General features: G+C 42.0%; 1 protein-coding gene across 1 annotated transcript; it reads left to right on the top strand.

Annotated features, from left to right (window-relative positions):
* The first annotated feature begins 36,570 nt into the window (after positions 1-36,570).
* On the top strand, positions 36,571-115,663 carry LOC126185212 (elongation of very long chain fatty acids protein AAEL008004-like). Its single transcript, XM_049928095.1, has 9 exons — positions 36,571-36,685; positions 97,966-98,036; positions 98,961-99,151; positions 99,583-99,663; positions 103,042-103,098; positions 103,274-103,379; positions 105,654-105,790; positions 107,758-107,919; positions 113,865-115,663. Exons 2-9 carry the CDS (start codon positions 97,976-97,978, stop codon positions 114,021-114,023), a joined length of 954 nt encoding a protein of 317 aa, XP_049784052.1. The 5' UTR covers positions 36,571-36,685; positions 97,966-97,975; the 3' UTR covers positions 114,024-115,663.
* Positions 115,664-144,179: the final 28,516 nt, after the last annotated feature.

The following is a 144,179-nucleotide window of genomic DNA, read 5'->3' as shown; positions in this document are numbered from 1 at the left end:
CCGCCCTCTCCTTTCCGGGAAGGGAGAAAAGATGAGTCAAAGCGAACGAAATTACAAGAACGAACGGTGAGATGTGGACCGCCATCGGATCAATCGCGGACCGAATCGCGGTCTGAGCATCCCTGTTGTAGGGCAATAACGAATACATTGGTCTCCTCTACTCGAACTAACCTCATTCTGTCCTCTAGATGCTTGTACATTCCATGTATCTGGTTTTGGTTCTTATCTTCTCAATATTCTTCCTTAAGTTCTTCAGTGTCATTTTTTGTCCTTACGTCTGTATTGTTATTCTCAGTGGTAAAGTTGATAAAAATTATTTCTGTCTTAAGGAGGTCGAAAAGCAGTTCGTAACTTACAACATATACTGCTCCACCTTTCTGTTGTGAGTCAAAAATACCCTTTGTGAATGTGAACAGTTATCTCAGAACATAACGCCATATGTCACAAGGAAATGAAAATAAGTAAAATTAACTAATTTCCTTGTTGCGCTATCACTTATTGCAGTTAGTGTTTTAATGATAAATATAGATGCATTCAGTTTTAGAAAAAGATCCATAAGACGGGCTTTCCATTTTGGCTAATCGTCTATCTAAACATATGTAAATGTGAGTTGTTCAGATCTACTAATCATATATCCATTCCGTCTAATCAGATTTGTGTATTAGAAATTCTAAACACTAAGTGCTATTGTGATTTAGCATCAATCTATTATTTACAACCCACGAACTTGTGTCTTGAACTACTCTATTTGATATATTGGGCGTGTGCGTGCTCGTTGAGTATACAAGAGGAGCTGGCCGCAGTTCGCTACAGCTGTAGACGCTCATGGTCGCGGTCAGCCGCCATCAGGCTGCTGTCTCAGGGTGTGGCGGCAGCGAGGGAAGTGGCGCAACGTATGAGACACCTCAGACGTCGCTTGTTTAGACCACAGGCTCTGCTGTCGGGGCAACTTCCAGCGTACCCCACGCGGGGGATCCACGCTCACTGCAGGGTGAGTGGCAGGTTGTTACACGGTCGCGCAGTCCAAGGCGGAGGGTCATAGAGGCTGCAGTTTGGTCTCGCCCATTCACTCTGTGAGTGGATATGTGGCCGCTCCTTCAGCGTGGTCTGAGCATGCACTCAGTAGTTTACTAGTTATCAGGAGCTCCAAAATTAGGCGCGTTCTGGAGCCCATTAAGGAAACTGCGTCCAGAGCTCATCCAAGATATGGAGGAGGCCCTGCTTGCGGCTATCGAAAGTTCAGGGCGCAGTAGTCCGCAAGTTGCTCCTCATGTCGGCAGTGATGACGTCTTCGTCGGTTCTGAAGCCATCCTCAGTTCCTACAGGCGGTTGGTAGAAGTGGTGAAGACGACTGGCCTCACTCATGGGGTGCAAGCACAGCCCGCAGTTTGCAGCATCGTGCCCAGACTCGACTGTGGTCCTTTGGTTTGGATCCTGGTGGAAGGTCTCAGCCAAAAGCTCCGTTGATTCTGTGACACTCATAGTTGCGCATTTATGGACCTGCGCTATGGGGTGGAGAGCTGCAGGACTCCCCTTGGTAGGTCAGGGATGCACCACACAAAGGAATCAACTACTCCTGTAGCAGACTACTTAGCACATGGATTTTTTTTGGGATAGGTGGTAGCTCCAAGAAAGTTGTCGCACATTATTCTCAGAACCGAGAGCTGGCTGAAAGCTAGGAAATATTTAGCGTGGCATGGAATGTTTATCGAAAAGACAGATTATATTCCATAGGATGGTGAGTGCACAGACTGGGGCTTCTATGGATACACTGCAGGTACTACAGACAGACAGACTTGTGAGGTACTTTTAAACACGTTTTCCCTAAAACTTCCTTGAAGAACTAAGTAGACAAGTGACACGCAGTGGAAATACTTTAGACCTTGTAGATATAAACAGACTCGACCATTGAGACTGTCAGTATAGAGACAACGGTTAGTGGTCATAGCGACGATGGTTACTGAAGTCAGTAAATCCTTCAAGAAGGCTTGGAGAGTATTTATGCTAGAAAAAGCAGACAATCAGTTGTTAGTATCCCACTTAGACAATGAATGGAATCATTTAGTTCCAATAAGATAGATGTAGAGAAATTATGTGGGAAGTTTAAACAGATTATAAATCGTGCTGTGGACACGTCTGTAATAAGTAAGTTGATTAAGGTTGAAAGGACTCTCCGTGGTTTAATAATCAAATTCGGAAAATACTGAGGAGAGAGAATGTTGCACTCGGTTCAAAAACTAATGCGTATATATCGATAGGCAAAATGTAGTAGAAACTAGCGCGCCCGTAAGAAGATCAATGCGTGAAGCATATACCAACTTCCACTATTATACCTTAGCGAAAGATCTTGCCGAGAACGCGAGCAAATGCTGGTCATACGTAAAATCACTAAGCGGGCAGAAGACTTTTATCCATTCACTCGTTGACCAGTCTGGCGTAGCAATGGAATACAACAAAAGGGAATATGAAATTTTAAATTTCGCTTTTAAGAAATCATTCATGTAGGAGGATCGTATTAACATACCGTCGTTCGACTGTCCCACAGACTCCCGCATTGACACCAAAGAAATGGGTATTCCTGGAGTAGAGAAGCAACTAAAAGAGTTGAAAACAAATAATTCACCAGGTTCAGATAGGATCCCAATTCGGTTTTTTCAGGGAACACTCTGTGGCATTGGCTCCTTAGTTAGCTTACATTTATCGCGACTTACTCTCCCAAAGAAAACTCTCAAACGACTGGAAAAAAGCACAGGTGACACCTGTGTATAAGAAAGGTAAAAAGAACAGATCGGCATAATTACTGACCAGTGTCCTGAACATAGACTTGCTGCAGAATTGTTGAATACATTGTGAGTTCGAATATAATAAATTTCGTTGAGACAGGAAAGCTTCTGTCCAGAAACTAGCACGGATTTAGAAACCATCGCCCATGCAAAACACAGCTTGCGCTTTTCTCACATGATATTATACAAACCATGAATAGAGGGCAACAGGCAGATTCCATATTCCCAGATTTTCGGAAACATTTGACACGGTGCCCCTCTGCAGACTGTTGACGAAGGTCCGAGTATACGGAGTAGGTCCACAGGTATGTGAGTGGTTCGAAAACTTGTTAAGGAATAGAACCCAGTACGTTGTTCTCGACAGTGAGCGTTTATCAGAGACAAGTTTACCGTCAGGGGTGCCCGACGGAAGTGTGATAGGACCCCTCTTATTTTCTATATACATAAATGATCTGGCGGACAGGGTGGTCAGTAATTTACGGTTGTTTGGTGATGACGCTGTGGTGTACGGGAAGATGTCGTTGAGTGACTGGTGGAGGATACAAGATGACTTAGACAGAATTTCTAGTTGGTGTGATAAATGGTCCCTTGCTTTAAGTATAGAAAAATGTTAGTTAATGCGCGTAAGATAACCCTGTAGCGTTCGAATGAGACAGTCACATGGATTAAATATCTAGGCCTATCGTTGCAAAATGATATGAAAGGGAACGATCACATCAGGCTGGTAGTAGCGAAGGCTAATTCTCGGCTTCTTTTATTGGGAGAACTTCGGGAAAGTGTACCTCATCTACAAAGGAGAGTGCGACCCATTCTTGAGTACCGCTCGAGTTTTGGGATCCCCATCAGGTAGAATTAAAGACAGACATAGAAACAATTCACAAGGGTGCTGCTAGATTTGTTACCGGTAGGTTCGATCAGCATGCAAGTATTGCGGAGATTCTTCATGAACTCAGATGGGAATCCCCGAAAAGAAGACGACGCTCTTTTCGCGAAGTACTATCGTGGAAACATAGAAAACTGGCATTTCAGGCAGTCTGCAGGTCGATTATACTATTTCTAACGTTTCAATATAATTCCTAATTTGTTCTACGTGATGCCCTTATCCTATTAGTCAGCCAACCAGGTTAATTGTTGGTGCTAGTGCCCTGTTTTAAACGTAGTAATGGAAAGCAACTTTCAAGAGCATGAGAAATGTGTTGTGGAAAGCAATATATTTATCGTCTATTGTATCAGCTCTATGAAGTTCCTGTCACTCTTTTCCTTTATGGAGGTTTATAAAAGTCTCTATTGCTGCTGTGCTGTATTAACATTTCTAAATAGTTTGTGATTATATTTACATATGGGTATGCAGAAGTTCGTTACAGTGTTCAAATTTGTGCGTGATGCTCTGAAAGGCTATGTACTCCTTTATTAACGGAATGTCCCTCTAGTAATGTAGAATGAACAAACGGGTTGTCTTTAATTGTGCTACTGTTCCCCTGCTCTCTGGCTGGAAAGAATAGTCTTCATCATACGATATGAATTTAGCAGATCTTGTAGGATTCTTTTCAATGTACAGTGACTTATAAAATAAACATTAATGTCACCTCCTATAACTAATTTTTGATACTTTCTATAAAGCACGCGAACCACAACACGCCAAATCACGCACGTGCCGGGTGTGTAGGCTGCGTGCGAGCCAAGGCATTGTCTGTCTCGACTTTGTTCGGTTCTTGTCTGTAGTATTCGGTACAGCGAGACATTTCATTTCGTATTGCGGTATGGAATTTTTCGGTCGCCACAACTCTCTTCAGCACGGGAGAATCGTGATGTAATAACTGTTTACACTTCTCTGTTAGTTCACGCTATGAAGGACGTTCACAGGTCAGTGGATGTTTGCACAAAATGAGGCAGTCTCAGTATCTATCGTCAAGCCTTTAAAAACTGAGCGGTGGTGACGGAAGAGAGGGATGAGAATTCTCAACATCCATTATGCAGTCGCATAATCGACGGAAACTGCTAATTTGCTACGAAATTACATTGCAATACCGTGCAAAAACAATTGAAAGATTTATTTGACAATAACAGGGCAAAAATTACAATGACCAACTGATGGGATTCATTGTTCTGTACATCAAGCAGAAATTTGTGCTAAATTTTCAGGTTGGGGTTGTTTGGGGAAGGAGACCAGACAGCGAGGTCATCGGTCTCATCGGATTAGGGAAGAACGGGGAAGGAAGTCGGCCGTGCCCTTTGAAAGGAACCATCCCAGCATTTGCCTGGAGCGATTCAACTGTTTCCGCACAACATTCAGTAACCTGTACAGACCATTGCTTTGAGACATCCATAGATTCAAATAGAATACCACTTTTCGCGTAGGTGACCACTCCCCCCCCCCCCCCGCCCCGCCCCCTCCTCGCACACACACACACACACACACACACTTTGCAAGGAGCTCCTTGAAAAACAGCAAGCGAATCTGTATCGTGGTTTAGGAAGCTTCTGAACCGTCACTTTTTTTTAAGTGGTGCTCTGATACACCAGTAATGTCAGAGTCAAAATCTATTAGCAGTTCACAAACTTTATCTCCAACATCCCATACATTTTGGTGAAATATGCTAATTCCTTCATTACTTTGATACCTGACCTTTTTTGAAAGTTGTCCCTTTGTTAGATGTCCCTTAAGCAGGGATACCGATCAGCTGACTTCAGTCAAAAAAAGTGCAGTTCTAACATCAATTGCTGCAGGAATTTTTTCATGAGTGACCCCATCCCCCCCCCCCCTCCAACTACATTATCACTTATAAAATTTGACAACTTCCCCTTCCCATATCTACTGCGATGCATGCCATACATAGTATACCTAATCTAGCGATGGACTCAACTGGCAACCAGTGGCGAAGCTAATGGGTTAATTGTAGGTAGGATTACCTTATAACTTTTTATATAGGAAACCCATGCGTGCCGCCCGCTGTGGCAGACTTCTTGTTTAACAAAATTTAGACACCTTCACGTTTACCTGCCGTTAATGAAGCTATTCATACATTTGTCTCACTATTGTCAGTAACTCTCCAAACATGAAGTGCGTTGAGTCAATTTCTGATAAACGTGAGCAGTTTTGGCACTAGAAACATTGCGAAACTAATACACTTTTGTATGCAGCTGACTTGTGTGCAAAACTTGAGAATAATACTCACTGGTAACTTACAAGAAACATCCAGCGTTTCATCTACTTGCACTCCAACAAATTCACGTGACTGTAACTCTTCTTTACATTGATCATGAACGACATTGGTAACCGATTCAATTAATTCGTTTTGAATTGTGCTTGATGTTCCTCTAAACCCGTAAGTGCTCTGCAAGTGATCACAAATGAACAGTTCCTGCCCAGAGAAAAGTTCCAATAATTCAAGATAATTGCCTTTGTTGTTTGAACTTTCATCTTCAAAGCTTCCTCGAATGCAAGCTGTTGCTGGGTTCAGATTGGTTCAAATGGCTCTGAGCACTATGGAACTTAACATCTGAGGACATCAGTCCCCTAGAACGTAGAACTACTTAAACCTAACTAACCTAAGGACATCACACATCCACGCCCGAGGCAGGATTCAAACCTGCGACCGTAGCGGTCGCGCGGTTCCAGACTGAAGCGCCTAGAACCACTCGGCCACACCGGCCGGCGCTCTTACTTGCCCAAGAATCGAACTACATCAATAAGTCTCTCGACTACGAATTTGTTTTATTTTACAATCGCTTTACGTTTTATGGCTAGAAGTTTGGCTCCTTCCGACACTGATTGTTCAGTTCATCTATGACCCAACAACTGAAAACGCTCTTGCTTCTGAAGGTATCTCCTCCTGTTCTGGTGTTTCTCGGCTTCTTCGTCAAAATTTTTTGTCACGCGTACTCCGAAAAAAGCTGACGTCCATTCTTTTTCGATCCCGACCCCATCTAACATGTGTATGGTTCAAATGGCTCTGAGCACTATGGGACTTAACAGCTATGGTCATCAGTCCCCTAGAACTTAGAACTACTTAAACCTAACGAACCTAAGGACATCACACAACACCCAGTCATCACGAGGCAGTAACATGTGTAACAATGCAGTTTATTTGTTACATAGCAACCTGTAAGTCAAGGATACTTTTTATACCAAGAAAATTGAAATTTTCTGATTGGGTGCTATCAGTTATATCAATGTCTAAGTGTGGCGTGAAACACTTACCTTCATAAGCGCCCAGCTTGTAAACGGTTGGTCATTGTAACTCGCGAAATAAAGACACAAGTGTTCCCTCTACACGAGTCATAATATAATCAGTCACCTACACTCACGAATTACACTACTAAAATAAGTTTTGTTAATCCTGCGGTGAGCAGCGCGCGAAATATCACACAGTTTCACGGCCGAGGCAACCTCATTGCTCCTATGACACACGTCACTGCCTGCCGCCCTGCCGGCTGCCAAGTGGAAAGAAGAAACTAGTTCTAGAAGGGGGTTCAATAACTAATGTAGCTCTTTTTTTTTTCTCGGCCAGTTTCGGTTGAAAAAGTGCAGAATTTGTTTTGGGACATCGTGGAATATTCAGAGTTCAGCCCCTACAGTTTCGTGAGGTTCCGATAAGACGTAGCGCTATACGTAACCTTCAAAATGGCATCTGTAACGGAGATGCATTCCAAGCAGAGAGCTGTCACTGAGTTTGCTTTGGCGGAAAACCAGAGCATCGCAGATATTCAAAGGTGCTTGCAGAATGTGTAAGGGGACCTGAAAGCGAACAAAAACACAATGAGTTGTTGGGTGATGCGTGAGTCGCCATCGCAACAAGGTCGCGCAAACCTGTCCGATCTCCCGCTTGCCGGCCGGCCGCACATAGCTATGACCCGTGCAATGTTGGAACGTGCGGACACTCTCATTCAATTTGATCGACGGATCACAATCAAGCACCTCACTACACAGCTGGACATCACTGTTGCTAGTACTGACACACTCGTCCACCAGCTGGGGTACTCAAAGGTGTGTGCCAGCTGAGTTCTTCGTCGTCTAACAGAAAACCATAAAGAGCAACGAATTACCATCTGTGCGGAATTGCTTGCGCCTTACGAGGCTGATCGTAACAATTTTTTGTCGAACGGAGTTACAGGCGAATAAGCATGGTTTCATCACTTCGAATTGGAGAAAAACGGCCATGCATGGGGTGGCGCCATACCACCTCTCCTCCGATAAAAAGATCAAAACAGCAACCTCAGCGGATAAAGTAATGGCGACAGTCTTCTGAGACTCTGAAGAGTTTATTCTGTTTGATGTTCTCTCTAATGATGCAACGATTAACTCTCAAGTGTATTGTTCGACCCTCAGGAAACTGAAGAAACTACTTCAGCGTGTTCGTAGCCACAAAACTGCAAACGAACTTCTCCATGACAACGCAGCACCTCGCACAGGTCTACGGACCCGAGAGGAGTTCACAAAACGTCATTGGACTCTTATTTCTCATCCACCCTACAGCCAGGATGTCGCTCCGTCCGATTTCTACCTGTTTGGCCCAATGAAGAATGTACTCCACGGAGCATTACGTGGATGATGGGGAGCTTATTGATGCAGTAGGAAGATGGCTACGACGTCGACCAGTGGAGTGGTACCATGAGGAGGTACTGGCCATCCCGAGAAGGTGGAGTAAGGTCATCGCACTGACCGGAGATTATTTCTTGATGCAATAATTTACCAGCATCCGTATGTATTGTAGAAATTTATTTTATGAACTTCTTATATGCTGCCAGTTTCGGCATTATATTGATGTCATCTTCAGGCCCCACACGTCATAGTCGTAAAATCGCTATACACGGAAGGATCCATATAACTGGATCCGTGAATCAAATCGCTGTGCAAAGGAATTAAGAGTTCGCTGATTATGCATGTCGTTCAGTTAAACAATTCACTGGAGGCTTCTACGACAAGAGTTCAATAAGTAATGCAACAATTTTTTTCTGAAATCGGGTTGGTTTTATTCAGAACTCCAGTATACAATATCACTCACTACTCATTTGGCTACAAAACCCCATTTTTCAACATAATCTCCATTCTTTGTTGATCCATTATGAACTGTGGGACAACGCTGGAATGTATTTCTTCATGCAATAATTTACCAACAGCCGTATGTATTGTAGAAATTTATTTTATGAGCTTCTTATATGCTACCAGTTTCGGCATTACATTGACGCCATCTTCAGGCCCCACAACACGTCATAGTCGAAAAATCGCTATACACGAAAGGAGCCATATAACTGGATCCGGTTTGCAAACCGCCCCAGTCTGTGTCGCCTGGCCACCAAGAACTGTTGCATAGCGATTTGGTTCACGGATCCAGTTATATGGCTCCTTCCGTGTATAGCGATTTTTCGACAATGACGTGTTGTGGGGCCTGAAGATGGCATCAATGTAATGCCGAAACTGATAGCATATAAGAAGCTCATAAAATAAATTTCTACAAGACATACGGCTGTTGGTAAATTATTGCATGAAGAAATACATTCCAGCGTTGTCCCACAGTTCATAATGGATCAACAAAGAATGGAGATTATGTTGAAAAATGGGGTTTTGTAGCCAAATGAGTGGTTAATGATATTGTGTACTGGAGTCCTGAATAAAACCAACCCGATTTCAGAAAAAAATGTCGCATTACTTATTGAACTCTCGTGGTAGAAGCCTCCAGTGAATTGTTTAATTGGACAACATGCATAATCAGCGAACTCTTAATTCCTGGATGGGTCGACTGTAACTGTAGTAACATACAAAATAGATTTACTTTTTCAAACATCGTTATATTCTAGCTCTAACTGTAAGTTGTCTTCAAAATTTTCGGTAGGCTAAGCCTCGAAAGCCTCTGAAGAGCTTCGACAATGCTGGGAATACTGCAGTATGAGATATATCCTCTGTCATTAGTATCCTCTCAAACATTATGTTATTGCACCGCACAGATCTATTAAGATGAGGCCGACCATGAAAATGGTTCACCTTCGCAAGGTGCACATTTTTGCCACCAGTTTCAGTAGCTATCTTTTCCAGATCGGCATGTACGTCATTCTCCTTGTCCGTATAAAAACTATTCCGTCCACCACTCATAATCACTATCTAAATCTCTTTTGAAAAATTCTTCTTAACTGCGCTATGTTATGCGTCATACGAGTCAAACCTGTTCTAGGAATCACAGTGCTGTTGGCCTGGTTCTCGCTCCCCAACACTTACTGTTTGGCCTACACCTCTGGCACGAGAACTACCTAACAGCAGAATCTCCTGTTTGAATTTACAACTGACTTAGGTTTAAGTGTCGAGGTGTGCTGCATATTTTCTACACCTACAGCTACAAGCCTACTGCTCTATAACTTGCCCCCATGTTAAACGGCACTAAACGTGATAATTCCGTGGTGTTCAACCAGAAAGTATCTGGTTCGAAATCAGGCGCTGGACGAAATTTGTAATTCTTGAACTTCCACTAGCTAGGGAAGAGAAGGATATGTCCCGTAGGGGATTTTAGAGGCCGATGTCCTGAAATAAATTACAAATTGAAGGCAGTTTATTACATGCTGAGGGCGTAAAGCTCTGATGCCTGAAATCTGATCAGCATATGAGGGCTAAGTGAAGTGTTACCCTCAAATTGTTGTAAAGTTGTCAATGTGTTGATAGTGGCTTTGATCCCCAAGTGTCATTTTTATCCGTAGCAACAAAGTGTTAAAGCCAGATTTTATAAGTATTCATTTTACTATCGACAGCAAACTACATCCTCTAACACCTCCGAGTACAAAATATGAGATGGATTCCACATTGTCACCACGCTAAGGTATTGAGGATGAAGACTTGTACTTTCTTTCGTTGGAAATTTAACTCCGTAAAACGATATTGAAGTTTGTGGATAACGATATTTGCGTCTTATTACAGCTGCATCAACACAGAATTTGTTACACAGGGAGAGAAGAGTCAAAAATAAGGTTAATTTGAATTCTCTGCTCCGACTGTTTCATACCACAAACCAGGGATAAAAGCTTCTATCGTGTTTTCATTTCACACCGTTGGATTAACCAATAAAAGAACACATCTCATTTTGGCCTCATGTTATTGTTAAAATGCCAGATGATGGATTTATGTTAAATATACTGAAACTTGTCGCTGTGAAACCACAACAATAACGTAAAAAGGTAATTCCACCGAATTTTTACGTGAAAGCTCTTAACGTTTTATAAATAAAACAAATATTATTAAAATTCTACGTCTTTATGCTTTATGTCCACATATTTGCAGCCGCCTACCGCTAGAGGGCTCCGAATTGTAGCGGATAATATGACAGTGTGTAAAGTAAGCATATCGGTGGCTCAGAAATAGCGAGCTGTAATCGAGATTCCAGCTTGAAGAGTTCGCACACACGTGGAGCGCCCTCTCACTCAGCACGACAGTGGCAGGCGACACACGAGCGCTGCGACATCTGCAGCAATTCGATGCCTTTGGTTCACTGACATCGATCAATCGATCATCCTCTATACAGTCCCAGTTTGGCCCCATCCAATTTTCTTCTGTATCCCAAAATTAAAGAACACTTTCGAGGTGCAAGCAGAGGTGAGGCAACAATGTCAAACAGTCTACAGTGACGGTAAACTGTTCTCTCGTTTGGAGAAATGTGTTCGTCGTCAGAATGTCTATGTTGAGAAATAATTATGTAACAGAAGACTAAAAACATAGAATGCTAATAACCATGTCATCATATGACAAAATTGCACTAATAAAGTTTGTTTTATTGAAAAAGCTTTAAGAGTATTCGCATAAAAAATTCGAAGGCATTACATTTCAGCATGCCCTCCTGCAACGAGTTTGAAAAACACTGAGAATGTGGAGTTCATAAACAGTGTACAGACGTCATATTAAACAAACGCGAAGTGTATTTGTCTTTAACATTATAAGTCTGTCTGACATCATTCGCAGAACAAGGTACACGGTTCATGTGTAAACTGAGAGTATATTCTGTTTTGGATACAAGATGGAAAATGTTAAACACATTATGATAAGAGCCACCGAGGGAAAACTAATTAAACACGAAATAATCGACAAAAATAAGATCTATAATATATACGTTTCAGAAAGTTTTACTCTACAGAATCTTAATTGTTGAAATCTATTAGAGATCAGGACCAAAATACTGCAAGGTATACACTGTTAGAATCAGAAGAAAGGAGGAAACAGTTTAACACCCGTTGATACTGTGGTCAGTAAAGACGGAGCACTTGATCAGTTGAACACAGAACGAGAAGGAAATTGGATGGGTCCCTGTCAAAGGAAACATCCAGTTATTCGCCTGAACCCAGATACGGATGCGAAATAGCAGTGCTTATGTTATTAAGAAGAACGCTGCAATGTTCCATGCATGAATGTCCGGAGGAACTGCACCGTGCTTCTTAATGACACAGTACTAATATCTCGTATTTATTCGCCAATACCAGGGCCCCGACTCGCAATAAATATGTCCTTTCTGGATGGGGATTGCGTAACGTTCGAGTGCAGGTTGTGACAAATGGACGACGACATGTGGAAGCTTGAGTTTGGCCCTGATTCGTGCTCGGATAGTCGAAGTTATTAAGGTGACCGCTCGCGAAAATCTGGGAGTCTGGGTTGGAGTCCCGATTCTGCACAAATTTTCACTGTCGTCATTCCAATTACAGCCGACGGTGATTCATATTCGCAACTGGGAGTGCATTTACTGCATAAATATGGATTGACGGGCTGGAGATTTCAACCCTGCTTCTCTCTCGTGCAACTCTGTCGCTTTAACCACTGCACCACTTTGTCCGGAAGATAGTACTTAAACACGAGACTAAGAACGTTCGCATTAAAATTGTGACTACAAAGCACAAGGGACAAATCGGTCGTTTGTTTACATATTGCAAGATGATTTTGCACGTTTCACTTGTTGTGTAAGGGCAGCTAAAGATCTTTCTCAGACTGCCGTTGACTAGTGTTATCGCCACAGGGAAATGGGCGCAGTGAGTGGTCCAGCGATGTCACGGTCCAAAGTCCGGCAGCGCATACGTCACCAACAGGACGCCAAAACAGGAAAGTCATCAAGTGGTCCACCACGGGAAACTCGCCGACGCTCTTGCGTCTCCCTGTCTTGGATCATATTTTGCAAGCGACTGCTGTCCCTCCCTTGACACAATACATTTCCCATTTCGTCGGGAAATTCTTGTTTCCCAAATTTATTCTCCTTCTCATCAGTTGCGGCGTGGGATGCTATATAACACAAATCATTATGTGGAAGCACTGACGGAGAAAACTAAAGGATGTTTTCAACGTGTCATAACATGCTACCAGCTATTATCTGTGGTGCAAAACTGACTTTGTACTTCCGTACTGAATTGTGCTGCTATTGCAGTGAATGAACTTTCTCATACACAATGCACCAGTTATCGCCACTAAGTTTGGTTGTAATTCAGTATATCATAGCACCAGTACAAAACTTAATGAATTGCTATTCTCGTGTTGAAATTAGTGTGTAAACAAAATTAGCCACAAAGTACTAATATTCGGAACATCCGTGTTCAACGACAGTGTTGGACACGTAAGCACCACAGAATTCTGAAGTCATCTGAACAATATATGGCGCTACATCCCATTTATTGATACTCTGAATGCATACCCCACAACTTTTAAAGAACGAAACAGGGATGTTAGAGTTCATCGTCCTGCCGAGAATCTGTAAATCTGCCAAGACATTCTTGAAGAAACTATTTCAGAATTCAGTAGAAAATGAGGCAAACAGAAGAAAACGTAAATCGGGACCATCGGACGAGAATACGAACCCCACTCCTCCCGAATAAAAGTCAGAAATGTAAGAACATACGTCCTTGTCAGAGTGGGGAAGAGGTAAACAAATATTTGGATTCATAGGCAGAGAAATGTGGTCTACTGGTAAATTTGCGTTCACAAACAAATCCTGATTTAGTTTGGATTGTTTAGGTAAATAGTAACAAAAAACTTTTTTGTTTCACTGTAGATACTCTGCAATCAAGAATTGTTTCTTAAAGTCCCCAAAAAGTTTCATAGACATAGTAAGCACTGTAGAACAACTTTCGGAAGCAATAAAAAGTAGAGGTAGATTACCGTACTGCAAGTATAATCTCCCTTCTTGAAAGGGCACCTGATGTAAGAATATACACTACTGGCCATTAAAATTGCTACTCCAAGAAGAAACGCAGATGATAAACGGGTATTCATTGGACACATATATTATACTAGAACTGGCATGTGATTACATTTTCACGCAATTTGGGTGCATAGCTCCTGAGAAATCAGTACCCAGAACAACCACCTCTGGCCGTAATAACGGCCTTGATACGCCTGGGCATTGAGTCAAACAGAGCTTGGATGGCCTGTACAGGTACAGCTGACCATGCAGCTTCAACACGATACCACAGTTCATCAAGAGTAGTGACTGGCGTACTGTGACGAGCCAGTTGCTCGGCCACTATCGACCAGACGTTTCTAATTGGTGAGAGATCTGGAGAATGTGCTGGCCAGGGCAGCAGTCGAACATTTTTTGTATCCAGAAAGGCCCGTACAGGACCTGCAACATGCGGTCGTGCATTATCCTGCTGAAATGTAGGGTTTCGCAGGGATCGAATGAAGGGTAGAGCCACGGGTCATAACACATCTGAAATGTAACGTCCACTGTTCAAAGTGCCGTCAATACGAACAAGAGGTGACCGAGACGTGTAATCAATGGTACCCCATACCATCACGCCGGGTGATACGCCAGTATGGCAATGACGAATGCAGGCTTCCAATGTGCGTTCACCGCGATGTCGCCAAACACGGATGCGACCATCATGATGCTGTAAACAGAACCTGGATTCAACCGAAAAAATGACGTTTTGCCATTCGTGCACCCAGGTTCGTCGTTGAGTACACCATCGCAGGCACTCCTGTCTGTGACGCAGCGTCAAGGGTAACCGCAACCATGGTCTCCGAGCTGATAGTCCATGTTGCTGCAAACGTCGTCGAATTGTTCGTGCAGATGGTTGTTGTCTTGAAAACGTCCCCATCTGTTGACTCACGGATCGAGACGTGGCTGCACGACCCGTTACAGCCATGTGGATAAGATGCCTGTCATCTCGACTGCTAGTGATACGAGGCCGTTGGATCCAGCACGGCGTTCCGTATTACCCTCCTGAACCCACCGATTCCATATTCTGCTAACAGTCATTGGATATCGACCAACGCGAGCAGCAATGTCGCGATACGATAAACCGCAATCGTGATAGGCTACAATCTGACCTTTATCAAAGTGGGAAACGTGATGGTATCCATTTCTCCTCCTTACACGAGGCATCACAACAACGTTTCACCAGACAACGCCGGTCAACTGCTGGTTGTGTATGAGAAATCGGTTGGAAACTTTCCTCATGTCAGCACGTTGTAGGTGTCGCCACCGGCGCCAACCTTGTGTGAATGCTCTGAAAAGCTAATCATTTGCATATCAGAGCATCTTCTTCCTGTCGGTTAAATTTCGCGTCTGTGGCACGTCATCTTCGTGGTGTAGCAATTTTAATGGCTAGTAGTGTTCATGGTGGGTGCGTGTGTGTACATGTATTCATGTTATATGCACGCAATGGTACGCAATCGTAAACACACCGGTGCATATGTGTGATTCGATGTATAAATGCACGTGCGCATGAAGATTTTTTTTTGCTTGACGTCACATCTACTCTACATCATGACATAGGAAGCTATTGAGCTCAGGCTATGACGATGTTCTGGAGATGAGTAATTGGTCAGTGTCATCGTTCTAGAACAGTTCAGGGAATCGTTTCGAGTGAGCAAGGAAACCGTCAAAAGGGCTAGACACAATATATACTAACCTGCGCTGTCTCCATAAATGGCGAGTCCCATCGTTTACCCAGAATACATGATTCGAATAATTCCCATAACTCCCCTCAACTAATCACCCAGTCAATCAATCGATTCGAATAATGAAGCAGTTACGTAATGATGGCAACATCTATTCTTTTCCGGTGAACTCTATACCATTTTACCGAGCGAGGTGGCGCAGTGGTTAGCACACTGGACTCGCATTCGGGAGGACGACGGTTCAATCCCGTCTCCAGCCATCCTGATTTCGGTTTTCCGTGATTTCCCTATATCGCTTCAGGCAAATGCCGGGATGGTTCCTTTGAAAGGGCACGGCCGATTTCCTTCCCAATCCTTCCCTAAGCCGAGCTTGCGCTCCATCTCTAATGACCTCGTTGTCGACGGGACGTTAAACACTAACCACCACCACCACCACCATCTATACCATTTGGAAAACAGGTATAGAATCAAACAGATAATGCTGAAATATGAATGAAAACCTAATTGGACGATGAGAGGGCGTTGTTATTCATGAAGAGTTGTACATAAACATTTATGTGCGTCAACAAGAGGGACAATTGACAAAATATTCTAAAACGTCTTTAACATTAGTCTTTACGTCACAGAGGAAGTAAACGTACTGAAATATTAATGTGAACAAAAAAATTCAAGGTAAGAGTATGATTCTATTACAAGGAATGTGAGCAGGAGCAAAGACCGTTTCATGTAGCAGCCATGCGAAAACGACTAATTAATTCTCAATAAAACATGATATTTGACTAAAATTGTTACAGAGGTGAAACACACTCACAGAACTTTCTGGCAGGGAACTGAGATTGAGATAAGATCACTGAGTATGGTTAAAAGACTAGTTTTAAAATTGCAGGCTCACAGTCAGTCCATGCACTTATGATTGCAGCTTGAAATAGCAACCAGGAAGCAGCACCTTAAATCTACATCGTGCGTAGTAAATACGAAGAGTTTAAATCACACAATTGCTTAGGAGCATTACATACAGCAGCAGTAACCAATGGACTTGACATCCCCGTAGAGAAGAGTAAGAGTCCTTCGTTTCTCTTGGTTCAACGACCAACGGTCTACATAATTTGTGATAATATATTGTCAAGTGGATGTAACCATTATAGAATGTGTGAATTTGTTGTAGCAAAGAATGGTTCCGTTTTTCTCTGGTAGATTCAAAACAGTTCTGCGGAACCATAAGGCTGTTAAGATGCCGGGCGGCTTATTCTTTATTGTTCTGCAGTTGTAAAATGGTGGCGCAGGGGTAACCGCTAAAATTTTGTACTCTCTTCGTTAGCAAATAACTATCTCCACCTTCCTTACAGCCTTGCTACAAGAAGTGTAAACGGCAATAAATGGGACCTTTTGGAGATGGGATGGTAATTTCTGCTCCTCGATGAAATAATGAACTCCATGGTTAGGGCCGTGCGGGGTAGCCACTCGGTCTCAGGAGCCTCGTCACGGTCCGTGCGGCTTCTCCCGTCGGAGGTTCGAGTCCTCCCTGGGTCATGGGTGTGTGTGTTGTCCTCAGCGTAAGTTAGTTGACGTTGGATTAAGGAGTGTTCGAGCTTAGGGACCGATGTCCTCAGCAGTCTCGTCCTTTAGGAGCTCATACACACAATGCATGGTTAGACTACCTTATGAACAAATTTCTATGCGGAGAGCATGAATGCAAACAGCTATACGTCCGCCAGACTGTGACTAGTGCTTTCTCGTAAAGTTGTTACTAAATATGGGAATTTACTATCCCTTAAACAAGTAGTAAAATGTTTATGGTGTGTATTAATCTTTTTCCAATAATTTTTTATCCATCGTGATAAACATAAAACGGATTATTCCACATCAAAACAACACTGGTGAAGACTTTCTTATCTGACGGTCATGAGTGTAAAAAGAAAAAATAATTTATCTACGGAATAAAACAACTCCGTCATCAAATGTAAAGAGCGAATTAGGAAATTTATTGTATACAGAGTGGCCCAGGAGGAATGGTCAATATTCAGGGATATGAGAGGAACAGTCATTAGAAACAAAATAGTCCCGTAAGCATGGGCTCTAAGATGCATACCTTAAGAGCATTGAACACTATTTCATCCTCAATACCGTGAAAGAAATCTGTTTCGTTACAAGTTCTTTGCTTTCTATATTTTCGCAGGTGGTAGTATCGACCAAAAGAAGCAAAAAATTTCCAGTAAATATTGGTTCTAAAGTGCATATCTTAAGAGCTATGAGCAGTTGTTCATCTTCGCTACTGTGAAACACATCTCTTCTACTGATCAACTGCTCATAGCTCTTAAGGCACGCATTTTAAAGCTCATTGCCCACACTAGCAAAGAGCTTACTGTATCCCTGAATATTAACCATTCTTCCTGGGGCATCCTGTAGGTACAAGCGGCGAAAAATTAATTCTTCCAAGTGAAGTTAATGCCCCAAGTGGTCTCTTTAAGACGATATTTATGTCTAGAGCTCCCTCACTATATGGTCAAAAATACTTAGTATGAATGCCATACATTACCTTTCCTCACTTATTTGCTCGAAGAAGTATGATGTGCAGTAATTTTTACGCTTGCCCTGCCTCTGCTACTTAGTCATGAGGCCCGTAATACGGTTATGTGATGCTCTAACATTTTGTGTAGAAACACTCGGATTTTTATACAGACATCGAACAGAATAGCACTGGTTTCGGTTCATGAGTTTCGTATCGCATCTTTAGAAGTGAGCGAGGTGATACAGCGGCGCTGCGCCCTCACTCGGTAATAAATGGTTCAAATACCCGCCAGGTCACTCACTTGGGTTTTCAGTGATTTCCTTAAAAAAATTAAGAAGAATGACGGAACAGTTCCTTTGAAAGGTGACCACCGAATTTCATCCCTATCCTTGTTCAATTAAATGTTGGACTACATCTTTAATAACTTTATTGTGTTACTGCCTTTTATTTCTTCTGTTTTCAACGAACTCCAGTCTTGAAATTTATTAGAAATCAGTAGTAGTAGTAGTAGTAGTAGTAGTAGTTTTACATTTTTGCTTCCAAGAGAGTGGTTAACTTGAATGTTGCATGATTATTCACTTTTTTCTTGCTTCCTTCTTCTTTTTCTCTTCTGAAACCCTTTTCATTTTTTGGCTGCGTTACTGTTTCCTTTGCTCTGTCCATAGTTTGCTTTTTCCTTCTTTTCTTTTACTTCAGATTTCGTGTTCATAATCTTGTTTCTGAATTGCCTCTTTCATTTCTCATTTCAATACTGATACCTGCTTGTTTTAGGTCTTCTTCTATTTCTTGAAACCAAGTGGCTTTTTTGATTGAACTGTTTAGTACAGAAAAAAAATCCTCTTTGTGAGTCTGTTGTTCATTCTATGTATGTGTCCATAGAATGTTATTCGGCGTTTTCTGATATCCATATACCAACTCTGTGTACTGCTCCAAAACTTTTTCTGGGGATTTTACGTTCTATTTTTTCTGTCTCTGTGATATCTGATGCTCCGAGTGTGGTCGTTTCTCATGCGTAGAGTGCTTCTGGTGGTGCAACTGTACTGTAGTGGCTGAGTTTAGTCTTTCTTGAAATATCTTTTTTACTGTAGTGCGTCCATGTGAGTTTGTATGCCTTCTGGAGTTTTTATTTTCTTTGTATGTTGAATGCCTTGTTCGATCCTCTTATTTGTATATATCCCCCGAGATATTTGAATTTTTCCACTCTGTTACTCTTTCCGTATTTTGTGTGGTCGTAGTTGTTCTTTCTTTCTATGTATTGCGTTTTCTCGTACGATACCTGTACACCAGTTTTCGCAGAGACTTCACGTAAATATTCCAGTGCTTCTTGTTCTTCTTGTCTATAGCTGCTGAGTATTTCCAGGTCATTTGCAAACGCCAGGCATTTTATGATCGTCTTGTTTGCACACGTTCTTCCTAACTGACTTCCTTTTACTTTTTCTTCCCATTGTTTGATAATTTTGTTCAACACAACGTTGAATAAATGCGGTGAGTGACCGTCTGCTAGTCTGACCCTGTATGTATCTCGCATGGGCCTGAGATTTCTACCATAAATTTTATTCTGAATGTGGTATCTGTAAGTGTATGTTGTATGAATGTCCTAGTTTTCCTGTCTGTTCCATATTCTTCTAATGTGTCAAAGAGAATCTGCCTGTCTATGGAGTCGTAGGCCTTCTTGAAGTCTACGAATGTCACTACGGTGTTGTTCGTCTGTTTGAGCTTCAGCAGCGTTCACAGGTTACAAATCTGTTCAATACTGGACCTTTCTTTTCTGAAGTCTGCTTGGTATTCACCTATCTCTGCATCAGCTTCCGGCTCTAGTCTATTGAGTAATGCCTTGAAGAGAATTTTGTAATTGGCCGATAATAATGAGATACCTCTGTAGTTACTAGTGTCTGTCTTGTCGCCCTATTTGTTGAGTGGGTGAATCAACGCACGTCTCCATTCCTGTGAAATTTTCTCTATATTTCATATTTCTGTAAGAATTTCATGAATTTTCTTTGTGATGGTTTGCTCTTTGAGTTTCCAGATCTCGGAGATAATGCAGTTTTCTCCTGTGGCTCTGTTGTTTTTTGTTGTTTTATAATCTTTTCTACCGCTGTTATTGAAGGCGGCTTTGAAACTGGGTTTGGCACTGTTTTCGTGAAATATAATTTTTCTTTAGGTTTCTCGCAGTTAAGGCGTTTATCAAAATAATTTTTTTTAAATGTTGCAGTTTTATTTAGTATTTGTTTTCAGAGGTCCATCCTTTTTTTTTCAGCAAATATTTGGAAGCTGCTAACACTTTATATTTTACTTTATATTTTCCCTGAAAATTACGTAGAAATTTCTCGTGTTATTTCTCTTGAAATCTTCCCCGATTTCATTTAGTCTGTTTTCGTGCTGTGTTCTTTTCACTCTTCTAATATCTTTCGAGGAATGTTTCTGGACTTTGTGGAAATCTTGCCATGTCTCTTTTGCTCTGTTACTGCTCAACTTCTCCCAAGCCTGCATTCTACGTTTAATGGCGTGGTCACAAGTTGCGTTCCAACATCTATGTTTTCGTTCCCTAAGAGGTTGACCCCAAAGCATTGCATTCTGAATTTTCTTCCCTAGGTCTGTTCAGTTTTCTGTTGAATTTTGATTAATCCCTTCAATAAATTTATCTTTATTTATCTTCAGGTGTTCTGTGCCCGGTCTTTCTGTTTCTTGGGATTGGGCTAATTTTTACTTGTAGCAAGTGATGGTCGGAATCGAAGAATACTTTCCGTGTTCTCACATTCACAATTTCGCTTGTATTTTTGCTTGTTATGGCTACGTGGTCTATTTTAAATTCTCCCCAAATGTTTCTGGGCACTTTCCATTTTGTGGGTTTTCGTTTTGGTTTTTTGAAATTGTTTTGACGATAATTTTTAAGTTAAAATTTTGACAGTAAAGTATGAGATGCTCGCCATTCTTGTTGGTGCGTTTGTGTGCTGTGTATGGGCCTGTCATTTGGGTGTACTTCTTCTTCTTCTTCTTCTTGCCTAGTTTTGCACTGAAGTCTCTTAATACAATTTTAACATGTCTTTCTGTATTTTATGTGATATTTCTTCCACTGCTTCCCAGAAGTCTTCGACTTCTCGAAGTTTCTTTCTGTTATGATCGTTTGTCGCTGCACGTGCATCGATGGTTGTGTATCTTCTGTTTCCTGATTTGAATGGTTTTGTAGAGATTCTTTCTAATACTGAATTGAAATCTAGGATGTTGTCTATGATTGACCACAAATCCGGTGCCAAACGTTGTCGGTGTTCCTCTTTTAACAGAAGGTTTCCTTTGAATATCCTGTAGTTTTCTGTGTTGAAGTGGTTTTCGTCTGTGAAACGCGTCTCTTGTATTGCGAGTATTTCGATGTGAATTTTTTCCAGAACATCCGTAAGCTGTTTGAGCTTGCTTATCTTCACCAGCGTACTTGTGTTGAGCGTGTCAATATAGTGCTCGCGAAGAGGTTTGGAGATGCTCCGACTCTTCTCCTTCTAGTGATGTTCCTGGTCCCCCAGAATCCAACGACCAGCCAGGGAAGTCCAGTGTATTTACTGGGGCCTGGGGTAGTGGATACATTTCCTGTTCTTCCTTCATGATTTTTTCAAGTTGAAGGTGGTTGTGGTGATCTCTGTTGTAATCTCTGTTGGAGGACACAAATGTTAAATACTTCACTGTTGAGATCAAGACAACGTGGTCTGCTGGATGCCGGAACTGACACTAATGCGTTTAGGCCTAAGTTAGTATTTGGTCCACCCTCGATATTTCATTTCCCGAGAACCACTCTTATCTGGGAGGCTTTCCCCTATGCCTCACATGGGAAGGTGCTCAACGAGACAGCCAACAAATACAGATCAGTGTTTTATAATAACATTTTACTGTTACGAAGACAAGGAGAAAATTTCTCGGCCTGTGATGACGTTGACATCAATGAAATCATTATTTTTCAGTTAATGCAATATTATTTTTGACAATCGACGATCAAAATTCTGTCAATCATCTGACGCCACAGACGTATCAAAATAAACAGTATGGTACATTTTACATAAAGAATTAACTGCACGCCACGCGAGGTAGCCGCGCGGGCTAGGGGGCCTTGCCATGATTCGCTAGGCTCCTCCGTCGGAGGTTAGAGTCCTCTCTCGTGATTGGGTGTGTGTGCTGTCGTTAGCGTAAGATAGTTTAAGTAGTGTGTCAGCCTAGAGACCGATGACGTCAGCAGTTTGGTCACATTGGAACTTACCACAAATTTCCAAAAATGAACTGCGCTACATCTTTGTGGAATTTAGGCGCCAAACTTGTAAATTTCTTTAACAACAATTCAACTGGTTTGGTTTGGTTCACCACTTCATGCCAAAAACAGCAATGTGTGGAAACTGGTAGCATTGTCCCAAAAACGACGAAGTCGATTTCTCTTTCCGAAAAGTTTATGGTCATTGTTTCCTGGAAGTCTTTTTATTCAAATGAAACTACAAATATATAGTTCCAGAGATCTTTACAAGTCTGAAACGTCTATGATGTATAAAGGCAGACTGAAGCGACGAATTAAAATTTTTACCAAGGCCAGGATTCGAGCCGGCCGCAGTGGTCTAGCGGTTCTGGCGCTGCAGTCCGGAACCGCGGGACTGCTACGGTCGCAGGTTCGAATCCTGCCTCGGGCATGGGTGTGTGTGATGTCCTTAGGTTAGTTAGGTTTAAGTAGTTCTAAGTTCTAGGGGACTTATGACCTAAGATGTTGAGTCCCATAGTGCTCAGAGCCATTTGAGCCAGGATTCGAACCTGTGTCTTCTGCTCACTAGGCAGATATGTTAGGGTGGCGTAGTTGTTAGCACATCTGCCTAGGGAGCAGGAGACCCAGGTTCGAATCTCGGCCTTGGTACAAATTTCTTCTATACCAAATGATGGAAAACTACGTTACCAAAGGTCTGACTGCAAAAGAAAAATCTCATATTTCTATAAGAAAATGCAACTAGCTATAAATGTGTATGGGCAAAACTGATAGCGATGGTGTTCCGCCGACAGTGTCGCTGGGTCAGTTAAGCATACTCTCACCTTAAGCTGTTTTCGCTTCCGTGCCACCCTCCACACCAGAGATGTTTTGATAACAGTGAAGTTTATAACCTCAACCTCTTCATTATTGTTTGGGCTTCCGTGATGTCCTATATCGCATCAGGCGAATGTTGGATTGCTTCCTTCAATAGAGCCCATCTGACTATTTTTGAGCTATTGATCAGTCTTCAGTAACCGCGATGTTAGGCTCTGTTTTTCCTTCTTTTTTCCGCAATATTTGAATTAGTGTCTTCATCATCCACTCGGAATACCAGACTGGGGAATTGTGTTCATCTACTGGGACAAGTTGCGAACTTCTTCAGTGTGATACTGGATGAAGCACGTTTCTGCGATCTGTCACATATCATTCGTCTCCTTTATTACAGACCATTTTTCGGTACTGAAATCCTCAACAATTATTACTCTAGTGAAATCTTGTTGCTGCAACGAACACTTCATATCTCCCTTTATCAAGGCATTTATGATAATGTCACTGACTGTTGTTATCACTCTTCACGAATTATTAAGTGTTCAGGAAATTTGTTTATTTATTCATTCATTCATCCAATGATCGTATTACAATGGTATACGATTTGTCATAATAATACAATGAAAATAAATAACTCAAAAAATACACATATACACAGACTATATCAGTATGCTTTAACAGGATAGGACAGGAGGTCAACCGAGGCCTTGATAAAGAAATTATCCCGGAATTTGCCTGAAGTGACTTAGAAAACTACGGAATAACTAAATCAAGATCGCCGGATACAGCAATCTCCTTCCTCCCTAATATGAGATCAGCGTCTTAACAGCTACACTGCCTCACTCAGATGGTCCCTATTGTACGATGTTCTTTGATATAAACACACGTTTACTCTTCGCCGCTGTACACATTAAGGCCACATGCTCCCTCCATTCCGCTGATGACTCTGGAACCACGAAGATGCTGCTGCTGTACCCCCTCCGCTAACTCTGGTCCATTCAGAAAACTGACTCCAGGCCGGTAAATATGCCACATGTCCGTCTTCACGTCTTTCCGTCAGTCCATCTGAAAAACTGCGTCACCATCCCTGCTAATGAGAGAGATGTTCAACTCAGGAGAATGGCACATTAATATCATGTACAATAGATTTTGGAACATGATTTTCTTGCAAAGGCATTACAATATTGTAATGAGACAAGGTGATGCAGTTATCAATTTTCATTAATAATCACTGCTCTGTATTCTCGAAGCAATCTTTGTTTGTGTAGTATGCGTTAATTATGAAAAACGTTTTAGCTGTGTTTTTAAACAGATGTATTCTAGTAATCTTTTTCATCTCCTTGGGAAATTGTTACACAATTTTAGTCCCTAATAGAACATGCTGTTTTGAGTGTAATCTTTGTTTTTCTTTGGTAAATGTAAGCCCAAAATGGCTCTTTTTCCATGTTTATGCGTAGTATAATTAGTGAAATACTTAGTAATGTTTCTCCTGATACGCACAATAGACTGATAGATGCACTTCTTTCCAATGAGGCCAGTTACTATTTCCAGTTAATATACTTACGGTCCTTTTGCGTAGTTTAAAAATTGTATCCAAATTCTGTGTCTTCGGTCCCCAGAAAAGAATCCAATAGCTAATAACTGAGTGTATGTAAGAACCGTATGTCACCACAAGACAGTAGCTTTTAAAATAGATGATAGAATCCTGAGAACAAAACGCGCATATGACATTCTTTTTATCAGCATCTTTGTGTGTTCACTCTATGTCAACTGAAATCAACATTCATCCCTAAAAACCTTGTGCTTTTTATACCCCCTTTAAATTACTAATGCAACAGAATTATGTTCCTTCATTATACTTAAGTACATACTGTTCGTTTTCTTTAGGTTCAATGTTAATCTATTACATATTGCCCAGTTGTAAGCATACTTGAGAGTTTCACTTGCTTTCTCGAATAGGAGTTCAGGTGTTTTATCAGTGACTGTGATGTTGCTGACATCAGCCAAGAAAACGCATTCTCCTTGTCTTATACTGTCAGGAAAGTCGTTGATGTATATTAAGAACAGAATTTGACTCAATGCACTACCCTGAGAAACACCTATGTTTATGTGTTTCTTGTCTGACAGTTGTTCTATTACAAATTTATAGTCAGCAGATGGATGAACTGCCTAGTAGCAGTGTTTACCATTTGTGCCATGAAAATGTGCTCAGAATGTTTAGAGAGCTATTACTAATTTCACCATTGATACATGTGTTAATATCCATGTCTTCACGTAGTATTATCTTACTTTTGCGTGATGAGATCCTAGATCCAACCATCACTTTCTTTGTGTGGAATGATTAGATCACCAAATACTATATTTATAAGAGTACGTTGTCGTGGTCTATTAAAATAACAAGTGAGAAGTATATGGACAGTGACTGCAGTTTTCATTAAAGTCGGTACTTGCTTTGGACAAATAGTGTCTGCAAATTCTTTGCTACATTATCACATCAACAGATTTTTTACGAAACTACTACATTTATATTATTTGTGATACCTCAAAGAAATGCAAAACGACATCAAGTGACATATAGGGTACTGGCTTGGAATACAGAGAGCTGATGTAGTTCGAATCGAAATATCAAACCGTATTAACGGCTGTAGGATGACTGTTCGGTCAACCTGTGTGTGGTAGTTGAGCTGTTTCTCACACACATTAAGACGATGGCCGGAATAGTTCCCGGTTTCCTCATCATAAGTTCAACAACCAGAATAAAATACGAATATACTCTTTCTGCAGCGCGGACGACTGCGAGATGGGCAGGAAGAGAGACAATGAGGTTCTGGAAAGTACTGACAGGGTTGTGGAGCCGTGCCAACTCCAAACCTGTCGTCAGCTGCGGTAGATTGCTCGGTTGAGGATCAAAAACATGGTTCAAACGGCTATAAGCACTATGGGACTTAAAATCTGAGGTCATCAGTCCCCTAGACGTAGAACTACTTAAACGTAACTAACCTAAGGACATCACACACATCCATGCCCGAGGCAGGATTCGAACATGCGACCGTAGCAGCAGCCCCAACCGCTCGGCCACAGCGGCCGGCTGGTTGAGGATCCATGGCGCGTACAGCCCGATCAAAGTGATGCCACAGGTTCTCGACTGGGTTTTAATCCGAAGAGTTTGGCGGCCAGGAAAACCACACACGTAGACTGCAAGCTGTATGGCACGTTGCAGGATATATTCATACTTGTGTTACTCCATTGTGCCTTCCAGAATGACAAGATTATCCAGGGGTGCCACGGGAAAAATTCCTCAGGCCATAACGCACCCTCCTCCTTCCAACGATTGTTGCAGGGTGTTTGCTTTCAGACGTTGCACGCCGTAGACGACAACGGCACCTGTCCGATGGAGCACAAAACGCGATTCATCTGAAAAGGCCACCTGTCGCCACTCAGTGGACGTCCAGTTGCGGTATTGGCGTGAAAATTCCAGCCTGCGTCTTCGATGAAGAGCAGTCAGCCTGCTCCCGAGCCTCATACACAGCAACTTTCGCGGTATGGTCGTTGAGGAGACACTGTTGGTAGCCCCTTGGTCCATCTGGGGGCTCAGTTGCTCATCAGCTGCACGTTTATTCGCCTGTACACATCTCCGCAGCTGTCGTTCACCCTTGTCATCTATGCCCCGTGGTGCACCATTGTTGCCACGGCACTGATTTTGGGTAGCGCTACTTTGCCAAGCACGGTGTACATTAACAACACCGACACTCGAAAACCTGGGCGTTTCGGAAATGCTTCCACCTTTGGCCCGAAAACCAATAACCACACTCTTTTCCACGTCAGATAAATAGCTTTAGTGCGCGCATTACGACAATTATTATCCCCTGCATATCGGCAACACTGACTGGTAACTACCAACTGCTACTAGTGCCGACAAACAGGCCACAGCAGGGACACCAACGAGCTCGCCCACAGACGCACAAACAATCCGCCAACATTTCCTCACACTGTGCTTCCGGTATATGACCTATCGGACACAAGATCGATAATAAATCTAACTGTTGCAGGTTGCTGACGCTGAACGAGGACTCTGCACCAGCACCCAGCGCCACCCGCCGAGCAGCACTACCGCACAACGTTAAGGTATCGACATACATGATACCCACTACTAACACTACTAACAAAGCCTATCCTTGCACGACCTATCGCAGGCAGCAAGACAACCGCTACTACTCTTACCACCCGACCTAACTATCGCAGAGGTTTTTTTCCCTTGGCTCTTGCCTTGGCACTTTTTTTCCTCTGCCCTTCAAACCGCTACCCTACGTTCGATTTCGACCCAATCTATCTCCAGATACGTGTATTGATGGTTAACCCTAACCAGACGTACGCAAACATCGCAGTAAAATGGCTCTGAGCACTATGGGACTTAACATCTATGGTCATCAGTCCCCTAGAACTTAGAACTACTTAAACCTAACTAACCTAAGGACAGCACACAACACCCAGTCATCACGAGGCAGAGAAAATCCCTGACCCCGCCGGGAATCGAACCCGGGAACCCGGGCGTGGGAAGCGAGAACGCTACCGCACGACCACGAGCTGCGGACAAACATCGCAGTACCCACATCCTGCGACACCTCACTTTAGTGAATACTAACCCTTATGCAGATATGGCAGTAGACCTATTGTGTTGGCCATCATGCCGTTGTGGGCGTGGAGGGGCTCCACCTCTTAAAAAAATATTTAAAATAAATTACGACAACGACTGCACCGTCCAAAGCGGCCGAGCGGATTTAGGCGTTACAGTCTGGAACCGCGCGGCCGCTACGGTCGCAGGTTCGAATCCTGCCTCGGGCATGGACGTGTGTGATGTCTTTAGGTTAGTTAGGTTTAAGTAGTTCTAAGTTCTAGGGGACTGATGACCTCAGAAGTTAAGTCCCATAGTGCTCAGAGCCATTTGAACCATTTTGAACAACGACTGCACTATTTTCCGCGTTCCCCTGGCGCCATTTTTATACTCTCCACCACCAGCGCTGCTATGTGCCGCCTATGAGTGATTATTGCACCTAGACATTGAATATAGCCAGTTGTCCCATTGATGTGACTGCACCGTGTATACAGACAGAACTTACTAAATTCGCAGAAGTACACGACATACCTCTCCTTAGATTAGATTGAAATTGAGGCGCCAGGAAAGATGCCCGCTCAGAGAAACGAATCACTGATTCCAGACGAGCTAAAACTTATAAAAGTTCAGGGCATGAAAAAAAAGAAAAAAGAGGAGGTGGAGGGGGAGGGGGAGACGGGAATAACTCCAGGAAGGAAGAAGAGAAAGAAATGGCATTTAAATTCTTATTTAATGGCCTGCTCAATATGCGTAACGTTTTACGCGCCTGTTTCCGTGACAGGGAAATGGACAACACAGGAAGCGGATCAGTCGTCAGTTTTAACGACAGACAGTTGGATTTACATCGACGTACTTTCGTTATCTTCCCTCTCCAATTTACGCAAATATCTAGTTGATTTCCAATACCGAATCCCAAATTATTGCCAAAACGCAACTTGAATATGTCTTATTCAATTAAGTTTATAGAAGGCCCAGAAACTCAGGTAATTACTTGCGTGGTCTAACAACAAAAACATTCCAGTTGCTTGAAATCTCAATATTTTGTAAATCCTATTTTATTTCCAAATTAGTATAGATTTACAGTAAACCTGACTCTATGAAACGAGAAAGAATATTTCCTATTTAATTAGGCTTAAAGTTTAAGCTTTCTTTCCAAGGTTTTACAGATCATTTTAATGCTAACAAAAGTCATGAGACTGTCACTCAAAAAGTGTAGGGCCAGTCTGCTTATGAGAAGACACCATGAACTGTTTTATAGGGGCATGATATAAACTCAGATGCAGATGAAAACATTCTGCCTATTATTTTTGTCAACAGTCATCATTCACCATTCCACAGGGACAAGATATAATGCGAAACTCGTATTTAGGTGACTTCCCCTCCCCATGGACGGCACTCGATGATTAAAAAGTAACGGAAATTCGACAACTAACTGCAGTGCTGAAGACACTGGGGAAGAAGAGGGTTCCACTAACCATGAGGCCAACAGAACCTATGTCTCGCATCTCTTCCCTACATTAGTTCAGACCAATGCCAGGATGTTCCCTCAAGACGGCAACATCCTATTTTTACACACATCCTTGTCTAACGGAGCTACTTGCTCTCCGTTCGAAATTATCTCTACATCGCGAATCAGATGGTATTAAGATAGCGCACATCGTACTATAGGTGCTCGTCATGTGTCTTTTGACCTGTTGAGTGATCATGTAAATTGTTTAGAACTGCTTCAGGTAGGGCTACACTCGGCCTTGAATTCTGGTTGTAATAGTTTTACTGGTTTTGGTAATTCCACTCAGTTTTTGTGCTTTTTGTCGAGTCTGGGTATTTGTTCGATCATTCCCCTACACAGCTTGATATAAGAGATGACTAGAAATGATTTTAACCGATGACGATAGAATTATGTGGGCGCACGACATCGAGGTCTTTAGCGCCCGTATTTGGACTAGAACACTCAGCTAACGATATTCCAATTGACTAATGAACATCACCAGAGAATAAGAAAGTTATGCACTTCGTTTTATAATATACTTGAAAACTTAAAAAATAACTTGGCTCCAGAGATCAGCTAAACAGACAGAGTAAGTGGATGTGTTTAACACATGAGTGACCTAAATCGTACAAATTGCGCAATCTCTCTCACACTATCTCTCTCTCTCTCTCTCTCTCTCTCTCTCTCTCTCTCTTTCTTGCTCTCTCTCTCTCTCTCTCTCAGTAGAACTGGCGTGTAAAATTTAATTTTAAAAATAACTTTTTTTGTAACTGGACTCAAACAGAAGCTTCCTGTTGGCATTAGAAGTCGCATGAAACATGTGACGAGCAGTATCTCTTTGATACTTTCTTGATATATCGCTATGAAGTTCTCGTTGACATTGGGAGTCGCATGAAACATGTGACGAGCTTTCGTTATATGCATATATAAGAAATACTGCTCGTCACATGTTTAGTGCTGAGAAGCTTCCTTTCTCTACCCATCTTATCCTCTCCCCTCTCCCTGTCCATCCCCTCTTCTTCCCTTTTTCTGTCCACTTCCTCCTCCCTCTCTGTCTGTTCATCTCCGCCTCCCTCATCTCTTTTCCTGTCTCTTCCTCCCCCTGTTTCTCTCCCTCTTCTCCTCTCTCCATTCTCTGTCCACCTCCGTGTTCCCCCTCCCTGTCCATTTTCCCCTTCCCTATCACTGACCATCTCCTCCTCCTTCTATCTACCCCTATCTTCTCCTTCCCCCTCGCTGTCTGTCCATCTCCTCGTCCTCCCTTCTCTCTCCAACTTAGCACACTCACTCCAACAGTAAGTTGGTGGTTCTTACACCTGTAGAATTTTTTACTAGATTGTAACTAATATGTATACCAAACTTAACTGAAATAGTTCCATGGTTGTAGAATGAATTTTTTACCCGTGGTTTTGCTCGCTTACACATATATTTCACACATGTTTAACATATTTCATGCGTATTTGTATCTATATTTCACCTGTACGTCTAGCGAATTTCGCCCTGCAGTTTTATTTTCACGCAGCGTAATGTTTATAATGTATATCCTGATGCATGTGCTGTACAGTGATATAATTTTGCAGGTACATCCAGCGCCTATTGTCTGCGAAATGTGTTGTGAATAGAGTTAGTAGTGAAGAATTAAACATTAAAACGTCATGCATGATGTGATATTTTCTCATGTATCTCTTTGTTTATGACGTCATATCTCCTGAACTATGTGTCGTACAATGATATAGTTCTCCGAGTACATTCAGCGGGATATATGCGCACCGTCTGCGAAATGTGTTGCGAATAGAGTACGTAGTAAAGAAGTAATAAATTAAAACGTCATGCATAATGCTCCAGTTACTCATGCATATCAGTGTTTATGATGTTGTATCTCCTCAACAACGTATCATACAATGATGTATATACTTCTGTTGGTACATTCAGGGACAAATGTGGACACTGTCTGCGAAAAGTGTTGCGAATAGATTTAGTAGCAACGAAGTAATAAATTTAAATGTATGCATGATGCGGTAGTTTTTCACGCATTCAGTGTTTATAACGTCGTATCTTCTGAACTAAGTGCCATACAATGATGTAATTTTTCTGGTACGGTAAGTGGTATATGTGAATACTGTCTGCAAAATGTGTCACGAATGCTGTAAGTAGTCAAGAAGTAATAAATTAAAATGCCATGCTACATGTGACAGTTCTATTACATGAACAGCGAAAATTTAGTAAGCGACAAGTTTTATCGTTTCATCACTTTGTGGGGGTCGTCAGCGACAAAAAGTTTGTTGCAAGTCTCTGAGTTCTCTCATTGTCAAATACTGGATGACTGATGTATGGGTATTCTCATGACGTGGGGTACACTGCTTTTTCACCCCCACATCTACATCTCTGATAGGCTAGTGGTTTAGGAGGAGATGTGGAACATACATATATACATATGTACATGTATTTTTAAAATCTGCACATATATAATGACATGTCATTATTAGTACCTTCATACAAGTGGAATTACAACGTACATACCTGACATGACTTAGATGTCATATTTTACCTATGGACAACATCTTGCGCCCAATAAGAATGTCGAAGATCGTACATGCTATCTAAGAGGTACTACTCTCCGATACTATTCTCTGATACGACTCAAAGTACTTCTGAATAAAACGCACAAGGTTCCATTTGTTAACAAGAAAAGGATCCATTTAATTGATTTCTTTAGTCTTCTTATCCCACAAAGATTAACGGACAAAAAACGATGAAGCACTTCCAGTACTGATTGTAATTGGCTCTTCAACATTCTTAGTAATGTACAATAAACAACTCTTAAGAGATTTACATAGGCTTGTACCTAAAAACCTATTCTATACCAAAAATCCCTAGGACTTTAGGTCATCTACGCATGTTAGTACTTAGTTTAATGTCTCCGTGTGTGGGGTGGCGGGGTTGGGGGGGGGGGGGGGGGGGGAGCGAGCGCACGCGCGCACGTTCTAATATTAGTACTGGAATACTACACATCTACATACAAGGTGCGATCAAATGAAAACGAGACAGATGGAATAAAGGTTATTAAGCTGTTTATTATTTCGAAAGTAATTGCTGTAATTGTTAATACATTTGTCCCACTGGGGGGCAAGACGGTCGCTGTCTTCATAGAAAAATATTTTCGGTTGTCTACGGGACCACGATTGTACCCAGGCTTGCACCCCTTCGGCCGAAGCGCATCAACGGTCACGAATGTCTTTCTTCAGGGCTTCAAAAAGATGGCGATCTCATAGGGAGAGATCCGGACTGTATACTGTATGGAGGATGTGTAAGGACTGCCCAGCGAAACTTCTGTAACGTACTCGAAACAATCTTGACAACATGCGGGGCGGGCCCAGTGTTTCTCTAGAGGTCCTCTACACCCTGTATCTGTTCTTCTCAGACGTATATGATGTCGTATTTCTCTCTCTCTCTCTCTCTCTCTCTCTCCCGTCTCACTCATATATGAACACACACATCTAAGGCATATGTAAACCCACACCCATTTCGAGGCGAGAGTCGAACCAGTAACCGCTACTTTAGGAGACAGTGATTCTATTCCGATACCATTCTACCCCTTTTTGCTGTACTACCTGTTCCTCATCTTACGGAAACGGTCACTTTCATTGTGTTTAAGCAAAGCGTGGGCACTTAAAATACACTCCTGGAAATGGAAAAAAGAACACATTGACACCGGTGTGTCAGACCCACCATACTTGCTCCGGACACTGCGAGAGGGCTGTACAAGCAATGATCACGCTCACGGCACAGCGGACACACCAGGAACCGCGGTGTTGGCCGTCGAATGGCGCTAGCTGCGCAGCATTTGTGCACCGCCGCCGTCAGTGTCAGCCAGTTTGCCGTGGCATACGGAGCTCCATCGCAGTCTTTAACACTGGTAGCATGCCGCGACAGCGTGGACGTGAACCGTATGTGCAGTTGATGGACTTTGAGCGAGGGCGTATAGTGGGCATGCGGGAGGCCGGGTGGACGTACCGCCGAATTGCTCAACACGTGGGGCGTGAGGTCTCCACAGTACATCGATGTTGTCGCCAGTGGTCGGCGGAAGGTGCACGTGCCCGTCGACCTGGGACCGGACCGCAGCGACGCACGGATGCACGCCAAGACCGTAGGATCCTACGCTGTGCCGTAGGGGACCGCACCGCCACTTCCCAGCAAATTCGGGACACTGTTGCTCCTGGGGTATCGGCGAGGACCATTCGCAACCGTCTCCATGAAGCTGGGCTACGGTCCCGCACACCGTTAGGCCGTCTTCCGCTCACGCCCCAACATCGTGCAGCCCGCCTCCAGTGGTGTCGCGACAGGCGTGAATGGAGGGGCGAATGGAGACGTGTCGTCTTCAGCGATGAGAGTCGCTTCTGCCTTGGTGCCAATGATGGTCGTATGCGTGTTTGGCGCCGTGCAGGTGAGCGCCACAATCAGGACTGCATACGACCGAGGCACACAGGGCCAACACCCGGCATCATGGTGTGGGGAGCGATCTCCTACACTGGCCGTACACCACTGGTGATCGTCGAGGGGACACTGAATAGTGCACGGTACATCCAAACCGTCATCGAACCCGTCGTTCTACCATTCCTAGACCGGCAAGGGAACTTGGTGTTCCAACAGGACAATGCACGTCCGCATGTATCCCGTGCCACCCAACGTGCTCTAGAAGGTGTAAGTCAACTACCCTAGCCAGCAAGATCTCCGGATCTGTCCCCCATTGAGCATGTTTGGGACTGGATGAAGCGTCGTCTCACGCGGTCTGCACGTCCAGCACGAACGCTGGTCCAACTGAGGCGCCAGGTGGAAATGGCATGGCAAGCCGTTCCACAGGACTACATCCAGCATCTCTACGATCGTCTCCATGGGAGAATAGCAGCCTGCATTGCTGCGAAAGGTGGATATACACTGTACTAGTGCCGACATTGTGCATGCTCTGTTGCCTGTGTCTATGTGCCTGTGGTTCTGTCAGTGTGATCATGTGATGTATCTGACCCCAGGAATGTGTCAATAAAGTTTCTCCTTCCTGGGACAATGAATTCACGGTGTTCTTATTTCAATTTCCAGGAGTGTACAAAAATATCCTGAAATCACAGGCATAGATGCCACTATAGAAGAATTAATAACGGAAATTCTTAAATTCTGACTGACACGAACCCAAGGGTAAGATTCAGGGGAATACTATCGGAAGGGTTTGATATCAAGATTTGTGTCACACTGGGAGACGGATTGTCACCAGTTTTGTTTAACATATCTCTGTACGACGTTATGAGGGAATGAACAACAATAAACGAGGAAATAGGGATACTAATGATGCACCTGGTGGACAAAGAGAACAGCAGGGCTCAAGTCGGCTGCCTAGCATTTGCCGACGACATAACGATACTAAGTCAGATAGAAGAAGATGCAAAAGACGCAACTCGGCAACCTAAGCAAGGTAGTCAGAAGCATGTGACTGAGGATCGCCTGCGACAAGACAAAGACACCGAAAATCACTGGGGACTGGCAAATACCAGAGGGCACCGTGTAGAATAGCTAGAGGAAACAGAGAGAAACATAGTAAGGAAAATACCAGGAATCAAGACACATAGGAATTAAAACATTAGGTGCCAGTGGTCACTGATTTATATCAATGGGGAGAGTTGAAAATTTGTGCTTACTAGGCAGATGCGCTGACCACTACGCCTTCCGGACACACTGTTCAGTGCAACTGCACGGATTACCCTAGCAAGACTCTCGTGAGGCCGAAATTCTCAACTTATACCACACACTAGTGATATAGCGCCTCTGCTCATTAGCCTCATTACTCGCAGCATCTCGCCGATTCCCATAAGAGTTCGTGCTAGGTGTGCATCTGCACTGAAAGGCTCATTGACTACCATCGCCTGAAATATATATATACGTAGCATCTATTCCTTCGGACATGACCGAAAGAGAATTTGGGTCTGACGGGAGGAGTGCTAGCGTAGTCCGCGCAGTTGCTCTGACCACTGTGTCCAGGTGGCGTAGTGGTCAGCGCGTCTGCCTAGTAAGCAGGAGACCGGGGTTTGAATCCGAGTCAGCACAAATTTTCAGCTCGCCCCATCGATATAAATCAGTGCCCACTGGCAGCTAATGGCTTTAATTCTTTTGTGTCCAAAAAAAGGTGATGACATGGATATGAAGATCCAGGGAAGAACTGATCAGGGCCGGCCGTGGTAACCGAGCGGTTCTAGGCGCTACAGTCTGGAACCGCACGACCGCTACGGTCGCACGTTCGAATCCTGCCTCGGGCATGTATGTGTGTGATGTCCTTAGATTAGTTAGGTTTAAGTAGTTCTAAGTTCTAGGGGACTGATGACCTCAGAAGTTAAGTCCCATAGTGCTCAGAGCCATTTGAACCATTTGAACTGATCAGGACCATCAGATCAGTATCTGGGGAAATCAGACTGAAAAGTGCAAGATTTTCGAGGTAGGTAATCCAGATAACTAGGTATAGAATGATCAAAAGGGCATCGGGAACAATGGGCAGTACAAGAGGAAAGACAGGAACCAAGTTAGTTGTTGAACTCATGAAGGATTTTTTTATTATTATTATTTATTTATTTCCCTGAGCACTATGCGACTTAACTTCTGAGGTCATCATTCACCTAGAACTTAGAACTACTTAAACGTAACTAACCTAAGGACATCACACACATCCATGCCCGAGGCAGGATTCGAACCTGCGACCGTAGCGGTCGCTCGGCTCCAGACTGTAGCGCCTAGAACCGCACGGCCACTCCGGCCGGCATGAAGGATTGGTTGGAATTGGAGAGCTGTATGGAAGGAAAGGATGGTAGGAGAAGCAAGTACAAACTGATCAATCTGACAGGGATCGACAACAGAAAAGGGTATATAAAAAGGGTAGAGAGTCATCAGTGGAGCGAATAAGAGAAGAGAGTACTGAAGATGCCAGAAGAAGAGCGGAAGAGAAGAAGAACAAAGGATAAAGAGGTTTTGGTAGAAGAAAAGGAAAACGCTGCCCATTGTGGGTCTTCTCTTGGTCCTACAGCAGTAGGAACGTAACAATAAAGAGACATCTATGAAGTAGGGAAGGAACAAGAGTTCTCTTGATAAAGAGATGGAATTTTAGCTTTCGGTACTCGGTGCCAGTATGTACCACAATTGTTAAGACTAACAGAGGAGCCCATCTTTTTTTCCAGAACGGTCGGTAGGCGGAGTGTGCGGCCGGCATGGGCATTTCCAGCTGGTTGGTGCAGCGGATTTACGTCAGCGAGTCACTCCCCGCCAGCCGGCAGCCGGCAGGGGCGCCTATATAGCGAGCGCTGGCTGCGCGCCGCTTAGTCCGCCCGCCGTCTGCCGCCAGCCACCAAGCACTCGCCAGGCACGCAGGTAAGGCGCGCTACCGGTCCTCTCTCGCAATGACGTGTTTTAGTTTTCTGTACGGAAATGGATTTAAAAGTGTTCATTACAACAGCAGAGTTACGAAGATCATGTGGTGAATTGTAGGCGATGATGACACACTGAATACAGTGACAATGTCCCAAGTGTCAGTACGGGTCTCCAGTTAATCAATTTCTTTATCCTGTGGTTGTGATTTAGGTAACTCCCAGTGGTTAAGCCTATGGATCTACACTTTACAATGCCTCATCCATTCTAGCTGTAAAGACTCTACAAACAGTCTACAGGTATTCTGTCAAGTTAACAATGCTAACTGTGGAAACGGAAAATATTACTCGAAAAATCTTAATGGGATCGTACTTTTCCGTACTTGATACAACGCTAGTATTTGCGATTCGAGCCAGAAGACTGGTAATTTCTCGTTGCCCTTTATACATTTGCCTTATAAATTTGTTTCACTTGCTATTATTATTTGTCGGAGAGGAACGGAATTACCTGTTTAGTGTAAAAAGAAATTACAAAGATGATGAATCGCTTTATTCTTCATGAAGGCGCCATTGAACAAGGGGGAAGGGTCCCAACAGACATTGGTTTGTGGAAGTTATTAATTTTATTTCGTTCTTTGTCAGCACTTTAACAAATACCTAGTTCGATGGTACAGTTTTTCTAAGCTATATCTGTCAAATCAGTGCTTTTCCTTACTTCATTAAATATAATTGAAGAGACTCTACAGGTACTCTGTCGATATTCTGCAAGACTAGTAATCCCAGCAGTGGAAACAAAGTATTGCGTGATACCTGTGCCATGTCTAAAAACGCCAATAAAAAGTGCACTAGAGCTTAGAGCTGCAGTCAGAAGATAGTCTGGTAATTTTATGCGACCCAATATATCTTTCTCAATGCTTTCCTGTTACAAAGTAAAGAACTGAACAAAGGAAAGCTATGCGCTACATCAAATAAATGCATCTCATAAATATTGTTTAGTTTTCTTTATTGGCATTTCTCATTGCTTTATATAAGTGCCATACAACTATATAAGCGTCTTTACAGAATCTCCATGTTCAGATGTTCGTGATTTTGTTCTCTAAGACAGTCTGGTATGCATATTAGCTAAGCCTAACCTTGTGGTAGTCGTTATAAATAAAAACATATACCGCCGGAAGGCTTCATGGACTGCAAATTGAAGTGTATCGGACAGGGTTTTTTCTGAGGAATACTCACAAATATTACAGTAAGTAACAATATTGATAGGAAACAACAGTATCCACACAAAATATGAACTTTAAAACACAGCGTGCTTAGAAGCAATTTTTTTAAATAGCTACCCAGCAATTTTGCCTGGAATGCAACATATCTCGGCACCAGCATCTCTGTGTTGATTTAGATTTACATCAGGTATTCCACGAGAGACGATTACAATGACTGCCCGAAGGTCAATCTACCCGGAGCAGTTCCGTGCTGCCCGCAGGGAGAACATCGCTAACGGAGCCTAACGGAATAGGTACCAGCCTCTGCGAGCGTGTGTTTGTGTATGTCTCTCTTCTAGCCACCAATACATACCAGCATGTGTCCGCTTTTGCTTTACTCTTCATGTTTCGAGGCGTGTGACCTCTTAAAATTTCCATTTCATACATGAGCCTGGAACGTGTTTCGAAACAAGAGAAGTTCGGCATGAGAGCAGAGGATAGGGTCATTAATGCTTCCCCGCCGTAACTGAGAAGCCTTGTTCTCCACGTGTGACAGCTGTCCGGGCAACTGGGATTACCTTGTACGGTTTCGGCGACACTTACATTCTGCCCCTTCTTGCTGCGCCACACGCTCCTCATTTTTCTGAAATATTCACTTCTCTCATGTTCGTTTGTTATCACAACGATCTGCGTTAAGAAGATACGTAATGTGAAGTTTCGGAAATGTACTACTCCATTAGCCAGTGAGTTCCTACGTCGCAACAGGTAAGATAATCACACAAACCTAGCTTTGGAAGTGTATTATCAATGCTGGAAGCTCATCGTTTGTGGTTTGCTGGCTTCTCTTCACAGGCAGTCCAGGAAGCACTGAGTATAATTGCTAATGTTCTTTGACATAAAGAATGGCTGCGTAACTTCGTCCGCGTATAAACTACGCCGTAAATGGGAAAATGGTCCATAATCGCAGCAGAAAGAAAGGGAGCTGCAATGATAAGAAGTTTCCTCTCAGACTTAAGAAATTTAATAGCAAGCTATAAACAGTCTTGCGGAAATACATTTTCACCATATTCTAATAGCATGTCAGATACTGTTTACCATCATGGAAAGTTCACATTATATTACTGTACGTAAAGTGAGCTCAAACACCTCATGAACAACTATTAATCGCAATTAATATGAATGTTTCTTGGAAATTTATGCAATTAAAAGCTCTGTGTAAGTCCCTTAAATCTAGCGTAATAAGCCCCGATCGCCTATTTCTGTAGTATGACTTTCAACCAGGAACACAAAGGAAACTTGAACGGAATTTTCCTTCACTCGCCCAAGTTTCCACTCAGTAAAAATCATTAGTTCATCAGCTTGAGAGAGGCTGAAGCACCTGCGGCTGAAATGTTTACATTGGTCACGGTCCGTTCCAAGCACATGTTTGCCGCAGCCGCGAAGGACACTAGCCTTGGGCGAGCGGCTTGACCTCAGAGTTCCCCTGGTCACCAACTCTTGGGCCATATTTCTTTTCCTCTTTTTTATGCAAATTTTGTCTTATCATAGCGAGCACACAAATATGTCACAGTCCCGAAATGAACGAGGCGCAGTAGCTTGGAGCGTATTTCATAATACGTAAACTTCGTTCCAGACTAATGCTAATCGACGGGGGCGGTGGGGAGGGGGTGGCATTGAATAACGTCTTTGGATCCTATTGAGAGCTCTCTAGCTCGCGTAACTATCTGAGTAACTTTTTTTTCCTGCTATAAATCAGGCTAGCTAAATTCAGAAGTGTGCTTCTGTTTTCGTAACCCGAAAAAATTTCAGAACACTTTAAGTCTCGCTAGAAACACTTTGAAACGTAGAGGAAGCTTTTCGGCTTTTCACGCATGAGCTATATAGAATTGATAAAAATAAATTTCTTTTGAAGCCAAGATCGCTGACTAATACTTTCATTTCGCGATGATCGGTTTCGACAGAAGCTTGCTGTCATCATCTGATCTTCGGAAATGTAAAGTACTTACATATCAGTCACATAGCGGGAAGACATTCCACTAATGTGATTCCCGCTGTGTGACTAATATGTACGGGCTTTAAATTTCCGAAGATCAGATGATGACAGCAAGCTTCTGTCGAAACCGATCATCGCGAAATGAAAGTATTAGTCAGCGATCTTGGCTTCAAAAGAAATTTATTTTTATCAATTCTATATAGCTCATGCGTGTAAAGCCGAAAAGCTTCCTCTACTTTTCAAACTGTTTCTAGCGAGACTTAAAGGGTTCTGAAATTTTTTCGGGTTACGAAAACAGAAGCACACTTCTGAATTTAGCTAGCCTGATTTATAGCAGGAAAAAGAAGTTACTCAGATAGTTACGCGAGCTAGAGAGCTCTCAATAGGATCCAAAGACGTTATTCAATGCCACCCCCTCCCCTCCGCCCCCGTCGATTAGCATTAGTCTGGAACGAAGTTTACGTATTATGAAATACGCTCCAAGCTACTGCGCCTCGTTCAGCGATCCAGCGATCTTGGCTTCAATGGATATTTCTTTTGATCAATCCAGCAGGTCGTTCTCAGCACATACATGTAACCTATATCAACATAGAATTGTTAAGATGTCTGCATCTGTGCCAAACGAGCTACTGACTACGTCACTAGATATTGAATTACCATCGGATTTGTAAGTCTTCTCTTCATTTAAGCGTTCGAACACCGAAATAATTGTCTTTGCTGAATAATGATTAAGCAGAACCTCGTCTTCCCGATGTACTACCCGGCACAGGCCACTGAGTAACATAACTAATCAACACCTTACTTAAAGTACCACATGTAACATTAGATCTTCCAAATGTGTAGTTGACGGAATATACTTTGTACAGCTAATAATTTTAGTATGCATAGCTTCATACATAACTTTCTCGGTTCCAAAACCGTTGAGTAACAACTTTCTGAACATCGTAAATATGTACACGTTATTACCTTGTGAAATATTTATGTTCCAGCTGTTTGAGAGGTTCTATCCATGTATACTTGGATTTTATGGGACGTATTGGAAACGCGAAAGGTATTATTCACCAGTGCGATAAATAAACATTTCCTAGTGCAGATATGAAGAAACTGTATTGAAATGTCAAAAAAGGAAGATAATAATTTAACGTCGCGTCAGTATCTCAATCATTAACGGTTGAACAGCAACCCAGAAGGAACAAATAGGGAGAAAGGAATTGCCTTTTAAGAGCTCATTCTTGTCCTTAATTGATTTAGTGAAATCATGGAAAACATATACTCACAGTATCATATCCCCTGTTACATAAATTTAACTTTCTCGAACAGCAAAACTCCTTCAACATCGATTCAAATGAATTTGTGCGCTTCCTATGCACGGAATCAATCCTTATAAATCTATAGCTCTGTGTGGTCTCAGGGGTGCATTACTGAAGTATTGAACTAAAAACGTGTGTAGCGGGGTAGCGCACTAATCAGAGAACTGTTAACTGCGATCAAGAATCTAACGGCTGACCATACCGCTTCTAGAATAGCCATAGAACGGAGCTTCCCGTTTCGTAACATATGTTCCCAGCACGAAACGTAGTGTTTCACCGACTCAGGACGCAGTCGGAGAAACTCTGCGCCTAGTTCTGGAATATGCACATTCATTGTCGACAGAATTCGTAGCTATTGAAGCTCTCTGAAACAACTGCACTGCAGGGTTACAACTCCGAATATACGTTCTTGGTGGTAAATGAAACAACTGTCTAATCTCGAATTATGAAAGACATAGATCTATGTATCTGATTTTCCAAACTGTGATAAGCTGGCATGAAGAGAGAATAAAATACAACCTGGCAGTAAGTGTAGATAAATGAAATTAAAAGGATATATAAAATAATATTCTCGCAATTTATTTACTCCAGAATTGTCCCGATAAACAGGCCCACATAGTTTGTGCAGTAAATTAGTTCTATATTTTTCCAAATTACCTTTTTAAAATTACATGGTATCATCACAAGAGCTCTTATGAAATGCGGCGACAGATGCGTAGGTTGCTCCTAAATGCTATTTCTGTGTAAGAGACTGTCATAGACGGTGGTTGCGACAAAAATAGCAATTATTTAATAGTATTTACGTCTGCATTGCATGTTATTAAAGAGTACGTCCACATGAGCGAGTAAGGGATCCATCGAAAAGAAGCAACTAAATATACGTCACTGCAGAATTAAAGTAACTAAAGTGGACAACTGGATAGAACCTGCGCCAGCCTTAGTGGTAAGAGGCTACGGTCGCAGGTTCGAATCCTGCCTCGAGCATGGATGTGTGTGATGTCCTTAGGTTAGTTAGGTTTAAGTAGTTCTAAGTTCTAGGGGACTGATGACCCCAGCAGTTAAGTCCCATAGTGCTCAGAGCCATTTGAACCATTTTTAGTGGTAAGAGGAAATATAGAACGTTCAAATTGGGGAATATGAGGATCGTGATGAATATGTTAAATTATAGTGGGAATGCAACACGATTGTTAGACTTTTTACGTGAAAAATCATGTAAGAGATACGCTTTTATGTATAACGACGTTTTTTTTTTCATCAGTAAAAATGGGTAGAAATATTTATGGAACGTTAATATGCGTTTTTGTAAGACTTCGTCGCACCTTTGACAACCACACCATTAGAGGCAGAGATATATCTCAGCAGGCCAAGGGAGAAGATAAGGACGTTCTTAATTTCCAACCCACGTCGTAATCATTGAAGATGGACCTTAGACTCACGTGGTCGGAGAACTGCAACACAATGACTGTAGCTTCATTGGAGGATCCAGTCTGACATGTGCCTGAAGTCATTGCCAAAAATGGAAAAGGTCCAAATAAAAAGAACGTACGAGTGGTTGAATATCGGTCCTCATGAACATAGCCTCGCCACGTTCGGTTGCATTCTCAAGAATCCTTCGTTACACATATATGAGTGATTTTCTCACTACAGTGGTCTCTCGGCTAGCATCGAACGGTTTCAGCTGACAGATCTCAATATTCGGGACTACATCTCTTAAACCAGAACATTGATGCTGTGTACTTCCTCATAATCGAGAATATTCACTCAGAGACAATCTAACTCTAATCTAAAGAAAGGTGATTCTGACCTCCATCTGGCTAAGTTAACTTTTAGGATAATTTATATTTATTTTTCTTTTTCTTGATTACATTAATTAATTCTGGGTGAATGGTTCTTCAATGCGACACATCTAGTTTCTTCTCTGCTCTTTGTCAAATATCGACTAGTGTTACGTCTCTTTTAACATTACTGTTTATGCAGGACTTCAGACACTTCCTTATCGTTCGAAAAACATAAAAAATACGAAAGCAAACTCACTAGTCCAGGAGACAACAGAGTTGCGCTATATGTAGAACATTCATGACAATGTGCTCACTGAATGAGAAAACGATCATACACAGTGAGGCATTAGCAGCAAGGTTACCAAACGATGATTATTTTCTTTAATATTTTTTTTCCTTTTTCCTTTCTCTATGACATTATGGGATAAATAAAGGAATGAATCTGTCTTTCACTTAACCGCACAGGCAAATCCCAAGGCTTTTAGCTCCGCGTCGATTCCAGCTGCAAAACCACAGCGTACCTTATCACATAAATTAGACGTGATCACCCTTGCCCTGTTTGCGCATTTCTGAGGGACGTCGTGCAATGACACATTGTGATCAACACAATTTGACCAACAGTCAACAGAATACTGGTCTGTGTGGATGGTCTTGTCTCAGTCCCTATCCAATATTTTAATATATAAACGGAAATATTTATTAAGCCATTGTTTAGAAAATACAGATTCGTGTTATCCATTCCTGACTGAGAACAACAGTAGTGAGAAATGGTAACCAGGCCAGAACATCTGTTGTAAAAGGTCGAGTTCTTGACTGAATCCTGGGCCACTCATGTTATTTTAGGTTTTCTGTTATTTCCGATTAACAAAATGAGCGACTTCTGAATTTTTACATCTTGTGCCAGTGCAAGTGCTTACCTCCATACTTTGTCCGATATCAACTAGTACTGTTGCTCACTATCGCTATTGTTGGCAGAACACTTAGTGCTGACTTACAAGAAGTTAAGCCGCTGAACATTGGTGCTACGATCCACAGTTTTCCACAAAGTTATACGATATTCATTTGTTCACAATTTCAGAAAATATTAACTAAAACAGAAACTACATCAGACATTACGGTAACATAAGCTGAATACTCCTTGATACAGATAATACACGTTAGGATTGGCATTAGTCCATAACACTGGGTAACACCTAACTGTGCTAAAGTAGTCAAATGTATTTCCATTACCTCGGACGAGAAAAGTGGCAATATTCTTCTTGTTATCCCATGAAAAATGTGAAACCTTTCTTCTGCTTATGATTGTCACCTACTACCAAAATTACATGATAAATTACACAAGCAGTAGTCGTGCAAATCGAAAACAGTACTCTCCTTCGCTGGAGTAAAGCCTAACAATATGGCAGTTTACCTGTATATTCAACGCAGGAACTTTTAAGCATTACGTTCTAGTTGATGGAATTAAATTCATCATCCTTGCGTTCTTTGTGCCAGCATTCAACCAGAGTGTTGATTTACATCTTCACTCCTATTTTTTAAATTTATTTATTAAAAATTTGATACACAATAATTCTCGATTTATTGGAGCGTCGAATGACCTGCGGAGAACTCTATTTCACGCGAAACGTAAACGTACTAAGTGTGGCAAATATGTATTTTGAAACACAGGCGATTACAAAAAATGTTTGCGCTGAGGTTAAGCGAGAATAATTTCCTCTAGGGGTTGCATTTATTCCAAAGAATATTAAAAACTTTATATTTACTCAATGTTTAGCACCTCGGAGGCAAAAAAGAAAGCGATTTTGATTTGACTCTTACAAAAGGCTCAAGTGTGTAGTATCCACAGCAGACTGGATTACCACTGATTCAGACTTTATATAAAGGAGGAGAACGCGAATGGTCACTGGTTTATTTGCCTCCCGGGATTCTGCGACAGAAATCGTGTCGGCCACTTGAAGTAAGACGTCTCTTATCTCGTGAAATGTTGCAAGGACCAGGTTTCAGGACAGAATCTGTCAGTACTCTTCAACCACTGCATATTGCACCTGTAGAGATCCTAAAAATAATATTTGGATAACAACAGTTCACAGACATATATGCAATCTTGTTCCTACGCTATATCCACGATAGGCACAGGAAGAAATGTTCATACCGGTACCGGCACGTGGTACGGGAAGAAGTACACACTGTCACTCACTTTAAAGTAATTCGTAGGTAAGAACGTAGACTCAATATTACGTCTCCGATTATTGACGTGCTATTGTCGGAATATTTACGTTCAGTGTTTTATAGACGTTTATACCAAGTACAAACTGAATAAGCCCACCATCAGGATTTCAACATCGAATGTTCTATAAGAAAGCGGCATAATAGCAGCCAAGGTTGGCAACGCGCTGGAGCTCAGGGCTGCGGTCCAGGATTACGACAACGCGTCGCAGCCTCTGAGGTCGCCGAGCAGAAACCGAGAGTTACGGGGGCATCCGTCAGAAGGGAAAGTAAAGGTTGTAGACCGGTTTTGGGAAGCAACACCTCACTTACCGAACACGTCTAGAGAGACCACCCCCTTGTGGCCGGAACCGACCGACGTAGTGAGCGAATCGTGGCATCATGTTTCCCTGCGGAGGTGATGGCCAGATTGTTTAGCAGTGGGCGGCGACGACCGCTCTCTCGCACCTCGCATAGTATGGGGCCAAGGACACACCCAGCCTACGCTTCCATGGTTCACAGACCACCCGCACTGTATCACGAGCTCCTTGCCCGACACAAAGAGGGAGAACACACCGTCGCCTATCGACGAGTGTTCTGAGTTTAACATCTATACAATGGTTTCGCTACAGCACTTTAGAAAAATCTTGACAGCTGCTTTCAAAAACCATCGTTATAAGAAGTGGGATAAGATATGAAGGATTGACGTTCCACGTATAAAGCACTTATTATGAATAATCGAGGACTACACTGATCAGCGTAGTCCGATTTATTTCAGTTCTGTTAGCCGTTATAGGTAGATGAAACTAATGAAGAGTAGCAGAAATGAGATTAGCGATAGTTTTAAGATCAATATTGAGGACCATGAAGTAGACAAAGTGAAGAAACTTTGCTACCTTGCAAGCAAAATTACGCATCACGGAGGATATAAGAAGTACACTGGCGAAACCAAAGAGAGCATCCCACAGTAAAACACACTGACGGAAAAAATCACAATGCCAAAAAATAATTGATGTAGGGGGATGAAATTTCTGGAGCGGATTTGTCTAGGTAGCATACTTAAGTGATTAACATTGAAAGATAACAGCTAAATGGAAGCACGAGATATGGCAGTGCAAATGTGAAATGCTGGTACATTAATAACCAGTGTAACAGCTAAAATGTTGAATGCAAGCATGCAAACGTCCAGGGACATGTTGTACGCGTGCCGGATATCAATTTGTGGGATGGAGTTCCACGCCCGTTGCACTCGGTCGGTCAATGCAGGTACGGTCGGTGCTTTTTGTGGATGACGCTGGAGCTGTCGTCCGATGATGTCTCATATGTGCGCAACTGGAGACAGATCTAGTGATCGAGCAGGCCAAGGCTACATGTCAGCACTCAGTCGAGCATATTGAGTTATGGTTCAGATGGCTCTAAGCACTATGGGACTTAACATCTGAGGTCATCAGTCCCCTAGACTTAGAACTACTTAAACCTAACTAACCTAGGGACATTACACACATCCATGACCGAGGCAGGATTCGAATCTGCCACCGTAGCAGCAGCGCGGTTCCGGACTGAAGCGCCTAGAACCGCTCGGCCCAAGTGGCCGGCACATAGAGTTACAACAGCGGTATATCGAGGAGCGTTATCTTGTTGGAAAACACCATCTGGAACCATGTTTATGATTGGCAGCATAACAGGTCGAATCACCAGGTAGACGTACAAATTTGCAGTCAGGGTGCGTGAGATAAACATGAGATTGCTCCTGCCGTCACACGAAATCGCATACCAGACCATAGCTCCAGGTGTAGGTGCAGTGTGTCTAGCATGTGGACAGGTTGCTTGCAGGCCCTCAACTGGCCTCCTTCCAACCAACACACGGCCATCACTGGCACCGAGGCAGAACCAGCTTTCATCAGAAAACACAACAGACTTCCAGGCTGCCCTCCAATGAACTCTCGCTTGACACCACTGAAGTCGCAAATGGCCGTGGTTTGGGGTCACTGGAATGCACGCTATAGGGCGTCTGGCTCGGAGCTGTCCTTTAACCGATTTATGACAGTTCATTGTGTCACTCGTTATGTCACTGTGATAACAGCAGCTGCTCACATTGCTGGTGCAGATGCAGTAAAATAAGCGAGGGCCATACGCCGAACAAGATGGTCTTCCTTCTCGGTAGTGCCACGTGGCCATCCGAAGCCCGGTCTTCTTGCGACCGTGCATTCTTGTGACCGGAGCTGCCAGCGATCATGTACAGTGACTACATTTCTGCCAAGTCTTTCTGCAGTATCGCAAATGGAACATCCAACTTCTCGTAGTCGCCTTACACGATCTCGTTCAAACCCAGTGAGGTGTTTATAATGGCGTCTTTCTCCCCTTAAACACATTCTTGACCAACTTCAACTCACCGCGTCCAGTCTCAAAGGTAACAACCGCTCACATCTGTTACAACGTGTATTTAAAGCAAACCTGATTTGCATGCTCATAGTGGCGCTACTAGCGCCTCTCTTGCGCGACTGAACAGACGTCACCTTTCAGATGTAGAAACACGCCTACCAACTTTCTTTTATGTCGTACATCTCCATCTTGGTGTTGTGATTTTTTTCTGTCAGTGTAAGTCTACCAGTGTCCAGCATAGACCTTAATTTGAGGGACCAATTTCTGAGACTGTACGTTTGGAGCACAGCGTTATATGGAAGTGGATCATAGACTGTGGGAAACCAAAACGAAGACAAGCGAAGAATTTTGAGTTGTAGTGCTAGTAAAATATCTATTGAAAAATAGATAGCCTTATAAAGTGAGAAATGAGGATGTTGTCCTCATAACCAGTGAGGACAAGAGTACGCGGAAAATGACTAGAACAAGGGACAAAATGATGAGACATCTGTTATGCATCAGGGAATAACTGCCACGGTACTAGAGGGAGTAGTACTGTACTGGAAGATAGTGACTAAAACACATAGAACGAATAATTTAGGAGGTTTGGTGAACAGCTACTCTTAGATGAAGAGACTGGCACAGGAAAGAAAGTCTTGAAGGCTGCATTAAACCACTCAGAAAACCGATGAACACCCACCCTCCCCCCGAACAAGAAGAGTGTAGGAATGTCCTCTAGGCCTTCGATCACTTTAATAAGTAGACCGTATCTGTAAAAGTTCTAAACATGAAATTCGGTCTTCGAGGAGTTAAGTGAAGAGAGATGCGTTTGTATGTGTATAACGTGATCAAATCTCTAACATATTTCAGGCGTGTAATAAATTCAGAGAGTTTCGCGGTATGGTGCAACAGCAAGCCGAGAAGCGTATTACGCTAAACGCATCTTTCTAGAATGACGTAAATGCGCAGATACGGCACGCTGAATTGACAATGGATGGTCTGTCACACAGGTCCTCTCTAGTTTGTGTCTCGGTCTCATTTCCGCATAGGGCATATAATGTACAGACAGTTTAATAGGAAACAAATGCAGCTTGTAACTTACATGCTGTAAGCTCGCACAGATTTGTCAGCAATAAAGTTTACACTATAAATGGTAAATTCCCTGAGCAAAAGAATATCTAATCTCTGTTTGTCTCCTTAATCAGTTACAGACTTTAAATGAGTAAATCATCAGAATTATTTTATTTGTAATGAACTTCATCCCCTCATGGAATGTGGAAATAGCTGCCGTGCAAATAGAATAATATGTTAAATACATGAAAAAAAACACCTTGCATATTAGCTACTGTGGCTTTTCTCTGATATGGCGAAGGCAAGTGAGCTGCAGAGCCGGAAGAAAACCGCACCGGAACACCTTGGGTGGTGGCTGTAGCTATCCTTCCTTGTAGGCCCCGGAGGTCGCAAGGCCAGAGGTGCGCCGACCACTTCACCAGCAGCCGCTGTAGCTGTCCTTGCCCCTTTCCCTACAGCTTCCCGTTCTGTCCATCTGCCAAGGTTGATTACTCTCACTGTCCGAAACAGTTTTGTACAATGAGATGTAGGCCACACTGCAGAAGTTACCCTAAGGCCACTTCTTCCTCAGGAGGGATGGAAAGAAAAGAGAAAGAGATGTGTCCTTGCCGCTTAACGATTCGAAAATTACGATAGGAAAGTTGCCGTAAAGCCCGCCGTCAACAATTAGGTTAGTAAGCACGCAGTGATAGCTCAGTTGGATAACGATAACTGCAGGAATAGATCGTGGACGTTTGGAACGATTTTTCTGGCAATCTCCTGTGTGTTTCACTAAAAATCTAAATGTATACGATAGTAGGGGATTCCCCCTGATTGCAAGTTCTGTGTACTGTCTTGCTCAGTGCATAATAGTGACAAAGGCTAAACGTCATTATAGACGCTGAATACTAGACTGAGAAGCTTTTTTTTCACCCGCTACATTTTTCGTTGGGCTTAGTTCTGAAAAATATATCTCTTGAAGAATCTATGGTGTTTCATGAAAGATATCAAAAATTTATTGCCTGCTGCTTGTCGCACAAGCTTCGCTAGAGGCGAAGAGATATTCCTCTCAGACATCATTTTACATCATGCTTATCTGTAACGTAAGTATTGTCACAGTTTCCTATCCAAAATATTTTATATCCTTTTCAAGCCATATTTTATCCATTTCATATCGAAAAATATTAAATCCACACACACTACCTAGAGTGTAGTACTACGTTAAATTCAATTTTATTTTAGTGCATATCGCAATCACTAGACATTTACGATTTAGAAGCAGATTATCTGTTTCCCACACTGGCTGGTTATTCTCCGTGTTCTGTCTGATTGTCCATTAAACAGTTCGTATCAGCAAAGAGGGAAACATAAAATTGGTAATATTGTGTCTTAGAAACTAGCACCAGAAATCAGTGTTTATTATAAATTAAGGATATTTTTGAATTTGACAACGAATGTCGCGGACTTTTAATTTGCAGTATTCCGCGTAGTAATTGGGGTTCTGAAGATGGCTGATGAGTTGCTGAATCTGGTCACGATAAATACATGCTACGATTGTGTCTAAAAGAACTAAAAGAAACTGCATGAAGCATGTTTGATGATTAGTTGACAAAAAAGGATAAGGAATTCGTTAGAACTATGGTACCGTTCGATTCTCCAAACAGGAACTGATAGTGCAGTTTAGTAAAATTAAAGCTGTCATCTACCCGAAGGTTAATTCGAACTCCACAGTGGTTTCCTAGGCATGGTCTTCGTGGACGTGAACCGAATTACCCTGCCAGTTATACGGGGACCTATATTTCAACGGGGACACCGAGACGTGCTGTAACTCGACAATTTTCACATTAAAAAACATTGCCAGAGGTAAAATAAGTGATAAGTGACAAGTAAAAGTCCTAGGTGTTACCGGGGATTTACAAAGGGAATAAAACCAGTTTTACACGTAGACCTGCTACAGAAAGGTAAAAGCTGCGGACGTTTCGTGGGTAGTTCCAGACTATTCTACCCATACGTTTTTGCGTTGGACGAAGGAACCGCGTCCTTGCGACTCGCCGATTCGCTGCCAAGCAACTGTCAGGCATAAATCCGTTGAGTGCGATCCCCGACGACTACGGAGCTTTCGGGACTTGGTGGCCGCCTGTGTGTCTGTTTGTAGTGTCTTGTTGACCGTTTTGCCCTCGGCATGCTGATGGTACCTTGTCTGCATGGTCAGTCCGTCACTGTCACAACCTTGTCTCACAGCATGCCAACGAAATTGCATATATACTAAAGAAGTCGTCTGTTCACGCTACTCTTTTTTGTATTTCATTTACGCTTAGTTCCTGTTACTTGTCTGAAATTTGGTTTCCCATGGACGGACAAGACGTTAGTTTCGCCTTAACCTAGCTTTAACTATGTGGACTGAATGAGGTTGCTACACATTTTTCAAACTTTTGAGTAAGAAGCAGGTTAGAGGGATGTGTGCCATTAAAGCAGTTCTGTGACATCTAATGCAATGCATTTTTCTCTCATTTCACGGAATGTAGGCTAAACCGAGGACGCGACAATTTTCCCAGACACTGTTGAATTCTACAATACGGCACTCAAACTGAAAAAGCTAGTGACTTATGTGTCATTTTGCATTGAAAATTCCAGTCAATTTCGTAAGATATTTAACGTTTCAACGGCTCCGTATTACATAGTCAGACTACAAATGAATCTAATCAAGGCCTATGTCAGTACATAAACACCTGACACTACGGTGATACAATTATTTAGTAACAGAATATTTCTCTAAAGTATGAAACTATTGATTTTCAGATTTAAAAGACGAGTGTTCCTTTGGCATCGCCTATTTTCCATTTATTCCGGTCAATACCTGTCACTGTCACCTATAGTGCCACCGAAAATAGCTTCACCAAATAAGACTTACTGTTAGTGAAATAATTTACTTCATAACACTCTCTGTACGTCTGTTTTTGCAGGGATTGATTGCCATGACAGCAAAAATACGTATCTAAACTTCATAACTTCAAAACATTTTAAGGCAATTAGCACAATGCTTACGTAAAATACAGGAGGAAGAGGCTTAGTTGTTATTCCTATTTTTCCCAACGAATTTAAATATCTATCTTTATAGTCTCTGACAGTGACTTTCACAGCGGAGGATAAAACTTTTGGTAAAAGATGATGTGTAACCCACAACCAAGCCTGAGAAAACCGCATGACACTGAAGATTATGTTGATTTTGAGTTAAGGAGGCACAAATCTTGGTAGTTTGCACTCATGATGTCTTCACTTGAGGCGCGTATAGTTAAAAGAACCAAAATTTAGATGAAACAGAAAAAATTGCTCAATACACAAACACCTACATTTCTGTATGTAGATCTTAAAAGAGTGTAAATGACAACCTAACTTCCTTATTAAACCCTAAGATTTTGTTAAAAACTTATATAAAAACAAAGGAGGTTAAAGAATCAAAGTAGTAAAATAATTTTTCATACAAACGAAGCTCGTTGTTCACTGACACACTGACATACCCCGCCCAGTAATTTGGACAGGTATTCCACATCCCTCTCATTGTTACCCGAAAATATACGGCAGATTGTTATCAGAGCAAACTCCTTCGGAAAGTAAAAGACAAGGTAGAGTTTAAATTTTAGAAGAAAAGATGGTTCCTATGAAAGAAGAGTTTGCCTCTTTCAATCGCAGTCCTCCTCTCGCTCTGCCTCATTGTCTATAATCTTTTTGCAATTCCAGCAACAGATGGGCTGTTGGGTTAGAGTACGTTAGTGATAATACGTTTACAAGGAGCTGAACTGCCGATATACTCCCGACCCTGGGTACTGACGAACACAAAGGGAGCGTGCTGCAACGACCATCAGGCGAGTACGCGACCATGTTCCAGATGCACCGTCGCTGGCTCTGTAACACTATGCCGTTTCTGCATCCTATAAAGTCTGTTGCATGAAACCCTGGCTACAGGAAGAAGTCACATGAAAGCGCAAGCTCTTTGCTAACAGCCTCCAGGTTCGACCCTCGTAATTCACTTTCTCATAATTTTATGAATAATGGGGTTATTTCTTTACAGGAACTTCGATGGTTACAGATTGCTTAAACCAAACAGAGATCCTAGAAGTGTGATGATCTCGCCTCAGCCATTCGTGGAGAATAAATTTTTTTATTTCTGTTTATGAGACGAGTTATAGCGTAATCTCTCTCTCTCTCTCTCTCTCTCTCTCTCTCTCTCTGTCGAACACACAGTATTTAACACACACAGTCTTTCACCAAGTCTTCGAGAAGGAAGATTAGCTACACATAGAAGGGTCGGACTCCAAAACAGGAAGGCATAATGCATCTGTAGCTTCATCGTAATTCTGTTTCCCCTATACAATGAGGTCACAAAAGTGATGGGATAGTGATATGCACACATACAGATGGCGGTAGTATAGCGTACACAAGGTATAAAAGGGCAGTGCATTGGCGGAGCTGTCATTTGAACTCAGGTGATTTATGTGAAAAGGTTTCCGACTTGATTATGGCCGCACGACGGGGATTAAGACTTTCATCACGGAGTTGGATATCCCATTTCGTAAATCATCAGAGAATTCAATATTTCGCGATCCACAGTGTGAAGAGAATGCCGAGAATACCAACTTCCAGGCATTACCTCTCACCAGGGACAACGCAGTGGCCAACGGCCTTCACTTAACGACCGAGAGCAGCGCCGTTTGCGTACAGTTGTCTGTGCTTACAGATAAGCAACACTGCGTGAAATAACTGCCGAAATCAATGTGGGACATACAATTAATGTATCCGTTAGGACAGTCTGCGAAATTTAACGTTAATGGGCTATGGCAGCAGGCTACTGACGCGAGTGCCTTTTCTATCAGCACACATCGCCAGCAGCACCTCTCCTGGGCTCGTCAACATATTTTTTGGATACTAGACGACTGGAAAACCGTGGCCTGGAAAGATGAGTCTCGATTTCAGTTGGTAAGGGCAGATAATAGAGTTTGAGTGCGGTTCAGAGTCCACGAAACCATGGATCCAGGTTGTTATCAAGGCACTGTGCAAGCTTGTGCAGTCTCCATAATGGTGTGGGTAGTGTTTACATGGAATGGACTTGGTCGTCCGGTCCAACTGAACCGATCATAGACTGTAAACGGTTATGTTCGGCTACTTGGTGACTATTTGCAGCCATTTATGGACGTCACGTTCCCAAACAATGGCATTTTTATGGTTGAGAGTGCACCATGTCACCGGGCCATAGGTGATCGGGATTGGTTTGAAGAACATTCTGGACAGTTCGAGCGAATGATTTGGCCACCCAGATCGCCAGACATGAATCTCATCGAACATTTATGGGACATAATCGAGGGGTCAATTCCCGCACAAAATCCTACACCAGCAACATTTTCGCAATTAAGGACAGCTATAGAGCCACCATGGCTCAGGATTTCTGCAGAGGACTTCGTACAACTTGTGGAGTCCACCCACGTCGAGTTGCTGTACTACTGTGGGTAAAGAAGGTTTCGACACGATATTAGGAGGTATCCCATGACTTTTGTCACTTCAGTGTAGATCTTCGTGTAGTTGGTGCCGCTGACTGGTTTCTACCTCTGGCACCAACTATGCAGAGTTATCCCAAACTCCACAGACAGATTAATAACGCAATTACGATTTATTCGGTTTGTCGTCCTGATTGCCCTTATTTCTGTGAAAATACCTTCAGAACAGTGGAAGGGTATGTAATATGCCATCATCAAAACGATCAATACAAAACGCAGAATAATGCAACAAATGCTCTGATTGGTTGTAGCGTTGTTGTGCGGCTCTTATACTGTATTCAGCGAACCCATACACAAGGTGCACATCGCCCAACTCCACGTCTGTTAACCTATCCATATTGCTGTGTATGACAGTTATCGTACAGCTACAACTGTCGGAAAAAGAAACCCGAGACAGAACCAAGTAGTACTGAATCCAGTCTGGATGGCAATGAGTAATATAGGCACTGCCCTTGTCAACAGCAAATAGCGTGGTGCATGGCACAAATTCATTTCCAAACAAGACATGCAGTGCACACCGTCGGCATTTTCACTGATGTCTAGCAATTTTTAGTGCATTACAGACACATAGATACACAGCGTTAAGAAATAAAACGATATGTAAATATTCTGCAACAAGCCGCCGAAAACTAGGGGTTTCTTGTGCCAAAATACTCAGAAAATATTCCTGAACAAACTCCAAAGTTAAGTCGGTGTAGTTTGGGTTCACCCTGTCTACCTGTCCGTATAGATCAGCATATCTCATATTTTACCGTCGTTGTCATGACTCAGGATGTTGTCGAAGACAATGTCGTCTCGGAACTTAGACTCATAATAATTTCAATAGTTTATATTGTGGTCAATTAACTGTATCAGGGAACTACTGTCACTGACGGCCCAGTGTAGCAGGAGCTCAATTTCCTGTTCGGACATCTCGATCTACACGGATGTGACCGAAGCCATGGGATACCTCCTAATATTGTGTCGGACTTTCGTTTGCCTAGCGGATTTCAGCAATTCGTCGTGGCAAGGACTCAACAAGTCATTGGAAAACCCCTGCAGAAATACTGAGCCGTGTTGCCTCTATAGCAGTCCATAACGTGAAAGTGTTGCCAGTGCGGGATTTTGTGCACGAACCGACCTCTCCATTATGTCCCATATATGTTCGATGGGACTAATGTCTGGCGATCTGGGTGGCCAAATGATTCGATCGAATTGTCCAGAACGCTCTTCAAACCAATCGCGAACAATTGTGGCCCGGTGACATGGGTCATTGTCACCCATAAAAATTCCATCGTTGTTGCATCGCCGAATGGCTGCAGATTGCCTCCAAATAGCCGAAAATCCAAAGGACCCTTTGCATTCCATGTGAACCAGTCCACACCCTTATGGAGTCCCCACCAGTTTGCACAGTGCCCTGCTGACAACTTGCGTCCATAGCTTCGTGTAATCTGCGCCACACTGCTGCCATAGCCCAGTAACGTCAGATTTCGCCAAACAGTCCTGACGGATACGTTCATCATACGTCCCACATCGATTTCTGCGGTTGTCTCACGCAGTGTTGCTTGTCTGTTAGCAGTGACAACATTACGCAAACACTGCTGCTCTCTGTCACTACGTGAAGGCCGTCGGCTACTGCGTTGTCCGTGGTGAGAGGTAATGCCTGAAATCTGGTATTCTCGGCACATTCTTGACGCTGTGGCTCTCGGAATATTAAATCCCCTAACGATTTCCGAAATGAAATGTCCTATGCGTATAGTCCCAACTACCATTCCGCGTTCAAAATCTATTAATTCCCGCCGTGCAGTCATAATCATGTCGGAAAACTTTTCACATGAATACCTGAGTACAAGTGACAGCTCCGCCAATGCACTGCCCTTTACACCTTTTGTACGCGATGCTACCGCCATATCGCTATCCCGTGACTTTTGTCACCTCAGTGTAATTTTTCCTTAGTTAAACACGACGCCGGATGGCTTGTCCAACAAGTCTGCGGACAACTGGTGGCTCACATCGTTGTCAAGATGTGCTCGTTTTCCATCTCTAGCAATTTCGATGTTTTGTCACGAAATTCCAACCTCCAATATTTCATTGGCTCCGCGAGTGTGCCCTTCAGCCACACCGAGGGACCTACAGATTGTTGCAGCTAGTGTCAACTGAGGCTCAACTTGAGAAGGGGAATCTAGAGGTTAAAGACGAGTTTCAGTAAATCATCGAGGCGAACAAATTCCAGCTATCCGTTAGCAGTCAGTAGTAGCATCCATTGCAAGTGGTTCTCACGGGTGGGATTCCAAGAGCAAACTATTTAGTGTGTTTACAAGTCCCGGGACTGGGCCAGGCACGCTGCCAAACGGTGTAGGTACGCGTGTACGGCACAGAAACAAGAGCGGCCAGCGTACGATAAGCGCCGTGGGCGGCAGCGGCAGCGGCCTCGTGCGTGCCGACAATGCGTACTGCGGCATTAGCGAGCTTCGCCACGCGACGGGCTAAACACAGCGCGCAGGCCCACTCAGCAGCCGCTCCGCGTACCGCATTTGTTTTCCCTATGAGACCGCCCGCGGGCTCTGCCGGAGCACCCTCCTCTAGATTCTCGTGTGTGCTCTTGCTCTCCAAATCAACAACTTGCCAACAGAATCGGTCTGTCTTGCGAGATGAGGGGCAGAGGTACGATCTTTCAAATGGTTCAAATGGCTCTGAGCACTATGGGACTTAACTACTCAGGTCATCAGTCCCCTAGAACTCAGAACTACTTAAACCTAACTAACCGAAGGACATCACACGCATCCATGCCCGAGGCAGGATTCGAACCTGCGACCGTAGCGGTCACGCGGTTCCAAACTGAAGCGCTTAGAACCGCACGGCCACACCGGCCGGCTTACGATCTTTCGACGAGGAGTCATTTCGCTCCTTGCAGTGCTTAATGTGCACAGTATGATGTTTATGATTTCAAACGTAAGACGGGAATAAACGCCTTTAACGGAGGCGACAAACACACACGTAAAAGTTGTTAGCATACATCAGAATGTGTTCGGTGACGAAACATTAACAAGGAAAGCCCAAAATTGAATAATTTGGATAACACTGCCATTAGCATAGTGTGCCAAAACACTTAAGTTTCGTGTCAACGCTTGTCAATCCCATTAGTATTACATCGACAATCTCAAAATGATGATATTTACAGAATGGATCATCTGACAACTCTAGTGACACCACTATCATCCCTACCACTCCTTCTATACAGATAAGAGAAAGAATATAATGTGTAGAAGAAAATGGTTCAGCGCCAAAGTTGCTTTGAGTACTACAACATTGCCGCCTGTAATAACCGTGCTCACTCAGAGAGCAATGGACAATACAATGTTCATTTCAAATGCCATGCGAACACTCTCCTACACTGTAGTTGTTGCTTACATACTACCTCTTGCTTCTCCAAGGCGTGCATCAGACCTTTGAGAAGACCGATCTCCTGGCTTGTCCGTGATTGGACAGCATCTGGTTTGTTTTTCAATACAGCGTCCGATACAGTGTCATAGAAGGAAGGAAGTAATAACTCTAAGCAATAGTTATCTTTCTGAGATTCTTCCGTCATAATTAAAATAACATATATTTACGACTGTCTACTCTTCAGTACAACAACTTTTCAACGGCCAACAGAGTCGTTATATTTACGTGTGCTTCCGCGGCCAGACTCAGCCTTTTTTCATCACAACGAACCTAGTGGTGTTCATTAGGTGTTGCAAGCTATGTCCGTGCTCTGTGACTAATCACCAAACGGACGGACATACTATTAGAAACTAATATTAGGTGATAATTGAGAACTATTCCCGATGCCGACTACTTCCACTGTTGACTGTTGCATGTATGTCTGTCTTCCACGGTTTTTCTCAGAAAATCCATTCCCTTGGTTTTTCAATGCTGATTGATCAGACGACCTAAGTGAATCCACAAATTCGATACTTGATACTAAGTCTAATAGAAATTGGGCCGGCCGCTGTGGCCGAGCGGTTCTAGGCGCTTCAGTCCAGAACCACGCGGCTGCTACGGTCGCAGGTTCGAAACCTGCCTCGGGCATGGATGTGTGTGATGTCCTTAGGTTAGTTAGGTTTAAGTAGTTCTAAGTTCTAGGGGACTGATGACCTCAGATGTTAAGTCCCATAGTGCTCAGAGCCATTTGAACTATTTGATTTTAATACAAATTGAGGCCTTCATCTCTGCTGTGTCTTATACATCCTTTACACCGCCATCTCAGAAACTTAAGAGTCTGCGCCTCAGTGATAGCCTTGTCGTATCACATTTCACTATTATTCTCCTGACGGAGTTCGGCGACAACTGATTTAATTTGTTGCTTCAGTAGAGAGTGTCACTGATGTTGCTTTCACTTCTCGTCAGCTGCCCTAATAGCAAACATTTGATCAGTCTGAGACAAATCTGAAGGGCTTTTGCTAGCATCACCTAATGAAGGTGACTTGGCCAATCGACTAAATACTGAGCAGAACAATTTAGTGATCAGCATGACTGTACGGCCGAAAATTTATCATCTAGGAAATGCTTCATTGCCTTCTGATGAAATACCTAGCCATGACTTTAAAAAAAGCTACAAGATTTAAAATTAGTAGGTACCGTAGTATCTACGTACCGTAGGTTACATCTTGCTGAGAACTCCAGGTTTCAATTCATGCCTTGATATTACTACTGCACGATCCTGTCTCAATAGAAATAATTCTTTTTCTTCAGTCAGTAAACGTAGAACGTCTCTGGCCGCCCGTCTGGTGCGCCGGATTCAGCGAACGCATGAAATCGCCACGAACATGAGTACACGCGGAAAAAACTACGAGGACAGCTGCGCGGTCACTACACACTACCGTCGCACGGATCATTTCTACTTGCACAGTTCATCCCCATGCTTTGTGAATTCTGCCTGGGAACCTCGTGTTTCGCACACAACATAGCATTTCAGCTTTAGAGTTCATTTTTGTTGCAACTGAAGTTGCATATTGTTTTTTATTTTTTATTAGACTTGACAGACCTGCTCTTTTTAGATTAACGTATGAAAGGTGTAAACAAACCGAGGAAGATCATTGATTTCTTCGTAGCAAATATCATTTTTTTTCTGCACAAAGCCAGCTATTACAGAGAGAAAAAAGTGGGATCGTGAGGTTCACTCCCTGAAACAACCTTGTGAACCGTCGCCAGTTGGAAGATATTCCGATCAGTGTGACTGTTTATTTAAAACAGTGATTCAGTTCGTCTCACGAATCTAAAATAGCCCACCCCTGGCAGTTCCCCGCGGAAAACTCTGGCGTGGTAATCGAGCGCAGGACCTCCACGGCGATAGCCATTAGACGGAGACATAACGACTTTTCCACTTCTAACGAACTCACTGTCGGCAGGATGTTGAGTAGCCGTTTGAAAAACAAGCTCCAAATCTTGACGACCACCACGATCACGTGGATGAAAGCGAAAAACGCATTCATCATAATTAAGGTAAATGTGCTTCGCAAATTGCATGGTGGCACTAGTGATAATGGTAATACAGTAGGTGCCGGAGATAGTCTAACGTCAAAGACCCTGTAGACACTAAGGTATTAAAGGTATTTTCTTTTTACCGGACAGATGAGCAATTTTTAATGAAGATATCATTGTTACGCCGAGTCTGTAATTTTATCAGGACGGTCTTGTTGGTCACATAACAGCTTATAAAGCCATAAGCATACTGAATTGTCAATGTTGGCGTGAAAATCTGCATCAACTAAGAGATGTGAACAGCTGTAATGATACGCATTCAAGAAATATAACATAGCGTACCCAAATGCAACAAGAAGCCACAGAGAGCGCAAGGATGTCTTTTAATAAACAGCCGCATTCCGCAACAAATAACTTTATTTTTACTTGTTCATATTAATTCTGGTCATATCAGGTATCTTCAGTGGGCTCTACAAAAAACGGATATAGAAATATCCAATTGGAAAAATATACATATTTGTGCGTCTGTTAAACTATGGCAATCTTTTAATACTGCAGACTTCAGTGGGTATGGGTATGATTATGCTCAGAAATATCTGTTCTGAACGTATGGAAGCTCTATGCCATTATTACTGCTTTTTACAATATATACTTTTAAAATACGTTTGTAGAATTTACTACCTATGATAGGTATAGATGAAACATATTTGGGTAATAAAGAAGATGAAAATTTTCAGTTACAATAGACACTTGTTTATTAAAATATAGGCACATAAATGATAGTAAAGCATTAAAGACAGTTATACTGAGACAAAAAGCAGCAATTTTACTGGTATCATTTCAAAAATTAGTCAAATCTAAGAGTTAGAGAACAAGGGACTAAGTAAGAATGTTCTTATTTGGATGAACTGGCACACTCGTCTTCGTTCAGTGTAAGCTCTTCACATTTAACAGCGGGACAGCGCGAACAATATTCTCGGACAATTTCTACCTCGAACTATCTCGAAGCGCTGTTCTGTATTTTATAGGATGTGTCGTAGGGATCTTTTCAGTTCTAAGGTTATGGCCAGATTCATTGTGCATATTATGCATTTTACCCACTCTGCCAATCAATATACAAGTTTCACCCGCCTTGGTCGACTCCCAAAGGTGCTCAGGACTTCAGGTTTCACTAAAGTTACACACTTCACAAATAGCATCTCCATCAGCTTTCGTAAGGCAACACTCGCCACGAATGTTCAAGGGTAGGTTAAAGCGACGGTAATAACTCCACTACCTCCAGGATGATAACGCCCCCTCGACCCCGTAAAAGGACAGCTAAAGCTCTGTCGCAGTGCGTTCTACATAGATTTACCTTACTGACCTGGATCGATGTGCGTATAATACGGCCTGCCGCTACAAAGGAAGGCTCGTTTCCCAACACGAACACGCACACACAAAGCGAAGTCCTTACATAAGGACGTGGCAGAGGGGAAGACGAGCTGATAGAAACGGGTAAGACGGCTAGCGAAAGCTGATGTCGGCGCGCCGCGCGCCTGGTAACGGCGTCATTTGGCAGCGCCGCTAGATGCTACCCCGAAACGCGCTGCGCTGCCACTCGCCTAGCTGCAGCTGCCCGCGTTCGGCCGCTGGTGCCGGCACCACAACCTCGCCTCACTCCAGCCGGCTCTTGGTGAGTTTTTTCCCCATCATTTTTTTTCTTCACATGTGAAAAATAAGGATAGTGGCATTAGGTATCGGCTCGTGAATTAGGACTCGAGAATCTAGTCCAGTTTGAACTACGCTAGGCAGGTGCAAATTTCTCGTGTCTCGTCCATTTGTCAGAAACGAAAAAAACACGTGAATTAATTTCGAAATTTACCAGCTTATTTACTGTTTATTGGCATATTCACAGCACAGTCATTCTCGTTTTTCGTTGTGTCGAGATCTTTTTACGTAATTACGATCAGCAACTTTCTCCCCCAGATTCCAAAATATTTTGTCGTTTCTCACATACGCAGGAAGAAATATTAACACCATCGTGATAAAATAAGAGAAATCAGCCCTCACGCAGAAATATTTAGGTGTTTACTTCACACACGTGCTACTCGAGAGTAGAACGCCAGAGAAATGATCTGAAAGTGGTTTATGAGCCTTTTGGTAAACATTTACGTGTGAATTGCAGAGTAATCATGTTCATGTGAATATAGATATGCAATAAGAACTCTAGGGTAGTCCAAGAAGACACAAGAAATTGCTGCTGTGTGTTGATCCTGTGTCGCAAGCAAAGAGAAATTGCGGTTATTCTCTGTATTTGTCCCTTTTATTTCCCGTTTATTATGATTTTTCAGCTAGTTTCGATCTGCATATGTACAACAAAAAGTCAAGGTTTCCAGACGAAATTTTTGCTCTGCAGCGGCGTTTGCGCTCATATAAAACTTCCTGTCTGATAAAAACTGTGTGCGTTACCGAGACTCGAACTCGGCCTTGCCAAAGGTCCCGAGTTCGAGTCTCGGTACGCCACACTGTTTTAATCTGCCAGTAAGCTACAAAAGTCAAGGTTACTACGAACTATGTTAGATACGTGAAGGTTTCCCCATACATTAGTCCGAAGATCTAACAAAAAAGAGATTTTACCAGCGCGTGCAACGACTTTAGGACAGTTAAAATGCACTAAAGAACCCAGTTCAAAACAATCACATCTTCTCCTAAGCCCATCAATTTGAACCGCCACAGTTTTATCTCTGACACAAGAATAGTAGGCATATTTTGTCTTAATAATGACTGAATTCATTTCGGCATGAATGTTCCTCTCAGATTAATTCGTTTGAACACTCTTGATTACAGTTAGGTTTAAAGTTAAAAATACATAATGTTCTTCAGAGATTTCTTAGCAAATATTCGAATTTATTTTAATTCTTCAGGTTGGGAGAAACGAGTCAGTATAATGCATTTTTATAATACGTCTAATGACAGTGCTTATTCTCTGTAACTTCAGCAGAGATGTTGCAGAAACGATGTAACGAAGCGCAAAGGGGGCGAACGTAATCTATACTCTTTAAACCGATGACATTATTGAACATTCCCACTTCAAGGTGTAGATGAAAGAAATATGAGAATCATAGATATATTCGTATGATAGCTAGATGTCTTCCAAAGTGAATGGCGCCATTTGCTTCTACCACGGCTCATTAGCGCCCAGTGGGAAAGTTTTGGCTGCATTTGTGCGCCGCAGACGATTTAATGTCGAAGTTTTCCAGCATTCTCAAGAGAGTCAGTTGCTACTAACCAGTTCTGTTTTTTCTTCGTATTATGTTCGTTTATCAATACTTACAGTGATTCTTGTCACTGTACTACGACTGGGTAGATAATCTGCGGAACATGTGAACACTGTTGATGGATGTGAGACATAATCTCTGTTACATTATCTATCGCTGTTCAGAGAAGGAAAAAGGATTTCTCGAACCCTGTAGCTGAAATTATTAGACAACATACAGAAAAGAAGCCTTTCGTTGTCAGTGACTGGGTTTGTGCGACCCCTGCTCTGCTACCATCACGAAAATCTAATAAAAGACGGTTTGCCGATCGATCTCGACGGCATCTGTAAATTTGCACCGCGAAAGGAAATACAAGCCGAGACCTCATTTTTTGATATAACCCAAATATGGGTACAAGCAAAAAAGTAGAAAACTATATTTCAGAGAAGAACATGTTGTAATTGTGCAGCAAAGATTTCATTCGAGGCGCACCACACCATGGTGCGTACTTTCGAGAGACTTATGATATTAAAATTTTAGAAACCACACAGTCCGCTAATAAGAATACACTTTTTCGTACATGGGTTGCTTGAAGGAAGCCATGACGTGCGTAATGTGTCTGTGGCACCCCATTTGTTGCTTCGCGCATAGTTGTTTCAGCTCCACCACCAGTTTGGCCTCTAGCGCTAGATATCTCGAAAGAAACGCTGTACGTTATTATTGAAGATGTGAGATCGCATAATGACTTTCTCAGCATTAAGAGGATTACCACCGCGCAGTTGTTCGGATACTAGGCACCAAACATTCCCTGTTGGCTGCAGGTGCACCTGGAGTCCTTGTGAGCTATTGTCTCGCGTGCTGTGACCTTCTTCATTCATGAGACGTTGCATAATTACGATCTCATACGGGTGGAAGTGTATCTCTTTGTGCGACACTCGGTGATTCAGTTCACGCGAAGTACTCTCTGCGTATCTGTGACAGAAATGCGTCGAATAAAACACTCCGCAGCACAGATTCATTCCCTCGGTACGCATCACTTTAACACTGACAACGAATCGTGTAGGAACCGAATTATCTGCTACGATATGTTTCAAGAAGTTTTCTGATTTTGTAAGATTACCTCAACCTGCGCCTACATATAACAGTGTACCTATAATGAAATGAAGAAAATGGTAGATATATGTATATGACTATTGTTTCTGTCGCTTACTCTGTCTCGTCATACAACTTACTCTTTGAAATAATAATGTGATCACAAGAAAACTAAATGGCGAAACATTCGCCCATTCAGACATATAAAACTTTAGAAAAGAGTGTAAATGTTCCTAAACATGCAGTTACCTCGATTCGACCTGTGTAAATACCTGAGCTACCCTGTTAACAAAGCTATATGCAAGCTACGACATCGGGAACAAAAACACAGCAGTAGATATGACATCTCAGTATAATCGAGCGTAGCAATCTGACTACCAGTTTACAGGGGAAACAAACGTCAAGAGTAGAGACCTATTGCTTGGTGTGCGGAAGGAGTCTATATGACATGGCCTTAGATGAAATGTGTGTAAAACAGCAAAGGCGAAGAACAGAGTTCCTACAAAATACAAGTCCAAAGTTGGAAGCAGAGCGACAGCATACGCAGGTAACCTGTTGTATGTTGTGCCACAAGGGCCAATGTTTGTTTGACTTGCATGTTCAACCTGTACGTAGTGGGAGCAAGACATGTGAATACGTCAATAACGGGTAACTGACACAGCGGATTAACTTAGTTATCGCTCGAGAGAATAGAGTAGGTGCTAGACAAATATGCTGCATCTATAAGTTTGGCTGTGCTATGCACCAACCGAGTTGCATTTTAAACCATATACTTGTAGATTCAAGGTAATAAACTTGATAATCTTGCGAAGTTTTTGAATAAACGCCTATTCCAAACCATCGCAGAAAACGCGCTCAGTATTTAGAGGCTCGACGCCGTGTAGAAATTCGAAGTTCAGAACTAACAACTTTCTCCCAAGAACCTTTCCCTTTCTGCTTGTTTGTAGGACAGAAGCATTCTTAGCTGAGAGTGAAGAACTTTGAGCGTTTACGTTATGGTCAACACATGTCGATAATCTACACTTACCAAGTTTCTATGAAATATGACGAGCAGGGTGAAGTTTTCTTACAAACAGGCCCGCTCCCGTGGTGAGTCACAAAGCCATGAGGAAGCTGCAAAGCAGTGGAGTGCGAAGGAACGCAGATCGTGTCCATGTCATTTGTCGTGAAGAACAATCGTAAAGAACTGAAGGTTAATGCTAGATGACAACTGAGCGGCGGAATACAAAAGAAAAGACGGAAGCAACCGCTGCATTTCGATCGCTCGCAAGCAGCAACGCTGTCGTTAGCTTAGAACGTAAGAACTCGCAGTTAGATTCAGCTATCATTATATCCAGGTCAAACAATTAACTTGACAAGACATGCAATGTGGGACTAGATACTGATAACTTAGATCAGTGCGCAGCTTTTGTTTGGTGATATGTACATATCTGTTAGAGTAGTTTACAAAACTGAATACAAAATGGATATATCTGTGACTTTTCGTTGTCATGATGATTGTACTTGCATACGTATAAAAAGAAAAAGTTTCAGCCAGTAGCGCAATGGAAGGAAGATCGCTGTTTCCCAGTCACTCCACTGAGACGGTGCAGCAATAAACTGAAGCTTTTTCATTTCATGGGTTATGCTTTCTTTGATGGTTCATTAGTTTACTCACGCCGCTGGAATAGTCAATAAACGAGCAGAGCACTTAGCAAGCTCTAGTAGATGTCTGCAGGAGAAGAGGAATCTAGAGCACTGAAATTTTATTCGTAAAAGAATTCTCGGGTATTTTTAGAAATGATTGTTTCTGATAAACGGCAAGTTTAGCCTTTTTTAGTATTATGAGGCAGACTGTGACAGGAAATACTGTTATTTTAACGATCGTTTCATAACATAGGCTTGTCTTGTCTGCACCAATGCGAGGCCACTGTCGTGTTCAAGTCTAAGAAAGTGGAATAAAGACTCCTAATCCGTCCTCTGCAACCACTTGCGTATCACAGTAAACAGTAACGCAAAGTTTTGACATTGGCGTGTACGTTAATAATTATACGTCTTTCGAAAAACAAAAACTGAAATACTGGAAAAGAGATGCATCTCATCAGAAATCTACGACTATTAGGCTACCTATGGGTCTATATGCAACACTCGAAAAGACAAAGTGCGTTTCTCTGCACTTGATGGGGTAAAAAATGTGAAATTTTCGTCAAGTTCGTGCCCCGGAGTTCGTTCTCGATCATGACGAAGTGGCAGTATTTAGGTACAGGGTAACGATTTCTGCACGATAACATGCTAAACTATGCATATGAGGTAAATTAAGATCTTAGGCTCGTAAGCCTTTGTTTTACTTGACTATTAGTGTGTAGTTTCCGGTGACCTTCCCACATTCATTTAAGGATGACGCTGGGCCCGAGTTACAATTTAGATAACAAGTAACGAAAAAATTCCAGCTTTCTGCGCACATTTGTTCAACTTTATTTATGTTAGTCAACGTTAAAATAATAACGGACTAGAAAATAATCCAATACTGCCATTAAAATGGTCTTCGCGAATTTTGTAGGAAAAAAGTGTCTGATTACGTCGAAGCTTAAGAAACATATTTTAAAGTTCTTGCCTTCTTCACTTTTTAGGAATATTAGTTAAATGTTCTTCTCCTGTTTTGTTACTTTTGTTGATATCGAACTGCATTTTTCAATTTTCCTGGCTCTTTTTGTATATCAAGTTTTTAATTTTCAGTTCTCATATCATATTTTTAACACCGGTATACGAATAGATTATCTTTTGCAAATATTTTCTAGCCTTATTCAGGTCACCAGGTTCATAGACATCGCATCCATTAAGGTTTTTATAGCAAAGATGTGCTTGGTACATACTCATGAAATCACGTTCACCTATGGTATCAAGGTAATCTATCTACAAAAACAACTGGCTGGATTATTCTTCTTTGCTATAATAGCTCTCTCTCTCTCTCTCTCTCTCTCTCTCTCTCTCTCTCTCCCCCCCCCCCTCTCTCTCTCTCTCTCTCTCTCTCTCTCTCTCTCTCTCCCTCCCTCTCCCTCTCTCTCTCTCTCTCTCTCTCTCTCTCTCTCTCTCTCTCCCCCCTCCCCTCCCTTCCCCTGTCCCCTCCCCCATTCCACCTCCCCCCCACGCCATCCACTTGTCTCGCCCCTCCATCTCCTCCCCTTCCCTCGTCGGTAAACTCCTGTAAATACCACTTTTATATTGACATTGATGTTATATTGACCCAAACACACAGAACACAGCATTATAAAGAAGAATATGTGGCCTTTATTACTAAACGATTCAAAAGTTGGCCGGCCGGAGTGGCCGAGCGGTTCTAGGCGCTAGTCTGGAACAGTGCGACCGCTACGGTCGTAGGTTCGAATGCTGCCTCGGGCATGGATGTGTTAGTTAGGTTTAAGTAGTTCTAAGTTCTAGGGGACTGATGACCTCAGAAGTTAAGTCCCATAGTGCTCAGAGACATTTTTTTTTTAATTCAAAAGTTCATCGAATTAGCTTCGTGAAATATGTTCCTGCGAAGACACACTAATATTTACACAGAGAAATTCATAAAGCTGTTAACTATCATAGCAATTAACCGCATTTTATGTCCGTCCCTGGTCACTGAGTGGTCAGCGCGACGGAATGTCGTACCTAACGGCCCGGATTCGACTTCCGGCTGGGTCGGAGATTTTCTCCGCTCAGGACTGAGTGTTGTGTTGTCCTTATCATCATCATCTTCATTTCATCCCCATCGACACGCAAGTCGCTGAAGTGGCGTGAACTTGAAAGCCTGGCACCAGGCGAACGGTCTACCCGACGGGAGGCACTAGCCACACGGCATTTCCATTTACCGCATTTTATGAGTCTGAGTAAGTATCGTATCGTAGTGGAAGCCAAGCTGATGACTTATGTTGCATAAAACAGAGATAACATGTTGTTTGCTTTCTTCACATATAGGAAAATACAGTGGAGGGAAACTAAGCAACATCGCAGCTGAAGTGTATTTCAGTAGATTTGCTCTACACCATGTGAGCAAAATAAAACATGTGAAAAACGTCACGACACGTATAATGCCGTAGATGAAAGAGGGATGTACGATTTTTCCAAACAAAATAACGTTTCATAAAATTATTGAAGCAGTGACTCAGATGATAAAAAGATTATACAGGGCCAGAGTGCTGCGAACGTTTTCGTAACGTTCTGTGGGACCAGTCGTCCATTTAAATAGCACTCTCTAGCGATAGGGATACCAGACCAATATTTAAATTTCATTCATCCACACACACGATTTTGCTCGTTATGGAAGCACGGCTTTTGACTAAGAATACGCAAACTTTTACACCCCTAGGACCTTCCAAGAGTTTTTGGAAGAGCACGACCAATAGTACTAAAAAATTCCATGGCCCTGCAATGAGTCGGTCGTGAACGCTGTCGATCTTCTGTCTTAACCGTTGTTGGCTTTGTGGAACTTTCACCAGGTTCCTCCAGTAGCTGATTGTTTCCTGGAGTTCCAAATGCCTAAGACAGCTAATTAGAACCTTACTCTGGTACTCCCACTCCTATCAGTTGTCCGTAGAACGTACGATGTGTTAGTTGCCATTTGAAATGCCAAAACTCGACTATGAAGAAACAGAGACGATATAACAGTTGCACCACCCAACTGCTACACTTATAGTACTTGTGAGACGGTGAAGCAGTGGACAGGACGCGACTTGTCCATCAGGAGGGTCTGGTTAGTGTGGGCCACGGTTACATCAGGCGACGGCAGCGGCAGCGACCGTGTCGTAACGGGCGCTGGGTGAGCTTCGCGGCCCGGACAGTGAAACACTATTAGCCACAAGTGGGTCACCGCCGACTTCGACGCTGCAATTTCAGGCACTGGTCTGCACTTACCTGCCCACCGAAAAACTCGAGAACGAATTGATTTACGAGCTCCTTTGGCACGGCAACCGCTCGATATCATACCCCTAACCTTCTGAAGCAACAGCTGCCCAGAAGAGAGTGTTATGTGGAATACGCGCATATTAATGGAGGAGGAAGGATGAAAATCTTACCCTTCGTCAGCAGAGAAAGAGTATTATTGCTGTTTAAAAAAAAAACAGTAAAACGGCTGTAGCTCCTTTGTGTCTTACATCACTGAATTAATATATCACTTAACTGTCAGCGAAAGCAGGAATCGCCACCATGCGCTTCTTTTCTTTACTTGAAAATAAGGTTAGGCTATTTATGAGAACACATCTGCACTTGGATCGCCGCGTAAAACTAATGCAAAATTTAAACACCACACCTGTATGGACACTCAGCATTCCTCAATTTACTGAATCGTGTAGATACCAGAATCACTGTGTGTGGAAGGACTACTATCCGGCGCGTCCATTGTAGTAGTTAACAACGGCCACTTCAAGAAAGTAAACGTCGCCGACTTGTGATAACTATCAGTAGCAATCGCCAGACTGTTTTGTCTAGCGTGTAGTCTCAATGGAGTACCGTGGATGACTTGTTAGACTATAAACGCCTGCATCAGACTGCTGGTTTATGATACCTACTAATTCCATGCATAGCCCAGCGAGCGCATGGGTTAACGCTTCCCGTCGGCCTTGGTCTCATTTACTGCACGTGAGAATGCCCGTATTCGAATACGGTTAAGAGACACGAAGGCTTCAAATTTGGTCATGAATAGTTATGACAATAGTAACTGCAGTAAAAGGTCACTTAGGGAATTTACCGAACGTGCTCTTTGATTGATGGTATATTACAGCACGAAATTATTCTTCTCATAGGAAGACCAAATTCGAGATACCAAGCATTCCACAAAATTTCTAAGAACGACTTTGTCCCAATATTATTTTCGCATGACTCTTACACGACAATCGTGGTAAGTCATAAGGTTTTTTAGAACTCAAAGTTCCCATCTGCATTTGTGGGTGCTAGCGAAATGATAATCTCGAAAGACTTCTTTCTAGTTGCCAGTTCGTTACTGAGCTTTGTCGAAATAAAGTAGCCCTATTCAATATTAGATACCTAACGAGTGACGTTTACCCTATTGTTTTCGTTCCAAGTGCTTCTTTCCATGTATACTTTTTACACTTGCTGAACACCCTTGAATTGGTTAAAATGTGAGGCTATCCACCAGCCATAGCACATTTTGTTACCAGATAATGGATTACAACAACAGTCGTCAGTCGCTAAAGGTATTCAAGGCTTGTCGCGAACACATTTGGGAATCCCGTATGTAGATGCCTTTGCGCTCAACATTTCGTCAACAGCAAGGTCGTTAGAAACGGAGAACTGAGTCCGACACGGACTGGAGCAGAAGACTGCTGGGTACCTCTTGAAGAGACAATAAGGGTGTCAACCTGGAATGGTTTGTTTTAACCGCGGAAAATTTACATCGAGATAGACGCACCTTGATTTGAAATAGATTCTAAAGGTATATTAGTACATCGCTTTACCTCTTCCATTGCATATAGAATAAATAACTATCCATAAAAACATTTTTATCCATTGCGTGAAGATATTATTCTATTTAATGTTGTCTCTCGTGCTTCTAAGCTGCATCTTATTGCCACTGAGAAATTCTCAAGCAATGAACTACGTAGTACCTCTAAGCAGTCGCGTGATTATAACCTTTCCTCCAAATGGCGTATAAAAATGGGTTTGAAGGGAACTGTTATGTAGCTAAGTCATTTTAGAATCAAAAGTGTGGTTCGCATGGTGTTATTTTGACCTGGCTGTTTAATTTTCTTATAGTGAGGGTTTTCACATTCCGTACGAACAATGGAAAGACTCAAGCAATTTTCAGAATGCGGCAAACTATATTCTGGAAGAGAACAGAAAAATACTAAGATTAAGCGAGCCTAGCTGTCGTTTGTGCCTGGGACGTGTGCCTGTGTCCCAGTCGTATTGCTCAAGAATCGAGCTTTCTAAGCCTAGGCGTTCCGTAAAAGTTGACAAGCGATGGCCTACAACCACCTGTTCCGAAGTAGCGGGCATTCTCACGTGCAGTAAATGAGACCAAGGCCGACGGGAAGCGTTAACCCATGCGCTCGCTGGGCTATGCATGGCAGTCCCATGTTAGTAAACTTTTCCTGCACTACAGCAGGTGGTTACAAATGGGTTAAATGTAGTCATACTTCTGATTTTGTCACTCGTCTCTCTGGCGCAACGTTTCTAACAACTACTTTACAACTTCCGTTGCGTAATGCGGCACGACGTCCTGATATGGCTGCTAGACTGTGTATAACGCCACTGGTTTCTGCGGCTGGAACGTGAGATAGAGAAACTGAAATGAGGAAAAGATTATATCTAATCCGAAGTAAGCCGTGTTTTTTACTGAGTTTTTAGATAAAGGATAGTTAAACAGGTGAAAAGGGAGATGGTAACTAGGAACGAGAAACCAGAACTACATTGAACAACATTCTTCATCGTTATTGAGTTATCACATAATATACTATAGAGATACTACCACGCCAAAGAAAATAATTTTTATAATTTTTGTGATATGGAAGGCTCTTGGTGCTGCATCAAACACAATTATCGCTATGATGAAGTCTTAACTTGCTCATAGTTATTGGCGTGATGAATCCTGTCTCAGGTTTGCCTTCGTGCTACTATTAGCGTGCTTTGTGAAAAAAAATTCGCATCACATCTACTAGACACCATTATCCATAAGGCGAAAAGTCTCTGCGACAAGGCATATGGCTCACTGCGGTACGAAAATGCCGTTTTAGAGGGACTACTCTAAAAGCTTCTTTAAAGTCCATTAGTCACATATCAATAGTTTTAACGACGACTAGTTTAAATATTTCTGCGGTAGCACTCACGTCATAGATTAAACCTGAATCTCTACTACTATTTTCATTGAATGTTTCCTTTTTTAGCTTCGTCGCGGGCTGAAGGCACATGACCTATATTCGAGAGAAGCTAGTTGTTCGAACCGCACTCCGACTATTATGACTGATGTTTTGTGTGGTTTCCCTAAACTGCAAAGTAAACATCATGACGTTTCCTCGAAAAAGGCTACAGCCGTGCCAAGTAGAGCTAATGCTCCGTCTCTAAAGCCTGCAGTGGCGATGTAAAGTTAAGTTTTCCACTTCCTCTTTCTTTTCTCTTCTCTAGCACGGATTCGCGCACACTTAGTTGTCGTCCTCGGATTGATAAATACTCTCCATGAAATCGAAATCATTATTCTGAGACACACATAATCGAATCCGTTTCGTCTGACAAACGGGTTATTCGTCTGAGAGCTTGCGTCACTGCGTGGCACGCCCGCTTTAGAGGAGAATTGGAATCGGAGTTTCGCGTCAGAATGCGGAGAAAGACGCTGCTAGTTGATGAAATGTCAGAAACCATTCTTTGAGGTTATTTGATATAAATTAGATCCAAGCCAATCATTTCTAAGTTAGCACTTATCTCGATTCGTTATTAGCGAGAGAAGGGATTTAATGCAATAATTTACATAAAAATTTTACTTTTTTTATTTAAAAATCGATTGCGGCAATATTATTACAAAGACCGTACTGACATTCGCTGCCTCGCAGTTTGAAGCGCCGCCGTGTCACGGATTGCGCGGCCCCTCCCGCCGGAGATTCGAGTCCTCCCTCGGGCATGGGTGGGTGTGTGTTGTTCTTAGCATAAGTTAGTTTAAGTTGTGTGTAAGTCTAAGGACCGATGACCTCAGCAGTTTGGTCCCTTAGGAATTCACACACATTTGAACATTTTTGACATTAGCTTGAGTTAGCTTAAACAGGTTTTGAGGAAGTTAAATCAGAACATTCGATATGGGACTGGAGTCTGTCTCTAGATAATGGGATTACAGCCTTGAATATCCCACCACAACCGTCGGAAAGCGTACGGCTGCTTGTGTATTAATTCACATTTATTGTTTGCTTTGCTCAATCAGAAAGCTGATTTGAACACCATTGCACTTTACTAGACATGGTCCTGTTGGGGGTCGTATATCCTTGCCTTCCTCAGACCCCTGAATTGACTTCGTATGGGGAGAGACCAGGACTGTATGGAGGATGTTTAAGAAGTCTCCAGCGAAAATTCTACGGCGTACTCGAAACAACGTTGGCAATGTGTGGGCCAACCCCATGTTTTTGGAGTCCTGAAGAAAGATATTCGTGGCTGTCGATTCGCTTTTGCTTTCGAAATAATGAACAGTTCACTTACTTTCTTTCCATCACTCTCGTTTTCATTTGTCTGCCCCCTGTAACTAAAGGACCTCCATTTCAAAGTGAGCTATAAATCACGGCACAGTTTGGCATTTTTCACATATTCAAATCATTGTCAGATGTGAAAGAAGAGAAAAGTGAAAGGAAATGTTCTACCAGGCTGGGGTAAATCAGCAGAGTCTGCTGTTTTTCAGGGTATTCGACCTTGCTCTCGATCAAGAAAGAATGCAAATTTTTCATAATCACATAAGACGAAGGGACTTCTACCTCAGTTCACGCTGCTGCCTACAAAGCAATGAGAGTTGCATAACGTCCGGAAGACTTCTTGCACCGCACTCGAGGTTTCAAATGAGCGACGACCTGCCTTCAGTTATTGCAAAAAGTAATCTGGCGAAGAAATAAGGAAGCTACACCTCCTTCGCCTCAACTATACACTGTCGTGTATTTTACTCATTACTTTACAAGCCGCAATTCAAGCTTGAAAAACAACTTTTCTGAGATAGATTGAGCCCTGTTTTTGAGATCAGGCATCAGTGGATCTATTGATATCATAGGTTTGCAGAATTCCAACGAATCAAATGTCCTTCGCGCCGCTTTGTATATAGTAAGGAGTCCCCAGCAGATGGTGTGGGTGAGTTCGCTACCCGAAACGGCTTGGTCAGACCCCAGCCTAGCCCAGCCTCCATCCCTTCGACAGCGACCTCTAGTCCTGCATCAAATCAACCCCTGTATCCCCCCTCCCCTCTCCTCCCCTCTCACCATGTACCTTATGACACAAGTCCAGATCTGTCCATCTCAGGGTGGGTCAGCTCTTTCTCTGCTCTGGTACGCTGAAAACGAGCTCTAAGCAAGCTAGTGACAGAGATTCACCGGATCACCTTTCATTTGAAATTCATGATCCTGGAGAATATGAGCAAGTTAATTATAATTGACAGCTAGGCACAGGAGCACATGCTATCTCACAAGCATTTGCAGTGATTTACAAGACAGAGTTACAGTAAAAGAGGACAGACAGAGCAATCGTGATATTCATAAGGTCAGTAGTGGATTGTGGGCAGTTAGTGTTGGAATATGGTCACTATCGATGGTAGTCTTTCAATAGGTCCACGGGGTGACGAGGAAGGTGTGTGCAATGAGACTAGAAGACTCCAGATTCTGCAGGATCGATATTGTCTTGGTCTAGTGATTGTACGACCCTTATAATTGGCTAATTGTGTACTTCGAGCTGTTTGCAAGAATTTTCTCGTAGATGAGCTACAGGACTTTAACTTTTCTCTTCTATTTGTTTTCTGACGTATCCAGTACAGTTACTAAGATGTAAAGTTTCACTTCAGATACATTCAGGATGGGATAAGTCGATGATAGACCACCACCACCACCACCACCACCACAACCACCACCACCACCAATAATATAACCTGATCGTAAGAGCAATGTGTGCGTTCTTCCTTTGTCACCACATTGAGCCACTGAATCGGATTCGCTTTTACTTCTCTCAGTACTTTACTCATGTCACAGTTACTCTGTTTAGCCGACCTTTGGCATTAAATGTACAATACCTGAGTAATAATTTTCAAACTAAAAGTGTAAACTGGAAATGTTAGTCTAAGAGCTCTTGAACTCACTATAACTTGCTATACTGTAATAGGATTGGAAGATATATGCTCGTATGTTGTAGACAAAGACCTCCCGATACTGTCAGATATGGAAGTACGCCACTCAATGCTCATTTTATACAATAAAAAAGGCTGTATTTTGCGCCAATGAATTTCTCAAGAATGTTTGAGACATTACAACAATATTACGCCTTAAACTGACTACGTTATATTTGGAAGAAATATGCATGCAATTACATTACGTATCCAAACGAAGTATTTAAAATACAACTCATTCTTCTCGTTTCTAGCACATGCAATGCGCTCTCTAAATTATCAATGACAATTTGTTTTCTGCTACACATACAGACGTATAACAGATACATCTACATCTACATCTATACTCCGCGAGCCACCTTACGGTGTGTGGCGGAGGGTACTTATTGTACCACTATCTGATCCCCCCTTCCCTGTTCCATTCACGAATTGTGCGTGGGAAGAACGACTGCTTGTAAGTCTCCGTATTTGCTCTAATTTCTCGGATCTTTTCGTTGTGATCATTACGCGAGATATATGTGGGCGGTAGTAATATGTTGCCCATCTCTTCCCGGAATGTGCTCTCTCGTAATTTCGATAATAAACCTCTCCGTATTGCGTAACGCCTTTCTTGAAGTGTCCGCCACTGGAGCTTGTTCAGCATCTCCGTAACGCTCTCGCGCTGACTAAATGTCCCCATGACGAATCGCGCTGCTTTTCGCTGGATCATGTCTATCTCTTCTATTAATCCAACCTGGTAAGGGTCCCATACTGATGAGCAATACTCAAGAATCGGACGAACAAGCGTTTTGTAAGCTACTTCTTTCGTCGATGAGTCACATTTTCTTAGAATTCTTCCTATGAATCTCAGCCTGGCGCCTGCTTTTCCCACTATTTGTTTTATGTGATCATTCCACTTCAGATCGCTCCGGATAGTAACTCCTAAGTATTTTACGGTCGTTACCGCTTCCAATGATTTACCACCTATGGCATAATCGTACTGGAATGGATTTCTGCCCCTATGTATGCGCATTATATTACATTTATCTACGTTTAGGGAAAGCTGCCAGCTGTCGCACCATGCATTAATCCTCTGCAGGTCTTCCTGGAGTACGTACGAGTCTTCTGATGTTGCTACTTTCTTGTAGACAACCGTGTCATCTGCAAATAGCCTCACGGAGCTACCGATGTTGTCAACTAAGTCATTTATGTATATTGTAAACAATAAAGGTCCTATCACGCTTCCTTGCGGTACTCCCGAAATTACCTCTACATCTGCAGATTTTGAACCGTTAAGAATGACATGTTGTGTTCTTTCTTCTAGGAAATCCTGAATCCAATCACAAACCTGGTCCGATATTCCGTAAGCTCGTATTTTTTTCATTAAACGTAAGTGCGGAACCGTATCAAATGCCTTCCTGAAGTCCAGGAATACGGCATCAATCTGCTCGCCAGTGTCTACGGCACTGTGAATTTCTTGGGCAAATAGGGCGAGCTGAGTTTCACATGATCTCTGTTTGCGGAATCCATGTTGGTTATGATGAAGGAGATTTGTATTATCTAAGAACGTCATAATACGAGAACACAAAACATGTTCCATTATTCTACAACAGATTGACGTAAGCGAAATAGGCCTATAATTATTCGCATCTGATTTATGACCCTTCTTGAAAATGGGAACGACCTGCGCTTTCTTCCAGTCGCTAGGTACTTTACGTTCTTCCAGCGATCTACGATAAATTGCTGATAGAAAGGGGGCAAGTTCTTTAGCATAATCACTGTAGAATCTTAAGGGTATCTCGTCTGGTCCGGATGCTTTTCCGCTACTAAGTGATAGCAGTTGTTTTTCAATTCCGATATCGTTTATTTCAATATTTTCCATTTTGGCGTCCGTGCGACGGCTGAAGTCAGGGACCGTGTTACGATTTTCCGCAGTGAAACAGTTTCGGAACACTGAATTCAGTATTTCTGCCTTTCTTCGGTCGTCCTCTGTTTCGGTGCCATCGTGGTCAACGAGTGACTGAATAGGGGATTTAGATCCGCTTACCGATTTTACATATGACCAAAACTTTTTAGGGTTCTTGTTTAGATTGTTTGCCAATGTTTTATGTTCGAATTCGTTGAATGCTTCTCTCATTGCTCTCTTTACGCTCTTTTTCGCTTCGTTCAGCTTTTCCTTATCAGCTATGATTCGACTACTCTTAAACCTATGATGAAGCTTTCTTTGTTTCCGTAGTACCTTTCGTACATGATTGTTATACCACGGTGGATCTTTCCCCTCGCTTTGGACCTTAGTCGGTACGAACTTATCTAAGGCGTACTGGACGATGTTTCTGAATTTTTTCCATTTTTGTTCCACATCCTCTTCCTCAGAAATGAACGTTTGATGGTGGTCACTCAGATATTCTGCGATTTGTGCCCTATCACTCTTGTTAAGCAGATATATTTTCCTTCCTTTCTTGGCATTTCTTATTACACTTGTAGTCATTGATGCAACCACTGACTTATGATCACTGATACCCTCTTCTACATTCACGGAGTCGAAAAGTTCCGGTCTATTTGTTGCTATGAGGTCTAAAACGTTAGCTTCACGAGTTGGTTCTCTAACTATCTGCTCGAAGTAATTCTCGGACAAGGCAGTCAGGATAATGTCACAAGAGTCTCTGTCCCTGGCTCCAGTTCTGATTGTGTGACTATCCCATTCTATACCTGGTAGATTGAAGTCTCCCCCTATTACAATAGTATGATCACGAAACTTCTTCACGACGTTCTGCAGGTTCTCTCTGAGGCGCTCAACTACTACGGTTGCTGATGCAGGTGGTCTATAGAAGCATCCGACTATCATATCTGACCCACCTTTGATACTTAGCTTAACCCAGATTATTTCACATTCGCATTCGCTAATAACTTCACTGGATATTATTGAATTCTTTACTGCTATAAATACTCCTCCACCATTGGCGTTTATCCTATCCTTGCGGTATATATTCCATTCTGTGTCTAGGATTTCGTTACTGTTCACTTCCGGTTTTAACCAACTTTCCGTTCCTAATACTATATGCGCACTATTTCCTTCAATAAGAGATACTAATTCAGGAACCTTGCCCTGGAAACTTGCAGCGCTATCTGGTTACGCTAATCGATTTCCCTTGGTTTCAGCTGTTCTTACAGGTATTAACTAAGTTCCTCACACGAGTTATCGCTTGCTCCTTTAATGAACGTTATCGGAGTTCAGATTATTTGATGTGGATATACAAAGTATAGTACTTGAACAGCAGAGAAGATCTATTTGACGTGACCGTCAACCCATCTTACGCACATAAAAGTGTAGATAACAGCCTAATTGCCTAGACAATATCATTAATTGAATCGAAATAAGGGCGTTCCTTCCCGTTTATAACTCCTCAACAACGTTTATAACCGGCCACTGTAGACGAGCGGTTCTAGGCGCTTCAGTCCGGAACCGCGCTGCTGCTACGGTCGCAGCTTCGAATCCTGTGTCGGGCATGGATGTGTGTGTTGTCCTTAGGTTAGTTAGGTTTAAGTAGTTCTAAGTCTAGGGGACTGATGATCTCAGAGGTTAAGTCCCATAGTGCTTAGAGCCATTTGAACCACTTTTTGAACGTTTATAGCAAACACTCTCATACGAAGACCCGAACAGATGTACTTACACTACAACGTTTATAGCCAACTCCCTGTTCCGCAGCTACTCCGGGATATAGAGTATTATATGAGGCTATATATCATATTTATTTATTGGTTTCGGTTACTCTCAGAAACGCCTAATATATTGCAGGCGGAAAAAATTAACTATACTACGGATTTTTTCCCCCAAAGATACTAAGACATGGAGACCAGAGAGAGTGCTTAATTTTGTTCCTTGGAACCGATATGCATGAATCAAGCAAGTACTTCTTAGACTCCTACAAATACAGATCTGTTTATGAACTCGATAACAACAAACATCATTGAATAAGTGTGGGAACTTCCCTTGAGGAATGAAATTTTTTGCTTATAACAAGAGTCGTAACGCTGAAGAAAGCGCCACCATTACTTACTTGAACCAAGCGATTTCTCTCAATGGATGAACAAGCAGCGCAATGAAGGAACTCTGTATGTATAGCGGGACGGAACGTAAATACACCAGCTTAGGTAACAACGCAATTATTTGACGACAGCTTACGTAACACGTGCCTCGCTGCGTGCCAGAAGGTTCTTGTACTCTGCATGCCATTCTTTGAGCTCCGATGCATCCATTGCTGTCAAGATGCCCTGGTAATGTCTCTGAAATGAAGATGTTTGGAAACATTCGCACTAACAGCCACTCTAAAACAACCAATTACTGCCGTACGTGCTTTCAGAATTTTACGTCAAGTGAAACACGAAAGCGCTCTATTAATTTAAACGGTTACACTGTGCGTGTGCGAAAACGATTGTTAGTTCGAAGTATTAGGTTAAATTTAAGGAAAAATACATAATTATTCCTTTTTCCCACTAATTTGCAACTTTAGTTCTAATGAACCAAGAATGAATTTTCTTGGTGATGGAACTCCACTGTATAGAAGTAGGAAAGTTGCTTCACAAAGTCTCCCGCACTCTTCTATTAAACAAAATGGTTCAAATGGCTCTGAGCACTATGCGACTTAACTTCTGAGGGCATCAGTCGCCTAGAACTTAGAACTAATTAAACCTAACTAACCTAAGGACATCCATGCCCGAGGCAGGATTCGAACCTGCGACCCTAGCGGTCGCCCGGTTCCAGACTGTAGCGCCTAGAACCGCACGGCCACTCCGGCCGGCCTTCTATTAAACAGATATGCCCACCCATCACCGTGTTGTTACTCAGTAGCCTTTTTCAGTACATTACGATCCACTTTGAAATCCTTTTTATCACAGCTGTTAAACATAATAACAAAGGAAAGTAGGATAAAACAGAGTACTGGACAAATTAACGGTGTGTAGATATTAAAAACGGGGAATTGATCCTTGATTTATTGGTATTTCTAATTCACAAGAATAATATATCACAAATTACTTTCGGGTACAAAAATGAGACGGTAATGGCAAAAACATCTTGCAAAGAAAATTGTGATCTGAGAGTATTAACAGTGCAAAGTTCGCAGATTAAGGATTAGAAAATGTATCGTGTGCTGACATTGACTAGTAGTTTACAACTGTTACGAAACGAATCCTTGAAGAAAAGAAGTAGTCAAGTACTGACTGTAACAAGTGTCGGTATCTAGTATACTACTGCAACAGTTACTGTAATGAATACTGCGGCATTGACGCAGTGTTGGTTGGTTGGTTGGTTGGTTTGGAGAAGGAGACCAGACAGCGTGGTCATCGGTCTCATCGGATTAGGGAAGGATGGGGAAGGAAGGCGGCCGTGCCCTTTCAGAGGAACCATCCCGGCATTTGCCTGGAGTGATTTAGGGAAATCACGGAAAACCTAAATCAGGATGGCCGGACGCGGGATTGAACCGTCGTCCTCCCGAATGCGAGTCCAGTGTCTAACCACTGCGCCACCCCGCTCGGTGACGCAGTGTTAGGTTAAAATATTTTCAGATACACATTAAACGAAAAACTAATTTAGTATGTAGTTCCTACTTTGCAGATATGTAATATTTTGTGTCGAAATCGAAACGTAGTAGTTTTAGATAAGCGCCACTGAATAAAATCACAAATTTCGAATTTTTCAAGATACTCCACCTCTTTCAGCGCTTCGAATTATTTGTCATTCACTTCCTCAACAGTTGTCCTGCTGACATATCATCAAACATAAGACGGTTTGCAAGAAGTTCCTCATTACACGGTTTTACGTAGTCACACTTGGATATAAGCAAAGTTTATAGATATAATCAGCAGTTTAGTTAGACTCATCATTATCTGGAGCAGAAAATGGTGACTACGTTTCTAAAGACCGCACCACTAAATGCAATAAAATAAAACATGAGGATCGAAACTCATAACGTTAAGACTGTTAAAAAGATAATCATCGAAAATAATTATAGACTCGTATGATTTCATACGTTTTACTTCCTTATATTATAATTACAAAGTGATTAGAAACTTTTAGCGCCTGGAAAAAACGTGTCTCTGAGAAAATAATCAAGTTGATATGTAAACTATTTCTATTTGCTAATAGAGGCTTGACAGAACGATCTAGGGAATACGAACGTAGTCACTTTAGCAGACTGTTCTGCGGAGTAACGATTTTTCCTCTAAACAGGAATAAGTCAGACTGGGTATCAAGGTCATGTATACTGGTTTTTTCGAGCAAGTTTTTCCACCAGCGGAGAATTTGCTTTTATAACCTTGCTATGGCGAGTCAAGCGAGCCATAGAATTTAATCACGTTGCTGATGTCGTGACAGATAGCAAATTATGCTTTCAGGCGATTTGATATATACGTTTTTTAAGAATTTCATCTTTTCGCTTAAAAGTAATGAGTCGGTTTAGTTCACGTAACACTGAAGGAAAGTGATGCAATGGAACGTGTCAGGTAACTGAATTCCTGTAATATGTTCGTCTCTAAAAGAGAAAATTTTGTTTTTGTTTAAATTTCACGACGCAGAAGTTAATCACATTCATTAACTTACTAAAATGTTATGCAAGAGCTTGCTTAATACGCATGGTTTCAGCTCTTGAATCTGATGAAATCTATATTTATCAGAATGGTTATGCTAAATCCGGAAAGTAATCCGCGTACGGTTCACTTTCTCTACTTGTGAACAAATGTCTTTTCCAGACGGTAAACAATGTCCACAGCAGTTAAGTACAGGTCCACTTATTTTTCTCACCACAAAAGTATTGGCACGTGACAAGTACTACTCCATTTACGTTTCTGTAACTTAGTGCTATACGGATTGCAATATTCAGATCAGTGACAAATTTGACGGTATTCGATGGAATTACATACGGTGGAATCGCAGTGCAATAAGTTGGTTAAGGGAAAACACAGTCTCTGTCGCAAAAGGGATAATGGAAATGAAAGGAAAAAAGAGATAAATTGGCACAGTGTTTAGAAAAAAACAGAAAAGAGATTCTAGCACTGCCTCGGCATTTTACAAGATTCATTCTAGGGAAAGTGAAGGATTAATTTAAGCGTCTTGTTCCGAGGAAGTACTAAATTTACAAATTTTATCCCAACTATAATGTCGTGGTTGTTATTTTGTAATTATGAGGTAGACAGCCAATAACAAGCATATATATGCGTTTAGTTTTTACTTTGCAGTTGTATGTATGTTTTTGTTGTTTAATGTTTAGCTGCAGACGAAGTAGGTCTCTTATAGAGAGTTGGAAAAACAAGCTGTCAAACTGCGTCGTGTTAGCGCCCTGTGGAATACTATCTGCCACAGTACTCATTATATCGCCGTATAATTCGTTGGTAACAGTTTTCTTATACATCGACTTCAATAATTTGTGCTTTATATGTAAGAGCCGTATCATATTAACCACTAGTACTGTAAATGCTTGGCACTCCAATATTACGCGACCACAAATTGAGAGCTATATTAAGTCAAATTGCCTTATATTTTCTGCATTGGAACATGAAATGCAGTTTTTCATTTTATGGTATTTCTGCGAGCTGCATGATTCATTTCAACCTGGTCGTGAAAACTAGACTCTTATTGCACAAATGTTAACTGAAATTCAAAACCGTTTGTGACCAGTTGCCTTTTCATATGAATCTCTGGTCCGCCAGGTTCTACTGCTCTCAAGGGTATGTTTCACATTGTTCAGAGATTATTATCAAGTATCCTGGAAATGTGTTATTGGTTGTAATTTTTCTACAGTGGTAAATAGTAAAAGAACGGGATAAGGGAGAGTTTTACGTAACAGCGACGTCGGGTATATTAGACGCGACGCACAGATGGACAAGTATACTGGGAGGAAGCGGTAGTGGACTGTCCGAGGAACTATATCGGCGCTCCCGTGAACTGATTTACGAATGCTTGTAAACCCTGTATCACGATCATTTAGTGACGATTTTTAATACCGCTTCTTTCGATCACATCCTAAACAAGTACATTTGTGGGGAAAAAAGATGAGAGTTCACTGGAGACGGACGACAAATTGGACTTCTTAACAGAAGAGAGAGGAGATCGGCCGTGTTCTTCCGAAGTGAACGTCCTGGAAACTGCCTGAAACAGTCTAGCGAGAGTCTGGGTAAATTTAAATCCATATAGCGGCGGGGACATGTAAATAGCCATCCCTCGCGTAAGTCCGTTTTATCAATATAACCACTGCTACACATAATTCTGTTCCATTAACCCTAGTAAAGCCGTCATCTTTACTTGTCAGGGTTCAGGATAACATATTAAGTCTCACGCGGGTTTTATTATTACTGGATGACATTGATTATTACTTCAACAATAAAAATACAGACTAAATAACACCGTAGAAATAATGGTTTGTTTAAGGAAAACGGTCAGTAGACAAATTAAGGAATAATTTAATTGCCTGCTGTTGTGCCGTATACGAGATTCAAACACGCACAAGTATGCCGTGTGGTAAGGTAGCAATCACGTGACATCGGAACACAGACTTGAAAGTTGCGTGACTTGCGTAACGTTGTGGGTCAATGCCAAGGCGAGTCGCGCTACCCTGCTGCCCTGGCTTCTGCCAGTTGCTCCGTCGCTGCAAACTGAGTCCACTACTTCTCGCATGTTCGACTTATCGGCATACAGAATATCGTTCGAATATAGGTCCTATATTGAGAGCCTTTCTCTTCCTGTGTGAGTCCGTCCTTGCAGTTGCCGTTCTGGCCCATAAGCTTTCGGATATTTATTTTGCTGCTTTCCAATAACGACTCAGGCGTGACACTAATAGTAGGTTTGGTTATCTGTATCTTTATACGTTTTTTTAGGATTCGTGACTGAAAGGTATGGACGTTGTAACTAACAGTGTAGTAGCCATCGAGGTCATTGAAGGCGGTACCCTAATTCAGCTGCACCAGCACGCTCGGTATTTCTCGAGTGGATGGCTAACAGTAAATTGCCATCTCTTAAACTTTTCATTGGAGATAGTGCTTTGTTTTCATCTTACATGGAGTAAGTAGATCTTCCGCAAACATCAAATATTTTCGAAATAAAACATATAATACTAAGTTAATGCCACACAGGAAAGATAATAGCCGGCCGCTGGTGGCCGAGCGGTTCAAGGCGCTTCAGTCTGGAACCGCGCGACCGCTACGGTCGCAGGTTCGAATCCTGCCTCGGGCATGGATGTGTGTGATTTCCTTAGGTTAGTTAGGTTTAAGTAGGTGTAAGTTCTAGGGGACTGATGACCTGAGACGTTAAGTCCCATAGTGCTCAGAGCCATTTGAATATATTTTATGACCGCACCAGACAATGACTGACCAGGAAGAGAAAAACAAAAAAAGTTGCGAGGCCTTGTTCGCTAAAATTACATAGATAATCGCAGTGTCTTTTGTCAGCACCACCGCACGAAAACACAGTCACGAAATCTGCTAACACGTGGGGAAACATTATATTTTCGACGAATTTCCTGCTGCTATATATGCGCTATGCGTCCTCTCTCTATGTTTACCAGGGCTTACATATTTCTAGAGAGGATTGCCACCGACGTTGCCTGCTTCCACTTTGCACAAAACGACAGCTGTGTGCTCATCTGGTTGACGATTTTCTCCAAAGTGCAAGAAAATGGCAACTACAGTGAATGTCAAAGAATATTGGATTGAACAGTTATTACCGTCTCTGGAAGTCTGTTCTCAAATGTGTATGGTAGAATCTGTTTTACTACTTACATGTTTCGCAATAATCTTAAGAAGCTCTTACCAGTTGATTAATATTTCTTTAATTTGTATACGATGAGGCTGATGTCTATAATAGTCTAAACTACAGGCAGAGGAATAAAGAAGTTAGTTAATGTTATCTATAGTTTACCATCGATTCCGTACTTCCATAGTCACTGGTATAATGTTGTTCATAAACTAGTATCTGCAGAGCAATAAATCTTCATTCACTCAAACAACCAACGGGTGCTAATGGTATTGCCGTCACGTGTCTTAAAATAATATTAGCACCTTAATCTATCGATCAATGTCCCCGTCATCGGTAAACTTTTCGCAGTGCCTGTACTGTTATCAGACACCCACAGCTGTATATGCCCATTTCATCAGTCAATATTGAGCCTATGGTTACCTCTCTTCTACGCATCCAATTATGGGACTGGAAATTAATAAAACAATCAAAAGCTCTAAGTCGTTTTTTGTGTATACATTGAAATATATAATCCTGTGTTGTAATCATGCTTTCCCAGACGATTTGCTTTTTGGTAGCTAAAGCGCTAACTCGTTTTGGGGTGTAAACTTTAATTCTCATTTGTAGAACACTAAATTTATCAACGTTACTGTACACGTAACCGAGAACTTTGCTTGTGTAAGGTCTCTGAAATAGGTATGAACTATATATTCAAGCATAACTGATTCGAGAAAATTAACAAGGCAATGAGATCTCTTACAAGCAGTCTATACAAGTCATATGGAGGGAGACAGAAAGAGAGAAAGTCTTGGAAGGCTACAGTAAAGCAAATGATGATCGACTGCAGACGTGTCATTGGTGTGTGTGATGGTTGTGACCTGTGGATAGGTGCTGCACGCAGGACTGAACATCTGCAAAGGAGAGCTTGTGAGTACTGACCTCTCCGCGGCGGGCTACCTCCATCACACGTGCGCTACAATCCCCACTCTGGTTTGCCCACTTCCCACATTCCTTCTTCTCATCTTCCGCCGAATTTTGAAACAGCGTCACAGTCTGTTCCGTCTAAGAAGTACCAATGTCTACATACTGTATTCGCAGGTAAAAATGAAGCAGCTTCGTTTTTACTTTATTGTATAGACACCGTCAAATATAGCTCCTCTATCGAGGATTTAAACATTATACTTCGATGAGTCGCCGATTGAAAATAGCCCAACGAGAGAGCACTATTGCCAAAGTATTTGGGTAAATATTCGGTAGGAGTAGAATTTAAACATCCGTTTGGACATCTAGATTTACGTTCTTCGCAGATTCCTGAAATCACTTCAGTCGAATTTTAGGACGTTCCTCCGCACTGTGTGTAACCGACGTCTTGTCGCACCAAACGGAGTTTGTGCTATGCCGCTTCTAACTTAAGCGTCGACGGGGCGTAATCTATAGCTTTTCTTCCAGGTCATTTTTCTCACATTAGCTACACTGGTTTTGATTAGGATGCGATACCTCAGGCCCAAGACCAAAAATGGTTCAAATCGCTCTACGAACTATGGGACTTAACATCTGAGGTCATCAGTCCCCTAGACTTAGAACTACTTAAACCTAACTAACCTAAGGACATCACACACACCCATGCCCGAGGCAGGATTCGACCCTGCGACCGTAGCAACGGCGTGGTTCCGAAGTGAAGCGCCTAGAACCGCTCGGCCACAGCTGCCAGCGACCCAAGACCAACTGATATAGTATGAATCGTATAACATAAGTTAAACTATAGTGAGGTGAAACAAACCCCACCGGACCGTGGGTCTAGTGTACCAACTGGTGTGTGTTCTTAGGTTGTTTACCACAGCCACCTTGATATATGCCGATTGTGTTCCTCTTCTCCAGGTCAGAAACACAGCACTCTAACAATTAAAATACGAAAACATGTACAATAAAATCTTCCATATTTACAGAAATATCACTTCATGATTTTTCACTCCAATCTTAGGTTCAAATAACGATGTAGCAACGAGCATACTACCGCCAAAATTCGGTGAAAAGCTAGTTCCACAATGGTATGCAGACATCACAGAAGCGGATTTCAACATTAAAATGGCAAAATCAAAATATTTAGTTGTTTATTACTGCTCAAACATAGGTAGTGGTGTAGATACTAGATTGATTCAAACCACATTTACGCTGAGGTGGAAAAAATCACGGTATAGCGAAATGCACACATACAGATGGCAGTAGCACCACGTACAGAGAGTATAAAAGGGCAGTGCATTGGCAGAGCCGTCATTTGTACTCAGGTGATTCATGTGAAAAGGTTTCCGATATGATTACGGCCGCACGGCAGGAATTAACAAGCTTTGAATGCGGAATAGTAGTTGAAGTTAGACGCATGGGAGATTCCATTTCGAAAAACTTTAGGTAGTGCAATATTCAGAAATCCACAGTGCCAAGAGCATGACAAGAATACCAAATTTCAGGTATTACCTCTCACCACGGACAATCCAGTGGACGTAGAGCTGCGTAGAGTTGTCAGTACTAATAGCCAAGTAACACTGCGTCAAATAACCGCATAAATCAGTGCGGGATGTACGACGAATGTATCCGTTAGGACAGTGCAGCGAAATATGGCGTTAATGGGCTACGGCAACAGACGACAGACGCGAGTGCCTAAGCTAAAGCACGACATCGCCTACAGCGCTTCTACTTGGCTCGAGACCATTTCGGTTGTACACTAGACGACTGGATAACAGTGGCCTGGTCAGATGAGTCCCGATTTCAGTTGGTAAGAGCTGATGGTAGGGTTCGAGGGTGGCGCAGACCCTACGAAGCCTTGGACCCAAGTTATCAAGAAGACACTGTGTAAGCTTGTAATAGCTCAAGAACATTTTGGATAACTGGAGCAAATGGTTGGACCCAAAGATCGCTCCACATTAATCCCATTGTACATTTATGGGACATAATCTGGAGGTCACAACGTGGAGAAAATCCTGCTCCGGCAACACTTTCGCAATCATGGACGGCTACAGAGGCAGTATGGCCGAATATTTCTAGGAGGTATCCCATTACTTTTGTCACCGCATTGTATAACTAAACTAGTTCATAAGCAGATATGACAGATTTTGAATGTATTATTAAAAAAGCAATTCCAGTTATGAAATGGTGATATAATATACTTCCGAATTCCTTAGACGTCTAGTAAAAATTGATTTTGCAGAATCATCAGATTTCATTGTACAGTTGATATGTGATGTGATAATTATAACAGGTACGAAAAAATTACGAATGAAAATGATAACTGAAATTAAGCGAACTATCTGCATGATTCAAGGTCGCTCACATTATTGTGGAGACCCGCCTCTCAATTGTTTTGTCCTGTCAAGTTTACTTCAGAAACATTTGAGTAACTGCAACTGTCCAACTACTGAACGTTGCTCTGAAGTAATACCATCCACTTTTTGATGGTGACGTTGGTGTCACACAGAATATAAGCGAAAACAAATCAATCCTGTTGTTACGCGGCCGCCGTTATGAGTGTCACACCTTGTACTCTGCTCGACGCTTAGGATACTACATGTCAGTGTCCTCCTCCTGTTTGAGTTGGCGGTTAGCACAAAATTCCAAGAGTCAACAAGAATTCACAATAAGCTCTATGTGGTCACGTCCAGACCAGTCTCCAAGCATCGCAGAACATACTGTAGGCCTTCACTAACTACTCTGTTACCGTAATTCAGATTTTATCCACGTCGTTGGTATTATTAGCCCGTACATTTTAATGTTGTGATTAGATAACGCACTGCTATAATGTTTATTCCCAGGTTGAGTTTGTGGCAATAGTGACTGCCATCGTGAGTTATTTTCGTCTCATTGAGTTTCTGATCGTGAACAGTCAATGTATGACAGAAACTTCCTTACTGTGGTGCATGCTGCCCCAAACCAAATGACCACCATCAGTTGTAAAAGTCATTTGAGAAAACGAAAGTCTCAGTAGGGATTCCTCCCCTCTCGGCAACCTTTCGCTGGGTATACACTAGGTCTTTATTGTAAGTATTTACGTACAGGTGAACCAGAAATAGTCCAAAAAAAATTTTCTGTCACTACTTGCACATCGTAAACATACAAAAATAGCGATTTCTCTTAATTTTAATTTCTTGTCTGAACATAGTAAGAGCTTCATCTACATATTTTATTTGGTAAATGTCTTCGACTTATTTCTTTGATGCCATAAGAAAGTCTAACTACCGATCTTGAGAAAACTGCGGTGAGTAACTGTGGGATAGTAGTGGTTGTTTATTTTCTACTCGTGTGGGATGCGGCTGCTTATAAGCAGATCTCGAGGTCACTGTACCTTTTATGTGTGAAAATAAAGCAAAAAGCCGTAAACAAGTATGATTTGAGAATCGTTACGCTATTAATGGACATCGTGCGTGGCTAAATTCGGAGCCTGATGTCGGAATAGCTGCTTCATCATAATAGCAGCCTTCGGACATTGTAAGCATTATGCAGTCATTCGCTGCGCGCGGTAACTGATTTTCTCGGTGGATGGCAGGGATAATTTAAGGTTTGGTCGCGCTGCTGGTCCTGTTACGTGGCTTTGTGCATAGAATTAATGAGGCACATCGTTTTCGGAACTCTGTTTTCTTCATCTGGTTACTAAGAACCACAAACTATCTACACTTGAACGCCGTTTGTCCACAAGTGATGGCTGCTACGAAGTCATTCAAGTGCTGTGATGATGCTATACGTACACATGCGTTTTTAATGAATAAACGACATGTTTTTAAAAAAGAAAAATTCATTGTCGGGAGAGGAGAAAGAGAGATGACCAAGTGATAAGATTTCCTCGAACCTTGTAAAACTGTGAGCTATTGTAGACCACACAAGCACCTGCATTTATTTGCATATATAATTCAGAGAATCTAATAGGATAGAGACAATGTTCAAGGAAGTCTCCTTCATTACGACGGGAACTGTTGCGGAGAAGGAATGATGAGCAATGAAGTTTGTAATTAAACTGTGGAAATAACTATCAGCGAAAGTTGTGTGTTAGCTGGATATGGTAATGGATGTCTGTTCGGTCGTCAGATAATCTCAGTGAGTCAAGAATTCTCTACAAAGCCTTCTTTATTGTTTGTACTCTACATATGGCACCACTGTTCCATAATATACTCTTACAATACTTTGTCGTGCGGCTGTTTGAGAAGGAACAATATGTAAAGTGACCATGTCTTTAGGAAACTAATATGTGGATGCTTGTAGATCAGAATATGTAACCCACGTTCATCCTTAGTTCCATCCTTCCGCCCGCCCCTCCCTCTCTATTTTAACAAACTGAGTGAATGTGAGTTATGTGTGTAATCGTTGGTCGAAGGGAATGCAAGTGATGGTTTGAATATCTTTTCCGTATGGGAATCATACAACGATACCAAGCATGTTGAAACTAAATAAAATATTGACTGTGTCGTCTGTGCACCTTTTAATAGTATAAATTTTTGTTCGCCGACATGACTTTTTTTTAACAAATCCAGTATCTTTTTTGTCCAGTGCATCTACATCCATGACTATTCTCCGCATGTCCACTGTTCATTACACTGTTGATTATACTGGAAACCAGTATTATTCTCTCCCTTTACCATTTCATTCAAAACCGGATCGAGCAAACAATTTGTCGAAGTTTCTATCTAATTTAAATAAATTGTGCTCTTTTGAGGGAATTGTTATTGAGTCACAAAATTAGTGATACTAAGTCCTCCCTCTGACGTGGATGCACACCATGGATGTCAATACCATTTCCTTCCTATTCTGTAGCTGAAGAAGTCTGTCTTCGGTTTCTTTGAATTTTGATTTTCAGATCACTGCAATGTGAACCATTTCATGACTAACACCTTGATAAAAGGTATCGTTGCAGAGCGTAGGACAGATTTCCGGTATTTTTTATATCGGCTCCGTTGCAATGGAGCGTTTACAGGAAAAACACTTTAATTCCAACGCGTACTGTGGTATCAAAAGAAATCGAGAGGTGTAATTTGAAACAAACAGCTCGCACTGCTGATCAGAACTACTGTGTTTTCTTGTGCTCGACCTCAGTCCACATCTAGTCGTGTCCAGCTGTTGGGAGCACGCGGTTGGGAAGTTTTTTACGATATCAGTCACCAGGCATTCACCACGTGGCTACCAGTTATGTTTGCACACAGAAAGTGTTCCAGCAGTTCGAAAATAGTTACGGACAGAGTATTAAAGAATGAGTTCAAGAAACGGGAAGTGAATATCTAACCTAAAGTAATAATGAAACTGAATCATGATGATGTAGAAAAGATATCATCTGTGTCTAATTGGCGATAGTTTCATAAGCCACTTTTACAGCTGGGGTTTTTTTCCTGTGCCTTTCCTGGCTTTCATGGTGGGCCTGATGGAAATATTTTTGATGTGATTTAGAAAAAAAGCCGGCCGGTGTGGCCAAGCGGTTCTAGGCGCTTCAGTCTGGAACCGCGCGACCGCTACGGTCGCAGGTTCGAATCCTGCCTCGGGCATGGATGTGTGTGTTGTCCTTAGGTTAGTTAGGTTTAAGTAGTTCTAAGTTCTAGGGGACTGATGACCTCAGATGTTAAGTCCCATAGCGCTCAGAGCCATTTGAACCATTTTTTAGAATGAAAACGTAAACTAAATAAAAAATCACAACAGACACCTATCAGCAAAGCACAATGACTTATTCTGAAGATCTTTCTTATATGTCCAATAACTATAATGTGTATTTCAGTTTATTTTTTAACTTCATAGTTTTCCTTTTAAATGCTAATTTTCCAGTGTATTTAGCTTTACACTCCTTACTACACAGCAGGAAACTAAAACTTTTTCGATCAATTATTGAGATAAATTACAAAGAGAAATTGATGGAGCACATTGAATCACTAATTTTGTGACTCAGTAACAGATTCCTCAAAAGAGCACAGTTAATTAAATTCGACAGTAACTTTGACGGACTTTTCGCTCGATCCGGTTTTGGATGAAATGGTAAAGGGGGAAAATAGAATTGGTTTACAATATTATTCACAGTGCAAAGAACAGTGGACATTTGAAGAATAGTCATGATTAAAGATGCATCGGACAAAACTGATACTAAATTTGTGAAAAAAAAAATCATGTCTGCGAACAAACTAGATACTAATAAAACGCTCACAGACGGCACAGACTATATTGTCATTTAGTTTCCACACACTTGGTATTGTTGTATGATTCCCGTGCAAAAAATTCGAACCATTACTTGCGTTACCTTCGATCAACCACTACACACATAGCTCACATTCGCTCAGCTCATTATAAGTAGTGAGCGTGGGGCGGAAGGATGGAACGAGGGTTGAACGTGGGTTATGTATTCCGAGCTACAAGCATTCGTAACGTTTCTACATCTACATCTATGTGGATCCCTGCAAATCACACTTAAGTAGCTGCAGAGAGTTCATAGAACCACCTTCACAATAACTCTCTATTATTTCACTCTCGAAAACCTCGCAGAAAAAACGAACACCTATATCTTTCCGTGCGAGCTCTGATTTCCCTTATTTTATTATGATGATTTTTTTCTCCCTACGTAGGTCGACGTCAACAAAATATTTTCATATTCGGAGGAGAACACACAAAACAACCTTCGAGCCTATTGAATGCTACGACTCGAGCGTCAGTAGTTCAGTCTACCGAGAAGCGCCTTACTGTTAGATCACCGTGCCTAACAAGTCAGTATTGGTATGATCGTAAAATGCATATTGCGAGACTGTAGAGAATTAGAACAGTCGAGCAAAGCGGGCCGCATCGAAAGTTGTAGCCTAGTTGACATTTCAGCCCTTACCAGCTTTCGATCAGGCCACATATGAGGGCCATCCGTAGCTTACGCAAACACAGTTATAAATTTGTTGCGCCATCCCTAACGTATGTTGCACTAGTCACAGAGGAACTAATGCACCGGTCTGACTGGCTAACTCGCGCAGCTTCACTACGGCGAAAGAGTACAATGCTCGTTCGTTCGTAGGCTTCTGCAGCTTTCGTCACCAGGAATAGTCTCAGCGTTTCTTCATCCTATATTTTACGCAATACTCTGTAAATCATCATCCAGTCGTAAGCAGTCCAGTAATTACAGCAACTACGCTAACTACCATCCCAGCGAAATAATGAACCGAGAGTATCTCTGCGTGGGGGTTTCCCAGACGCCGTTAACAACATGTGACACTACTACCGTATCACGCCTTTGTCTTCTTTTGTGATGTTCACGTCCTTCCCACAACTGCTCTTATTTTGTTTAACACGAATGTTCGTATAAATTATTACATCTTTTTTTTTCTTTCCATTCTCTGTTTCATAATTTCAGCGCCGTCTTCAACCCATGTTCTGTATATTTGTATAGAGGAGTTATTAACCCACTATGGCACAAATGTCAGAACACAAAAGTACTGTCTTTAATATTATTGGGGTTCATGTTACATCTTGACAATACATTGTTATAAACTAAAAAAGAATTAATCTTCGTACTATTACTCGAAGTTTCATAGACCTTCATATGTGACAAGCATGATCTATCATTGCTGTTAAAAGTATACTAATTATGTGGGCAAAACGGCAGAGTGTAAGAAACAGGAGAAAGCTAGCCAGCGCCTGTAACATGCGTTGCGTAAAATAAATGTTACGCGCTGGTTAGCTTAATCCCTTTAGTGGCTGAGTGGATATTTATATTGCTTCCCAGCATGTCGAATGACATGGGTCGCCCCACCAGGTGCTCGCATTAAAATATCAAATATGTTGTTGTTGTTGTTGTCGTCTTCATTCCGAAGACTGGTTTGATGTAGCTCTCCATGCTACTCTATCCCGCGCGAGCACCTTCATATCCGAATAACTATTGCGACTTACATCCTTTTGAATCAGCTTACTATACTCATCTCTTGGTCCCTCTTTACTATCTCCCCCCCCCCCCCCCCCACACACACACACACACTTCCCTCCAGTACTAAATTGGTGAGCCCTTGATGTCTAGAATGTATTGTATCAACAAATCCCTTCTTCTAGTCTGGTTGTGCCAAAAATTTCGTTTCTCCCCAATTGTTTTCAGTACCTCCTTATTAGTTACGCGACCTACCCATCTAATCTTCAGCGTTTTTCTGTAGCTCCACATTTCAAAAGTTTATATTAAACATATAGTAGAAAATAAGCTGAAAGATTATCTCAAGAAATCAATCCGTAGCCGCACAAATGTAACCTAAAATGGATCATATAGTGTCAAACTTCAATGTAGCATGGTAAGTAAAACAAGGATCAAAATCTTATGCATGTCATATATGGAGTAATTAGTTCAGTGTTCATTGTATTGACTTTTTTAGGGGGGAAGTGAGAAATTACGGGGGAGCTGGTAGTATCGCCACATGTATAGACTTTGGACATGTGTAATGATGGTAACATCGTACATTTTTATGCGTTAATTTAACACGTTGCGCAACCGAGTCAAGTGTGAGCGTCACCATTGAAAGAATTAAGCTCTTTCAGACGACAAATAACAGCAGTATTAAGTCCAAAGTTGCCAAAGTGGTGCGTGTTGTTATTTCGAAGTACAGGCTTTTAAAATCGATGGCGGGAAACTACATTCGACAGGTGCACCGCTTGCTGCAAACATTGACAGCTTAAGTGAAGCGTAGTATAAGAAAAAGGGAAGATGATTACTGACCAACACGTGCTTTGATAGTCTAAATAATTGAAAATATCGTAACGTCAGCGGCACTTTTGCAAGCGAAGGGTCATTACCATCATCCACGACTGAACAGTTAAAGGGCCGCCAAGGAGACGTCATTAGCAGCCGAGAAAAGGCGTTCTCGTTGTATTGTTATAATAATTTCAGTTATTGTTTTTCGATTAGCTTGTGACAGCGCCTTGCGCGCGACAATGATCGAGCCAAACGTGGCCTTTCTCCGTAATATTGGACTACAATTCTGACTTGAGGCACGACTTCTGACTCATTACTTGCAGCAGCATTCCTGTTTAAGGACCATAAAAGAAAGTTGCTTGCATTGCATAACACGCAGTACGCCGAGAACAAGTCCAAATATTTCGGTAGCAGAAAAAAAATATAGGAGTTCTGTGGCTTCTGGGAAACGGTCGATTTGCGCTGCGTGAAGGCCAGTGAGATGTGGCGCGAGCGCGCGACGCGAAAGTGTGTCGTGGTAATGGCCCCGGGCTGCGCAATGCGTCGGTGCTAGCGCCCGACAAATGCAGTTTGTGTCACAGGCAGGCAGCCCATACTCGTTCCCACCTGCTTCTGCGCCGTCGCGCCTACGCAGCGCTCGTCAACACGTGTTCCGCAACAGGTTCCAGTCAGCGAGGGCTCGGCTTTTCTCTCTCTGTCCCGTACTCCAGCTACACAAAGAACGCGTGGTAGACTCAGATTTTCGGTGTAGATCAGCTGTCTGTTTTGTTTTGATCGAAAAACTGTTTTTGGGTTTAGAGTGGGCACTGAAGAGAAAGATACAAAATTCTAAATGCGTAAATAGTGAATCTTCAGTTGAAAGTAATTTCCGAGAAAAAACACAGTGTACGATAAATGAAATGTTTCCACGCCGAAGTGTGATCGGCGACTACTCATTTCTACTGGTACTTTCATTGTGTATTGTTCATTCTTGATGTTTGTCGACAGCGTACAGATCCGCTACGCTGCGACCGAGAAAGTTCGAAACAAAGCTTCTTGCTCCAACCAATTTCTCAACCAGCTTTCTACAGACGATTCCGGGCGACCTCTAGTTTTCTAGAGAGAATCTAGAATTTGAAATCGTGCGACTAGACTGCTTGACTCACTTAGATCATGTTCACGCGGGCATCTAGCAAAACGCATACGGTCCAAAATTACTTACCAAAAAGAGCGATTTTCGTTTACAGAATTAGTAATAAAGTTCTCGTTCCTTTGAATTCTTTGAAGAGGACTCTAAAAATTACACCAACACGTGGAAATACTTTCGCCTTATAATGACCAAACCAAGCTATTCAGTGTGTCTCTTATGTAGTAAAAACGGTCTTTTAATTCTCACACTACATAAATAGTACTACAGACTATTGTTTTTAATTGTAAGAAGCAAAAAAGAGAAAGTAAAAATGAGACAGTAGATTCGCTCCCTGGGGTTAATCTGTGATCAAGCAAATTATGAGAATCCTTGAATTCCATTAGATTTTGAGGTTTTGTGGGAACCGTAAATTTAATTTCGGTTTTGATTACATTTGGTTTTTGTGTTGCTGAAGTGCACACGACAGTTAATATTCATTGCAAGATAAGTGTTCTATGTTGATATAGTTATCCAAAATAAACCAAATCAATTCAAAGCAAGACTGACACTATCTACCAGCAATTTAAAGCAAGACTGACACTATGTACCAGCAAGACTCGTCCTTGTTGCTCGTTGTCGTGCACTCAGTGAGAAGTTACTGCAAATCTCCGGATAATATGTATAAACATCCGGCCTTGATACGTCATACTGTGTCGACTACTTGATTTATACATACTGAATGTTTCACAATTCATGTTGCACACTTCTAGAGGTTGTAGAGGGGACTTAGTAGATGATGTTTTACACAGGAACCCATGTCCAGCAACGTCATCCAACGCCCGTACAGAGCATCAAAGTTACAGGCACCAGAGTCTGTAAATGTCTATATACACACAAGATGATTCCGTGACGACGTTACAAACTTTCGAGGACGATGGAGACGGATAAATGTATCAGTTTCAGGTAAGAGTCCCTGTTTTGGGAACGAACGAGTCGAAATTTACAAGCGAAAATCATTCTGATACCTGTGACAATGGAATACATGTACCGATACTGTTGTTGCTAATAATGTAGAATTTTCAACTTTCAAAGGTGGTAAAATGGATTAAGACAAGAAGAAATATCTAGTAAACATGGGTTCTAAAATGCATACCCGATAAGCTATGAACACTTGTTCATCTTCACTAGTGTGAAACACATCTCCTTTATTGAACAAGGGCTCGTAGCTCTTAGGTATGCATTTTAGAGCCCATGTTTACTAGACATTTCTTCTTGTTTCGGTTCATACTACCACCTCTGAAAACTGGTTACACTAAAAGCTTAGCAATAACAGTAGCGGTACGTGTACTCCATTGCCAGAGGTCTCAGATAGGTTTTCGCTTATAACTTTCGACTCGTTCGTTTTCGGTACAGGGGCCCTTACGTCAAATTGGTACATTTATCCGTATCCATCATCCTTGCAAGTTTGTAATATCATCACGGAATCACTCTGAGTATAGATACGTTTACAGGCGCTGGCGCCTATAATTTTGACGCTCTGTAGCGTCGTTGGATGACGGTTTCGGGCATGGGTTCTTGCATAAAACTTAATCTGCTGAGTCCCCTCTTACAACCTCTAGGAGCATGTAACATGAATTGTGAAACGTCTCCCATACAATGCATAATTTTTTGTGCAATCATTCGTCTCAATAACTACTGACATTGTAGTTTCATAGGAATTTACAAAAGCTACGTCACTTGTTGAATTCTCGGGTTATCAGCCGAGTGGTGGTGTCGTCTTGTCGCAACGTTTCGATGAGTTTCGTACCCATCATCTTCGCCAGAAGATAAGCTATGAGCACTTGTTCATCTTCGCTAGTGTGAAACACATCTCCTTTATTCAACAAGGAGATGATGATGGGTACGAAACTCATCGAAACGTTGCGACAAGACGACGCCACCACTCGGCTGATAACCCGAGAAGAATTCATCAGTGGAATACACCGAGAAAGACTGGAATCGCATATATGCTACGTCACTTTCCGACGAAATATTTGATACGTGTGGCCGAGATGTGATATAAGCCGTTAAGCGGAAACCGGTAATCTGTTTAAATGACTCTAAATGTATCAAAGACAGAATTCATTGTACCGAGATCATTAACTCTCAGTACAGAGGTCGTCCTCAATCTGCAGGTAGTGCGATCGATCACTGATGGATGAAAATGTCATCACCAGACTTTGACCAAGAAAGGAAGAACAGGTGGACTGTTCTTTATTACCGAACAGTACGAAAGAAAACAGGATACTTCGCAGACTTTCTCGCAGTGTGATAGAATGCGATGTTCTTGAACCGCGAATCATTTTAAGATGATAAGGTGGAGGACCAATTGGCATTACACGAGTAGTCAGGGCTACACGACATCAACTTCACATTTTTCCTTCTCTTCAGTCAACGGGCATCCATATAAAACTGTCACATGACTGAAACGCACAAACATTCAACTATGTAGGAAATGTATACACAATAGCAACTACAAGAAGCCAGAGAACACAAATGACGAACTTTCCACACTTGCAAGCATTTTACCAAGGCACTCAGTTAGACGAGTGGGAAAATCCGCTTGAACTCCACACAACTAATTGCAAACATGTATCTCTTCGTCAAGAGTCGAGGAAATTTCAGCCCTCTATATTAACGTCAGTCACTGTCTAATGTCGGCGGCTAGCTTCACAAATTTAATATCCTGCAATAACACCATAGCGAAAATTGTCTCATTATCTAAAAATAATGTTTTTGTTTCAGATTTGCAAAAATGGCGCAACTGGTGCGAGTGGTTGTGGATGGGTACTATGACCTAATGGAGAACAAGAGCGGTAAGTACGGCAGACAAAAAGTAATTTATATCCGTAGATTCACTCGCGAAATTTGAATAACATTGCGAAGCGACACGAAATGAATCGATAACATAACATCAGATGTAGCGAAGGCAACTGGATGCCTTCTCTTTATTGCCAAAAGATTCGGTAACCTTGCTGTATCTGAAAAGCACGCGATGTACAAGGCCTTTGCTTACTTGTGCTAAGTACTATTAGAGTGTTTGGTATTCACAAAAAGTCGTCACAAAGGATAAAATTGCTTTAGCTGCAAGACATCATTCTCTGTCCGATTAATCGCCATGGCAGTGTTACTCCAATGCTCGGAAACTTTAATGTGGTCATATTCAGATGTAAGATGTGATCCTTTTCACACAGTGCTGTTGCACGTAAGAGAACTACTGTTCGGGAGAGAGAGAGATATATAGATTGTAAAGCAGGTCTTCTCCTGAAATTACATACCTCATAAGGACCACAAGAACAAAACAAGGTGGTCTACTGTGCTCAGTGTAGCATGTCGGTCAATTTTTTCATAACTAGATTCACAAATGGAAGAAGAAAGCTAACGCAACACCAATATAATTTTACGTACCTTACAAGCTTTGTGGATTTTATTTATTCGAGTAAATTCAATCTTTGGATCAGATAAATAAGGGTTATACATAATGCAGTCCTCAACTTTAGCTTCATGTAAGGCAGCTTTGTAAATAAAAAAAAATATTACTACCAGTATTAATGACAACACGCTGTGTGTTTAATTTGTCATTGATTTGTAACACTCACAATCTTAACTTAAAATCCAATATGGATGTTACCAAATTAAAATAAAATAAAATTTATGTTGAGTAATATAAATACTATGTAGCTTTAAGAAAACAAACTACTTCATGAACATAACAAAAATATCATTGTTTCTTTTTGCAGACCCTCGTGTCAAGGATTGGTTTCTTATGTCTAGCCCTTTTCCTACGCTCTTCATTTGTTTAGCTTATGCGTATTTGGTAAAGAGGCTAGGACCGAGACTCATGGAGAATCGAAAACCTTTCGAGCTCAGAGGAGTTCTCATAACCTATAACCTATTCCAAGTCATATTCAGCGCCTGGCTTTTTAAGGAGGTGAGTACTACGTAACTTAACAAACATCACAAAAAACGGTGGTTGAATTTATGTACATAGTGGTTTCAATCTTGCCTTAAGGTATTATAAACAATATCATTGACAGCAGATATAGCATTTAGATGCATGTTATCTGACTTCCATTCATATAAAAATGAGACGATGCAGTAATTATCATGATTCCATTCAATCTTTAATGCCAGAAATATGTAACTCCCAAACATAAGTGACATATCTGCAATCCACGCTATCTACAAAATTGTACGAAATAATTATTGTAATCACTGACATCACGATGCACAACCCGTAAAAACAAGGAGAAAATAATTTTTAATACATATCCAGTTTTGGCTAACTATGTAGCTGTCCGTTAGCAGTGTCGTATGCCGAAATCAAGTTCACATTACCAACATGAGTTATTTGTATTTCAGGCACTAGAAGGCGGGTGGCTCAGAGATTACAGCTTCAGATGCCAACCAGTCGACTACTCCAACTCACCGAAGGCCCTCAGGGTAAGCATATTTTACCAGTCTTTAAAATGCCAGTGTATTCACAAGGTTTTATTTAATAGGCTTACAAATGAATCTATTTCCATTGAAAGAATATTCTTGCTTTAATATCTCGAGAGATAAAAAATTATGTGCAATCATTATACACCGAAATTATTGTACATTTCCGTACTGCGATTTGTCGATAACATCTTTACATATCATAAAAAGGTAATGAATCTCAGGATTTTACAACACGAGAGAATAAATACAATAACTTTCCTAAAGTGTCATGGTAGTCATTAAATCACTGAAAGAATCAAGTTACTCTGGATAGTAAACATAACGGTTGTATAGTCGCATAATTCTAGGTGGCCCATGACCGTAGCCTTGACTTTTCCCACGAGGGCAGATGCAATCTTGTTATCTAGCGCGATACGTGCAGAGATAGCTGTGCATGGTATTCACACCAAGCACTGTTCCCAGCGAACTTCACAAAAAGAAGAAATTCTATCGAATGTGGAGGTTTATATCTCCTTACATTTCAAACCCAGATATAACAGCATTGTCGGACAGTTGCCATGTCACATGTGATCCTTGTTAAACGGTAGGTGTCTGAAAACGTTTAGTGCTGCATTGTAGCATATTGAGTAATTAAGAGAAATTAAGTCTACGGTAGGAATTTAAGGAACTGGGACCTGGATAAACTGAAAGAACCAGAGGTTGCAGAGAGTTTCAGAGAGAGCATTAGCGAACGATTGACAATAACAGGGAAAAGGAATACAGTATAAGCATAATGGGTAGCTTTGAGAGATGGAATAGTGAAGGCAGTAGAGGATCAAGTAGGTAAAAAGACGAGGGCTAGTAAAAATCCTTGGGTAACATAAGAAATATTGAATTTAACTGATGAAAGGATAAAACATAAAAATGCAGTAAATGAAGCAGGCGAAAAGGAATGCAAACGTCACAAGAACGAGATCGACAGGAAGTGCAAAACGACTAAGCGGTAATGGCTAGACGACAAATGTAAGGATGTAGGAACTGCCACCTACAGAAAAATTAGAGACCTTTGGAGGAAGGAGAACCATCTGTATGAATATCAAGAACTCAGATGGTAAACTAGTCCTAAGCAACGAAGGAAAAGCCGAAAGGTGGAAGCAGTATATAGAGGGTCCATGCAAGGGCGATGTTCCTGAGGGCAATATTATGGAAATGGAAGAGGACGTAAATGAAGATGAGATGTGAAATATGATACTGCGTGAAGAATTTGACAGAGCACTGAAAGACCGAAGTAGAAACAAGGCCCGGGGAGTAGACGACATTCCGTTAGAACCACTGATAGTCTTGGGAGAGCCAGCCATGATTAAACTCTTCCATCTGGTGGGCGAGATGTATGAGACAGGTGAAATACCCTCAGAATTCAAAAAGGATATAATAATTCCAATTCCGAAGAAAATAGGGCCCGATAGGTGTGAAAATTACAGAACTATCAGTTTAATAAGTCACGGTTGCAAAATACTAACACAAATTCTTTACAGACGACTGGAAAAACTGGTAGAAGCCGACCTCGGGGAAGATCAGTTTGGATTCCACAGAAATGTAGGAACAAGCGAGGCAATACTGACCCTACGACTTATCTTAGAAGTTGATAGCATTTATAGATTTAGAGAAAGCTTTTGACAATGTTGATTGGAAAACTCTTTCAAATTTTGAAGGTGGCAGGAGTAAAATACCGGGAACGAAAGGCTATTTATAATTTGTATAGAAACCAGAAGGCAGTTATAAGAGTCGAGGGCATGAAAAGGTTGCAATGGTTGAGAAGGGAGTGAGACAGGGTTGTAGTCTATCCCCGATGTTCAATTTGTACATTGAACGAGCAGTAAAGGAAACCAAATAAAAATCTGGAGTAGGAATTAAAATCTAGGGAAAAGAAATAAATACCTTGAGGTTTGCCTAAGCCATCGTAATTCTGTCGGAGACAGCAAAGGACTTGGGAGAACGAGATGAAAGGAATGGACAATGTCTTGAAAGGAGGCTATAAGATGAACATCAATAAAAGCAAAACGAGGATAATAGAATGTAGTCGAATTAAATCAGGTGATGCTGAGGGAACTAGATTAGGAACTGAGGCACTTAAAGTAGTATACGAATTTTGCTTTTTGGGCAGTAAAATAACTAAGGATGGTCGAAGTAGAGAGGATATAAAATGTAGACTGGCGATGGCAAGGAAAGCGTTGCTGTAGAAGAGAAGCTTGTTAACATTTAGTATAGATTTAAGTGTCAGGAAGTCTTTTCTGATAGTATTTGTGCGGACGATAAATAGTTTAAACACGAAGAGAATAGAAGCTTTTGAAATGTGGTGCTACAGAAGAATGCTGAAGATTAGATGGTTAGATCACGTAGCTAATGAGATGGTACTGAATAGAATTGGGGAGAAGAGGAATTTGTGGCACAACTTGACTAGAAGAATGGATCGGTTGGTGGGACACATTCTGAGGCATTAAGGGATCATCACTTTAGTACTGGAGGGAAACCTGGAGGGTAAAAATGGTAGAGGGAGACCAAGAGATGAATAAACTAAACAGATGCAGAAGGATGTAGGTTGCAGTAGTTACTCGGAGATGAAGAGACTTGCATAGGACAGAGTAGCATGGAGAGCTGCATCAATCCAGTCTTTGGACTGAAGATCACAACAACAGCAAGTCTAAATATCTGGTAATCTAAGTTTTTTAATACCCAGTAGTGACACCATGCACTAGACACCATAGTTTATACTTCAGTGATACTGGAAAAAAAATGTTCGAATCGGGCTTTTGTACTGGTCAATAATCATTACATGTCCTGACATTTTTCCCTATAAAATGATCTTGTGACCAGAATAAATTCAAGGAAACATCATCAAAGGTTTTTGTCCACATAATTTAATGTTAAAAAAGTTTCCCAGACGTCAATTATGATCTCGGATAGTGACCTCATTTTAGCCCGATATTTAAATGCGAGAAGCAGAAAGACAGAAATATTGTGTGGTTGATAAAGCATTATACAAACATCAGGACTCCGAGCTTTGAGTCTATGAAGCCTTTGGACAAATTTGGAGTTCTCAGACTGTAACTTACTTAGACAAACGAGCACAGCATAAAAAGGGAGATGAAGTATCTTTGTGCGAAATATTTGCAGAATTTATTTTCTTCAATTCCAGGTGCAGTAACAATAGAAAAATCATGTTAAATAATCGTTGATTCATATTACTTTAATGACAGCAAAAACGTATTGCTAAATATTCCTCCAAGATATTTACAGTTATTACAGTTCATGCACACGTTTAACAAATTAACGCAGTTGTAAAAGAAAATTGTGTGTTTTCTTTTATCGTCTCGCCTCAAGATCCATTTCTAATTGCAGGTAGCTCGTGGGTGTTGGTGGTACTACTTCTCCAAGTTCACAGAATTCTTTGACACTGTGAGTACACTTTGATTATTCAGACTAGTTTCTTGCAACTGTACCTATATTTACTTGTAATTGTATCCTATTGTTTACAAACTTCAGATTCTTCGTACGGGCTCATGGTACACATCTGTTTATCGTAGATAAATTTTCCATTCAGAGAGATGCTCATTCAGGTGATGTATTTCAGATCTTCTTCGTGCTGAGGAAGAAGAACGAGCAGATTTCGACGCTGCACGTGGTACATCACGGTGTGATGCCCATGAGTGTCTGGTTCGGTGTCAAATTCACCCCTGGTGAGAATTTATTTTTCTTTTTAAAGTTATTAATATGAAAAAAATTTCAAGGAAAAATTTTATGCCTAGTACACTTAAACGTAACTCTTGATTTCAATTAAAGGGAACATACCATGCCGCTTTAAATATTAGCACAGAAAATGACGTTGAGATTTCCCAATAATCTGTGATGAACAATGTAAAGTTTACTGTCAGAGATGAAAGTAACGCGAGCATGGGTCTGAGGAATGGAATCTTGCAAGAGCATTTGTTTTCTTTTCCCAGTCGTCTGAACTTTATATAGCATGTACGTGTTGTAACGGTTTACTCGAAATGCGTCAGTATACACTGTGAAAATGGTAAGTCACAAGAGCACAATTATTAATGGAAACATCACATCTAAAGTATAAAATGAATGAGGGCAAACTAAACCTATAAATAAGACACTTACCCGCATCTCGTGGTCGTGCGGTAGCGTTCTCGCTTCCCACGCCCCCGTTCCCGGGTTCGATTCCCGGCGGGGTCAGGGATTTTCTCTGCCTCGTGATGGCTGGGTGTTATGTGCTGTCCTTAGGTTAGTTAGGTTTAAGTAGTTCTAAGTTCTAGGGGACTGATGACCATAGATGTTAAGTCCCATAGTGCTCAGAGCCATTTGAACCATTTTTTAATAAGACACTCAATGTCCGTAAGATACACAAATGAATTTCCTTATTCATTCTTTCTCTTACACACAACAGCCAAGCGATGTTGTGTCACAATAAAACCATTGACTCGCAAGTCGCCGATATGGTGTCACCTACAAAAGGATTTGCAATACGGCGGCCGAACTCCCCCGAATGGGGCCTCCTGGTAAACAATACCATACGATATTTTTTTTTATCATTTGGGTACACACTGTTCAGCCAATTGGAACAAAGGTTTCCTTGCATCATACAGGTGAATCTCTAAACGGTATCTCTGACGCCACGGCGGACAGGGGAAGCGGAAAAATATCTTAAATGTGCAACAAAGCAAAATTATTCTAGATTACTGCAGGAACGAACCATCCACGAAACTGTGGTCAGTGCCACCGCTTAAAAATATCAGTACCTAAGATCAACGTCTATACTCTGCATACCACTGTGAAATGTTTGGCAGCTGCTACTTTTCATAGCACTACATATTAGGGTTTCCTGACGTTCCAATCACGTATGATGTGGAGAAAGAATCATCGCTCTCATATATGCCTCTGTGAACTCTGTGCTTAGTCTAACCTTGTCTTCGCAGTGAAACTGTGTAAGTAGGCTTTGGCTGGATAGGTACTGTCTATTTTTAGCGCGTGCCAGTTCAGATTTTTCCGCTTTTCCATGACGCTCTACCTGCGAAAATTCGTACTGCATGTCTTTGTATGACTTAAATATCCTACCTGGCATTGATCCCACACATTACAGCAGGAATGTTCTTTAAACCTTATAAACAGTTTGCATCTTCCCAGTATCTAACCAGTGAACCGAAGTTTGTCAAAATGGCTCTGAGCACTATGGGACTTAACATCTTAGGTCATCAGTCCCCTAGAACTTAGAAATACTTAAACCTAACTAACCTAAGGACATCACACACATCCATGCCAGAGGCAGGATTCGAACCTGCGATCGTAGCAGTCCCGCGGTTCCGGACTGCAGCGCCTAGAACCGCACGACCACGACGGCCGTCCGAAGTTTGTCATCTGCTCAACCTAGACTGACCGAGTGTCATCATGTCATTTCATACCCCCACTACCAGGTATTTGTATGAGTTGACTGATTCCAAATGAAACTCGTTGATACTATACTCATAGGATAATAAGTTTCGTGTTTTGTGAAGTGCACAGTTTTCAATTTCAGAAAATTTAAAGCAAGTTACAAAGCTTTCCACAATTTCAAAATCTTAACAAGATCTGATTGAATATTTATGAAGCTTTTATCAGATAGTACATCATCATATATATTTGCAACATCTGCAAATAGTCTGAGGTTACCAATAACATCGTCTCTCAGATCGTTAACATACGACTTGAACGGCAAGGGTCCCAGCACTGCTCTGCCTACTGCCTACGTTTATTTCATGTTAGTGTGCTAGAGACGAATCAGATACCAAAGATACAAGTCTCTCTCTCTCTCTCTGTCTCTCTCTCTCTAAGCACATAAATAAGATTGAAAAGTTGCTGAGCTATCGGACCACACCACACCACACACACACACACACACACACACACACACACACACACAAGCGAGCTTCATGACAGAATATTAATAACCAAGTTATGTTGTGTTGCAGGTGGTCACAGCACATTTTTTGGACTCCTCAACACGTTTGTGCATATCGTCATGTACACATACTACCTGCTGGCTGCCTTAGGACCGCGATTCCAGCGTTACCTCTGGTGGAAGAAATACCTCACCGTCCTACAGATGGTAAGTAATAATCGTAAAGGACAGGCATAGATATATGTTGGACGCCTAACCTTAATAGTCACTGAAGAGAGTGAAAGACATTAGGTGCGATGCCGTATTTGTGTGTCGCAACACAGTTGTAATACAAGCTTGTCCAAAATCTTGTGCAGGAGTTACTATTGTTGAATCATTTCCCATGTCCATCATTCATAAAAGAAAGTGTTACATGAATGTGGCACAAACGAACAGATGTAAATGTTGCTAATCCCTTACAGTCAGCAGAAATGGAATAATCAGAGTAAAATGTTACGTAATTTGTTTCCCTAAAGTAACAGAGGGTTAGGTGACATTTATATGCATTAATACGCAAATTTCCACTACTTATTAGTCAATGCTTTGGTGTAAGAAAAAAGGAAAATAAGTCTATGAATTTTAACAGTTTTTTCCTTTCATAGCATGCAAAGATCGAAAACCACAGTATCTCACACAGACAAGACACTCGTTTTAGTATCTTTTTCGTTTTAAACCGCTACCTTCTTAACAGTCTTTCTCTTCCTATTAGAGAGCAGGTCTCAAAAATCGTAGCTTTTCGCGGTCGATGTCAAATTAACAACAAAATTTTATGCACATGTGATCGCATCACCATATGAAATAATTTAAGAACATTTTCGCTCTTGTTGGAAGCTGCCTTAATGAGTGCGAGTCAACCTAACCACGGCTGTCAGAAGCAACAGCCGAAACGTCGAATTTTATTTTTCATGATGAAACGCTCACACCCTTAAGAGCATTTAATTAAACATGTTGTAGATGTTTGTATTTAAACCGTAACAGAGTTAAACATTATTCAATGCCTTTCAAAACTGTTTACGATAGTTGCATCCCTAAACAGTGTGATACAAATGAAAAGCAATGACGCACCGCTTCATTCCTTAAAAGCTGTTGGCCTCCGTCAGTAGAACACACAGGGCACTGACGCGTGGCAATTGGCGCAGCACGTATATTTCTTATAGCACGTGCGTTAAGGTTTGGTCCTTTCCTCTCTGTCCTCATGTTGACAACCTTAAATTGGAAATGCAGTGAGTATTCCTGCTATGTTAAATGCAGAAACGCTGAAGTCATCAGACAGACAAAAGATACAGAACACTCTGAAACCCCTAGCCTGAAATATGTATGGGTACTGATTTTAGCAAGATGATGAGTCGCTTATCTGATAACTAGTAAGTGAAACTTTTTGCGTCGAAGTAGCTTCTTTATCTTTGAATAATGGTGAATTGGTTAATGACAGATCAAAAATAATGATTTCACAATTTTCCATTTACTTGTAAGAATAAACTGTAACAACATCACTAGATATTTATTGTTTTAAAAACGCCAAATCGCCATGTTGATTTTCCTAAATAATACAAAGCAGTAAATTAAAATGTTTATAGCGAGCTCCAAACATTATCATTTAAAAATGGGCCTATATTTTTTAGCTGAACGACGAAACAAGTATGACACAGTGTAAAAGATATTATCATTTAAAAATGGGCCTATATTTGTTAGCTGAACGACGAAACAAGAATGACACAGTGTAAAAGATAGATATAAAGGCTTTTAGAGGTTTTCTTGGAGTAATTGGTAGAAGATAAGTTTCCAGATGTCCAGACGAGGTAGCGATTCCATTTTTTTTGCAGATTATTCAAGGCAACTGATGAAGTCGTTTCCGGTAGGTGCTGCCGACAATAATCTTAGCCGTGCTCACTGCTTAATTTGTAACCAGGAAGCTAGTTCTTTTAAGACAACCGTCTATAGCACCAAACAAAAACAACTACGTCAGTTATCAAAATAATCTGGAAAACATTTGGAATTTTCCATCCAGTCAGACACCAGGAAGTATATCTTAGGTAAATGCCTTCACAGTTGCTGTTAGCATATATAAAAGCGACTGACACACAACTTGCAGCTTGATGGAATTTGCATTAACACAGCCTCTGACAATTTAACAGGTGCAGTTCGTGTTGGTCATGGTACATGCCTTCCAGCTGCTCTTCATCGATTGCGACTATCCACGCGCCTTCGTCTGGTGGATCGGAATGCACGCAGTGATGTTCTACTTCCTGTTTTCCGACTTCTACAAGCAGGCCTACAAGAGGAAACCACTGAAGAAGGTGAGAAATTGAACTGTCGTATAATGTCGTGTTGTCAGAGTAAACACTGCCTTCTAGTGGCTCCTAGTATTTTAGAAGAAAAGTAAACGGTGAAACTTTTCTCCGTGTTTCAGCAGACTATGGAGGGGGAGGAAGTGGAGGTGCAAGGAGGGGTGGGAAAAATATTAGACGACTATTCCACAGTAATTAAACAGTTGACCAGAATAATGTTAAATGTACTATTTGTGCTGCATTATTTAGACCAATCCTCATCGCCTGAGCTGGGGATTTCGATCTGTGACTGGACGTTTGGGCTGAATAAGTTTGTGCCTTGAACTTTATTGTTCGCAATAAATTAGTTTTTAGGTATTTTTCACCTGATTCCAAGCAAAATCCCTGGTCTCTCGTCGGATTTCAGCTATTTTGTACTTAAATTTTTAGAAGTGAGAAATGAAATTTGCAATTCTGTTATTGGGTAACGGATTTCTAGCATCCTTTTTGAAACCAAGATCTAGAACTTTCCCTACGTCAATACGCATTAACGGTAGTAAAATGTAATTTTGTTCCTATGTTACACTGTCATGAAACCTGTCATATACCTAAGTTCTTACTTAAGAATTTATCGTATTCTGGAGCAGTGAAATCCGAATATCCGTATGACTGTCCAGATTTAGTTTATTCGTGGATTCCCCAAATCCTATGAGACGAATACCATGTCGGTTCCTTCAAAAAAGGGTACAGCTGATTACTCCCATACCTTCGTTGAACTGAGCGACACGTTGACGGAACGATGAACGATAACTCTCCTTCTAGCCCCTCCTTCCAGTAACCTGAAGGGAAGACAAGACACTGACCATCAGTGAAAACAGCTGCCCCGCGGAGGAACATATAACAGCGACGACCTCGAAATACGTAACAACGCTCAGAACAGCTGAACATTAATAAATCTCATTTTGAATAATACGCTGGGAAGGAAGTGACATCAGAGGCGAAAAAACGTGTCTCGATCTGAGGGGTAAACCTGTCAGCCAATATTTCCGGGTGTCGTATCAAAGGAGAAAATTGTATAACTTTGGCATGTTAATTTAGTATAGTATCTTTTGTTTCTGTTACTACTTTGCTACTTTTGAGGAGTTCATTTCTCTTTATCATTGTTTGTTAAGGCGTAAATGACACAAGAATGAATGTGACACCCCGGCCAGTTAACAGAATGAAAAGCCGCCGTTAAACAGTGACATTGCAACTAGTCAGCAAGGAGGAATGATGTGAGGCTACGGCACGCGCGATGTGAACAAGAAAACGGAGTGGCCAGTGTGAAATTTTGTGATATCAGTAACACAACAAATGAGTGGTAAAATCGCATGTGGGCGAATGTGAAACTGGCATCTAAGAGCGTGACGTCAGAGCACGTATCCATTTTGTCGATTGCATCACTGTCGCACTTTTCCCTTCGATCTGTCAAGCTGAAGAAAGATAAATAAGGAAATAAAAACCACAGTTTTGAATATTTTTACTTGACTCTGCGTTAAACGTCAAGTTCCTTGACGTAGTAGGCAACCCAGTTTGCTTATCTTCGAGCTCTGAAGTAGTGGGCCGTTGGGAGGAGACTGGAGACATGCACATATGTACCAGTCTTCTTACCGCCTGCACAGATGAAGTGAAGCCGTCATAGCTCTGGAAAGGAAGCGCGAGAAGTGACTCGGCGTGTTCTTGTGAGAATGACAACCGCAAACCTGTATGTATGACGAGTTTTCATAAATCTACTATGTTTGATGTTTCTGCGCTCGCGGTGTTGACAATAAGTTACGCAATACGAATGGGAGCTTAGTATCAATGGTGCATAGGCGAAGAGAGTTTCTGCAGGCGAGGTCACGGTGTGCTTGCGACATACTACTTTCTGTTGTTCTGGCGTCGCTGCCGGTAGATCCTTGCATAAGCAATTAGGGCTATCACAGAGAAATGACGCAACGCTGGCCGGAGTTGCCAAACATGCCCCGAAGGACGTCGAGAGCCAGTCATTCACAAAATGTTGCCCATATTTTGTTTCATTACGGGAAGATTACTGCGCAAAAGCCTCACTACGATGCATGATATTGTTGTCTTTACCTTCGGAGAACAGCGACGATCAGTTTAGTAAACGGCAATCTAAGACAGAACATAATTAAACTACACCCAAGTGATAGTAATATACGTTGTGGTGTTAACTGATGCGGTACGATTTCTCTCGTATTGTCATATCGCAATGAATTGCAACATAATGCACCAACTTCTATTTGACAGCAAGACGGCATTTACGTATATTTACCAAAGTTGAGTGTTAACTGAGCAGACATTCCTGTAGCTACAGATAAAAATGCGAGAAATAAAAATGACAGAGTATGCCAGCCAGCCTTGTCAATGATGGAGGGAGGCGGCCGCGTTCGCAGAATTACCTTCTTACTAATGAAGCTATAAGTAACAGTAGTGAAAAGATACGTGTAAAATAGTTGAAACTTTGCACCTTAGATGCCCTTAAAATCCGTAGAGACAAAATGGAGTGTAACCTAAGTCCCATACTGTCTGACTTTACGTGCTTACACGATTCAATAGTGGAATCACGAGAAAGCGAATAATGCTTGGGTTTTCAATAATAATTCTTTTATTCATTTCATACCGTTTGAATGTGGTTGTACGAAGAAACTTTTAGGACAGTTGCATTTGGAACAAGAGATTTTTTAGCTCAGTGGAAACTTTCACATATCATAATTTCATTGCAATGGGAACAATAACATTTATTCAACAAATACTGTTGTGTTGTAGGGACTGTGTAGACGTTAAATGCTGATTACTCCATCGTGAATAGGGAAAAGAAAATCTGGAATGATTTGGAAGCACGCCAGCTCGTTCTGCATTTCATACTGAACAACATGAAATCGGATTCTTCGTTCGTGATTAGCATACTGTCTACAGTCCGTCTCAGGGTGCAGCCAGAGCGGACACCGGAGTGAACTGCTGATGGTAAACACCTGCCGCTGACGTGTCGTTCACCCGTCACTCTGCTCGCGGTTCGGTTAGAGGCAGCCTGCGCTCCGCACTGCGACGTAAACAGAAAATCGACGTCGGAAAGTCCCCGCGGACACGTGGAAAAGTCACCTGTATCAGGACTAGAGATGCTTTGGCTCGTAGGTAAGCGGAACCGGTCGGACCGTGCCCGCCGCCCGCGTTGCGAAACGAGTTTGTGCGCTCTGGAGAACAAGGACGGCTCGGAACGCAATTCCTCCAGCAGAATTTCCTGTCTATCGGCCATATCGATGCTCTTCAAGGCTCCTTGTAGAATGTGGTAGAAAGCACAGCTGCTGTCCATTTTGTTCCATTCCTTACCTGTATTAGCAACACCTGTTTATATACGCAAGTACACGCTACTTGCAGTAGGAAAATATTTTAAAAAATTACGTTTACGTGACACTAATAACATTTTAATTCCACAATATCTCATTTGTGAGAACTTCCCACCGAAATGACGCAGTTACTTGAATACAAAATACAGATGACAATAGCACTGTTCTTTCACTGTCTTCCCTACATGAGCGTCTCTCCCTCCCTCCCTCCCTCCTTTTTGGCCGCTTTATGGCTGTCTGTCTCACTCCGCCATCTACGTGTGAAGCTGAATCTTTGCTAAGGAAATGGGTTCTCATTTTCCATTTCTACGACCTCTTGGTCGATAGGATGTTCGTCCTTTATTGTCTCTACACGACTGATTCACATGCCCCCCCTCCCCCCCCCCCCCACCCCCCGCTGCCCAGTAGTGGAATACCGAGCGAGGTAGAGGAGTGGTTATCAGACTGTACACGTATTAGGACGACGGTACAAATCCTCGTGCGACCATCCACATTTAGGTTTCCCGTGATTTTCTTAACTCACTTAAGGTAAATTACCGGATGTTTCCTTTGAAAGGGCACGGTCTATTTCTATCCCAATCTTTCCCTAAAAAGAGCTTGTGCTCCGTCTCTGACGATCTAACTGTCGACGGGAAGTTAAACTCTAACCTTCCTTCTATCGTACTGGGAATGTTTACATATTTACTTATAAGCTTACAAATATATCAAGCTGCATAGCAAAATAAAATCTTCGTTGACAAATACTGAGAGTGCTTTTACCATGGCTCTGAGCACTATGGGACTTAACATCTGTGGTCATCAGTCCCCTAGAACTTAGAACTACTTAAACCTAACTAATCTAAGGACATCACACACATCCATGCCCGAGGCAGGATTCGAACCTGCGACCGGAGCGGTCACGCGATTCCAGACTGAAGCGCCTTTAACCGCACGGCCACACCGGCCGGCTGTGCTTTTACCATAAAAGCGAAGCAGTATCATATGATTGAATAAACAAGACTCAATAAAAAAATTATTGTTAAACGTTTCGATGTTCTTTTTTACACATATCATCACTATCATAAAGTCTAGCTGTCGGTAATTTGAATCTACGCTATCTCGAGACAGCTCTCTCTTTGGGCCTCGAACATGAAAGTAAACACAGAAACACAAGTTGTGGTTTGTGAGAAATCATGAACTACGTGACCTCGCTAATCCTTCCTCCCCTTGTGTGTCTTACGGAGATGTAACAAGATAGCGCTAAGAAACGAAGGCAAGAGTAGACATCCTTTCCCTTTCTTCATAAAATTACCTTTTGGGAGAGGCTGACAAGATTCTTTTGTTCCACTGTTCTTTATAACATATGCGGTTTGTTGTAACTCCAGTAGAACTAAGAGACTTTCACAGTCTTTGAAAATATACTGATACAAACAAAAGTAAATAGGATGATAATGAAAACTATTTTTAACTTTATTCAATTATTATACCGTCACTCACTATAGGTTTCAACAGTATTAGCATATAATATTACTAGATTCTAGTACGTGTGAAGATACTTCCCCACATAGTCTAGTGTACGAAATAAACGTCACAAATCAGTCTTAAACTACAGCTTAAACTACAGCTTAACCCGCACGTTCCAACATTGCAGGAGTCACAGGTGTGCACAGCCGGCCGGCAAGCGGGAGATTGGACAGATATGCACAACCTCGTTGCGATGATGACACACGCCATGGCCCAACGACCCACAGTGCTTTTGTTCACTGCCAGGTCTCCGTAGACATTCTGCAAGTGCCTATCAATACCTGCGATGCTCTAGTTTTCCGCCAGAAGACACAAATGACAGCTCTCTGATTGGAAAACACCTCTGTTACAGATGCCATTTTGGAAGCTACGTAAATCGACGCCACCTGCCCGAACTTCATGAAATAGTAGGGCCTGAAGCGGGAATATTCACGACGTCCCACAAGAAATTTTGCATTTTTTTTCAAGCTAAATTGGCCGAGAAAAAAGCATTACTTATTGAACTCCCCTCTTATTACCATTTTTGACTTAAGACAGTGAAACATGGATTTTTAACGTGCAAAGTAGCATCTTGGGAGACAAGAGAGACAGGAAACAAACAAATTGATCAGGGAACAGATTAGATGTAACTGTGAAGGCAGTGAAAATGAAATGAACGTAGGCGGGACTTGTAGTCTGTCTCACGGATGTAGTAAGTTCGTTGCTGGATTCCAAGAGATAACAAAAGACTGAACCGACTTCATAATTGATGGTAGATAGATAACATTGGAAAACAAGCAGGAACAACATGGATGAGTATTGCTGAAGGCTGTAATGTACGAAAAGTCTAGAGGAGGTCTTAAGCTACTAGTAGATATCGAATTTCTGATGAAGATAGCAATGCGTTGCTTGCGGTGTAACGAGGTAACATTTCCACTGTTTCCAGTTTTTATATCAAGCCTTTTTCTTCGTAGGTTCCGCTTATGAGGAATCATCCGCTTGTAGCATCTGGTCGGTCGCACAGCCAAACGGACTATTGGAGTGTTTTCTAATTTTACACAAATTACTTTCTCAAATAATGTAAAAATTTCGTATGTATTGTTTCAGGTGGTGGAGTCGAACCATGCAAAACCCGTGTGCAATGGCAACAGCAACAGTTCCAGCAACAACAACAGCAACAGCTTCTACGAACAGCCCAAGGCGGCGGTGCAGGCGGGCTATACGACCAGCGAGCTTCGAAACAGGGCCTTCATCGACCAGAGCTAACGCGCCTACGCCACCGAATATCCCATCGCCTCAGGCTGCACGCCGTCGGCCAAGAAATGCGGACTTGTTTGCGCGTGTGTGGCTGTCTGAGCGCGGTGGATGCGTGTGAAGACTACCCAGCTCTGAGAGACAGGCGCTCACATTGAGCCTCCGTATACGTGGGACAACTCACAAACGAATGACGTCTGCTTCTCTGCGACTCCGCAGCAGGACAGTTCTTCTCACTCTCATACTGGCGACGAAGTAGCCGCTCACAACTTTTTCTGTCATGTTCAAGTGACAACAATTATTTGTTGAGAAGCTGCAGGCAACGTTATCGCTCGCTCTTTCACAGTGCATCCGATGCGCGTGTGGCATTCAGACTGAACTAAAGAGTGGTAACTGAAGTAATGAGAAATGCTATGTAGCCTCACCACTCGTGTAGGGCAACTCCGTTTGTTGGGCTGTGCTGGCAGAATAGATCAGAAGTGTTACACCTGATTACAATGTGTAATTGGATTCGATGGAGTGGAAATGGACATTGCTTGTCGAGTACTGCTACAAATGCGGCCAGCAGGCCGCGTTTTGTGACTTATCGCTGGTCGGAATACTTGCCACAATATATAAAGGGATTTCGTTAGATCGACATCGGGGGTGAAATGTTCGTACAGTTGTTTTACAACGCGACGATCACCGCCATCCCAGTGACTTAAAAATCGTAATGTCGTAATCGTAGCTATTTCTTCCATGGGTTTCCTCATGAAAACAACTTATATACTCTTAAGGAAAGCCCCTCGTGTTTCTAGTACAAAGTTACCTTCTGTCAACATACACTTGCCGAGAATTTAAAGCCGTTTAATCCCATCAATATACCAAGTGCAAAATATTTGTAATTCCTTGAAGTCAGCCCTGAACTTGCTTCGGAATAATTGTGTGTACACGTTGAATGTTGTGCTAATGAGTGACATTATTCATTGTTTGTAATCGCTTAAGAGCACTGTAACGGAATTCGATATTCAGCTGCTGTTCAGACTGCGACACATAACCCGTCACTGAACAGATCACCACAAAGCCGCTACGACAGCACATTGTGTGTGTGTGTCTTCCTAGACCCCTAGAAGGAAGGAAATCTTTCCTGCAAATCTGTGTAGCTTAAATGAGCTATAACTGAACTACTGTGATGTTATTTTTAAAAACACGTAGAAAGTATACTTACGAAAATTACCTCAAAATGAAGGTATTTTTTAACAGTTGTGTAGCTTCTTCTCTCATGGCTATATATTATCTGAGCGTAACAACTAGAAACTAGGAGCACAGGGGATGTTTGCTCTGCACGATTTACACCTCAGAGTGTATGTGTATTTTTGTTAAACAACGTTTTCAATTGGATAAGTCAACATCATGAGTACACATATCAATATTTTAACTCAAATATGTGTGTATAATTAACGCATTTAGTCCCTACAGTTTTTATATGTTTCAAGTAATTATTTGCGTCGATTAACAGGAATTCATTCGAAATAAATTTTAGAAAGCCTTTCTAAAAATTTGGACTTAAAGGATATGAACTGTTATCGCTCGTTTGGGATTGTTACTTTTATACTGCACATGTCAAAACATTGTGTAATATGTCATTGTGTTGTGAAAATATTCAAATATTTACTATTTATTTATGTAAATCGTGTTTCATTTGTTTTTCTCGATCACAATATACATCCTGATATCCTTTATCAATCAAAATACCATTTATTGTTTACTCCACATAATACAGAACGTAAATCACAATAAATTGCTCTGAAATATCAAAGGCCCCAGAGAACCGCAACAACAAAGCTAAGATTTCCCATATGGAAGAATCTTCCGCATTAGAAATAAGTATACCATATATTCTAAGTAGCTTTCTTTACCCTCACATGTAATCAGTACAATCACAATACGAGCATCTTCTTTCAGGTTTCCTGTATTTTAAGTGTTTTCTGGAATATTTCCACATATTTAAGAAGACAACTACTATACTGACTGAACTATTGTTACAAAACCTAAATGGTCTAAGCACAATATGGCATAATAGTACTGAACCGAATGGCTGGCAAACTTCGCTGTAGTTCATATCGAGAGCATGAACTAAGGGAAACATTTCTTTCCCTTAAATGTTATTTAGGAAGCACCACATTATTCACTGGCATAACCTTTACATCTACATCCACATTCTGCAAGCCACTGTAAATCGCATCAGCGAAACGGCATTCTTTTTAGTGTAAATGCTAGGTGAGAGCGAGCAGACAGCATTCAATCGTATTCCGTTAGCATTCGCAGGTGCTCGCTCGTGTTGCGCTAGATGTTGATATTTCCGCGTATCATCATATGAGTTCGCGTGCTCTTAGCATCGGCGCCAAAAGCACATTGAGCATTCGTCTGCTGTTTTTAATGCGTACTATTTTTATTATTGAAAGTAAGTTGCGTGAGCGATGTAGTGGTCAGCAGAGACTGTAATATTGTTAATAGAGGAATATACATATCACAGGTCCTTATGGGATCCGACATATACACAGTACAAAATGCTGAACAAAAGGAGAGATACTTGGCAGGAAACTGTCATAGAGCTAAAAAGTCCTGTTGCGACGTGAGAAATTCATGACCTGCTTCCCTGAATTGGAACCGGAGGGAACAGGCACAACCTTTTTTATTCCTTTCTGTTCAAAAGGAACAGTGCAATAAATTTCCTTGAAATTAAACGAATACGAATATGTATTTCTTATGCTGATAAATGTTAAGTGAAAAATGTACGAAACATCTTATCATAATTGCGGCTTACGTTCAAGGTAGTTGTAATTAAATCACAAATTTATCTCTGTTATTTTAGGAACTTACGATGTAATAACCGTATAAATGAAACTCATTTTTCCCTCGCTTACGCTATCTCCGCTCTAACAAAAAAACATACTTTTTATCAAGAAGGCTACGTGGAATGTCGTATGCATATTTCACATTACATTAATTGTAATTTATTGAAATTATGTTCCTTATACGTAAAAAGAAATTTAAATGTCGTTTGACTAGGGCCTCCCGTCGGGTAGACCGTTCGCCGGGTGCAAGTCTTTCGATTTGACGCCAATTTGGTGACTTGCACGTCGATGGGGATGAAATGATGATTATTAGGACAACACAACACCCAGTCCCTGAGCGGAGAAAATCTCCGACCCAGGTGAGAATCGAACCCGGGCCCTTAAGATTAACATTCTATCGCGCTGACCACTCATTTTTTCGGTATAGTTCGTTGCGTTTAGCCTGGGCGGACGTCACAAGACATCCGTTCAAGTTGATCGTTGATGCCTTGACTCAGTTTTTTTTTTATTACAGAGAGCACGCAGCCCTCTGACCGAACACGCTGAGCTACCGTGCCGGCACCACTCAGCTACTGGGGGCGGACTCCTTATAAGTAATTTGATAAAACACTTTAACGTTTCGCATTTGTCATAGCACATATTAAAACTATCTGAGATAGAGTAGCTATTGAAATACGGAACAATTACTAATGTAACTCTCTTCACTTGCCAGGAACCAGAATGTAAATGCTACCTTTCTCTAGGGTTGTACTACTCGTCGGTAATTAGTATCCTGTTTTCACGCTTCCACTCAACTGCAAAGAGAAGCCAGCGAAAAGCTTCAGTCGACATACGTAGAATTTTGGAATAATATTAAGGAAGTCTGGAGCTGCACATTAGTGCCATGAGCATCATCTCCATGCGTTTCAAGCTTGCATAAAAATTCGGGCATTCACATTTTTCTCCTGTGCCATTTTGCTTGCTTTGTCAAAACAGCGAGTTCGCCATTGCAAGACAATCCATTTAAGCAGGACAGTTTTGCATCGCTACTATAATAACCACTGTCTCAACTGTAACGTGGGTGCCGAAGACGTTAGCGGAAAAAAATAGCAGCATTCTTAGCGTTGGCACCATTAGCTCGTTCTCTCTTATTCTCTTCCTTTTCCACCGATGCTATCCACAAATACAAGTGAATTGTATGCGAACATTGATGAATTGTTCTCTTGTATTCGCTTTCATTCGGTTCGCGGCAAGCAAAACTTAATATGTCATTCAATGGAAAGTTCCCACTGCCATCCTGTTCATAACGATTTGCAGAGGATGGATGTAGATGCCATACAGGTGAATACTGAAGTGTTTTCTAAATAATATTTGAACTACAGCGACGTTTGTCGGTCATTCATCCGCAGTTCCGAAGTCGCCGACGCACTCTAGTGCTGTGGCAATCAGCCTGGAAGTGTTAGAAAATTTCATCGACAATATTTGTCTAACTACGGGAAGAGTGATAGTGGTTTGATGTTTGTGAGTACTGGACTTGCTGAGTTACATTATAAACAATTGCGTAATGTCTCATGGAGGGGGAGCTTGTGTCAAGCATTATTTGAGTGAAGTAAGCTACTTGCTGACATCGAATTTCACCTTTATACGTTCTTTCATTACATACTCGTCCACAACTACACAAACACTACAGTGCATAAGCACTCTTGTTGTTGTTGAGCTCTCCATGCTACTCTATCCTGTGCAAGCCTCTTCATCTATGAATAACTGCCGCAACTTACATCCTTCTGAATTTGCTTACTGTATTCATCTGTTGACCTCCCTCTACGATTTTTATCCCTGGCACTTCCCTCGATATTAAATTGGTGATCCCTTGGTGTTTCAGAATGTGTCCTACCAATCGAATTGTTATACGCGTCAAATTTCTTTTCCCCCAATTCTGTTCAGTAGCTCCTCGCTGGTTACGTGATCTACCCATCTAATCTTCAATATTCTTCTGTAGCACCACGTCTCAAAAGCTTCTGTTCTTTTCTTGTGCAAACTGTTTATCGTCCCACACAAATACTTTCAGAAAAGACTTCCTAACACCTAAATTTCTGTTCGATGTTGACAAATTTCTCTTCTTTAGAAACACTTTTCTTGTCATTGCCAGTCTACATTTTATGTCCTCTCTAATTCGGCCATCATCAGTTATTCTGCTGCTCAAATAACAAAACTCATCAACTATTTTAAGTGTCTCGTTCCCTAATATAATTTCTTCAGAATAGCCTTATTTAATTTGACTGCATTCCCTTATCCTTGCTTTGCACTCATTACACACATGAAATAGATACTCACTTGACAGAGGACGGAGGATGGTAATTGGCACGATCTCGCGGAAGGCATTACCCTGAGCAGTAATTCGGGACTCCCGCATTGTTCCCAACACTCTAACGATCGAAAGCAGGACTAACTTTGACTTAAATTTGGAGAACACTTTACACCAAGAGTTCCTGGACCGAAAATGAGAAATGAAATATCTACAGGACATAGAGTGGTTTCTCTTTCTGCTTCTACTGATGGTGTACCACAGGAGGTGGACAAAAATATGGAAACTCCAAAAAGAAAACACATTACCATGGCTAATACGGTCTAGGAAAACTGCTAGCATTCAAAACAGCTTCCAGTCACCACGAAATGGCTACATACAGATCCTGTTTAATTTTCAAGGTAATCTTATACCATTCATCGTATAAATTAGCGGCAAGTTAAGCTAACGACGATGGAGGTGGATAGCAATATCGCAGCCTTCTCTCCAAACTAGACCACGAAGTCTCAATAATATTGAGATCTGGTGTCTAGGGCGGCCAGGGGAGCTGCAAAAACTTATCCACGTGCTCACAAAACAAGTTCTGGACGATGCAAGCTGTTTGGACAATGGCTCTGTCGTCTTGAAACACAGCATCACCATTGGGAAACAAATATTGTACCGTGGGATGGACATGATCAGCCAAAATGGTCACATAATCTTTGGCAGTAATGCGACATTGCAGACTAACCTTAGGGCATATTGTACACCACGATATGGCTGCCCAATACATCATCGAGCCCACGCCATGTTTCACTATTTGAGAAATAAACTCGGCCAGAAGTATGAAATAATGTGAAACGAGACTCAACCGACCAAATTATTTTATTCCATTATTCCATTGTCCATATTTTATGGCTTCAGTACCACGTTTTCTTGTCAATGTCAGCTGAACCACTGACTAGTGGTTTTGGAATTCCAACTCACCACGCAGTTCCCAGTTCATGGAGCTCCCTTCGTGTTGTTTTGGCACTGACATGTTTAGCGATTGCGACATTCAGTTCTGCAGTGACTTGACATGTTTAGCGATTGCGACATTCAGTTCAGCAGTGACTTTTGCAGCTGTCATTATCTTATTTCTCGTCACAATCCTCTTCAATGACTATTTGTCACAATCACTCAACATCCACTTCGTCCACGTTTTGACTTAACGGGTTATGCTTATTTACTTTCCCTGTATACAGGCCGGCCGGTGTGGCCGAGCGGTTCTAGGCGCTTCAGTCTGGAACCGCGTGACCGCTACGGTCGCAGGTTCGAATCCTGCGTCGGGCATGGGTGTGTGTGATGTCCTTAGGTTAGTTATGTTTAAGTAGTTCTGAGTCTAGGGGACTGATGACCTCAAATGTTAAGTCCCTTATTGCTCAGAGCCATTTGAACTATTTAAACCTGTATACAGTATAAATCTTCGACACGGTGCCACTTGAAATACCAAACACTTCGGCTACCTCGGCTACAGAATCACCCACCTTAAGAGGACCAACAATTTGTCCACTTTCCAATTCACTTAGCTCCGACAGAAGGTTCAAATGGTTCAAATGGCTCTGAGCACTATAGGACTTAACATCTACGGTCATCAGTCCCCTAGAACTTAGAACTACTTAAACCTAACTAACCTAAAGACATCACACAACACCCAGTCATCACGAGGCAGAGAAAATCCCTAACCCCGCCGGGAATCGAACCCGGGAACCCGGGCGTGAGAAGCGAGAACGCTACCACACGCCGACAGAAGGCACTCATAACTACATACAACACTTTTCTCACTACGACTGCACTTGCACCGTACTGAGCTCATTGCACAGGTGCCGTTCGAGGTCAAATACATCATCTCCTTCATATCTATGGAATATGTGCAGTGCAAGCCATTGAATGCTGGTAGCACATGCTAGCGCTTCCAATACTATGGATTCCAGACGTCGAGATGTCATTCAGTATAAAGTTTAAGTACAGTTAGTCAAAATGATCTGTAAAGTGTGTGGTTTAGTAAAGTGGTCTCCGCCAATTGCGATCCTTTGCCCCTTTAAACTTACCAAGTAATCTCTCTCATGGACACTGCGAGAGTTTCCAAGGGCAACATTTTAATCAGCACCCACTTTCGTGAAACATGCCTCATTTGTAAACATCATGATTTTCGGTAAATAAGGGACAACACTATTTTAATAAAGGAAATTTTGGAAATTTGTGGTAAGTTTCTATGGGACCAAACTGCTGAGATCATTGGTCCCTAGGCTTACACATTACGTAATCTAACTTAAACTAACTTACGCTAAGGAAGACACACACATCCATGCCCGAGGGAGGACTCGAATCTCCGACGGGGGGGAGCCGCGCGAACCGTGGGAGGCGCCTGAGACCGCGCGGCTACCCCGCGCGGCTTTAATCAAGGAATAGTTGCGGAAGTTATTACCTCGGTTCAGAAGCCGACTTCCTGATCTTGCTTCATGTATGTGCTTGTCATGTTCAGTACGTCAACCATCCATGTGATAACGTGTGCTCGTCCTTGATTGGAAGTTAAATGCTCCATAAAGCTTTCTTCAAATTCAGTGGTTTTTATGCTTCTCTTTTCACCTATCTGACGACCGTCAGCTGAAACGCTGGCATATTTCCTCGTTCCGCAATCAACAATGGTGAATGTTACGAAGTAAGCAGTTTGGTTATGCGTCCATTTATAACCGATGAATATTACTGGTATTCCCAGCATCTTAATCATAAAGTGAAGACATATCAGTAGGTTTCCGTGGCACCCCTGTAGTTACAAATAAAATACTACTGACCTCAGTGCGACGCTTGAGCTTGCTTCTTGATACACAACTTGTCAAATCTTGGCACCAAATGAGATACAGCTACCCTCATTTCCTTCTCCACACAAAATTTTGATCTGTACTTGGCTTTAATGACAGCCACTGCCGAAAATCCCCTCATACAAAGATAGGAGGTGGCAAAAGGAATTAATACCTTCCGTGATTACTTACTCAAGGGCGGACACTCTTTTCTTACTGAATACCAAAAATGTTGGCAATATCATTGATGAAAACTTCACTTTTAGTCAAGAATCCGATGAAAGCTCAATCAACTCTTCCTTTTCTACATTATAGAACTCAAAAGGAGAATCGTTACCGAAGGGATTTTGAACCTACTGAAACTTATCACATTTTTCAGAAAAGTAAGTTTCAAAATGAACATGAAGTTCAGGTACATGTACTTCAGTTATAAAAAAATATTTGCAGTAAGGCCTAACCCAACGTCGTTTACAAAGTGCTACAAACATGGAAAGTAGTCCATTTTTCCTCCATCTTCCATTTTTCTCTACCAAAGAAGATGCTTCTTTTTGAAGGCCGAAACTCTGTCAACAAGCCCACTGAAATAAGTTTCACTTCATTGTAGAGACTTATTCAGTGGGCTTAACTTCTCGAATACATTCAATAGGAAGTCGGTGTCTAAAAATCACTTAGCACTGATACGATTTTCTTCTTCCAGGTATGAACAGACTTCTCGCCTGAGTTCAAAAAGGTGCGATAGTATATTTCCCAGGGAAAGTCAAAGAGAGCTGGTCTAAGATAAGAGATATTTACGTTCATCCCCAATATTGTGACACATGTATCTAAAAAGTCTAGCTTCCTGAGGTCGGTTTGCACCACTTGATTTATATCAACACTCAAAAGTTGCGAAGAAGTGCTTCTCTATGGATGATGCAACGCTAGTGAGCCCAGTTAATTTGATTTTCTAACATGAAATTGTCCATTATTTCTAAAAAGTCTTAGCCTGTCCTACCTGCATTTATTTCCTAGCAGAAAAAAAGATTTTCCATACTTTATTCATCATCAAATCGCTTACAGCAAATCAAATGAACATCTCTATTGTTATCAATGGCCTCATCAAGCTGCAGATCAAAATCCCTCCCTCTAATTTCTTCTGTAATTAGTTTATGAAGATCTTTTTCTAAATATTGAATTAGACAACTAACTGTAGTGTCAGAGAAAGTAATCGGCAAAAGCTGTTTTGTCATGAACCCTCCAAGCACAATAGACACCATGTCAATAGCACACGGCAGAATTAGTTAGTCTGCAATCGTATGGGATTCCTTACATTTTGCTACTCGGTAAGCTACATAAGCTATTTACAATTTGTACAGAAACCAGATGGCAGTTACAAGAGTCGAGGGGCATGAAAGGGAAGCAGTTGTTGGGAAGGGAGTGAGACAGGGTTGTAGCCTCTCCCCGATGTTATTCAATCTGTATATTGAGCAAGCAGTGAAGGAAACAAAAGAAAAATTCGGTGTAGGAATTAAAATCCACGGAGAAGAAATATAAACTTTGAGGTTCGTCGATGTCATTGTAATTCTGTCAGAGGCAGCAAAGGACCTGGAAGAGCAGTTGAATGGAATGGACTGTGTCTTGAAAGGAGGATATAAGATGAACATCAACAAAAGCAAAACGAGGATAATGGAATGTAGTCGAATTAAATCAGGTGATGCTGAGGGAATTAGATTAGGAACTAAAACACTTAAAGTAGTAGACGAGTTTCGCTATTTGGACAGAAAAATAACTAAGGATGGTCGAAGTAGAGAGGATATAAAATGTAGACTGGCAATGGCAAGGAAAGCGTTTCTGAAGAAGAGAAATTTGTTAACATCGAGTGTAGATTTAAGTGTCAGGAAGTCGTTTCTGAAAGTATTTGTATGGAGTGTAGCCATGTATGGAAGTGAAACGTGGACGATAAATAGTTTATACAAGGAGAGAATAGAAGCTTTCGAAATGTGGTGCTGCACAAGAATACTGAAGATTAGATGGGTAGATCACATAACTAATGAGGAGGTATTGAATATAACTGGAGAGAAGAGAAATTTGTGGCACAACTTGACTAGAAGAAGGGATCGGTTGGTAGGACATGTTCTGAGGCATCAAGGGATCACCAATTTAGTACTGCAGAGCTGCATGGAGGATAAAAATCGTAGAGGGAGACCAAGAGATGAATACACTAAGCAGATTCAGAAGGATGTAGATTGCAGTAGGTACTGGGAGATGAAGAAGCTTGCACAGGATAGAGTAGCATGGAGAGCTGCATCAAACTAGTCTCTGGACTGAAGACCACAACAACAACAACAACGCGCGATAATTCACCTTTCAAGTTATGACTGCTTACACACGCTGGCCGACATCTAAAGTGAAATTTCTCCTAGGCCACACACGTTGATACCAGAAATGAAATTTCTCACAACTGTCTTCTTTGTCACTAAATATGTAACAAATTCAGGGCACCCTATCAATCATTCATGGCGCACCAGAGCGCCGCGGCTCACAGGTTGAATACGACTGCCTCATATCGTTGTGGATACGCTGTTTCTCATTTCTTTTTGTAGGTTCCAAGGTGATAACTGTACCCCGCATACCCATCTATCAACCCAAAAATTTTAAAATCGTCTACATTTTCGTACTTCGTACAAGAAAAGTGACCGGATTTAATATCCCGAAAATAGTAGTGATACTCGTATAATTAATTCCGCACGTTAGTGACCTGCCTTAAAAGAGGGATACGAGTATAGGCACTCCATGATGTGTACGAATGTCTTCATCTCAGATCTCTTATTATTCCATATTCATGGTGACATGAAACATAAATCAGACGTGTACTAAATGCCCATCGAAAATGAAATATGAAATGACGATGTACAACATTATATTTACAATACAACATTATATTTACAATACAACATTGAAGTATATAAACAGCTAACAGCTTAGTCATGTCAGCCTTTAGCCTTTCAATGAGCATCAAACATCACGAAGAAAATTACAAACATAAATGCACAAAATACATAGTTGCCATTATTACATAAACTATATAAATTTTTTTAATGGACCGCCACGACAGGTAGTGTGTACGGAATGCACGAAATTGTGATTTAAACAAATCATTCCCTCTTAGAAATAAAAATAACATTTGTTGCTTTACATGATAACGATATGGTGTCACGTTAAAAAGAAGTACTCATAAAATACAAAATATGTCATTGCAAAATACATATATTGTTTTTAGGAAGCTAAAAGAGAGCCACTGTTTTGCGTAGGGACACAAAGTGCATCATATACACCGCCTGGCCAGAAAAGTGAAGTTCCCAGAAGACATGGTCGGATGGCAATGTACGTAACTTCGTACACGTACACATCATCGGCGAGTATGTAAATGGTTAGAGCTTCAATTCTCTGTGTTGTCATCAGGCCTGGTGGGGGTGAACAGCATGTCATTGTTGAGAGACCACTGTGAAGGAAACGGAGTTTCCGCATACTCGTGTGAGACAGCGTTCATCAGCAACTGATAGAGTTTGCAAGGACCTCATTGTTAGTCTTCATTTGATGGCCGAATAGTGCCATATCCAGATTTGTAGGGCATTCTGACGTGACAGTGGCCCGATGCTGGGAACGTGAGGACAGGAATACTCGTCGGACAAAGTCTGACCACCACAAAGGTCGTTCGCCGTACCCTGCACCAAGCACATAGTAACACCTTCACGTTTGCGCCTGCCATCAGAGAACAAGTAATGGACTCCTTGCAACGTTCTGTGTCTTCCCACGCCATTGGTCGGTGACTAGCAGCAGCTGAACTAGACAATTATCTTTCCATGCGTTAACTGCTGAGTGTGGTGTTGTGACGTGAGCGGGAAGCATGGAGTGATAGTGGATGGCGTCGCATTGTGTTCAGCGGCCAATTGCGGTTCTGCACCATTCCGGACGACTATTGTCGGTGAGTACAGTGGCGACCTAGGGAGATATCCCACTCTGCCACTGTTTTGTAAAGCACAGCAGTGTTATTACTGGTGTCATGGTATAGTGGGGGGGGGGGGGGGGGGGAGGCATCGGATGTGACTCCAGGTCACGGCTGGTCAGGACATCCTGCAGCCTTCTGTGCTACCTCTCATCGTGGTCCCATTTGTCAACAGGTCAATGCTAGTCCAAACATGGCTCGTGTCTCTGTGAAGTGTCCGTGGGATGTTGAAGTACATCCGTGGCCAGAAAGAGACCCAGATCTCACCCCTGTAGAACATGTGTGGAGCCAACTCGGAAACCAATTCCATCCCAGTGCCAGTATCTAGGACATCAAGGACTAGTTACAACAGCGGTGGGCCAGTTTGCTCCAGGAGAAGATACAACAGCCTTATGACTCCCTTGCCAACAGCATCAGTGCGTAAATCCAGGCCAGAGGAGGTGCAACGTCATAGTAATAAGTTGGCTCATACAGCCAAGTTCTTCGTAAATCTGACTCGATATTGTAATCATTGAAATAACTTCACATGCCCCCTCAAACCGTGATGTTTCATTTCGGTTAATCCTTCCCTTTTGGGTACATCACTTTTTTTGTCATGCAGTGTATATCTTTTTCACTTTCTCCTCTCTTTACGTTGAGAGAAAAAAATTAGCAGTACATAACTGGATATAAATATTTACGCAAAGATTTGTCAGATGAGCTACTAAATTACCTAAATTTTATTTCTTTAGCTTTTTAATGAGGCTCAGATATCATAAAAAGAGAAAAAATTTCTAACAAAAGTGTACAGAAATTCATAGAAAAATTAACATATCGTTCCGTTTATGTCTAAATAACGAACATACACTCCTGGAAATGGAAAAAAGAACACATTGACACCGGTGTGTCAGACCCACCATACTTGCTCCGGACACTGCGAGAGGGCTGTACAAGCAATGATCACACGCACGGCACAGCGGACACACCAGGAACCGCGGTGTTGGCCGTCGAATGGCGCTAGCTGCGCAGCATTTGTGCACCGCCGCCGTCAGTGTCAGCCAGTTTGCCGTGGCATACGGAGCTCCATCGCAGTCTTTAACACTGGTAGCACGCCGCGACAGCGTGGACGTGAACCGTATGTGCAGTTGACGGACTTTGAGCGAGGGCGTATAGTGGGCATGCGGGAGGCCGGGTGGACGTACCGCCGAATTGCTCAACACGTGGGGCGTGAGGTCTCCACAGTACATCGATGTTGTCGCCAGTGGTCGGCGGAAGGTGCACGTGCCCGTCGACCTGGGACCGGACCGCAGCGACGCACGGATGCACGCCAAGACCGTAGGATCCTACGCAGTGCCGTAGGGGACCGCACCGCCACTTCCCAGCAAATTAGGGACACTGTTGCTCCTGGGGTATCGGCAGGGACCATTCGCAACCGTCTCCATGAAGCTGGGCTACGGTCCCGCACACCGTTAGGCCGTCTTCCGCTCACGCCCCAGCATCGTGCAGCCCGCCTCCAGTGGTGTCGCGACAGGCGTGAATGGAGGGACGAATGGAGACATGTCGTCTTCAGCGATGAGAGTCGCTTCTGCCTTGGTGCCAATGATGGTCGTATGCGTGTTTGGCGCCGTGCTGGTGAGCGCCACAATCAGGACTGCATACGACCGAGGCACACAGGGCCAACACCCGGCATCATGGTGTGGGGAGCGATCACCTACACTAGCCGTACACCACTGGTGATCGTCGAGGGGACACTGAATAGTGCACGGTACATCCAAACCGTCATCGAACCCATCGTTCTACCATTCCTAGACCGGCAAGGGAACTTGCTGTTCCAACAGGACAATGCACGTCCGCATGTATCCCGTGCCACCCAACGTGCTCTAGAAGGTGTAAGTCAACTACCCTGGCCAGCAAGATCTCCGGATCTGTCCCCCATTGAGCATGTTTGGGACTGGATGAAGCGTCGTCTCACGCGGTCTGCACGTCCAGCACGAACGCTGGTCCAACTGAGGCGCCAGGTGGAAATGGCATGGCAAGCCGTTCCACAGGACTACATCCAGCATCTCTACGATCGTCTCCATGGGAGAATAGCAGCCTGCATTGCTGCGAAAGGTGGATATACACTGTACTAGTGCCGACATTGTGCATGCTCTGTTGCCTGTGTCTATGTGCCTGTGGTTCTGTCAGTGTGATCATGTGATGTATCTGACCCCAGGAATGTGTCAATAAAGTTTCCCCTTCCTGGGACAATGAATTCACGGTGTTCTTATTTCAATTTCCAGGAGTGTACATTATATTAGTTTTGAGATACAGAGTTTCAAAAATCACCTTGTTTATTTAAGAAATCTATTTGCGTCCTATTTATTGTTACCACATTTACAAATGTTAGGATACGAGATTCGTAACTATACCTCCATCCTGTTGGGGTTGGGGGGGGGGGGGGCGGTATTATACATTCGTTGCTCTGGGATTACCTAGGCATGCTGAATTTTCGCATATGTATTACAAATAAACCAGATATATCGGATGCCAGTTCCATTCTTATTGATGCAAAATTAACAAGAGAAAGTAAGAACCAAAGGCTGAATCACCAACAAAACTATAAACAAACGATCTAATCAATAGAAACCTTCAATCTGCATCAGAGTTTCCTTCGGCGTAAGGTTCAGAACGTGCGTCATGCACAGTGTCATCGCTTAAGAAACTTCGCTAATATTCGTGATATTCCCGCATAAGCATTTGTTCCACACAAATTATGAGTAGATCCTCAAGTTTTGCTGCTACTACTGGAAGTTTTTTGTTTGTATCTAGGGAACAGTCATATTTCTTGAAGGTCGTTCCTTTCTTTAGAAGGTTGCTTCACTAAAGAGCCCTTCAAATATAGTCTTCTAAAAAAATGAAAGAGAATTGCTTCTTTGATAATGGAGTAGGCAAACATTCTGCACTGGAATGTAGAGGACGTCTTTCCGATCATTTTTAAAGTTTATAAAATCGCCGTGAAGCATAGTACGGATGACAAAAGTACAAGTATTCCCCCTGCAACTTTGAATGATTTGTGCCGATCTCTCAGGGTACTGCGCTTATACATAGTTCCTTTCCTTTCCTATCTTGACGCTGCAGTCTGGAACCGCAAGACCGCTGCGGTCGCAGGTTCGAATCCTGCCTCGGGCATGGATGTTTGTGATGTCCTTAGGTTAGTTAGGTTTAACTAGTTCTAAGTTCTAGGGGACTAATGACCTCAGCAGTTGAGTCCCATAGTGCTCAGAGCCATACTTTCCTATCTTGAAATGAACAGAGTTAGACTCAATTTCTGTGCGACCTATTTCGAATAATGTGTGAGTAAGTCTGTATGGCTTTTATTCAGAGCGATACACATAGACATAAACGCAGAGTTCTTCTGCTGGCCATCACATCCATCTCACATAGTCCTTACTTGTATCATTACTTGTATAGACAAATGTGGCAATATCAGTGGATCCTCTTTTACCGTCTGTCTTATCCCACTAGTATCATGTGCTGTCTTGATTCCTCAGATTGTATTTGTTCAAATTATACATTGCTTGAAACTTCCTGGCAGATTAAAACTGTGTGCCGTACCGAGACACGAACTCGGGACCCTTGCCTTTCTTCCAGGAGTGCTAGTTCTGCAAGGTTCGCAGGAGAGCTTCTGTGAAGTTTGGAAAGTAGGAGTGGAAAGTAGGAGACGAGGTACTGGCAGTAGTAAAGCTGCGAGGAGGGGGGGGGGGGGGGGGTGAGTCGTGCTTCGGTTGCTCAGCTGGTAGAGCAGCACTTGCCCGCGAAAGGCAAAGGTCCCGAGTTCGAGTCGCGGTACGGCACATAGTTTTAATCTTCCAGGAAGTTTCAAATCAGCGCACACTCCGCTGCAGAGTGAAAATCTCTGTATACAATGCTAGCTTTCCCAGGTAGAATACTTTGCCATAAAGCCCCTCTGGAGTATTCAACATGACTTATAGTTCAAAATATACAGTTCTGGCTCTTAGATCGCTTTGTGCTAGCATTTTATCTTCATTACACTCTTTTCGAGTCAGATCATCTCTTTTGGAACGTTTCCCATGTTCTTGCTTTGAAAACTTCTCGTTTCTGGTCAGTGAATTAAATGCGATACATTTGTGACATTGATCTTTTTATTCTACAACATCCTACATGGTACTTGTGGAATATATGCCTACATTTTGGAAGATACGCTGGCTTGTAATTGTCCACATCCCATCTGGGGCTTAAGACGCTATGCATAAAAGTATAATGTCAAGGGAGCGGAAACCTTAAAAGTCATGAGTGGCTGGAATTTGATAGTTGGAAAAGGAAGAGAAGGAAAAGTTGTTGGGGAATATGGACCGGGATAAAGTGATGAAAGAGGAAGCTGCCATTAGAATTTTGACCAGAGTGTGCAAATTTAATTATCGGTAATACTTGGTTCAAGAGACATGAAAGAAAGTTGTATATGTGGAAGAGACGTGAGATCACTGGAAGATTTCAAATTGGTTGTGTGATGATAAGACAGAGATTCAGCGACCAGATTTTAAACTGTAAGACATCGTCAGGGGCAGATGTGGACTCTCACCACGATTTATTTGTTATGAACTGCTGATTAAAACAGAAGAAGCTGCAAAAAGTTTGGAAATTATGGAGATAGAACTTGGAAACTTTGAAAGAATCAGAGGTTCCTCAGAGTTTCAGAAGGGGCATTAGGCAACGAATGACCGAAACAGGAGGAAGGATAACAGTGGAAGACAAATGAGTAGCTTTGAGAGATGAAATAGAGAAGGCAGGACAGGATCAACTAGATGAAAAGACAATGCCTAGAAAAAATCCTTGGATATCACAGGAGATGTTGAAATTAATTGATGAGAAGAGAAATATGAAAAAGTGAAGCAGGCGAAAGGAAATACAGACATCTAACATAAAGTGCAAACTGGCTAAGCAGCATTGGCTACAGGACAAATACAAGTCGATAGAAGCATGTATAACTAGAGAAAAGTTAAATACCGTCTATACGAAAATTAAAGAGGCCTTTGGAGAAAGGAGAAGCAGCTATATAAATATCAGGAGCTAACATGGAAAACCAGTCCTCAGAGAAGAAGGAAAAGCTGATTGGTGGAAGAAGTGTATAGAGGGGCTATACAAGGGAAATGAACTCGAAGGCAATATTTTAGAAAGGAAGGAGGATGTAGGTGAAAATGAGCTGGGAAATATGATACTGCGAGATTAATTTGACAGACCACTGAAACACCTAAGTCGAAACAAAGTCCCTGAAGGAGACGACATTCCCCCAGAACTACTGTTATCCATGGGAGAGCCAACTATGACAGAACTATTCCAGCTGGTGTACAAGATGTATGAGACCGGGGAAATAATTTCTTACTTCAAGTTTAATGCAATATTTACAGTTCTAAAGAGAGTGTATGTCGACAGGTGTGAATATTACCGAACTATCAGTTCAATATGTCATGGCTGCAAAATACTGACACGAATAATTAGAGTAGAATGGAAAAGCAGGTAGAAGATCAGACTGGGTTGCGGAGAAATGTAGGAACACGCGAGGCAATACTGACTCTATGACTTATTTTAGAAGACAGGTTAACGAAATACTTAGAGAAATCTTTTGACAATGTTGATTGGAATACACTCGTTGAAATTCTGTAGGAATCAGGGGTGAAACACAGGGAACGAAAGGCTATTTACAACTTTTATAGAAACCAGACGAACGTTATAAAAGTCGAAGGACATGAAAGGGTAGCAGTGGTTGAGAAGGGAGGGAGACAGAGCTGTAGCCTAGCCCGATGTTATTCAATGTGTACACCGAGCAAGCAATAAAGGAAACCAAAGAAAAATCTGAAGAAGGAATTAAAGTTCAGGCAGAAGAAATAAAACTTTGAGGTCTGCCGATGATTTAATTCTGTTAGAACCAGCAAAGACTTAGAGAGCAGTTGAACGGAATGGACAGTGTCTTGATAGAAGGACATAAGTTTAACATCAGCAAAAGTAAAACAACGGTAATGGAATGCAATTGAATTAAATCACTTGAGTCTGAAAAATTAGATTAGGAAATGAGACACTAAAAGTAATAGATGAGTTTTCTTCTATTTGGGCAGCAAAATAACTGATGATGGACAAAGTAGAAAGGACATAAAATGTATACTGGAAATTGCAAGGAAAGAATTTCTGAAGAAGAGAATTTTTTTAATATCGAACATAAATTCAAGTGTTAGGAACTTTTTTCTGATGGTATTTGTCTGGAGTATAGCCTTGCACGTGAGTGAAACGTGGACGACAAGGAGTTCGGACATGAAGAGAATTCAAGAGTTTGAAATATGATGCTACAGAAGAATACTAAAGATAGATGGGTGGATCGTGTGACTGATAAGGAAGTATTGAGTAGAATTGGGAAGAAAAGCAGTTTGCGGCATAACTTGACTAAAAGAAGAGTTAAGTTGATAGGACACTTTCTGAGAGGTCAAGGTAGAATTTAGTTTAGTATTGGAGGGAAGTCGGGTGAGGATGGGGGGGTAGGGGAAGGGGCGGGGATGGAGAGGGATACCAATACAGGCGAATACAGCAAGCAGTTTCAAATGGATGCGTGTTGCAAAAGTTAGTCAGAGATGAAGAGGGTTGCACGGGATGCAGTGGCACAGTGAGCTGCATCAAATCAGTCTTCCGACTGAAGACTACATCAACAACACATTAATGTAGTATTCAAGTCTGAATCAAGGTACCTTCTTGAAGGCGCGACTCGACGGAAAGGTAACTCAAGATGTGCTGCCTTATACACCATCTGCTCAAAAGTATACGGACCCCAATTAGCTGCTGTCAATATGACGTGTTTCCACCCTTCGCCTTTATGACAGTTTGGGGACACTTTCGATAAAGGGCCTGATTGTCTGTGGGGGTGAATAACAGCCCACCCTTCCTCAAGAACTGAAACCAGAGAAAGTAATGACGCAGGACGCTAGGGTTCAAATGGTTCAAATGGCTCTGAGCACTATGGGACTTTTCATCTGAGGTCATCAGTCCCCTAGACTTAGAACTACTTGAACCTAACTAACCTAAGGACGTCACACACATCCATGCCCGAGGCAGGATTTGAACCTGCGACCTTAGCAGCAGCGCGGTTCCATACTGAAGCATCTAGAACCGCCCGGTCACAACGGCCGGCTGGACACACATCCATGCCCGAGGCAGGATTCGAAACTGCGACCTTAGCAGCAGCGCGGTTCCATACCGAAGCATCTAGAACCGCCCGGTCACAACGGCCGGCTGGAGCGAAGTCGACGTTCCAACTCGTCTCAAAGATGTTACAGTGGGCTCAGCTCGGGACTCCGGGCTGATCAGTCCAATTCAGGAATGTCATTGTCCACAAACAATTGCCTCACAGATGCTGCTTTATGAACGGGTGCATTGTCATGCTGAACCAAACAATAATGGTCTCAGAACTGTTTCTGTATTGTATACAGTACACAGTGCTGTAAAATTTGTTCACATCCTTCGGTATTTAGCGTTTCCTTAGGAGCAATAAGCGGACCAAACATTAACCACGAAAAACACCCCCATAAGGTAACAATACCTCCTCTGTACATCACTCTCTGCGCTACACATGATGGCGCGTAATGTTCTCCAGGGATTCGTCAAACCCAGATCCTCCCACCCAGATCCTCCGACAGGATTGCCACAGGATGTATCGTGATTCATCACTCCGGGTCATTCGTTTCCAGTCATCCACTGTCCACGGGCCCCGCTCTTTGCACTGCCTGAAGTGTCACTATCATTGACTACAGAGATGTGTGGCTTACGAGGAGCTGGTCAACTGTGGTACCACACTCTTTTTAACTCCCTAGGGAAGTCATTGGGCTACCTGGTCTGATGGTAGCATTTTCGAGCTCACGAGTGATTCCTTCCGCCGATTTAAAGCGAATTCTGACAATCATCCTCCGCAATGCTCGACAGTCCCTTTCCGTCCGTGCATGAAGTCTGCCTGGGCTTGTTTCATACGTGGTTGTTCCTTCGCGTTTCCAGTCCGAAATTACATCATCAACAGTAGAGTTGAGTGGGTTTAGAATGGTCTAAATGTCCCTGCTGAATTTGTTACTTAGGTGACATCGAATACGTGGCCGACATTTGCAGTCACTGAGCTCTCTTGACCGATCCATTCTGCTCTGATAGCTTCCTTACTGACAACACAATACTCTCCACCTCCTTGTACACCGTCGAGTCCGCCTCTCGAGACATTTAGTGGTCAGTTCCGCGTTACACAGAGTTTGCTTGGCTGCTTGGTTTGGGGGGAGAGACCAAACAGCGAGGTCATCAGTCTCATCGGATTAGGGAAGGACGGGGAAGGAAGTCGGCCGTGCCCTTTCAGAGGAACCACCCCGGCATTTGCCTGGAGCGATTTAGGAAAATCACGGAAAACCTAAATCAGGATGGCCGGACGCGGGATTGAACCGTCGTCCTCCCGCATGCGAGTCCAGTGTGCTAACCACTGCGCCACCTCGCTCGGTACACGGAGGTATCCGGGTACTTTTGATCTCATAGTGCATATACACGATCCAGGCAAAAATCAGTTTTGGTCCCGATGAAATGTAGGAATACGAGAAGCAGTATTGATCCTTCGAGTTACCTTGAAAGACAGAATGAAGAAAGGCAAATTGATATTTATGGAGTTCGTAGATTTAGAAAAAGCTTTTGAGATTGTTTCCTGGAATCTACATCTACATCTACATCTACAAGGTTACTCTGCAATTCACACTTAAGTGCCTGGCAGAGGGCTCATCGAACCATTTTCATACTACTTCTCTACCATTCCACTATCGAAGGGCGCGTGGGAAAAAGGAACACCAAAATCTTTCCGTTCGAGCTCTGATTTCTCTTATTTTGTTATGATGATCATTTCTCCCTACGTAGGTGGGTGTCGACAAAATATTTTCGCATTCGGAAGAGAAAGTTGGTGTTTGAAATTTCGTAAATAGATCTCGCCACAAAGAAAACCGCCTTTGTTTCAGTGACTGCCACCCCACTCGCATATCATATGAGTGACACTCTCACACCTATTGTGAGATAACACGAAACGAGCTGCCCTTCTTTGCACTTTTTCGATGTCCTGCGTCAATCCTACCTGGTAAAGATCCCACACCGCGCAGCAATACTCCAGCAGAGGACGGACAAGTGTAATGTAGGCTGTCTCTTTAATGGGTTTGTCGCATCTTCTAAGTGTTCTGCCAACAAAGCGCAGTCTTTGTTTCGCCTTCCCCACAATATTATCTATGTGGTCTTTCCAATTTAAGTTGCTCGTAACTGTAATTACTAGGTATTTAGTCGAATTGACAGATCTTAGATTTGTGCGATTTATCGTATACCCAAACATTCTTTGGAGTTCTGAAGTTATCAGGGATGAAATGCAGGAAGAGAAATTTATCTGCAACTTCTACAGAAACCATACTGCATTTCTAAGAGTGGAAGGAGATGGAAAGAGGACAGCAACTGAGAAGAGAGTGAGACAGGGTTATAGCTTATCCTCCACGTCCGCTGTAGATAGAGCAAGCAATTCAGGGAACTATAGAGAAATTTGGAAAGGGAAATAAAGTTCAAAGAGAAGAAAATGGCTCTGAGCACTATAAGACTTAATATCAGAGGTCATCAGTCCCCTATAACTTAGAACTACGGAAACCTAATTAACCTAAGGACATCACACACATCCTTGCCCGAGGCAGGATTCGAACCTGCGACCGTAGCGGTCGCGCGGTTCCAGACTGAAGCGCCTAGAACCGCTCGGCCACACCGGCCGTCTCAAAGAGAAGAAATAAAACCTTTAATATTTGCTTATGACATTACAGTTGTGTAATAGATGACAAAGGACATGTAAGATACGTTGAATGGAATGTATAGTGGTTCAAAGCAGGTTATAAGATAAACATAAACAAAGGGAGAAAATGATAATGGAGTGCAGTCGCTTTAAAGTCAGGAGATATTGGGGAAATTAGATTTGGAATCTGACGCTAAAAGTAGTAGACGAGATATATTACTGGAGTAAAAAAATAACAGACAATGGTAGAAATAAAGAGAGCATAGAACGCAGATTAGCAATAGCAAGATAAAATTTTCTAAATTAGATTGGAATCCTTACGATCCCGTTGTATGCAGAGACCGTTAAATGTAGACAATGGAGAAAAGAAAAGCAACCTATCGCGAAATCTGCCACTTTATTACAGCATATCTAGATTTAAGTTATTACATAGTCATCGTCACTGCTAAAAATTACAAAAAAGGGGAATTAGGCATAAATATGATACAGTTAACAACGATTCGTAAGTGTAAACATAAGCACCACATAATTACTTGCCATATAATAACAGGTGACGTTAGTCCAAACTGCTCTAGAGTAAACGACGTTGCTTGATGCAGAACATACAGGAGTCTAGCATGAACTGAAGCCGTTACTTGCATGATTGAACAGGAAGAAAATGTGAAGTCAGACATGTGTGGTGTCCTCTTTTGAATTAATAATTAAATTAATTGAATAATAATTAAATAATAGTGAAGTTACATAATTTAAACAATTAACCTTATATTTTATTTTTTATATTAGCGTAACACTGAAACCACAAATAATCGTTAAACCATGGAAAACATACACATATGTGTAGCCATAAGTATACCACGCTCAATAACTATAAATGCAGGATAGTAAGTAATGTAGTTTTACATTGCAAACTAATGCAAGAAGATCCAGTTACAATTCCATTCCACAGCAAAAGTACAATATTAATAATAGTGTAAGAAAATAATTCAAGTATAAAGGAATGAAAATAGTACAATAAAATAAGCTGTGCCCTCTCTGAGCATAAACTAAAGACATACAGATTGAAAAATACGTTATTGCCATCTCAGTATGAACATGTCGAATAAAGCAACATTACAGTGTCGAAAGGTTGGAAGCTAGGAAAAAATAGACAAATAAGTAAAATAAAAGGCGTGAAATTAGTACAAGAAAACATGGTGTGCCCCTAAAATGTTACAGATCGTAGGAATACATTAGCCCCATCTCTGGGCTTACAGTATAAACATGTGGAATAAAACAGCACTACGATGTCGAAAGCTAGCCAGTGATGCATAAAAATGAGCAAATAATTCAAATAAGGGAAAGTATCAGAGTTATGGGATATAAAACATATTCAAACATACTGGGATTAACTGAGGTCATGCACGTAATCGTACGTGCACCCTCACTGGGGAAAACCAAGTAAGGAGTAAGATACCCACGCTAAGTGTAATTTTTTGACATTATGTCCCTAGAAGCAAATAAAAACATGATAGTGGTATATTAAATTTAAAAAAAAATGGTTCAAATGCCTCTGAGCACTATGGGACTCAACATCTTAGGTCATAAGTCCCCTAGAACTTAGAACTACTTAAATCTAACTAACCTAAGGACATCACACACACCCATGCCCGAGGCAGGATTCGAACCTGCGACCGTAGCAGCCTCGCGGTTCCGGACTGCAGCGCCAGAACCGCACGGCCACCGTTAAATTAAAAAAGCATCCATAAAAGGTATATGTACCGGCTAGAAAAGCCAAACAACTCATGGACACGATGTATACTTACGATAAGCGCCATATTGTGGAGCACCCTATGGACTACCATATCTCAGTATGCAATACATTTGACATTAATTGAAACTGTCACACCGTCGATTTACAGCCCACAACAAGATATGGCCCATTACTTAATTTCTGTTATTGTTACAATATGGCACATATCGGAAGTGTATATCGTGTCCGTGAGTCGTTTGACTTTTCAAGACGGTATTGGTCAACCACAACATTATTGCACCTGGGAGTGAGTGTGCTTCGGACGGTTTATCGTGAGTCAGCCCGTAATCGGGGTTGGCAGTGTATGCACAACTGACCTGAAAGCGTTGGCAGAGCGATGCGTTCCCCTTACTCATCATTGCACTTCTTTGTTGTAACGCTACTGTGAGTTTCCGATAACGGCCAAGTGCAATAATATCGTGGTTGAGTAGTACATAACCAAAAAGCCGGTAAGGAATTGTAATTCATTTGGTTTAAGGGAATATTTTCATTTTTCTGCCAAGTAAAATTATCATTTTGTTTAAAGCTTTATAGCTACTTTAAAAATATAATGCAATACTAGCTTAAAATAATATGCTGACTGTGAAATTGTCTGAGTAGTGGAATTTAGTAAATAAATTGACATAAATGCCCAAACTTCAGGTCTCTGGTGATGAACATTTCCACAAAATTTGGGAAATGTTGGACTTTTGGCGTTGAAATCCAAATAACACGAGATAAGTGTTAATAACTAAAAATTTCTTTCAGTAGTCATCCAAAGGCAATTGGAGGTAAGCATCTGCCAAGCCTATCTAGGAAAAATAACGACCCTCGCCTAATCTGTCCATCAGTTCCTCTGGGCAGGGCAAAGGGTACGTGTCTACCACTGTATGATAGTTCACTGTCGACTTAAAATCAACGCACAGTCGAAGACGTTCTGAATGTTTGCGAAGGATGACTCACTGACTTACACTGATTGGCTTGATGACCCCATCAGCTTAACATTGTAGTAACTGTTAAGCGAGCTCTTCCCTAATAGCAATGGGCACTTGCTCATCTCGAAAAACCTTTGGTTGTGCATTGTCTTTGAGTGACACATGAGTTAAGAAATTTTTCGCGCAACCGATACTGTCGGCGAAAAGTTTCATAATTTGCGTCACAGAGCTTGAAGCTCGTCTGTAGGTACATCTGTTGAAATTTGCAACACTGATTTGTGGACTGGCAATTCGAAAACGTCAACAGACTATAAGCCAAAAATATTCTGCGAAGATTTGGCACAATGTGCTGTGAATACAACTATCTTCGTTACACCTTGAAAAGTAGCTGGCATACTGGAAGCTCCTAAAACAGGAATTTACTGTCTGTTATAAGCTGACAACGCATGCGTAGCTGGACTCAGTATTGGTGAAACTAATCGTTCATACGTAAGTTTGTTCAGAAGTATACCTGAAGCACCAGTGTCCAGTTACAATGTGACATCTTTCATCTTTCTTAGCTGCTTCAAAGTAACAAACACCTTGTCCCGATTACATTCACCATCAAAGACACAGCTATCACTTCCTACCTGTTGCTGTGAGCTACTACAATGCGTGACAGGTGTTTTTTTTTTAATTTTAACAAGAGGTGGAGCCCCTCCACGCCCACACCGGCATGATGGCCAACTCAAAAGGTCTACGGCTATCTCTGCGTAAGGCTTAGTTTTCACTAATGTGAGGTGTCGCAGGATGTGGGTATTGCGATGTTTACGTTTGTCTGATTAAGGTTAACCATTAATACGTGCTCATCTGGAAAGTCGAACGAAGGGTAGCAGTTTGAAAGGCAGAGAAGAGAAAGTGACAAGGCAAGAGCCAAGGGAATAAAACCTCTGCTGTAGGCTGGTCGGGTAGTAAGGGCAGTAGCAGATGTCTTGCGGCCTGCGACAGATCATGCAAGGCTAGGCTTTGTTAGTAGTGGGTATCATGCATGTCGATACCTTTGACGTTGTGCGGTGCTGTTACTCGGCGGCTGCCGCAGGGTGCCGGTGTTGATCTTTCGGTCAGCGTCAGCATACCTGTAACGGTTAGGTTCATCATCGTTTTGTGTCCGATAGGTCATATATAAGATGCACAGTGCAGGGTGATGTTAGCGATTTGTTTGTGCCTCAGTGGGCGAGCTCGTCGGTTTCTCTGCTGTAGTCTCTTGGTCGGCGTTGATAACAGCTGGTATATCCAGTCAACGTTGCTGATATGCAGGGGCTTGCCGACGTTTGTCGTTTGTTGGTGTGTGTTAGCTTGCCATAGTTGACTATGCCCTACCTAGTAGTGTCTTTGGCCGCTTATACTTCCACCTGTGGTTGTGATGTGTGGGCAAAGATTTAGTAGTGGACCTGTGTTTGCGTCGGCGTGACTTGTTTGGCACATGAAAATCACCCGACCGGTGTTTGCTAAGTATTATACTCAGGAAACCTTTCACAACATTCACTAAAGCCACCAGGTCGCACTGCCCCGGGGATGGCTGTACCGTGACAACATTAATGATTTGAACTAGCTAAGTGGCACGTTGCTTAGGAATTTGCTGTCCAAGTAGCTTTTTCATGCACAGTGACCGAACATGACCTTTCGTGTTGCAAAAATAACAAACAGTGTCTAGACGTTTAAGGTAACTAAAGCACTTTGAGCAAGACTTTGCTGTTTTTCTGTCTACCGACGTTCTTTCGGCGTGGCATAGCACTGTTTGCCTCTGTACGTAACGTCACTTGCTGTGTCATAAGGGCTGGTTGGGCAAAGAACTGTTTACGTTCTAAAGCATTACCAACACTTTCACTACGTAATTCGTTAATATTCGACATTTGCATCTCACACTTAGCTAAATCATAAGTGTCCTGAGCCTCAATTAACTGCAACTCTGTATCTAAAGAAGGATCGATTGTTTCAAAATAGCAGCACGAATTATGTCGTCACAAATAATTTTCATCAAAGTAAGTGATTAACTCCCTAACTATAGTCTCAAAGTCTAACTACACTGGTTGCTTGTCTCGAAACAACTTCGCTAAGAGCCTGTAAACTTCCATGCCCAATATGGAAAGAAAAAATCATTTCCCCTTTGTACCTTGCAATTGTTGTACCTACAAATGATTCATCAATTGAGCTAAGTACTCTGACCAGTCCTCATGCTGTTTTTTTAAACTGCAGAATGGTGGAATGGCTGATGGATGCTGCGGCTGAGGCTGCTGTGCTGCCTGTAGATTATGTGTCTGTTGTTGTTGTGTTAGCTGCTAGATTTGCTCGCTCTGTAGCTGAATGACACTCACTAGAGAACCGTCTTCTGACTCAGAAGCCACGGCTCTAAGGAATATGAATTAGACGCCGCAAACAAAATAACACACTCGTCTTAGCAGTAGTGTCTGTCCTGAGCAAAAATCAACACACTAATGTACTAGACATATAAAAAGAAATAGCTAGAATTAAAAAACAAGAAACAAGAGCAGGTGGGTGGACATAAACAAAAATTACTCCTGTAACTTGAACAAGTCCTTTCCCTCCTTGCCGCCAGCTGTTGTATCATACTTTTCATACAATGACAGAAGCAGATTTTACTCGTTGCCACTTCCAACTATTTATAGTGCGCTGAGGAAAACACTTTGAGAGGATAATGAGGAGAAAACTGAAACACTGATTACGATTAGTGTCAAGAACACATATATTTATTGACGAATAATCAACTTTGTACAAATCGGCTCAGGCAGCAGATCCTGAAGTTCAACTACTGTTCCAGAAACTAAGGCTGAATAGTAAACAGCTCTTGTCCCACTAGAATGTTCGCTGAAGACGGGCTTGTGTGGACTCGTTAGGAGCAGATGATGCGGCACGAAGTACACATGTAGAAGGCGGTTTTCTCGGTAATCGAACTGACTTGGAACTGCCCTGCTCTGCTGTGACGCCGGCGCATATCACTCCTCTGGCGGCGCCACCGCTGCGACTTCTTGGTGCGGCAATCGCAGGGTTATATGCCCCGTGCTTACGACACCATAAACGTATTAATAATTTGAGGTTGTTAGAGATGGACTTTTGGAGAAGACCGGCAAGAATTTCAAGAAAGTCAAAGTAAAGCTGAATTAAATGTTAAAGACAATGGAAGTGAAAGAAGGAATATGTGACGCATTAGGCACAAGGAATATATAGTGGTACGTACATGTAAGAGTAATCTAGCAGAATAGAATACCAAAACCTATTCTTGGATGGGATACTGAAGGCAGAAGGAGAAGAGGATACCTGGATCTAAAATATTCAGCTGATAATTAGAAGAAGTGGTGGAGAAGACGAGAATACACATGATAGAATATATGGAGGAAAATCCTAAAGAGACAGTGCTGAATACTTTTGTGCTAATCCTTGAAAATTTCTGAGCTGTTGTTATGTTGAAGAAACAACCTCTGTATTGAGAAAATCTCTGTTAATGATTGAAGTTCATTACTAGAACAAACACATACGAGGCTTAACTGTGCTGATGATTATGCATCATGTGAATACGATACTGTAATCTCCCTCATCCTCCCTAATTCCATCTATTGTCAACATTTGTCTTTTATGAAGATTTGAGAGGAGCGAAGATTCCAATAAACTTTTTAGTTTAACTAGCTTGTCATATAGCGTTGGCTCCTCTGGCGTATATATATGAGGAGCGCGCGGGGCGAATCCCTCCCCCCCCCCCCCCCTCTCCCTTGCGGGCAGCCAAAATTGCCACCCGCGCCACCCCCGCCAGTCAGTCAGCAAGAATAGGGGCATAGAATTCATCATTTAAGGAACAGAACCACAATTATAACTTTTTATATCAAAAGATGGCATTTTCTTATATATGTGCAAAATCAGTGTAAATAAAACTTTCTTAAACTTTGCATGTGACTTGATTATTTTTCATTACGGTAAAAGTAAAGGGAGCTCAAGATATCTTTAGCGCCCCCTCCTTAAGGTTTTTCTGCATCCGCCACTGGTTGGCTCCAGATCTTCTTGTCTGGGGGTCTGATTCTTGAAGCTGAAAATGTGACATTTTAGATCCTCACGGTTTGATTAATCTAAATAAATTTGAAGATTGTTGCTGCAGAATTTTTGTTTTACCGTAAATCTGTTTTCTCATATTTTAGTATATCATACAGTCTTTTGATTTTTCATATTAACAAAGCCGAAATTACATTTTTTCGCACAAAATACACACATCAAAAAAAGTTTTGCATCACCCCAGATCCCAGAACTCCTGAAGATAGTCGTTGACGGTGGTTACTGTATCACAGACACAGTCCCTCTGACTGTTCAGACCCGCCAAAAGATGTAAACAACCATGCATGAGCAGCGCCTATTAGACAGAGGGAGTCCGACAGCCGATCAGTTCCAGTCATTCCACCAGGAAGGAGGCACGGCTCGTGTTGTCTGTAGTTCAACCATGCCTAGACGGTCAATACCGCGGTTCGATCGCGTCCGGATTGCTGCTTTGTGCCAGGCAACGGAAGTGTCCAGGCGTCTCGAAGTTGATCGGAAATGGCGGAGGTACAGAGAGACAGGAACTGTCGATGTCATGCCTAGCTCAGGCCGCCCAAGGGCTTCTATTGCAGTGGATGACCGCTACCTACGGATTATGGCTCGGAGGAACCTTGACAGAACGCCATCATGTCGAATAATGCTTTTCGTGCAGCCACAGGACGTCACAACGAATACAGACGTGCATCACTTCAAGAGGACTTGCTACTGGGTATTAGAGGTACCGTTGTGTACAGCATTCTGGGCCACCACTTCTGAAGGTCGTGCTGTATGGTGGTACAGCATGCAATGTGTGGTTCTCATTAGCAATAAAAAGGCGGAAATGATGTTTATGTTGATCTCTATTCCAATTTTCTGTACAGGTTCCGGAACTCTCAAAACTGAGGTGATGCAAAACTTTTCTTCATGTGTGTACAAAAACACATCAGAGGCATGCTTACGAATCTCTCACTCTGCAGAAATAACCATATTCCAAAGGGTTTAAAATTTTTCTTAACAAATGAATTTCTACTGGTCTCTATTACATTATTACTTTCGATTATTATTTCATAAATGAATCCAGAAATAAATATAGTAACCAGTACAGTATTACGTAATTAATAATATAAATTTTAAGTGTGCCAATAGTTCGTAATTTCAAATATTTCTAAAAAAATAATGATTTTAACTGTACATTCAGAACTAGTACTTATCGATTATAACATCGGGGCTAAAACATTTTATAAATCAATTCCTTTTCATAAATTTTAGCGTTAAATGTAACATACTGTGTATAAAATTATATAATTTTTTTTCGAAAAAGCAGCTGAGATAATATTGACCTGTCCTAAACTAGAAAAATAATACTGGTTTCGATAACTACTGATGAGGAAAAGTAATGCTAGAAGAGGATGTCCCGTACAATACTGCAAAACATTTTGCTGTATATGTCAGGTAAAACAATATACGTAAAATTTCCGTTGGAGTATGGTGTCTCTTGTTAAAGAAGATAAATATGTTCTAAAGAAGATAAATGTTCTATTCATTAGTTCATCAGATTTTATCACATTCATACAAACTTCTAATGGGTAAGCAGTGTTAATACTGGCCAAACCTGTAATATTGTCTCAGTATTAGTCATCATCATCATCGTCATTTTAAGACTGATTATGCCTTTCAGCGTTCAGTCTGGAGCA

Source organism: Schistocerca cancellata, chromosome 4, assembly GCF_023864275.1.
Source record: "Schistocerca cancellata isolate TAMUIC-IGC-003103 chromosome 4, iqSchCanc2.1, whole genome shotgun sequence".
In the NCBI taxonomy this organism is placed as follows: Eukaryota; Metazoa; Arthropoda; class Insecta; order Orthoptera; family Acrididae; genus Schistocerca; species Schistocerca cancellata.
Note: the sequence above shows the minus strand (reverse complement) of the source record. Positions and strands in the feature narration are given on the sequence as shown.

What these genes read in the sequence shown, in the direction of transcription:
- LOC126185212 (XM_049928095.1), top strand. Translation starts at nt 97,976, where the DNA reads ATGGCGCAACTGGTGCGAGTGGTTGTGGATGGGTACTATGACCTAATG. An exon ending in ACTCACCGAAGGCCCTCAGG is followed by an intron (nt 99,664 to 103,041) that starts GTAAGCATATTT and finishes TTCTAATTGCAG; the next exon opens with GTAGCTCGTGGGTGTTGGTG. An exon ending in CGGTGTCAAATTCACCCCTG is followed by an intron (nt 103,380 to 105,653) that starts GTGAGAATTTAT and finishes GTTGTGTTGCAG; the next exon opens with GTGGTCACAGCACATTTTTT.